The sequence below is a fragment of the Procambarus clarkii genome, chromosome 72 (genome assembly GCF_040958095.1).
Source record: "Procambarus clarkii isolate CNS0578487 chromosome 72, FALCON_Pclarkii_2.0, whole genome shotgun sequence".
Classification (NCBI taxonomy): domain Eukaryota; kingdom Metazoa; phylum Arthropoda; class Malacostraca; order Decapoda; family Cambaridae; genus Procambarus; species Procambarus clarkii.
This window is the reverse complement of record NC_091221.1, coordinates 16757507-16901685: the sequence shown is the minus strand read 5'-3', so window position 1 is coordinate 16901685 and position 144179 is coordinate 16757507. Positions and strand designations below refer to the sequence as shown.

Below are 144179 nucleotides of genomic sequence, written 5' to 3'. Positions count from 1 at the left end.
TATTTTGACTATTACACTTGTCAATAATACCGGTCAATAATTAAGGGGGTCTTCCCTTTTCCACTTTTGTAGATTGAAACTATGTTAACCTGTTTCCACACATCAGCTTCAACTCCTGTAAACAGGGATGCCTGAAAAATCAGTTGAAGAGGAATGCTGAGCTCAGGTGCACATTCTCTCAGAACCAATGGTGAAACTCCATCTGGACCAACTGCTTTGTTCTTATTTAGCTCCTTGAGCATTTTTTCCACTTCATCTCTAGACGCCTCTATGTGCTCTATGTTGTTCTTTGGAATTCTTATTGTATTTGGTTCCCTGAAGATTTCATTTTGTACAAACACACTTTGGAACTTTTCGTTTAATGTTTCACACATTTCCTTTTCATTTTCCGTGAATCTATTTCCCATTTTCAACCTCTGAATATTATCCTTTACCTGCAATTTGTTGTTTATGAATTTATTGAATAGACCTGGTTCTGTTTTACATTTGTCTGCAATCCCTTTTTCAAAATTTCTTTCTGCCTCTCTCCTCACTGCCGTGTAATTGTTTCTCGCATCTTTGTATCGCTGGTATGTTTGGGGGTTTGGCCTCTTCCTGTATTGTTTCCATTTTTGTCTTTTGGTCTCTGGCCCTCTATTACTTTCTGTTTGATGTGTGTGTGTATGTAATTACCTAAGTGTAATTACCTAAGTGTAGTTACAGGATGAGAGCTATGCTCGTGGTGTCCCGTCTTCCCAGCACTCTTTGTCATATAACGCCTTGAAACTACTGACGGTCTTGGCCTCCACCACCTTCTCACCTAACTTGTTCCAACCGTCTACCACTCTGTTTGCGAAAGTGAATTTTCTTATAATTCTTAGGCATCTGTGTTTAGCTAGTTTAAACCTATGACCTCTTGTTCTTAAAGTTCCAGGTCTCAGGAAATCTTCCCTATCGATTTTATCAATTCCTGTAACTATTTTGTATGTAGTGATCATATCACCTCTTTTTCTTCTGTCTTCAAGTTTTGGCATATTTAATGCCTCTAACCTTTCCTTGTAGCTCTTGCCCTTCAGTTCTGGGAGCCACTTAGTAGCATGTCTTTGCACCTTTTCCAGTTTGTTGATGTGCTTCTTAAGATATGTGTGAGGGAATGAAGATTCCCTCAGCTAGTTTCCCTAGTTTTCTAGATTAGGCTAGTCGTTCTAGGGACTCTAGTGAAGAAGTTTTCAAACGATCATACACTTGTGGGGTGTTGGATGAAAGCTCATGGCAAGGGGCCATCTGGGTGGTTTTGGAAAAGTTGTTCAATGTCAACCAATATTGTTTGACTAGTTGTATATGAAAAGTGCTGAAATTGTCCCAAGTTTCAGTACTGCAGCGTAAATAGAAAGGGAGATTTTTTTTCAACGTTTTTTACACATTTTCAAGTCTATATTTCAGAACACACGTTTCAGATATAATTATTCTGTGACACTTTTCTGACACATTAGCATATAATAAAGGATTGCTAGATTGAGAGTTTCCAAAACATCTTTAGTTTTCCTAATACAAATGTTCAAAGTTCCCCAAAAAAATTATCCAAATTTTTATTGCTATTATAAAATCAATAAATGAACTTAGAGGAAAATGCTCTCTAGCAAATGTAGAGACATGCCCTTCACATATACTGTGTAAGTTTCATGTAAACTGATTAAAAAATGAAACAGTTTTGTAAACGTTTGTGTCAATTGAAAAAAAAAAAATGAATAAAGTCTAAGGTTCTAAAATCTGTGGCTGAGGTTGACATCAACCAATTTTCTCCAAAATTGGCATCCTTACAGATAGGCTTACGTACAGTCAGGTGTGTCAGTTTGATGCAAATCGCCCAAAAAAATACAAAAAAAAATGAAAAAAAAATAAAAAATACATTTTTTTTCTTAATTTTTTTCCAATTAAACTAATTATAATATTTGTTTAATATATGCTATTGTGATAGCAAAGAGTCATAGCTATGATTTCAGTTGACACTTTTGATTGATAATCGATTTTGACCATTTTGGCCTAATTTTCACAACTACTTCAATATTTTTTTTCTCCCTTCCTATTTATGCTACGATGCTGAAACTTGGACCAGATGAAACACTTTTCATATAGAACTTGTCAAAAAAGTTTGATTGAAATCGAACGAGTTTTCATTTATTGAATTTTTAGAACCAGATGCCCTTAAGGACTATCATTTAAGACTAATTAGAAGTCTGTGATTACTCTGTAAAGAGAGTTACAGAGTTTTTCCTGTTTCTGTGAAAATAGGATGGGTGTTGAGAGGGAGTGGTATGTGTAGGTACTTGACTCAACGGTTTTTAGGGGTGGTGGGGACAGAGGGGTGAACGTCGCCCCCCCCCCCCCCCCCACTATGTGAGACATTGCGCCACTGGCTTTAGGCCTCCCCCTCCTTGTGACGTCACAGGACGCCGTAGGGCGAGGTCGTCTGTGATTGGTTTAGGCACCTCTGCTCCTAGCTGAGTTTTGGTGCGTGCAGCTGTGATTGGGAGTGGCACGAGGAAACAGTGTCGGCTTAGTGCTGATTGGTCCAGACAAGGTAGGGGGGAGAGATGGGCATTTTGAGTTTCCCCTCGCAGCCATAGAGTCAGTTTGAGCTGGGGCGGCAAGCTGGAAAGGTGACTTTGGGTGGCAGCCTGCCACCTACACCCCGTTAATTGCTGTGTCATCCTGATTACGCATCGTGCATGGCACTCCTGCCATCCTGGGTTCTGTCAAGGCCCAATTTGCGTGAAATTGGGGCCGATGAGTACCGCAGGAGCGGTAACAAACTAGGAGACAGTTACAGTGTTAACCTATGAGGCAGCTGGCCTCATGGTGTATAAGATTGATCCCTCATGTCTGAGTATCCTGTCTAGTGTTAATGGACATTGGACAATTGGTGGAATATGGGCAGTGTAATTGTGAAGTGATATTACAGGCCCCTGTTGGACTTTGAATTCCACCTTGTTGGGTCCGCCATGTGGTGACGCCACCGGCTACCTTGGCCAGCCGCCCAGGGGTGGGGGCCACCCTCCAGGCCACCCCGGCCAAACCCCACCCCACCCCGCGTGCCAGCTCAGCGGGTGGGGCTCTGTGACGTCACGTGCTACCCGTGGCCACCCCCTTACGGCCACGAGGTGGCCACACGCTTGGCCACTTTCCCTGGACATTCTAGGGCCACACCTAATCGACGCACGAGGAGCGAGCTAGGTGCTTACAGCCAGAGAGGTAGTGACCAGGGAAATGTATGTGTTGAGGATTTAAAGAAACGTGAGTACAATAATCCTATTGTAACAGTGTCTCAGGACTCGTGGAAATTCCGGTAAAAGCTGTGTTGTCCCTCAGCCCTGCCAGGCTAGGGAAGCAGCTGAGAGATAGCTGTCTGTAGCACGTCCAGGTGACTGGTAGGGCGGTACCTCGAGATGGATGTTGTACACGGTACCACACTGTAGATATATAGTTATACTGTAGATATATAGTTATATATAAGTGTGTAGACTGACTTGAGTTATGTAACCGGTCAGTGTAAAGATCAACCATATAAATGATCCAGTCTGTCGATTCCATATAATCGTTCAGATTTGATTAATGACATAATCATATATTGTTATATCATTGTATTGCATGTTAATTATATCATTGCAGAGGTAGGCAGGCCAGAGTTGCAGTGATGTCAGTGGATACCCTGAGGTCTGTGTTGTTAGGGATACATTTATCTGGTGATATAATTTTCATTGATTATGTGAATGCCATTTCTACGTGTTCATTTGCATGTTTTATGTACTGTGTTGTGTGGCGAGTCAGTAGATGAGATTGCTGACTGATTGCCTAATGATGTCATTAGCATGGGGGGTATGCTGACGGCATCATTATCTGTAGGTTTGGGCAGTGTTGTTATCAGGTATACAATATTACTTCCCTAGGAACTGTGTTGAGGCTTTAAGGGGCCTCTTTGATTATTCAGGGGAATTCACAGTACTTAATGAGAGCAAGCAATTGATTTGTTAATTGCCTAATTAAGAGAATTAGTGCCAGGTGTCCGCGTAGCAACGGTGCTTTATATTAACGTAAATTGTCTTGCTGAAGTAGTCCCTTGCAACGGTTGCAAGATAAGGGGGGGCGGTAACATTGGTATACTCTTGTTGTTGCACAACTGTGTGTCATTACTGTGTGGGCACAGTAATTAACGAGTTGCAGTAGCCACAACCGTATGTGGGCAGTGCATTTATGTTGTTATGCATGCCAGGATAAGTGTGACCTATGTAACACTGGGGTTATTTTGTTTCTTTAAGTTGTGTTGAGGACTTAAGGATTCAGTGAGTGAATTAGAGTAATTAACTGGATAAGGGGTGCACATTAATTGTTGCGTGAGTGAGAGCTGTTATAGGAGAACAGTATTGAGCTTGTGTGAGATACGTTTCGGGTGCAATTAATTATCCGTGTGACAACTAATTGACCACTCTAGCTAATTATGTAATTAGCCTTCTCATCATGAATTCACATAGTGGGAGAGGATCTGTCAGTATTTGTGTTAACGTAATTTGCTGGGGACTAATTACCTTTCTAGGGTATAGCAATTAGTGGCTCATGATAACTAGTGGAGTAATTAATGTCTGGGGTCTTGAGGACTCAGATGACTCAATAAAGCGAGGTCATGGAGCTAGCATAAATCATTATATTAATCATATCCTGTCTGAGGACAGTGGATTAAGATGCACTTATGTTAATTAGGGGAGTAATTAACTCCTCCCCCCGTGAATTCACAGTGTTTGATGAGACCTGCTTAGGCAATGCGGAGTGAGACATATTTATGTATGATTAATTATCGGTCCTGGTGACAATTAATTAATTGCTCAGAGTTAATTAGGGTAATTAACACTCATTAAAGTAAATTTTGACACAGACTGTTGAGAAGCTACCAAGTTAGGGTAGGCTCAGTTAGCGTAACTCAATTGGGATGTAATTAGTAGTCCGTTTGACCTTAATTAAGAATTACTCACTGAATACTTGCAAGGAGTCAAGTGTGATGAAATATAAGAGAGTTTTGAGTTATTGTTAACAAGATGACTTGTGTTAAGAGAGACAAGTGTTAATGATTAACGTAGAGTACCATCATGTTGTTGTCTATGAGAGACAATTGTTTGTGATTAACATAGTACTTTGTTGCTGACTGCTGTGATCAGTCAATTAACGTAATTAAACACATAATCAATTTTGTAATTGATTAAGGCAATTTCTTTGGTTATCGTCTGGTGACGAGAGTAAAGTAACTTAGGGATTGCTGGAGCTGTATCCTAGAATCCCACCTTGCCTGACTTTGTTTACTGTTTACAGTGCAACTTCTTGTAGGGAGTTGCAAAGAGTGTTCACATTGGTTGTGATAGAGGAAGTCACTGTTGGACTACCCGCCTAGTTACAGGGGTCACTCCTGTTTGGAAGGAGGACCTTTAAGCTTGTGATTATAGTATCTGTTACCGTGAAGCCGTGACAATATTGATTGCTAGCTGCGTCCTCAGTGGACATCCGTCATTGTTCAGTTAGTTCACTGGTCAGCCCGAAGTGTCAGCAAGATGGAGACTGCTGTCGTTTCTCGAGGGGCTGCTGAATAGCTGTGTTCAAATTGCCACTGGATGGACATTAGAGTAACGAGGCACTCTCTGTGGTGTAACTTAGTCTGATATTTTTTTTTATTTGCAATATTGCGTCATCAGTGGGCACACCTGTGTTCAGGTTAGTTCAGTATGCAGCCGCACAGCAAGGGTTGCTATTTAGCTGTTTGTTATTGTGCCACTGGATGAACATTAACGTAATGTAAACTCGGTAATGTAGTAGTTTAGTCTCTTGTTATTAATAAATTGTTATGTTATAGAAAACGGTCTTTGATGTCAACCCTTCAACCATTCTTTTCCACCCATGTTCTGGTTTATACGATCGAATGTTGAGGTGATCTTTTGATATGACGGCTGTCATTGGGAATTAGAATTCCAATTCATAGTGCCACATCACATATTAATATTTGATTGTGAGAACCTGTCGGTTACCCTTTATTAGCTTTAACGTCCTGTTTAACTAGGACGTTTAACTAGGAGCCAGCGGCCTATTGTGGACAGGTTTTCACCCATAGTGGTGGAGGCCTGGCGGTTTGCTCCCGCTTTTCCTTTTTCTATTGGACTCATGCTTAACTGCTGTGAGCAGACTTTAAACTTGTAGTCCACCTCCTAAGGGAGGTAGGCGTAGAAAAAATCTCACAATATGGGCACCACACAACCGCTGCATATTCTAGCTTTGGCCTAACAAAAGTCGTGAACAATTTCTTTAGTATATCGCCATCCATGTATTTAAAAGCAATTCTTAAGTTAGAAAGTGTGGCATAGGCTCCTCGCACAATATTCTTTATGTGGTCCTCAGGTGATAGTTTTCTATCTAGAACCACCCCTAGATCTCTTTCTTTATGAGAATTCTTTAAAGATTTCTCACATAATATATAGATTGTGTGAGGTCTATGTTCTCCTATTCCTCATTCCATAACATGGCATCTATTAACATAAAATTCCATTTGCCAAGTGGTGCTCCATATACTTATTTTGTCCAGGTCACCTTGAAGGGCATGACAATCATTTAAGTTTCTTATCCTTCCTATTATCTTAGCATCATCAGCAAACATGTTCATATAATTCTGTATACCAACTGGTAGATCATTTATGTAGACAATAAACATCACTGGTGCAAGAAATGAACCCTGTGGTACTCCACTTGTGACATTTCTCCAGTCCGTTACATTGCCTCTGATCACTGCCCTCATTTTTCTATCAGTCAGAAAATTTTTCATCCATGTTAGCAGCTTACCTGTCACCCCTCCAATATTTTCCAGTTTCCAGAACAACCTCTTATGTGCAACTCTGTCGAAAGCCTTTTTAGGTCTAGATAGATGCAGTCAACCCAACCATCTCTTTCCTGTAAAACTGAGTAAATTCGATACACAGGATCTTCCAGATCGAAAACCATAATGTCTGTCTGATATTATATCATTTCTCTCCAAGTGTTTTACCCATTTAGTTTTAATTATTTTTTCAAATTTTTTGACTATTACATTTGTCAATGATACCGGCCTATAATTAAGGGGGTCTTCCCTGCTTCCACTTTTGTAGATTGGAACTATGTTAGCCTTTTTCCACACATCAGCTACACCTCCTGTAAACAGGGATGCCTGAAAAATCAGTTGAAGAGGAATGCTGAGCTCAGGTGCACATTCTCTCAGAACCCATGGTGAAACTCCATCTGGACCAACTGCTTTGTTCTTATTTAGCTCCTTGAGCATTTTTTCCACTTCGTCTCTAGACACCTCTATGTGCTCTATGTTGTTCTCTGGAATTCTTATTGTATCTGGTTCCCTGAAGATTTCATTTTGTACAAACACACTTTGGAACTTTTCGTTTAATGTTTCACACATTTCCTTTTCGTTTTCCGTGAATCTATTTCCCATTTTCAACATCTGAATATTATCCTTTACCAGCAATTTGTTGTTTATGAATTTATAGAATAGACCTGGTTCTGTTTTACATTTGTCTGCAATCCCTTTTTCAAAGTTTCTTTCTGCCTCTCTCCTCACTGCCGTGTAGTTGTTTCTCGCATCTTTTTATCGCTGGTATGTTTGGAGGTTTGGCCTCTTCCTGTATTGATTCCATGTCTTGTGTCTTTTGGTCTCTGGCCCTCTCGCAATTTCTGTTGAACCAATCCTGTTTCCTAGTTCTGCATCTCTGTTTTGGTATAAAATTTTTTGTTCCTTTATCATATATTTCACCAAACTTGGCATACATCTCATTCACTTCCTTGCCTAGCAACAAGTCTGTCCAATTATACTCACTAAAAAAATTTCTAAGGTTGCCATAATGTCCTCTCCTAAAGTCAGTTTTTTCAATTGCATCAACCTTCATATTTTCTTCCAGATTATAACACATTGCATACTTTATTCCCAAAAAGACATGGTCACTTTTACCCAAGGGAGGAAGGTACTGAATGTCAAATATTTCTTCCTCCTTCCTGGTAAATATCAAATCTAGCATGGAGGGAACGTCCCCTTCCCTCATCCTCGTAGCTTGTTTAACATGTTGATACAAGAATGTTTCCAGGATGAGGTCTACAAATTTACAGGTCCAAAATTCTTCTCTTTTAGCTTCATATGCTTCCCAGTCTATGGATTTCAAGTTGAAGTCGCCGACTTCAACAGTCGTGAACTATCGTTATCCACTCTCGCTATGATCTCTCTCATTATTGTTATAAGACCTTCTCGTTTACTATCTAGCTCCTCCTTTGATCATGTGCTTCTATATGGTGGACTATATGTATTTATGATCATTAGTTTATCATCCTCATGGCAGATCTCTAGTGCTATTATGTCAACTTCTTGTGGATTGGCAGTCATTATTTCGTTCACCTTTAGGTGTTCTTTCACCAGCACAGCAACGCCACCGCCTTTTCTAATTTTTCTGTCCCGTCTCCAAATTGAGTAGCTCCTTGGGAATATGACCTCTTTTAAAATAACATCTTCAAGTTTTGTCTCCGTGAGTGCAACAATGTCTGGTGTCTGCAGCTGTATTACATCACATAACTCCAGTATCTTCGATCTTACTCCATCTATGTTGGTGTATGCAATCTTGAGGAACTTGTTCCCCCTCTTCTTATTTTTCCCTCCCCCTCTCTCTAATGATTTTGATGGTTTGCCTTTATGTACCACTGTACTGGACTGCCTACCCCTATCACTTTGTAGAAAAAAGAATTGATTTCTTCTTCATTCCTGCTCTCATTTAAACGTTTTGCCTCGGCGAGGTGTGTGCGTGTGTGTGGGAGAGGGAGAGAGGAGGGGAGAGGGAGATCGGGAAAGAAGGAGAGATAGAGAGAGTATGTGGGGAGTGGGATTGGGGGGGGTGGAGTGTATTGGGTTAGTGAGATGGGGGGGGAGGTAAGAGAGGGGGTGGATTATGAGTGGGGTTTTATCCCCTTTCCTCGAAAGGTGTTAATCCTTTCTAGCCTGACTGGACGTTTGTGCGTGTGTGTGTGTGTGTTTGTTTTTGCGTGTGCGTGCGTGTGTGCTTGCAAACGTGCGTGTGCGTTCGTGCGTGTGTTACGGGGGTCCCGTAAATGTCAACCTCTTCCCAAAATGAGCCACTTTGAGATTTTAAATGTATATGATATACTGAACAAGAATTCAATACTATTTTACCTCACTCTGTACACCTGAAGAATTGACCAGAGAGGGGTACCAACCTGTCAGCCTCCCGCTCACACAACCAGGTAAATAATTACGATGGCTGGATGACGAAGTGATCCGTCGTCGCCTCCCACGTGGTGATTTACTAATCCAGTAGATTGGTGATGGCGGGTTTTCTCTATCTTACACAAATCTCTGGAGTCAGTCACTGTATCGGTGTGTCTGTTGTGTTACAGTTCACCAATTCACTGTACCACTGATCACTTGATCCAATATGTAAACAAAGCCTCGTGGGCCCTCCCACGTGACCTGTCTGGTGAATTCACTGTTTAACACAAAGTTCTAGTGATAGCACTGTATTTTTCTTTCCTATTCGCGGCGGTTATACACTTTGTGATACCCCTAGATCTGTGATCTGTCACTGTAGCCTTAATTAACCCAAAAATATTGGCGTTTATCGCAGCATGTGACACCTCGACCCTCCATCAACGGCTCGGCTCCGTTGTGTATGTATGTATGTATGTATGTATGTATGTATGTATGTATGTATGTATGTACTCACCTAATTGTGCTTGCGGGGGTTGAGCTTTGGCTCTTTGGTCCCGCCTCTCAACTGTCAATCAACTGATGTACAGGTTCCTGAGCCTACTGGGCTCTATCATATCTACACTTGAAACTGTGTATGGAGTCAGCCTCCACCACATTACTGCCTAATGCATTCCACCTGTTAACTACTCTGACACTGAAAAAGTTCTTTCTAACGTCTCTGTGGCTCATCTGGGTACTAAGTTTCCACCTGTGTCCCCCATGTATGTATGTATGTATGTATGTATGTATGTATGTATGTATGTATGTATGTATGTATGTATGTATGTATGTATGTATGTTTGTATGTAAGTATGTATGTATGTATGTATGTATGTATGTATGTATGTATGTATGTATGTATGTATGTATGTATGTATGTATGTATGTATGTATGTGTGTATGTATGTTTGTTTGTATGTATGTATGTATGTATGTATGTATGTATGTATGTATGTATGTATGTATGTTTGTATGTATGTATGTATGTATGTATGTATGTATGTATGTATGTATGTATGTATGTATGTATGAATGTATGTGAGTATGTATTCCCAATCACGTTATAAAGACTGCCCCTTTGTTGGGGTTTTCTATTTTGCTTTCACGACTGCAATGCGTACGTCACCAATGTACATGTGGCAGACGCTTCACGAAGCTGTCGGAATCAGCAGAGAAAATACGAGAGCAACGATACAGTGCCTGGGAGCAAGGTCGAGTTAGAGTCCTTGAGGGTCTCTTCTCAGACTAGCGTCACCTGGTCCTGCTCCACGTTGATCGTTGGAATCTCCTCAATGATTGAAACAGTTTAAGGAACTCCTAGGGTCCTCATCACATTCATAGATTAGTGAATTAGGCAACTCGGTGTTGGAGACACCTGGAATTGAAGGCTTGAGTAAATAATTGGCAGTATTCAGAAGTGGTTCAACGGAAACACCGCATAAAGCTTAACAGTAGTTTTTTACTAACTTAACCACTAACACAAAGGGTGCTTTATTTACTTTAGATTGGCGTCAGAAAGGCAATGATTGCTTTAGCGAGACTCTTGACGTCTGGCTAACCGATTCGGATCCACTCGTGGAGAAACACCTAACTTAACATAGTTGACAGCCAATCATTAACACAGCAATCTAATTGCTGGTATGCAAAGGGACCACAAGAGTTCCAACCGGATACTCGGGTAATGATGATATGCAATAAACACAATGGAACTGACAATGGGACAGGCAATAACATGCATAATAATAATGTCACACAATAACTAAATGTGTGGTGTATGTGAAGCTCACATTCACAAATGAGTGAAATGTGATACCACACACAGATAAACACGCATACACCGTAGTAGTGTGGTTGAGGACTACGGCGACGCGCGCGGCACCTGCCAGGTGTCAGTCACCTTCAGGTGAGTGCCACCCGACAGGTGCCGCGCGCGTCGTCGTAGTCCTCAGGGGTTTTGGGGAATTTCCCGGAAGTTTTGGCGTGTTTCGGACGCGTGTGAGCGTCCGATGTTTGGGTATGTGGTCATGAAAGAGGGGAGGTCATGTTGATGAGTGCTAGGTGGTGCGCGTCGCCGTAGTCCTCAAGTTTTTTTCGGGGAATTTCCCGGAAGTTATGGCGCGTGTCGGAGGTAATTGGAGCGCGTCGCTCCAGTCCTCAGGGGTTAAGGTAAGTGGTCAGGAAATATTGGAGTTCTTGTTGTGTGAGAGTAAGTGGTGGAGTAAGAGGAATGAGAGAAATGAATATGTGTGTTTAGCAAGTGATAGAGTAAGAAAATAGAAGGAAGATGGAGGAAGGAGTAAAAGAGTTGATCGTGAGTTAGTGTGTAGATGAGAGGAGAAGGCAGCACAGCCTGTTATGTTGTTTTGGGATGGGAGCTGGATGGAGCTTCCCCTTCGTCGGGAGAGAGTGCTCTGGGCCATTATGTGGTTAGACAAACCCATTGACTCCCCTACAGGAAGGTCTTAAGTGATGTTTGTAAGAAATGCATGGAAAAGACACGGGACTGCACCTGGCTTTTTCTGTGTTCGGGTCAAGAAAGAGAGAAGTCACTCTCGTTGTGAGACTTCAGCGGGCCATTATGTGGTTAGACAAACCATTAACGTCCCCTACAGGAAGAGCTAAGTGTGTGTGAGGATGAGGGCAAAGTCTCCTGCAGGAGGGGAGTGTACCATTACCTAAGCGTTTTTCAATGTCGCGACGGGGTAAGCGTACTATTCGCAGGTTGGAGCCTTACTGCTTTTTCCGTGTTCGGGTCAAGAAAGAGAGAAGTCACTCTCGTTGTGAGACTGCAGCGGGCCATTATGTAGTTAGACAAACCATTAACGTCCCCTACAGGAAGAGCTAAGTGTGTGTGAGGATGAGGGCAAAGTCTCCTGCAGGAGGGGAGTGTACCATTACCTAAGCGTTTTTCAATGTCGCGACGGGGTAAGCGTACTGGTCGCAGGTTGGAGCCTGACTGGTCATCTTTCCAACTAGTCTGGGTATTTCTCCTACGACACCGGAAGTGGTGGGACACCCATTACCATTGCGTTTCGCCAGGGTCTCCGACTCTCTCTCTCTCTATCTATCTCTGTCTCCCTGTCTCTCTCTCTCTCTATCTGTCTCAGTCTCTCTGTCTCCATGTCTCTCTCTCTCTATCTCTCGCTCTGTCTCTGTCTCTGTCTCTCTCTCTCTCTCTCTCTCTCTCTCTCTCTCTCTCTCTCTCTCTCTCTCTCTCTCTCTCTCTCTCTCTCTCTCTCTCCAGATCATTTAATAGTTGGGGAAAGTAACATCATTTTCCTTTCTCCTGCTGCCGCTGTTCACATATCTTTCTCCATTTCACTTAGACTGACAACGCATCAGAGGATGATCACCATGTCAATTTTCAAGCCCGCCTTCACTCTCACCCTTACATCCTTGTAAGGTAACACGACCAATATGCTAACTTCGTTCTTTACCCAATATCATTAATGTAACGTGGAGAATATATCAACTTCATTCGTTCTTTGCCCAAATTACATTTTAAGAGTAACGATCTGTCTCTCTGTCTGTCTCTGTCTCTGTCCCTGTCTCGCTCAGTCTCTCTCTCTCTCTCTGTCTCCCTGACTCTCTCTCTCTCTCTCTCTCTCTCTCTGTCTCTCTGTCTCTCTCTCTCGCTCTATCTCTCTCTCTCTGTCTCTCTGTCTCCCTGTCTCTCTCTCTCTCTCTCTCTCTCTCTCTCTCTCTCTCTCTCTCTCTCTCTCTCTCTGTCTCTCTGTCTCCCTGTCTCTCTCTCGCTCTATCTCTCTCCCTCTCTCTCCTTCGTATTGTTCATTCATTCATAGTTCCTTTCATTAAAACTATTTCAGTTTCACTTATATAAACAAAGCCATCTCCCGCTCTTGTCCCCGGCTTAGTTCATTTGTACAAGATCGTTAGTAATAGATCAATTTTTTTCCGAAATTTAAAGCAGTCATACTTCAAAGTTAGTAAATAATAATATCAAGTCAGTTACTGAGCTCTAGCTCTCTCGTATATTTGTAAATAACCCAGCAATTTCACTGTAATTTCTACCCTCTGTATTACATAGTAAATATGATGTAAACAATTATAAAACTCTAGCTCTTGTCCTCTCCTATAAATTTATTACTATCAGTCCAATTCTCCTGAGATTTGAACTCCAACTACATTTTCAGTCATAGTAAATAAAAACCGGTTCAGTTATCAAGTTTCAACTCTTGCCCCCTCAGCTTAGTTCATTTTTTTTTTTTTTGTACAAGTTCTTTATTTTCCAACTAATTCACCTTGAGATTTAAGATCGCTTTATTTCTAACGTAGCAAAATTAATCTGGACATTACCCAGCTCCATTTCCTCAGTCTTAGATCATCGAACATAATGATATCCGTTCAAACCCCTCTCCAGCCTAACTGTTTATCAGAGTAAACACCTTCCATAGCGTGAGTTTACACGCAACATCAACCATTAGTAATCCTTCGATCCAACAGGAAAAACAGAGACTCATGTTAACATAATAGGTGAGAAAAAGTTAATCTTTCTCTTAACACGTTTTATTCAATGACTGGTAGGCCCATACATATTTATCTTGGTAAAAACAACAAAACATATTAACTGTCAGACAGACAGACAGACAGACAGACAGACGGACATAGGTGAAAAAAAGTTAATCTTTCTCTTAACACGTTTTTATTCAATGACTGGTAGACACATACATATTTATCTTGGTAAAAACAAAACATATTAACTGTCAGACAGACAGACAGACAGACATAACACAGCTTAAAGCAGTTATCAGCGGAGTTTCAAAAAGTTTTTGCAGGCTTTAGACTTAGATTTTAGATTTTTGCTAGCTTTTTTTTTTCTATAGATCGACGAACATCCGTTCGTTTAATCTGACGTTTAGGTGGGGGAGGAGCGATTATTTCACGCTCTACCTCACTATCACACTCGCTATCACTGGTGGTGGTGTCAATATAACGAGATCTATTAAGATCGTCTCCAACTCGAATCCTTCGTAGAGGAGTAAAGTTTTCATCATCACTACTTATTATCACAGTCTGAGACATAGTGCTACACTCATCACGAGGTCTGGCCCGAAATGTGGCTTTGTGTGAACTTAGTTTAGTGTTGCGAGATGTGGAGGAGGAGGAACGAGCACTGGCTTCGGGGTCATGGTTAGTAGACATACCTTGGAGTGGGCTAAGTTGAGGGTTGAGGAAAAGATTCACATCAACGTCAGTCAGCAACCCACATTGCTGACTGACTGTAAGCATTATACGCTCACCCAGTAAAGCTTCTACATTCAGATCATTTTCTGTTAGAGTAGCGGGGTTATCCTCTGAGAGTGAAATACCGGCAAACACCGAATCATCGAGACCTCTGCTCATAGTCATGAGATCTGGATACTCACCACTCTGTGAAATATCCTCACTCATTCTCACCACTACTTCTTCTTCTTCTTCTTCAGTCCTATCATCCCTAGCAGTACTACTAGTAGTATAGTCACTACTTACTCCACACCCCCCCCCCCCCCCGTTAAAAGGCTGGGGGATAATACCTCTTCCGTTGTATTCATAAAATATATTACCTCGCCACCCCTCTGATCGGCAGTAGGAGTGGTTGGTACACAATGAGGGATTGTGTTACTACTACTTCTATCACCACAATCTCCACCAACCGGGGCCGTAGGGGTGTGAGTAGGGAGACACACTCGCGCGGGGTGTGTGGCGACACCTGTCGCGACCTGGTCGCTACGGCTGGAATCACCAGTGTGTGAGGGGAGGTTTACACCGTAGTCGACAGGAGTAGGGGGAGAGGACACAGACACCTCCCCGTGTTTGTGTGTATGTGGGTGGTTCCCAAGAATATAAAGATGTTACCACCAGAGGTGGGTCCACCACTGCTGCTGCTGCTGCTGCTGCTGCTGCTGCTGCTGCTGCCAGCTTTCTCCAGATAATCTAAAAAAAAAGTTTACATTACTAGCATAACATTACCACCATAACACACACACACACACAGACATACACACACACACACACACACACACACACATTATTGTTATTATTTCTTACATCAACATTAGCAAACAACATCAATAAGCATCTTAGCACAATATGACTCAACTTAAGGGAAACGTACCTCGTATTATTGCAATAGCCTGTCCCAAGCGCTCATCCCCCTCTGAGTGAGGAGAGGCCACACCGTTGGAGGCACCAGAGGCACGCGCGGTCATCTTGGATTGTGGGTGGGTGGGTGGGTGGGTGGGTTGTGACGGAGTGTTGGCCCTGACAGGTCAAGGGTGAGCTATATACCCCCCGTTCACGAGACAGCCTCCTTACCACACACCTCCAACTCCCTCGGCCTTAATAATAATAATAATAATAATAATAATAATAATAATAATAATACATAAGGATAATATAAAGAAACAACTTTGGATTTGTTTTTATTAAGAGATGATGGGAAGAAGTAGATGTGCTATATCTCCACGACATACAGGACATTTATCACATCGTGTTACACAATCCAAACATACAACCATATGCCTACATGGAATGAGAACCGTGTTTATTTCTTGAGAGAAACATACCTTACAATAAAACCTAGCTGCACCGTGCACTGCATTCTCTTCCTCTCCTTCATCTACCTCCACTACAGGGGGAACTGGGCGGGGGAAAATAACACCTTGGGATGATAATACTTCTAAGGGAGATTCAGTTACTGCACCTGTGTCCGCACTTTCACCCACACCATCTAAAAACCACAACATAACCTCTACACAGTTAGATTCGCTAAGGAGAGGTAATACATCCTTTTTAATCTTGAGGTATTCTCTTAGTGCACCTCGCAGGGCGATGTAAGGAAATCCTACAGTAGCGGCGAGTCCATTGTAATAATCGAGACCGTGCAGGAGCGCATTTAACAGTGTTTCATCGACTGCCACTGTCGGTTGAGGAGGTGAGAAAGGAACTGCATTTTTAATGAATGCACGATCTTTCTTCAAGTTTAAGTATACACAGCGTGGGTAGTACCGAGCGTGGAGAGTCCAGGGGTCGTCTGAAGGTGTGAAGTTGACAAGTCCACCACCGCAATAAAAGCATCGTATATGGTCTCCAACTCCTAAGAAAAAAGAAATATATATATATATATATAAAATGAGAAAGTAAATAAATGTGAAAGTAAATACTAACACGTCTCAAACAGAGTGGGTTTGTGTGATTACATTAAGACATCAATAATAATAATAATAATAATAATAATAATAATAATAATAATAATAATAATAATAATAATAATAATAATAATAATATCTTCCAATACTTACCACAAGAGAAAAAGCCAGCTCGAGATAATTCTGCCGGAGACTGTCCGCACATATCAGGCCAGATGATGCCGAATGATGCCAACCGAGACTTATACCCTGCCATCTCTGGGTAAATGGGCATAGAGAATGGTAGAATTCCAGAGTTTTCCTCACTCCATTCCACAGTACCTACAATTATTAAAATAATAATAATAATATATATATATATATATATATATATATATATATATATATATATATATATATATATATATATATATATATATATATATATATATACGCGTACCGTTCCTATAAAAACACACACACACACACACACACACACACACACACTCTTATTATCAAGCTATTCACAATGACTATACAAGCAACGTTATTCACAGCGACTATGAGATAACACATAATTGTGATGGATACTTACAACTGTTGGTTGAATTTCCATCTCTTTCCAGTTGCAGGACGGAGTAGGTGAAATTCAATCCATAGGCGTAGACCATGTTGCTTAGCGCAATGCTGACATTTTCAGTACGTTTACCGGTGATGAAAGGACAGTGCGGGGCTGCAGTTGCATGACGACTGCGGGGGGTGTCCTCCCCCTCCACCCATCCTCCAATTAAGGCGTAACAGAAACTGCATATGCAGTAATCCACGGATTTGGTGAAGTAGAATCCATCACTGGCTAAATCCGGAGGCAGAAGCCAGTCAACACGCCATCCCACAAAGGTGTCTAACCTCATCTGCTCACAACGCAAACGTTCCATGCTTTGGAAAGTTTTGCTGCGAAAGACATCCATGCTGGGTCGAACACTCAAAATTGTGGTAAAGGTTTGACCGTTTCCGGGCTATTTATCCTCGAGAATGGGGTGACGCAGATCGCTACATATTCATTGAGAAATCTATGTATAAGCTTAATGGTAAACCCAATTAGTTTAAGCAGAGGTATTGGGAAAGATGAAATAGATGGTATCGCACGGAATGAAAAAAAAAAAAAAAAAAATCTAATCTCTTCTATCCAGTAGCGGATTAAAGTTTGCACTCGCACTAAACACCGCTCGAGGGAGTAGTTTTTTTTTTTTTGGATAAATATGTTGTATTATTGTCCTGGGGACCATTCAGGCTTGTTCACATTTGTGTTCCTCACGTGTGCCCCAAAGAATGAGGTGATTTGGTAAAATGCTATGCCCAAGATTACTATCCGAGTGCCGGCGGTGGGGTGGTTCAAATAGCCTCGGCTATCACCTCATTATGTCCGGTCGTGATGGTCAAGTGGATTAAGGCGTCTTGTACATACCAGTTGCGTTGCTTCTGGGAGTATGGGTTCGAGTCACTTCTGGGGTGTGAGTTTTCAGTTGTTATATATATATATATATATATATATATATATATATATATATATATATATATATATATATATATATATATATATATATATATATATATATATATATATATATATATATATATATATCGTTGGATATTGTCTTCTGTGACGGCGGTGTCATGTTCGAGTCTCGACCCTACTCTCACGGTGTGTAGAGTAATCATCTCCATGATTTGGGTGATCATTGTAAGTTGAACTATTCTTATGCGAACTGTCTCAAGAATTCACAATCTTCTTACATCCGTGGTTTTGTCTATTATGCAGTTATTCTTGTTCAACATTTCTCTTGTTAGAGTGATGACAAGAGCCTGTCTCATGTGATTCCTGGGGGGCGGGGATTGAAGATTATGGGATAATCACCTCCACAGCTTGGTTGGTTGGTGCCTTACCTATGTACTTAGATTGAAGGTTGCACCCTTCATGGGGGCAAGTGTACAAGTATGCAACGATTGACTGCTGTAGAGGGTTCTCCTTCGGAACTGTTTTGATAAGGAGTTTGGAAGACTTCTTGTTTTGTAGAATATTATCGGGTCTATGTTTGGTTGGGAGTAGTGCATATTATATATATATATATATATATATATATATATATATATATATATATATATATATATATATATATATATATATATATATATATATATATATATGTTACACCTTAGATTAATTTCTATAGTGAAGGGATATACCAAACTCTCCACAACTTAGAAAAAAACACAGCTTGGTGCAAAGTTAATATAAAACCTCATTGTTGAGAATATAGTATTACACAGATCTTACTGCTAGAATGTACTATAATCCGCATTTATTAAATAATAATAATAAATAATAAATAAATAATATAAAATATGAAATTATGGAGTATGGTTAATCATTAATTGGAAACTATCCCGGGAGCCTGCGCGCACGCGCCTCACACACAACGAGGATAAAAGGGGTTGAGTAGATCACACTAATTCATTACGGCCCGCTCATCGCTCCCCTGTGTTTCATCTATAGCGCGTTGGGGGAAAAAAAAAAAATGAACTCCATAGCCAAAATGAACTCTGTAGAAATTCATCACGGATACATGACGGATGAGGAGTTTAACAATCGAGAGTGTTGCATTGCCTACTCTGTAAATTGTATATCATGCTCTCCCTACGGCATGTCCCAGGACATTGCTGATAAATATTCTCATGCCACCGCTTACGCCAGAACGCAATTGTATAATCTAAAGAGATGCATCAGAGAAGACCGTCCAACACCTGGATCCATTCACATCAGTAGAGACAGTCAAGGACCAAGCCTAGTAGCCCTAGCAACGCAGTATGGATTAGGGAAGCCTATTGAGAGGAATGATATTGCTCAAGCTATTGCTGGTAAATCAAAAGATTACTCTATGGTTAAAGGGCTGCGTGCTGATACGAAAGAAAACCGCATGTTATACTTGACGAAATCATTAGAAGAACTCTTATTGTATATTGAAGATACCGAGGAGATCACGAAAGTTATTCTTCGCTGGGGTGTGGGTATGTCAGGTTGGTGTGAAGATGCAGAGTGGGAAAGTACTCACCTCCCCATTATTCAAAATATGCAGGGGAGATTAAACCCTTATAACGTCAAAGTGATTTTAGTTCGCCCCAAGGAAACAGGAACGAAACAAAACAGGAAACCCAGTAACCTTCGCACGGCCGTATAAAGGGGCGGATGCTCGCTCCTCTCCAACTCACTTCCTCTACTCCACTCATCAGATAAGATGTTGACGACTGTAGCTGGCAGCATTTCATCTTTTTCGGAGTATTCTTACTCCGACTGCATCATCTATGATATGGACGCCTGTAGTGTGATGACAAGTGGGATTGTTGAAGAATTATGGACTCGTTTTCCCTATGCTCGCATTCATCGGAGCAAACTACCCTACAAAAATCGTGCAGAGAGAAGAGACCGAGCCCTGCCTGGAGAGATTGTCTATGGTGAACCCCCTCAATTCAACAACCGAATTGGTGATGACCCGCATCTACCTCATCTCATCGGATTAATAACTCATCACGCCGGAGGGAAATCATCTAAACCCCTGAACATGACGATGAAGGAAATCGAGTCGTTATATGCTGTCGACCCGCACTACTACAGAGGCTTACAGTTGGATACAGAAGAAATGCGTCGCTATTGGTTTACAAAATCTCTGCGTAAGGCCTTTGCAATCATCTTAACAAGAGAAGAAGAATATAAAATTAACCGCATAATTTTCCCTTTTGGACTTGGGATGGGCTGTGGTCAGTACTGGAAGAGCTACAATCAAGAAGTGTGGAGGCAGAAATATCTACCCATAATGATGAAGTTGGAGCGGTATTATCATCGTCGCGGGTTGAAATTTGTGATGGTTGACTCTGCAAGCAATGCAATCCCTGTAGCTTTGCCTACACATGGTGTGCTTACACATAAGTTAAGTGAAGGAGTTGCCTCTGCCTATCATCGGATGAAGAACAACAACAACAACTTGAACGCAGATGAAGCTGGAGGTGAAACTACAAAACCTCATTGCAAAGCCGTGCCTATAATAGATCTCACAGGAGACATCGAAGTGATAGATTTAACAGTTGACTAGAAATATATATATATATATATAAACTATTGACTTTATTTATTTATTTACTATTGTTACCATTTTCCATGCTTGCAATTAAAAATAATAAAAAAATAATATTATACTCTGTGTTTATCTTCCCGCTTTAACAAACAGTTGAGTGTGTTTATAGATGTGATAGAGGAATGAAAAGAGTAACTGATAACTCTATACTGTATATAATTCTTACACCCGCAAACTTGCGTTTAATAACTGTCAAGATGTGTTCAAGGTACATGCTCAATAAACTAACCAGTCTTAAAGACTGCAAAGTAGAAGGTGATTATCTGGCAATGGATGAGATACAACCTGGTGACTGTATAGTGTATGATATTCCTTCAATTCACACCCATTCAGGAGGAATGTCTTGCGAGATCTGGGAAATGTATCCTTATACACGACTACAGCGAGCGATCCAACCATTAACTAACTATGTGGTGGTGGCTGATCGCGTTAAAGTGGGAGGAGCTGTCTTTTCTCCTTCCCCCTCACCAGAAAGTTTACCACATGTTATAGCTATTGTGACTAGATATAGCGCAGGACCACCAATAGAAAATAATGCTGTTAACCAAAAAATTCTATTAGAGCAGTGTGGGGAGGATAGAGATTGTATAATGGAGGGACTCCGCAATGATACTAAGATCAAGAGACGATGGAGCTTTAAACTATGCATTAATCAAATTTTAAGCATGACTAAGCGTCATAATACAATCAAGCGCGTTAAAATTCCTTATGGTTTGGGAATGATTGACAGTGATGACTTGAATCCGGGTGAAAAGCTTGAATGGGAGGTTTACTACTACACAGCTCTGGCTCACTTAACCATGGTGTTAAAAAAACATGGAAAACAGCTCATAATAGTTGAAAAAAAAAAAACTTTTGAAACTCCACTGATAACTGCTTTAAGCTGTGTGTTATGTCTGTCTGTCTGTCTGTCTGACAGTTAATATGTTTTGTTTTTACCAAGATAAATATGTATGTGTCTACCAGTCATTGAATAAAAACGTGTTAAGAGAAAGATTAACTTTTTTTCACCTATGTCCGTCTGTCTGTCTGTCTGTCTGTCTGTCTGTCTGTCTGTCTGACAGTTAATATGTTTTGTTGTTGTTTTTACCAAGATAAATATGTATGTGCCTACCAGTCATTGAATAAAAACGTGTTAAGAGAAAGATTAACTTTTTTTCACCTATGTCCGTCTGTCTGTCTGTCTGTCTGTCTGTCTGACAGTTAATATGTTTTGTTGTTTTTACCAAGATAAATATGTATGGGCCTACCAGTCATTGAATAAAACGTGTTAAGAGAAAGATTAACTTTTTTTCACCTATTATGTTAACATGAGTCTCTGTTTTTCCTGTTGGATCGAAGGATTACTAATGGTTGATGTTGCGTGTAAACTCACGCTATGGAAGGTGTTTACTCTGATAAACAGTTAGGCTGGAGAGGGGTTTGAACGGATATAATTATGTTCGATGATCTAAGACTGAGGAAATGGAGCTGGGTAATGTCCAGATTAATTTTGCTATGTTAGAAATAAAGCGATCTTAAATCTCAAGGTGAATTAGTTGGAAAATAAAGAACTTGTACAAAAAAAATGAACTAAGCTGAGGGGGCAAGAGTTGAAACTTGATAACTGAACCGGTTTTTATTTACTATGACTGAAAATGTAGTTGGTGTTCAAATCTCAGGAGAATTGGACTGATAGTAATAAATTTATAGGAGAGGACAGGAGCTAGAGTTTTATAATTGTTTACATCATATTTACTATGTAATACATAGGGTAGAAATTACAGTGAAATTGCTGGGTTATTTACAAATATACGAGAGAGCTAGAGCTCAGTAACTGACTTGATATTATTTACTAACTTTGAAGTATGACTGCTTTAAATTTCGGAAAAAAATTGATCTATTACTAACGATCTTGTACAAATGAACTAAGCCGGGGACAAGAGCGGGAGATGGCTTTGTTTATATAAGTGAAACTGAAATAGTTTTAATGAAAGGAACTATGAATGAATGAACAATACGAAGGAGAGAGAGGGAGAGAGATAGAGCGAGAGAGAGACAGGGAGACAGAGAGACAGAGAGAGAGAGAGAGAGAGAGAGAGAGAGAGAGAGAGAGAGAGAGAGAGAGAGAGAGAGAGAGAGAGAGAGAGAGAGAGAGAGAGAGAGAGAGAGAAGAGAGAGAGAGAGAAGAGAGAGAGAGAGAGAGAGAGAGAGAGAGAGAGAGACAGGGAGACAGAGAGAGAGAGAGAGAGAGAGAGAGAGAGAGAGAGAGAGAGAGAGAGAGAGAGAGAGAGAGAGAGAGAGAGAGAGAGAGAGAGAGAGAGAGAGAGAGAAGAGAGAGAGAGAGAAGAGAGAGAGAGAGAGAGAGAGAGAGAGAGAGAGAGAGAGAGAGAGAGAGAGAGAGAGAGAGAGAGAGAGAGAGAGAGAGAGAGAGAGAGAGAGAGAGAAGAGAGAGAGAGAGAAGAGAGAGAGAGAGAGAGAGAGAGAGAGAGAGAGAGAGAGAGAGAGAGAGAGAGAGAGAGAGAGAGAGAGAGAGAGAGAGAGAGAGAGAGAGAGAGAGAGAAGAGAGAGAGAGAGAGAAGAGAGAGAGAGAGAGAGAGAGAGAGAGAGAGAGAGAGAGAGAGAGAGAGAGAGAGAGAGAGAGAGAGAGAGAGAGAGAGAGAGAGAGAGAGAGAGAGAGAGAGACAGGGAGACAGAGAGAGAGAGAGAGAGAGAGAGACAGGGAGACAGAGAGAGACAGAGAGAGAGAGAGAGACTGAGCGAGACAGGGACAGAGACAGAGACAGACAGAGAGACAGATCGTTACTCTTAAAATGTAATTTGGGCAAAGAACGAATGAAGTTGGTATATTCTCCACGTTACATTAATGATATTGGGTAAAGAACGAAGTTAGCATATTGGTCGTGTTACCTTACAAGGATGTAAGGGTGAGAGTGAAGGCGGGCTTGAAAATTGACATGGTGATCATCCTCTGATGCGTTGTCAGTCTAAGTGAAATGGAGAAAGATATGTGAACAGCAGCAGCAGGAGAAAGGAAAATGATGTTACTTTCCCCAACTATTAAATGATCTGGAGAGAGAGAGAGAGAGAGAGAGAGAGAGAGAGAGAGAGAGAGAGAGAGAGAGAGAGAGAGAGAGAGAGAGAGAGAGAGAGAGAGAGAGAGAGAGAGAGAGAGACAGAGACAGAGCGAGAGATAGAGAGAGAGAGAGACATGGAGAGAGAGAGACATGGAGACAAAGAGACTGAGACAGATAGAGAGAGAGAGAGAGACAGGGAGACAGAGACAGATAGAGAGAGAGAGAGTCGGAGACCCTGGCGAAACGCAATGGTAATGGGTGTCCCACCACTTCCGGTGTCGTAGGAGAAATACCCAGACTAGTTGGAAAGATGACCAGTCAGGCTCCAACCTGCGACCTGTACGCTTACCCCTATTGAAAAACGCTTTAGGTAATGGTACACTCCCCTCCTGCAGGAGACTTTGCCCTCATCCTCACACACACTTAGCTCTTCCTGTAGGGGACGTTAATGGTTTGTCTAACCACATAATGGCCCGCTGCAGTCTCACAACGAGAGTGACTTCTCTCTTTCTTGACCCGAACACGGAAAAAGCAGTCAGGCTCCAACCTGCGACCAGTATGCTTACCCCGTCGCGACATTGAAAAACGCTTTAGGTAATGGTACACTCCCCTCCTGCAGGAGACTTTGCCCTCATCCTCACACACACTTAGCTCTTCCTGTAGGGGACGTTAATGGTTTGTCTAACCACATAATGGCCCGCTGCAGTCTCACAACGAGAGTGAATTCTCTCTTTCTTGACCCGAACACACAGAAAAAGCCAGGTGCAGTCCCGTGTCTTTTCCATGCATTTCTTACAAACATCACTTAAGACCTTCCTGTAGGGGAGTCAATGGGTTTGTCTAACCACATAATGGCCCAGAGCACTCTCTCCCGACGCGGGGAAACTCCATCCAGCTCCCATCCCAAAACAACATAACAGGCTGTGCTGCCTTCTCCTCTCATCTACACACTAACTCACGATCAACTCTTTTACTCCTTCCTCCATCTTCCTTCTATTTTCTTACTCTATCACTTGCTAAACACACATATTCATTTCACTCCTTCCTCTTACTCCACCACTTACTCTCACACAACAAGAACTCCATTCTTTCCTGACCACGTACCTTAACCCCTGAGGACTGGAGCGACGCGCTCCCAGGTGTGGGGGTTCTCCTCTCCCTCGCGCGCGCGCGGGGTGGGGGGCCGCACCTGCTCACCCGCCACTCAAGACCGCCACGCGTCAAACTTCCGGGAAATTCCCCAAAAACCCTATGTGACTAGACACCCGCGCTGCGACGTTGACCTCGCGCACCACCTGGCACTCATCAACATGACCTCCCCTCTTTCATGACCACATACCCAAACACAACACGCTCACACGCGTCCGAAACACGCCAAAACTTCCGGGAAATTCCCCCAAAACCCTGTGTGACTAGACACCTGCGCACCACCTGTCGGCTGGCACTCCATGGAGGGCCACCTGGCAGCTGGTGCGCGCGGTTCTAGTCACACTTTACACTACTAATAACATCTGCGGCATATGCGAGGCTCACTAACATCATAACTGCCTAAAGGAACCTGTGTAAGGAATCATTCAGAACCTTGCATAACACATATGTAAGACCAATCCTGGAGTATGCGGCCCCAGAATGGAGCCCATACCTTGTCAAGCACAAGGCAAAGCTGAAAAAAGTTCAGAGATATGCCACTAGGCTAGTCCCAGAACTAAGAGGCATCAGTTACGAAGAAGGCTGCGTGAAATGCACCTTACAACACTGGAAGACAGAAGAGTAAGGGGAGACATGATAACTACAAACAAAGTTCTCAGAGGAATTGACAGGGTAGATGAAGATAAACAGTTTAACACGGGTGGTACGTGAACAAGGGGATACAGGTGGAAACTGGGTACCCAAATGAGCCACAGAGACGTTAGAAAGAACTTTTTTAGTGTCAGTAGTTAACACATGGAATGCATTAGGAAGTGATGTAGTGGAGGCTGACTCCATATACCATATACAGTTTCAAATATAGATAGAGCCCTGTAGGCTCAGGAATCTGTACACCAGTTGATTGACAGTTGAGAGGCAGGACCAAAGAGCCAGAGCTCAACCCCCACGAACACAACTAGCTGAGTACACACACGCAACCATTTCTGTCCCGACCGGGATTCGAACCCGAAATTCACGATTGTGCGTCGAGAACGAGCCAGACTGTAGTAGTAAATGGAATGTCCTTAAGGATCAGCTAGGTTGTAGAGGCAAACATTATTCATCACTTTACCTGCAGCTATGATAGGGAAATAGGTCAGGAGTCATTGCATTAGATAACCAGCAACGAGAAAATTGGGATCCAAGAGCTAGAGCACAAGCCCGCCTGCAAAAATTGGTTAGTGAACCCTGCCCCAATAAAAGAAAGCCCACGCCTCGCCTCCACTCCACTCCACTCCACAAGCCCACGCCTCTACTCCACTCCACAAGCCCACGGCTCCACTCCACTCGCACAAGTCCACTCGCCTCCACTCCACTCGCACAAGCCCACTCGCCTCCACTCCACTCCACTCGCACAAGCCCACTCGCCTCCACTCGCACAAGCCCACTCGCCTCCACTCCACTCCACTCACACAAGCCCACTCGCCTCCACTCGCACAAGCCCACTCGCCTCCACTCCACTCTACTCGCACAAGCCCACTCGCCTCCACTCCACTCCACTCGCACAAGCCCACTCGCCTCCACTCGCACAAGCCCACTCGCCTCCACTCGCACAAGCCCACGCCTCCACTCCACTCCACTCGCACAAGCCCACTCGCCTCCACTCGCACAAGCCCACGCCTCCACTCCACTCCACTCGCACAAGCCCACGCCTCCACTCCACTCCACTTGCACAAGCCCACTCGCCTCCACTCGCACAAGCCCAAACGCCTCCACTCCACTCCACTCGCACAAGCCCACTCGCCTCCACTCGCACAAGCCCACTCGCCTCCACTCGCACAAGCCCACGCCTCCACTCCACTCGCACAAGCCCACGCCTCCACTCCACTCCACTCGCACAAGCCCACGCCTCCACTCCACTCCAATCCACAAGCCCACGACCCCACAGCCACGCCCACGACCCCATAGCCACGCCCACGACCCTACAGCCACGCCCACGACCCCACAGCCACGCCCACGCCTCCACCCCACTCCAATCCACAAGCCCACGACCCCACAGCCACGCCCACGACCCCATAGCCACGCCCACGACCCTACAGCCACGCCCACGACCCCACAGCCACGCCCACGCCTCCACTCCACTCCAATCCACAAGCCCACGACCCCACAGCCACGCCCACGACCCCACAGCCACGCCCACGACCCCATAGCCACGCCCACGACCCCACAGCCACGCCCACGATCCCACAGCCACGCCCACGATCCCACGGCCACGCCCCCGACCACACAACCACGCCCATGACCCCACAACCACGCCCAGGATTCCACAACCACGCCCAGGACTCCACAGCCACGCCCACGACCCCACAGCCATGTCCACGACCCCACAGCCATGCCCACGAACCCACAGTCACACCCACGACCCCACAGCCACGCCCACGCCCCCACAGCCACGCCCACGCCTCCACCGCCACAAACAAGCGAGGCAGGCGGCCGGCCACACACCAGTTCATCTGGCCGGTGTCTCCAGTATAATATTAAAACACCAGAACTAATCAAGTTTACAGCTTTACTGAAGGCCTGAGAAGCCAACTTTATGTTATTAACGTTAAAACACAACCAAAATATAATCATAAAAACGTGTCTGGAAACGTTCTTCAATGTAAACAATGGCGGCGGCGGCGGGCCTGTTCTCCTCTGCCTCAGTTACACCTACAGGGCAAACATTAATTAGCATTATCTCACCTTTATTGTTGAGTGTAGTGTCCGTGGTGGGCGCGTTGAGTCTGTGGGCGTGCGGTGGGGACGTTGAGACTGTACGTGTGGTGGACGCGTTGAGACTGCGAACGTGACAGGTGCGGCGAGACGCCATGGCGGCCGACGGCAGCAGCAGCTTCGCCTCCTCCACCACCTTCCACTCCCACCTCTTCCTCCTCAACCATTCTCATATATTCCCACTACCACATTTCTTTAATATATATAGAAAATTTATTAAATAATTTTATATTTGTTTTAATATTTTGGAGGCATTTTATTGTTTATATTTCATGATAATTACATGATGTAAAATTTAAAAAGTGTACTGCCGCACACTCGGCTCTCCATTACAAACCTGACAATAACTGTCTGGTATATTACGTTTTTTGGGTTATACCTCGACCGCTGAGAACAGTCTTTGTCCCTTGTGTCTCACACTAGGTTATGCTCACTTATATGTTCTTGCAAGATGAGCTTCAGCTCTTGGGCCTGGCCTTTCTGTCGCAGGTAGCCTATTATATATTTGTCCCCGACCTGCTGGCCACCATAGTATAGCCTCGCCCATCACCACTTGTATCTCACTCCACTTGTTCATTAATCTTACACTGAATAAGTTATTGTTAACAATCACATGACTAATCTGAGTTCTTAATATTCGTATCCTATTTTCCTTCCTCTGGTAATGTTAATCTTGTTTTGTCCACTTTCTTATATCTGAAAATCTTACAAATGTCTTACAAGTGTCTCACAAATCTTACAAGTCTTGTCGCCTCATATCCTTCATGTTTCCCAAAAATGGTGAGATGAAGTTTCTTAAGGTTTTCCTCATAACTCGTACCTCGCCCTTCGCCTCGCCAACCACCTCAGCCAGGCTCTAGCCCTAGACAGGGTCGATTGGGCTCAAGCCCTAAACAGGGTCGACTGGGCTCTAACCCTAGACAGGGTCGACTGGGCTCGAGCCCTAGACAGGGTCGACTGGGTTCCAGCCCTAGACAGAGCCGACTGGGCTCCAGCCCTAGACAGAGCCGACTGGGCTCCAGTCCTAGACAGAGCCGACTGGGCTCCAGCCCTAGACAGAACCGACTGGGTTCCAGCCCTAGACAGGGTCGATTGGGCTCAAGCCCTAAACAGGGTCGACTGGGCTCCAGCCCTAGACAAGGTCGACTGGGCTCCAGCCCTAGACAGGGTCGACTGGGTTCCAGCCCTAGACAGAGCCGACTGGGCTCCAGCCCTAGACAGGGTCGACTGGGTTCCAGCCCTAGACAGAGCCGACTGGGCTCCAGCCCTAGACAGAGCCGACTGGGCTCCAGCCCTAGACAGGGTCGACTGGGCTCCAGCTCTAGACAGGGTCGACTGGGCTATGATCTTAACTGGTCGCCTATGTTCACCCGTCAGTAATTGGAGACCTGGTTGTAAATTGATTGATGGGTATTGTTCCACGGAAAACTAGTATGGTTAAAGCTTGAGATGATGTATGGGAAGAGAATGTTCTAAACCTGCTAACTGGAGGCAGAAGTCGTCTGCTTCAGCGCCCACCTGTGTAAACAGTAGAAATGAGATTAGTTTTGCAGCAATTTAGTAAACCTAAGGGTTTTGTTTCAGGTGGGGATGCCACAATGGGGGCTGCATATCCTAATGATGGTCGAGAGTTAGTGGTACAAGAGCTGAAAGCTTTCTTTTCCAAGTTTCTTAATGCTATATAAATGTTTGACATACACCATTGATGTTATCCTGGTTATATGTGTGGTGTCTGGTGGCGCATGTGGTTGATCACAGTTGTAAGGTAGACAGGAGGCCACTGCTCATGTCTACCGGTTATGAACTTTAATTTCATTTATACTGGTGTTGTTGTTGTTGTTGTTGATGTTATTGGGTTAGGGGCAGCTACACTTCAGGGCCGTGTGCACCCCGTCGCCAGTGCTGGGAGTTGGTAGGTCTTGGTGGGCTGCTGGTGTGCTCTCAGATGTGGTGGGCTGCTGGTGTGCCCTCAGATGTTGTGGGCTCCTGGTGTGCCCTCAGATGTGGTGGGCTGCTGGTGTGCCCTCAGATGTGGTGGGCTCCTGGTGTGCCCTCAGATGTGGTGGACTCCTGGTGTGCCCTCAGATGTGGTGGGCTGCTGGTGTGCCCTCAGATGTGGTGGGCTCCTGGTGTGCCCTCAGATGTGGTGGGCTGCTGGTGTGCCCTCAGATGTGGTGGGCTCCTGGTGTGCCCTCAGATGTGGTGGACTCCTGGTGTGCCCTCAGATGTGGTGGGCTCCTGGTGTGCCCTCAGATGTGGTGGGCTCCTGGTGTGCCCTCAGATGTGGTGGGCTGCTGGTGTGCCCTCAGATGTGGTGGGCTCCTGGTGTGCCCTCAGATGTGGTGGACTCCTGGTGTGCCCTCAGATGTGGTGGGCTGCTGGTGTGCCCTCAGATGTGGTGGGCTGCTGGTGTGCCCTCAGATGTGGTGGGCTCCTGGTGTGCCCTCAGATGTGGTGAGCTGCTGGTGTGCCCTCAGATGTGGTGGGCTCCTGGTGTGCCCTCAGATGTGGTGGACTCCTGGTGTGCCCTCAGATGTGGTGGGCTGCTGGTGTGCCCTCAGATGTGGTGGGCTGCTGGTGTGCCCTCAGATGTGGTGGGCTCCTGGTGTGCCCTCAGATGTGGTGGGCTCCTGGTGTGCCCTCAGATGTGGTGGACTCCTGGTGTGCCCTCAGATGTGGTGGGCTGCTGGTGTGCCCTCAGATGTGGTGGGCTGCTGGTGTGCCCTCAGATGTGGTGGGCTCCTGGTGTGCCCTCAGATGTGGTGGGCTGCTGGTGTACCCTCAGATGTGGTGGGCTGCTGGTGTGCCCTCAGATGTGGTGGACTCCTGGTGTGCCCTCAGATGTGGTGGACTCCTGGTGTGCCCTCAGCCGTGGTGGGCTCCTGGTGTGCCCTCAGCCGTGGTGGGCTCCTGGTGTGCCCTCAGCCGTGGTGGGCTCCTGGTGTGCCCTCAGCCGTGGTGGGCTCCTGTTGTGCCCTCAGCGGTGGTGGGCTCCTGGTGTGCCCTCAGCGGTGGTGGGCTCCTGGTGTGCCCTCAGCGGTGGTGGGCTCCTGGTGTGCCCTCAGCGGTGGTGGGCTCCTGGTGTGCCCTCAGTCGTGGTGGGCTCCTGGTGTGCCCTCAGTCGTGGTGGGCTCCTGGTGTGCCCTCAGCCGAGGTGGGCTCCTGGTGTGCCCTCAGCCGTGGTGGGCTCCTGGTGTGCCCTCAGCCGAGGTGGGCTCCTGGTGTGCCCTCAGCCGTGGTGGGCTCCTGGTGTGCCCTCAGCCGTGGTGGGCTCCTGGTGTGCCCTCAGCCGTGGTGGGCTCCTGGTGTGCCCTCAGCCGTGGTGGGCTCCTGGTGTGCCCTCAGCCGAGGTGGGCTCCTGGTGTGCCCTCAGCCGTGGTGGGCTCCTGGTGTGCCCTCAGCCGAGGTGGGCTCCTGGTGTGCCCTCAGCCGTGGTGGGCTCCTGGTGTGCCCTCAGCCGTGGTGGGCTCCTGGTGTGCCCTCAGCCGTGGTGGGCTCCTGGTGTGCCCTCAGCCGTGGTGGGCTCCTGGTGTGCCCTCAGCCGTGGTGGGCTCCTGGTGCGTCTTCAGATGTGGTGGGCGGCTGGTTCCTGCTCTGCCGGAGTGCACCGGATATTTTTTTTACGGGGGAAAGGGTTTTGTGAGAGAGGAGCGAGTTATTCTTCACTACACTGCAGTGTTCTCTGTGTGGGGCGGGGTCGGTGTTTGCCACCTGACGGACTCGCATTAGGCGTGTTAGTTTACGCCGGCAGGCGACGATCATTTAGCCATTAGGTTTTTGCTTTACCCTACAAGAGTACGCTGGGACACATAGGGCATCTCTGCCGTCGCGATCCTTAAACCCAACAACAACAAAAGTTGAACCCAAGGAAAATCACGCTCTCACTCTCTAAATTCTTAATCCATTTGACAAAATTCAGAAACGCCTTCCAGTGACCATCACACAGCCAGAGCCCACTACAGAGCCAGGGCGCACCACAGAGCTAAGGGCCAACCACAGAGCCAGGGGCCCACCACAGAGCCAGGGCCCACCACAGAGCCAGGGACCACTTCAGAGCCATGAGGGCTCACCACAAAGCCATGGCCCACCACAGAGCCAGTGTCCACCACAGAGCCAGGGCCTACCACAGAGCCATGAGGGCCCACCATAGAGACATGGGCCCACCACAGAGCCACGAGGGCCCACCACAGAGCCATGGGCCCACCACAGAGCCATGAGGGCCCACCACAGAGCAAGTGCCAACCACAGACCCAGGGGGCCCACCACAGAGCCAGGGGACCACCACAGAGCCAGAGCCCACCAGAGCCAGAGCCCACCACAGAGCCAGGAGCCCACCACAGAGCCAGGGCCCACCACAGAGCCAGGGACCACTTCAGAGCCATGAGGGCCCACCACAAAGCCATGGCCCACCAAAGAGCCAGGGCCCATCACAGAGCCATGAGGGCCCACCACAGCGTCATGGGCCCAACACAGAGCCAGAGCCCATCACAGAGCCATGAGGGCCCACCACAGAGTCATGGGCCCACCACAGAGCCAGGGCCCAACACAGAGCCATGGGCCCACCACAGAGTCATGAGGGCCCACCACAGAGCCATGGCCCACCACAGAGCCATGAGGGCCCACCACAGAACCATGGGCCCACCATAGAGCCAGGAGCCCACCACAGAGCCAGAGCCCACCACAGAGCCAGAGCCCACCACAGAGCCAGGGCTCACTACATAGCCATGAGGGCCCACCACAAAGTCATGGGCCACCAAAAAGCCAGGGCCCACTACAGAGCCAGGGCCCACCACAGAGCCATGAGGGCCCACCACAGAGTCATGGGCTCACCACAGAGCCAGGGCCCACCACAGAGCCAGGAGCCCACCACAGAGCCAGGAGCCCACCACAGAGCCAGGGCCCACCACAGAGCCAGGGTTCACTACAGAGCCATGAAGGCCCACCACAAAGCCATGGCCCACCAAAGAGCCAGGGCCCACTACAGAGCCAGGGCCCACCACAGAGCCATGAGGGCCCACCACAGAGTCATGGGCTCACCACAGAGCCAGGGCCCACCACAGAGCCAGGAGCCCACCACAGAGCCAGGAGCCCACCACAGAGCCAGGGCCCACCACAGAGCCAGGGTTCACTACAGAGCCATGAAGGCCCAACACAAAGCCATGGCCCACCAAAGAGCCAGGGCCCACTACAGAGCCAGGGCCCACCACAGAGTCATGGGCCCACCACAGAGCCAGGGCCCAACACAGAGCCATGGGCCCACCACAGAGTCATGAGGGCCCACCACAGAGCCATGGGCCCACCACAGAGCCATGAGGGCCCACCACAGAGCCAGAGCCCACCACAGAGCCAGGGCTCACTACAGAGCCATGAGGGCCCACCACAAAACCATGGCCCACCAAAAAGCCAGGGCCCACTACAGAGCCAGGGCCCACCACAGAGCCATGAGGGCCCACCACAGAGTCATGGGCCCACCACAGAGCCAGGGCCTACCACAGAACCAGGGACCCACCACAGAGCCATGAGGGCCCACCACAGAGCCAGGCCCCACCACAGAGCCAGGGGCCCACCACAGAGCCAGGGCTCAACACAGAGCTAGTGCCCACTCAGATCCAGGGCACACCACAGAGCCAGGGCCCATTACAGAGCCAGGGCTCACCACAAAACCATGGCTCACCACAGAGCCAGTGCCCACCACAGAGCCAGGGGCCCACCACAGAACCATGAAGACTCACCACAGAGCCAGGGCCTAGCACAGAGCCACGGCCCACCACAGAGCCAGGGACCACTTCAGAGCCACGAGGGCTCACCACAAAGCCATGGCCCACCACAGAGCCAGTGCCCACCACAGAGCCAGGGCCTACCAAAGAGCCTGGGCCCACTACAGAGCCATGAGGGCCCACCACAAAGCCATGGCCCACCATAGAGCCGGCCCACCACAGAGCCATGAGGGCCCACCATAGAGACATGGGCCCACCACAGAGCCACGAGGGCCCACCACAGAGCCATGGGCCCACCACAGAGCCATGAGGGCCCACCACAGAGCAAGTGCCAACCACAGACCCAGGGGGCCCACCACAGAGCCAGGGGCCCACCACAGAGCCAGGGCCCACCACAGAGCCAGGAGCCCACCACAGAGTCAGGGCCCACCACAGAGCCAGGGCTCACTACAGAGCCATGAGGGCCCACCACAAAGCCATGGCCCACCAAAGACCCAGGGCCCACTACAGAGCCAGGGCCCACCACAGAGCCATGAGGGCCCACCACAGAGTCATGGGCCCACCACAGAGCCAGGGCCCAACACAGAGCCATGGGCCCACCACAGAGTCATGAGGGCCCACCACAGAGTCATGGGCCCACCACAGAGCCATGAGGGCCCACCACAGAACCATGGGCCCACCATAGAGCCAGCGCCCACCACAGAGCCAGAGCCCACCACAGAGCCAGGGCTCACTACAGAGCCATGAGGGCCCACCACAAAGCCATGGCCCACCAAAAAGCCAGGGTCCACTACAGAGCCAGGGCCCACCACAGAGCCATGAGGGCCCACCACAGAGTCATGGGCTCACCACAGAGCCAGGGCCTACCACAGAACCAGGAACCCACCACAGAGCCATGAGGGCCCACCACAGAGCCAGGGGCCCACCACAGAGCCAGGGCTCACCACAAACCATGGCTCACCACAGAGCCAGTGCCCACCACAGAGCCAGGGGCCCACCACAGAGCCAGAGCCCACCACAGAACAATGAAGACCCACCGCAGAGCCAGGGGGCCCACCACAGAGTCAGGGCCTACCACAGAGCCAGGGCTCACCACAGAGCCAGGGCCCACCACAGAGCCATGAGGGCCCACTACAGAGCCAGGGCCTACCACAAAGCCATGGTCCACCACAGAGCAAGGGAGCCCACCACAGAGCCATGGCCCACCACAGAGCCGACACCCACCACAGCCCGGGGGACCTACCACAGAGCCAGGGCCCACTACACAGCCAGGGGCCCACTACAGAGCCCGGGCCCACCACAGAGCCAGGGCCCACCACAGAGCCAGGGCCCACCACAGAGCCAGGGCCCACCACATTCAGGGCCCATCCCAGAGTCAGGGTCTACCAAAGAGCCAAGGCCCTCCACAGAGCCAGGGGCCCACCACAGAACCAGGGCCCACCATAGAGTCAGGGCCCACAAGGGAGCCTAGCCAGAGCCCAACACAGAGCGAGAGCCCCTCCACAGAGCCAGGGCCCACCACAGACCCAGGGCCCACCACAGAGCCAGGGCCCACCACAGAGCCAGGATCCACCACAGAGCCAGGGCACACTACAGAGCCAGGGCCCACCACAGAGCCATTGCCCACCACAGAGCCAGGGGACCGACCACAGATCCAGGGCTCACCACAGAGCCAGGGGCCCACAACAGACCCAGGGTACACCACAGAGCCAGGGCACACCACAGAGCCAGGGGCCCACCACAGAGACAGGGCCCACCACAAAGTCAGGGCACACCACAGATCCAGGGCCCACCACAGAGCCAGGGGCCCACCAAAGAGCCAGGGCCCACCACAGAGCCAAAGCCCACCACAGAGCCAGGGCCCACCACAGAGCCGCAGGTGGTGGGGGGAACTGCTTTCCCCCCACCAGCAGAACACTCACCAAGGAGGCAATTTGAGAAGGGACAGAAGAAAGTGAGCCTCAAAGTACACTACACTAACATAGATGAAATTACATGTAAAGCAAATGAACTCGGAGAATGGATACTAGAAGAAAACCCAGACATAATAGCACCCACAGAAACAAAGCTAACAAAAACCATAACAAATGCAGTGTTCCACAGGACTATTATGTTACGAGGAAAGAGAGAGAAGGAAGAGGTGGTGGTGGTGTAGCTCTGCTGGTAAGAAAAGGCTGGGATTTTGAGGAAATGGTTATTCAGGGCTGTGAAGGTTTCAGTGACTAGATAACAGGTACCATAACAACTGGAGGACAAAAAATTATAGTCGTAGTTGTATATAATCCACCACCAAATGACAGAAGATCCAAACTGGAATACGATAGAAACAGCATGGCCACCATTAACATAATAGAGAGAGCAGCTTCTGTTGCTAGCAGGAATGGATCTGGCCTACTAATCATGGGCGATTTCAACCACGGGAAGATAGATTGGGAGAATAGAGACCCGCATGGAGGAACAGAAACATGGAGAGCTAAGCTGCTGGATGTGGCAACAAGACACTTTCTAAGCCAGCACATCAAGGAACCAACAAGAATGAGAGAAGATGAACCAGCCATGCTCGATCTGATATTTACCCTAAATGAGTGGGATATAAGGGAAGTTAAGATGGAAGCACCTTTGGGAATGAGTGATCACAGTGTATTGAACTTTGAGTACCTGGTAGAGCTAGGTATTATCTCCCCCCAAAAAGAACTAGGAAACAAAAAGCTGGCATACAGAAAGGGGAATTATGAGGAGATGAGAAGTTTCTTAAAGGAAATACCTTGGGACACAGACCTCAGAGCTACGTCTGTACAAGATATGATGGACTATGTCACCCAAAAGTGTCAGGAGGCAGTAAACAGGTTCATCCCGGCCCAAAGAGAAAAATCCGAGAAGCAAAAGAAGAATCCATGGTATAATAGGGCATGTATGGAAGCAAAGGGACTGACAAAAGTACTGCTATGGAACTGCTATGGGAAATCTGGTGGTAGGACACAGGATGGTTAAGATATAGGCGTTACCTGAACTGGACCGAGGTAAAGGATCAACACAGTCTATTATGAGTCTGTGGAAAGGTTCTGCAGGCACCTGTATGGGAATCAGTGGCGCTCTGGGAATGGAGATGTTCGGTTTGCCTGCCATCTGACATGTATGACACTGATTTACGTACTGTTTGACGCTATTTACCATACCTGGCCAGTAGTAGTCTTGACGAATTCCATGGTAAGTCTTGTTGAAGCCGTAGTGGGAGAGTGCTCCGTGGGCCAGGTGTAGAATAGTGGGCCGCAGGCTGGCAGGAATCACAAGTTGTTCGATGTTGGCCCAATCGTCCTCCTTCAGTTTACTGGGTCTATATCTGCGGTAGAGCAAGTCGTTCTCTAGGAAGAACCCAGGAATACTGTCGGGTTGAGTCTCAGCCTGGAAAAACAATGGTGTTAAAGTAAGATCTTCCCTCTGCAACTTACGGAACTCCAACTTGGTCAGATTCGGGGGTAGTTTCTGAGGATCTTGAGGGACAGCGGTAGCAGTAGAGTCAGCTGGCTGTGGACGTGCGGCTTGTGCACGGGTGGTCACGAGAACCGGAGGAGGAACTTCATCACTCTCTTGAACCTCTGCTGGAACATACGCTAGAATAGGGTTACTTGGCACAGAGTTACACACCTGGGGTTTGTCCATGACGATCAGGTTGGTCGGTTGCAGGTCTTCTGCCAAGTCGTTGCCTAGGAGAAGTTGCACTCCAGGCATGGGAAAAGGCTTTTCCCTGACGGCGACTTGGACTTCTCCGTTCACGTAGGGACAATCCATGTGGACTCTGGCGAGAGGGTATGGAGTGGTAGCAGTGAGGTCAGTGATGAAGACAGTTTCTTCGGTGTAGACGATGTTGGGCACAGCCGACTTCAAGATGATCGATTGAAGAGCCGCTGTGTCCCTCAAGATCTTCAATTTGAAACGTCCCTCCGGACTTGAACCGTTGGCAGAGACAGTTCCAGTATACAGGTGGTTACTGAAAAGAGAAAGATCATTAGCATTAACACCAACATTCATCACAGGCTTACCGGACTTAGGAGGAGTTGGTTTGAGTTTTTGTGGGTCAGTGGTTCCCTTGTATTGAGACTTACCACACTTGTCTATGGTATGTCCATAAAGTCTACAATACTTGCAGTACAGTTGCGAACCAGCTTGATCGGGGCTCACTTTCTCGTAACTGTACCACGACTTCTTACTGGAGGATGGTTCTGGTGTCAGCCGGTGGATGAGGCTGTAAGTGTCAGCCGACTTAGCACACTTCAGGTAGTCGGTTTCTTCTTTATCTGCTAAGTAGAGACGGACAGTAGGCGGCACACGCCTCAAGAATTCTTCAACAAGCATCAGGTTGACGAGTTCTGTAAAAGTAGAGACATGTGCTGCTTCCAGCCATTTCATGAAATATCTCCGTTTTGTGTTAGCAAACTCGAGGAAGGTAGTGGTACTTGCCTTCAGGTGGTCACGGAATTTCCTTCTATAACTTTCCGTGGAAAGGAGGTAGGCGTCCAACACTGCTTGTTTCAGAGTGTGGTAGTCATTCTCAGACGCCAAAGTACTGAGTGTGACTGCAGCTCTACATGTAAGATGGACTCTGAGAAGTGTGGCCCATTGGTCGACAGGCCAACTGAGTTGATTAGCAAGGGTTTCAAAGGTGGTAAAAAACACATCAACTTCTGCTTCTACAAAGGATGGCATTAACTTACTTGCATGTGATATATTAAAACTGACGGGAAGATTGGCAGTAGCTTGCTGGCGTTGAGTGAAGTGTGAAGTTTCCAACGCGATTTCGCGTTGACGACACTCTAGAGCCAGAGTCGCTTGTTGCTTGTCATGTTCGCGTTGCATCTCCAACTCGCGTTGTTTGGTTTCAAGCTGTACGCGTTCCCGCTCCTGGAATGTTTCAAGCTGTACTCGTTCACGTTCACGGAGTAATGCGACCTCACGTTCGTGTTCTTCTCTCCTCAAGGCAGCTTCGCGTTCTTGTTCTTCTCTCCTCAAAGCAGTTTCACGTTCTCTGAGGGTGATTTCTTCCCTTCTTAAGGCAGCTTCGCGTTCTTCTTCTTCTCTCCTCAAAGTAGTTTCGCGTTCTCTGAGGGTGATTTCTCGTTCTTGTTCTTCCCTTCGTATGGCAGCTGCTTCTCTTTGCTGCTCACGTTCAATCTTGGCCAGCTCTAGTTTAAGTTTCATCGTTGCCAAGTCAGTTTTATCTGCAATATAGTAAGTTTCATGAGTTTCAGAGTCGATCTTACCTTGCTCTAAATAGTAATCCAGCAACAGGTTGTGTAGGTCATTTTTGTTGGCTTGGTAGGGAACTTCTAGTTGATACTCATGTGCAAGAGTTTGTAATTCAGTCCTCTTGGCACGACTTAAAGTCCCTATTTCACCTGCTGGATCTGCACGGAAAGCTTGGAGACGAAACATGGTGAATTTAGCAAATAAAGGTACAACGAATATTCAGTTATAATGAATGTCAGAAACAGGACAACGTGGCAACTGGTACCTATCCTGGGGATCTTTAACAATTAAAGTTAAGTACAAGATGTTAAATGATTAATTTAAATCAAGGGCGCAGGAAATCTTGTACCCGGTACTCATGTAAGAGGATAAGGGCAAGAAAATCCTACTAACAAATGAAACAGAGTTTCGAAAACAAATGAAACAGTTAATTGCCTCAAAAGTAAAATTGGTAGTCCAAGGATGTAGGCATACCTTGCCAAGTCTCTATAGGACATAAAGCAAGTTTTTCCTACTGAATTTAATATGATACTTACAGAATTAGCGAACTTTTGTGCTCTGAAAAAGTAAGCTAATTCCCTACCGTTGTATGTATCATCATCTCTGACTGACGTGTAGGGGTGCGAGGTGTCAACTGGTGACGAGAACTGCTGCTGAGGTCCCAATTCAGCAACTAAAGTTCGAGCTAGAGGAACTATGGCCCTCTTTGTCCTCCTACAGTCAGATTGCAGAAGATTGGGTACTCTTGACCCGGGGCAGACCACAGTACCAGGGTACCAATATGATGATCTGTCAAAATGAGAAATATCCAAGGGACAAAGATGGTAAACACGAGTAATAACACGGAGGGAGAGATGACCAATTAAGAGTATGACTGAGGCCTACAGTCACCACGTAATCCAAAGTTGTCTCACCTTCACCATATGTTACTCTCGTAATGCACAATACACCGCACCATAGAAAAAATGAAATTGAATATGAAAAATAGTAAAAGCTACGTTAACAAAGTTAAATACGCTTACCATAAATTACCACTTGGCACCAGTACCTGAGTGAAGCTCCTAGGACAGGCCCCCATATAATATGTGACGGTAACGCGTTGGTGTTCGGCTGTTCAAAGCTAGGGGTATGGCCTCGTCACATAGAATTAAAAAAAATAGAAAATCTGGAACTTCGTCTGTGGTAAGGTAAGGAGAAGACACACAAAACACAAGTAAATTTTAACAATGAAATTTTAATTACGTTAGATAAACAAAACATGAATAAAATGGACATACAAATTCGTATAATAAAATCAATCAGTCAAAATAATAAGAATAAGTAAATAACAAAATGAAAAGTTACGTTAAGACAAGTGAGCAATAACAAGCTGTGCAATATACAATAAAATGAGAGGTGCGGGAATATTGGCTTTAAGCTATCACCTCTCTTAGTACACTTAGGCCAAAGCTCAGTCTACCAGGAAGAAGTGTTAACCGTATGAAAGCACTGAATATTCTGAGGACTGAGGTCGTGGCGGCCCCAGACATCAAGTAGTATGGGGGGGTGGAGTGCAGTTGCAGCCAGACCGGCAGCCAATCAGCGAGTAGCCGGCAACAAGACAGGTAGTTTGGCGGTTTGAGGCTGAGCAGGTGTCCCTGGCTGCATACGTTTTGCGCTCTGGCAAACCTTGGAGATGTTGTTGTCGTTGTTGGACATTTCTTTCATAGTAGTTTTATATATTTGTAGTGACGTATTTTTGGAGGGAAGAGCAGGCTCAATCTCTTGAAGGAGATTATCGTCACAATATATATATATATATATTATTAAATATGACCAAAAAAGTAAGATTAATAATTCTAACACGAATTTTCTCAATCTTTCGTACATTTCTTTTCACTGTTGGAGGTAATTCAGAAATCATTTCTCCAAAATTCATTTTTATTTCTAGTCTGACGCGACACTTGAGCGCGTTTCGTAAAACTTATTATATTTTCAAAGACTTCAGCTAACACATACACAACTGAATAGAACTTACACATCTCCGATTTTGTTTATATCTACATTTGAGTGACGTGGATGGGGTGAGGTGGTATTTAATAAGGTATTAATTTCATCAACACAAGCCAGAACATGAAACAATGGGTATTGAATAGAAGTGATTGCAGAAAGCCTATTGGTCCATATTTCTTGATGCTTCTATATTGGAGTGGAGTCTTGAGGTGGGTAGAATATAGTTGTGCATTAATTGGCTGTTGATTGCTGGTGTTGACTTCTTGATGTGTAATGCCTCGCAAACGTCAAGCCGCCTGCTATCGCTGTATCTATCGATGATTTCTGTGTTGTTTACTAGGATTTCTCAGGCCTAGAAAACTAGGCCAGAGAAAATTTCTTCTCTCCTAGTAAACAACACAGAAATCATGGTAGCCGAGGCTAATCTTTTGTCTGGTCGTGATGGTCAAGTGGTAAAGGTCACTTTCGCGCATCCGTTACACTTGCAAGCGTATCCAATTTTTTTCTCGAGTGTGCGTAAGGGACTTGCTCACGAGTCACGAGAAAAAATATTTGTATAAAATCCATTTTCAATCCGATCGACTTGGGAATAGTTTACAAATGTTTGCCATGAAATTTTCGTTTTCTCTAATAGCCGCATAGCCTATTTGGGAGAACGGCATAGCATCGCATCATCATGGTAAGACCATTGTATTGTTGACACGACGAGTGTAACCGACTTGGTTTTTTATTTAGTGCTGGTCTAATGCATCTTTGTGTGACATTTTATACCTATGTTCTTCTAGAACATTCAATTGAGAACACATTGGTATAAAAATTAAATACGTACATCGAAAATTAATGTCAGAACAGTGAAAAGAATATGCACTTTTCAATAGGTGTTTCACCGATTTGCCCTCACAGGTAACACTTCGGCCAATTCCCACACTCTTGCGGGTGAGCTCCAACGTTGATTTAATATTTATATGCATATGTACTCGTAGGGTATTTTATTGCGATCTCAGTGATACCAAAATTAACGCTGTAGGATAAATGTGGAGTTGACAACCCTGAAAAGAGTAGAAACATTTCGTAGCTGTCTGGTGCTCACGGCTAGTGATTGACGTAGTTTTTTTTTTTTTTTTTTGAGATATATACAAGAGTTGTTACATTCTTGTACAGCCACTAGTACGCGTAGCGTTTCGGGCAAGTCCTTAATCCTATGGTCCCTGGAATACGATCCCCTGCCGCGAAGAATCGTTTTTTCATCCAAGTACACATTTTACTGTTGCGTTAAACAGAGGCTACAGTTAAGGAATTGCGCCCAGTAAATCCTCCCCGACCAGGATACGAACCCATGACATAGCGCTCGCGGAACGCCAGGCGAGTGTCTTACCACTACACCACGGAGACTGCAAAGAGTTCTTTATTTGGTGCTGGTCTAACTCATGCTTTGGTGACATTTTATAGTATGTTTTTCTAGAACATTCTATTGCGAACACATTGTTTCAAAAATGAAATACGTACATCGAAAATTAATGTTAGAACAGTGAAAAGAGTATACATTTTGCAGATTTGCAGATTGATCGCCCAAAACGCCACACGGGTCTGGACAGTTTATTGTCTGTGTTTGCTGAGAGCAGAAAGTGTTCACCAGTTGTAAATATATATATATATATATACATATATATATATATATATATATATATATATATATATATATATATATATATATATATATATATATATATATATATATATAAAAATATATATATATATATATATAAATATATATATATATATATATATATATATATATATATATATATATAAATAAATATATATATATATATATATATATATATATATATATAAAAATATATATATATATATATATATATATATAAATATATATATATATATATATATATATATATATATATATATATATATATATATATATATATATAAATATATATATATATATATATATATATATAAAAATATATATATATATATATAAATATATATATATATATATATATATATATATATATATATATATATATATATATATATATATATAAATAAATATATATATATATATATATATATATATATATATATATATATATATATAAAAATATATATATATATATATATATAAATATATATATATATATATATATATATATATATATATATATATATATATATATATATATATATATATATAAATATATATATATATATATATATATATATATATATATATATATATATATATATATATATATATATATATTATGATGTCTAGACATCATAAGAAGGAAATATGATATGTCTTATGATAGACATATGTCTCTACTTTTACAGAACTCGTCAACCTGATGCTTGTTGAAGAATTCTTGAGGCGTGTGCCGCCTACTGTCCGTCTCTACTTAGCAGATAAAGAAGAAACCGACTACCTGAAGTGTGCTAAGTCGGCTGACACTTACAGCCTCATCCACCGGCTGACACCAGAACCATCCTCCAGTAAGAAGTCGTGGTACAGTTACGAGAAAGTGAGCCCCGATCAAGCTGGTTCGCAACTGTACTGCAAGTATTGTAGACTCTATGGACATACCATAGACAAGTGTGGTAAGTCTCAATACAAGGGAACCACTGACCCACAAAAACTCAAACCAACTCCTCCTAAGTCCGGTAAGCCTGTGATGAATGTTGGTGTTAATGCTAATGATCTTTCTCTTTTCAGTAACCACCTGTATACTGGAACTGTCTCTGCCAACGGTTCAAATCCGGAGGGACGTTTCAAATTGAAGATCTTGAGGGACACAGCGGCTCTTCAATCGATCATCTTGAAGTCGGCTGTGCCCAACATCGTCTACACCGAAGAAACTGTCTTCATCACTGACCTCACTGCTACCACTCCATACCCTCTCGCCAGAGTCCACATGGATTGTCCCTACGTGAACGGAGAAGTCCAAGTCGCCGTCAGGGAAAAGCCTTTTCCCATGCCTGGAGTGCAACTTCTCCTAGGCAACGACTTGGCAGAAGACCTGCAACCGACCAACCTGATCGTCATGGACAAACCCCAGGTGTGTAACTCTGTGCCAAGTAACCCTATTCTAGCGTATGTTCCAGCAGAGGTTCAAGAGAGTGATGAAGTTCCTCCTCCGGTTCTCGTGACCACCCGTGCACAAGCCGCACGTCCACAGCCAGCTGACTCTACTGCTACCGCTGTCCCTCAAGATCCTCAGAAACTACCCCCGAATCTGACCAAGTTGGAGTTCCGTAAGTTGCAGAGGGAAGATCTTACTTTAACACCATTGTTTTTCCAGGCTGAGACTCAACCCGACAGTATTCCTGGGTTCTTCCTAGAGAACGACTTGCTCTACCGCAGATATAGACCCAGTAAACTGAAGGAGGACGATTGGGCCAACATCGAACAACTTGTGATTCCTGCCAGCCTGCGGCCCACTATTCTACACCTGGGCCACGGAGCACTCTCCCACTACGGCTTCAACAAGACTTACCATGGAATTCGTCAAGACTACTACTGGCCAGGTATGGTAAATAGCGTCAAACAGTACGTAAATCAGTGTCATACATGTCAGATGGCAGGCAAACCGAACATCTCCATTCCCAGAGCGCCACTGATTCCCATACAGGTGCCTGCAGAACCTTTCCACAGACTCATAATAGACTGTGTTGATCCTTTACCTCGGTCCAGTTCAGGTAACGCCTATATCTTAACCATCCTGTGTCCTACCACCAGATTTCCCATAGCAGTTCCAGTGAAGAACATCACGGCTGCTAAGGTTGTAAAACATCTATTGAAGATCTTCACTCAATACGGATTTCCCAGGGAGATTCAGAGCGACTGTGGTACCAACTTCACCAGTGATCTCTTCAAAAGGACACTGGAGGAGTTCAACATCAAACAGGTATTGTCCAGCCCCTATCATCCTGCTTCACAGGGTTCTCTTGAACGTAGTCATCAGACTATCAAAGCACTCTTGAAAAAGTTTTGTAGTGAAACCTCTAAGGATTGGGATAAGCAAATCGACCTTATAATGTGTATTTACAGAAGTCTCCCCAATGAGTCCCTAGGAGTATCTCCTTATGAGATGCTCTACGGCCGTAAGTGCCGTACTCCCCTTAAGGCTTTCAAAGACTCTCTCCGAGATGCCACCTTCAGTGAGCATCAGAATGTGCCCCAGTTTCTTCAAAACCTTCAACACATTCTAGAGAGAGTCCACCGTTTTGCCCATGATAATCTATTGAAAGCCCAGGAGAGGATGAAGACTCATTACGACCAGACCAGCAAAGTACGAAAATTTAAGCCGGGAGACTTCGTGCTTGCATATTTTCCTATCCCAGGTTCACCTTTACAAAACAGGTTTTCAGGACCCTACCGCGTCAAGGAGTGCCGAAACAACAACAACTACGTCATAGAGTCTCCAGATAGGCGGCGGAAGACCCAGCTGTGCCACGTCAACCTCCTGAAGCAATATAATGGTACTCCTCCCACTGTCCTGATTAACTGTTCTACCTTCACAGAACCCTACATCCACAGTGAGACCTTCCCAGCTTCTCCCGAAAGCACTGACAAGGAGTCAGCGCTTTCTAATTCCGAAATCCTTAATGATCTTCCCAAATACTTTCAGGATAATCCTAGTGCACCTCTTGTCAAGATCTTCAGAGAACATCAGGAGTTGTTCCGAGATGACCCCCAAGAGTGTAATGTTACCCAGCACGACATCCAACTGCTCCCCGACACCCGGCCGATTCGTCAACCCTTCTACCGAATCAGCCCGAGCAAGAAGGAAGTCATGCGTGCTGAGGTGCAGTACCTCTTGGATCATGGACTGGCTACACCTTGTGAGTCCCCCTGGGCCTCACCTTGTATCTTGGTGCCCAAACCCCAAGGTAAGGTGCGGTTATGTACTGACTATCGTAAACTCAACAATGTAACTGTCAAGGATGCTTACCCCTTGCCAAGGATAGATGACATCCTTGACGCCATTGGTAGTGCCCAGTACTTGTCCCAAGTGGACTTGCTTAAGGGGTACTATCAAGTGTGTCTAACGGAGCGAGCTAAAGAGATATCTGCCTTCATCACTCCTTTTGGACTTTTCAGATATGAACGCCTTCCTTTCGGACTATGTAATGCCCCGGCCACCTTTCAGAGAGCTGTCAACCGTGTCATCCAGGGCTTGGATAACACATACGCCTACCTGGACGATATCGTCGTAGCGTCCAACACCTGGAGTGAACATCTGCTCCAGCTGCGACGTCTGTTCTCCAAGCTCCTGACAGCCGGCCTCACCATCAACCTGGGCAAGTCCACCTTCGCGAAAGGTAAAGTGCGTTATCTGGGTCATGTTATTGGGAGTGGCAGCATAGCTCCGTTAGACTCACACACTCAAGCCATCCAACAGTATCCACAGCCTACCACCAGGAAGCAGCTCCTGCGCTTCCTTGGTCTTGCCTCCTACTACCGTAGGTTTGTGAGGAATTTCAGTACAGTCGCCACACCTCTAATTCTATTAACCAGTCCCAAGCAACGGTATAATTGGACCATGCAGCAAACCGTTGCTTTCGAACAACTCAAATTCCTCCTCTGTTCTAATCCATTCTCGCCTCACCAGATATCACCAAGCCTTTCGTCCTTCATGTCGACGCCAGTGGTACCGGCGTTGGTGGTGTCCTGATGCAACAACGAGGCGAGGAGGTTCTACCTGTCAGCTACTACAGCTACAAATTGAAACCACACCAGAGGAACTACAGCACTATTGAAAAGGAGCTACTATCCATCGTCCTGAACCTCCAACACTTCGCTCCGTACCTACAAGGCGCCAGGTCTACAACCATCTTCTCAGACCACAACCCTCTCCGCTTCCTACATCAAGCCCAATTCACTAACCAGCGTCTTCTACGATGGGCTTTGTATTTACAAGATTTCAACCTGGAGATCCGCTATATCAAGGGTTCTGACAACACCATAGCCGATGCCCTCTCCAGAGTTTATGAAATAGAAGCGACTCCATCTAATACTCCACCACATAACGACGTACTTCTTCCAGAACCGCAGGCTTCGGGGGAGAGTTGTGACGATAATCTCCTTCATGAGATTGAGCCTGCTCTTCCCTCCAAAAGACGTCGACATAAACATCTATATAGAACAAGTATGGAAGAAAAATCCAACAACGACAACACCAGCAAGGTTTGCCAGAGCGCAAAACGTATGCAGCCAGGAACACCTGCTCCACCTCAAACCGCCAAACTACCTGTCTTGCTGCCGGCTCCTCGCTGATTGGCCGCCGGTCTAGCTGCAACTGTACTCCACCCACCATACTACTTGATGTCTGGGGCCGCCACGACCTCAGTCTTCAGAATATTCAGTGCTTTCATACGGTTAACACGTCTTCTTGGTAGACTGAGCTGTGGCTTACGTGTACTAAGAGAGGTGATAGCTTAAAGCCAATATTCCTGCACCTCTCATTTTATTGTATATTGCACAGCTTGTTATTGCTCACTTGTCTTAACATAACTTTTCATTTTGTCATTTAATTATTCTTATTATTTTGATTGATTGATTTTATTATACGAATTTGTATGTCTATTTTATTCATGTTTTGTTTTTCTAACGTAATTAAAATTGCATTGTTAAAATTTACTTGTGTTTTGTGTGTCTTCTCCTTACCTTACCACAGACGAAGTTCCAGATTTTCTATTTTTTTTTTATTCTATGTGACGAGGCCATACCCCTAGCTTTGAACAGCCGAACACCAACGCGTTACTGTCACAATATATATATATATATATATATATATATATATATATATATATATATATATATATATATATATATATATATATATATATATATATATATATATATATTTATATATATTATTAAATATGACCGAAAAAGTAAGATTAATAATTCTAACACGAATTTTCTCAATCTTTCGTACATTTCTTTTTACTGTTGGAGGTAAATCAAAAATCAAATCCAAAATTCATTTTTATTTCTAGTCTGACGCGACACGAGCGCATTTCGTAAAACTTATTACATTTTCAAAGACTTTAGTTTACAAATACACAACTGAATAGAACTTACGCATCTCCGATTTTATATCTACATTTTAATGAGGTGGATGGGGTGAGGTGGCATTAATAGGGTATTAATTTCATCAACACAAGACAGAACAAGAGGTGGCATTAATAGGGTATTAATTTCATCAACACAAGACAGAACACGAAACAATGGGTATTGAATAGAAGTGTTTGTAGAAAGCCTATTGGTCCATATTTCTTGATGCTTCTATATTGGAGCGGAGTCTTGAGGTGGGTAGAATATAGTTGTGCATTAATTGGCTGTTGATTGCTGGTGTTGACTTCTTGATGTGTAGTGCCTCGCAAACGTCAAGCCGCCTGCTATCGCTGTATCTATCGATGATTTCTGTGTTGTTTACTAGGATTTCTCTGGCGATGGTTTGGTTGTGGGAAGAGATTATATGTTCCTTAATGGAGCCCTGTTGCTTATGCATCGTTAAACGCCTAGAAAGAGATGTTGTTGTCTTGCCTATATACTGGGTTTTTTGGAGCTTACAGTCCCCAAGAGGGCATTTGAAGGCATAGACGACGTTAGTCTCTTTTAAAGCGTTCTGTTTTGTGTCTGGAGAGTTTCTCATAAGTAGGCTGGCCGTTTTTCTGGTTTTATAGTACATCGTCAGTTGTATCCTCTGATTTTTGTCTGTAGGGATAACGTTTCTATTAACAATATCTTTCAGGACCCTTTCCTCCGTTTTATGAGCTGTGGAAAAGAAGTTCCTGTAAAATAGTCTAATAGGGGGTATAGGTGTTGTGTTAGTTGTCTCTTCAGAGGTTGCATGGCGTTTCACTTTCCTTCTTATGATGTCTTCGACTAAACCATTGGAGAAGCCGTTGTTGACTAGGACCTGCCTTACCCTACAGAGTTCTTCGTCGACTTGCTTCCATTCTGAGCTGTGGCTGAGAGCACGGTCGACATATGCGTTAACAACACTCCTTTTGTACCTGTCTGGGCAGTCGCTGTTGGCATTTAGGCACATTCCTATGTTCGTTTCCTTAGTGTAGACTGCAGTGTGGAAACCTCCGCTCTTTTCCATGACTGTTACATCTAGAAAGGGCAGCTTCCCATCCTTTTCCATCTCGTAAGTGAAACGCAGCACGGAACTCTGCTCAAATGCCTCCTTCAGCTCCTGCAGATGTCTGACATCAGGTACCTGTGTGAAAATGTCGTCAACATACCTGCAGTATATGGCCGGTTTCAAGTTCATGTCGACTAAGACTTTTTGCTCGATGGTACCCATGTAGAAGTTTGCAAACAGGACACCTAGGGGAGAACCCATGGCGACCCCATCTACTTGCTTCTACATGTGCCCATCCGGGCACATGTATAAGCAATCCGGGCACATGAAATATGGAGGTTTCCACACTGCAGTCTACATAATTCTCTAATAATTCTAACACGAATTTTCTCGATCTTTCTTACGTTTCTTTTCACTGTTGATGGTAATTCAAAGATCAATTCTCCAAAATTCATTTTTATTTCTAGTCTGACGCGACACTTGATCGCGTTTCGTAAAACTTATTACATTTTCAAAGACTTTTGTTTACACAAACACACACAACTTTAACTGAATAGAGCTTAAACATCTTACGAGTTTTTATACCTACATTTGGGTGAAGTGACATGTTACAATAGTTTTGGATGAGGTGAAAATAAACTTTTAATACAAGACAGAACACGAAACAATGAAATACAAACAGGTATTAAAAGTAGGTAACTGCAGAAGGCCTATTTTTATTGGCCCGTATTTCTTGATGCTTCTATATTGGAGCGGAGTCTTGAAGTGGGTAGAATATAGTTGTGCATTAATTGGCTGTTGATTGCTGGTGTTGACTTCTTGATGTGTAGTGCCTCGCAGACGTCGAGCCGCCTGCTATCGCTGTATCTATCGATGATTTCTGTGTTGTTTGCTAAGATTTCTCTGGTGATGGTTTGGTTGTGGGAAGAGGCTATATTTTCCTTAATGGAGCCCTGTTGCTTATGCATCGTTAAACGCCTGGAAAGAGATGTTGTTGTCTTGAATATATACTGAGTTTTTTGAGGCTTACAGTCCCCAAGAGGGCATTTGAAGGCATAGACGACGTTGGTCTCCTTTAAAACGTTCTGCTTTGTGTCTGGAGAGTTTCTCATGAGTAGGCTGGCCGTTTTTTTGGTTTTATAGTAAATTGTCAGTTGTATCTTCTGATTTTTGTCTGTAGGCTACAGACAAAAATCAGAAGATACAACTGACACCCTGGGGTTAAACATCCAGGTGTTATCTATCCAGGGTTAAACGTCCAGGTTAAATATCCTTGGGTTAAACATCTAGGGGTTAAACATTCTGGTGTTAAAAATCCTCGTGTTAAACATCCTTGGGGTTAAACATCCAGGGGTTAAAGATCTGGGGCTAAACATCCAGGGGTTAAACATCCATGGTTAAACATCCAGGGTTAAACATCCAGGGGTTAAGCATCTGGGGCTAAACATCCAGGGGTTAAACATCCATGGTTAAACATCCAGGGTTAAACATCCAGGGGTTAAACATCCAGGAGTTAAACATGTGGGGTTAAACATCCAGGGGTTAAACATCCATGGTTAAACATCCAGGGTTAAACATCCAGGGTTAAACATCCAGGGCTTAAACATCCAGGAGTTAAACATGTGGGGTTAAACATCGAGGGATAAACTTCAGGGGTTAAAAATCCTGGGGTTAAACATCCAGACGTTAAACATCCAGGGATTAAACATCTGGGGTTAAACATCCAGGGTTAATCTTCCTGGGGTTAAACATCCTGGGGTTAACCAACCTGGGGTTAAATATCCTGGCGTTAAACATCCTGTGGTTAAACATCCTGGGGGTTTAAAATCCAGGAGATAAACATCCCGGAGTTAAACATCATGGGGTTAAACATCCAGGAGTTAAACATCCTGGGGTTAAATATGCAGGTGTTACCTATCCTGGGGTTAAACATCCAGGGGTTAAGCACCTTGGGGTTAAACATTCAGGAGTTAAACATCCAGGGGTTAAACATTCAGGAGTTAAACATCCAGGGGTTAAACATTCAGGGGTTAAACATCCAGGGGTTAAACATCCTGGGGTTAAACATTCAGGAGTTAAACATCCTAGGGTTAAACATTCAGGAGTTAAACATCCAGGGGTTAAACATTCAGGGGTTAAACATCCAGGGGTTAAACATTCAGGGGTTAAACATCCAGGGGTTAAACATTCAGGAGTTAAACATCCAGGGGTTAAACATTCAGGAGTTAAACATCCAGGGGTTAAATTTTCAGGGGTTAAACATCCAGGGGTTAAACATCCTGGGGTTAAACATTCAGGAGTTAAACATCCTAGGTTTAAACATTCAGGAGTTAAACATCCAGGGGTTAAACATTCAGGAGTTAAACATCCAGGGGTTAAACATTCAGGAGTTAAACATCCAGGGGTTAAACATTCAGGAGTTAAACATCCAGGGGTTAAACATTCAGGAGTTAAACATCCAGGGGTTAAACATTCAGGGGTTAAACATCGAGGGGTTAAACATCCTGGGGTTAAACATTCAGGAGTTAAACATCCTAGGGTTAAACATTCAGGAGTTAAACATCCAGGGGTTAAACATTCAGGGGTTAAACATCCAGGGGTTAAACATTCAGGGGTTAAACATCCAGGGGTTAAACATTCAGGAGTTAAACATCCAGGGGTTAAACATTCAGGAGTTAAACATCCAGGGTTTAAATATTCAGGAGTTAAACATCCAGGGGTTAAACATTCAGGAGTTAAACATCCAGGGGTTAAACATTCAGGAGAAAAACATCCAGGTGTTAAACATTCAGGGGTTAAACATCCAGGGGTTAAACATCCTGGGGTTAAACATCCTTGGGTTAAACATCCAGGGGTTAAACATCCTGGAGTTAAACATCCTGGGGTTAAACATCCAGGGGTTAAACATCCAGGGGTTAAACATCCTGGGGTTAAACATCCTGGGTTAAACATGTATAGAATAAACATCCACTAGTTAAACATCCAGTAATTAAATATCCAAAACATTAAACAATAAGGGAATAAAAAACACTATAATTTTAAGTGATTGTGTATTCCATGTTAAATACAATATTTAAATAAATACGGAATTGTAACCCTCTTTATATATATATATATATATATATATATATATATATATATATATATATATATATATATATATATATATATATATGTATATAGATAGATAGACAAATCCAAATATTGAAAGAAAGATAGGTAGGTATTGACAGATATAAAGATAGATTTAAAGTTAGATAGATGAGATAGATTAGATATTTAGATAAATGAGATGTTTAGATATATAGATTATAGATAGATAGATATATGGATAGATATATAGATAAATATATAGATAGATTAGATAGATAGACAGTGATTTATTCCACTTTAACTAGTGCAAATAGATCATATGATTCCCCATATGCTCAGGTCCTATTGGGCTCAGTAGGGCCCCTCCGGAGGCCCGCTATAACCGGCATCCGGCTTCCTATGCCCTTTGTAGGCCGTAGACGGGGCGATGTAGGCGGGCTTGGGCGCCGGGGGCTGGTAGGCCTGCTGGTGAGGGTCGGGCTGTGGGTAGGCCTGGGCTGGGAGGTGGAGAGGGCCCTCGTACGGCTTCTGGTAGTATGGGTTGTGTTCCGGGTCCAAGTTCAAGCTGCAGGGGTTGTAGCAGTGGACGGGTTATAATATGGGACAAAAGGATGATTATGTTGGGGGTTATGGTGATGTGTTCGGGGTGTTGTTAGGATGTGTTGGGAGGTTCTGGAAATGTGTTGGGTGGTTGTGATGATGTGTTGGTGGGTTGTGGTGATTTGTTGGGTGGTTGTGATGATGGGTTGGGGGTTGTGGGGATGAGTTGGGGGTTGTGGGGATGTGTTGGGGGTTGTGGTGATGTGTTGGGGGTTGTGGGAATGTGTTGGGGGTTGTTGTGATGTGTTGGGGGTTGTGCTCATGTGTTGGGGGTTGTGGTGATGTGTTGGTGGTTGTGGTGATTTGTTGGGTAGTTGTTGTGATGTGTTGGGATTGTGGGGATGTGTTGCAGGTTGTGGGGATGTGGTGGGTGACTGTGGGGATGTGTTGGGTTTGTGGTAATGTGTTGGGGGTTGTGGGGATGTGTTGGGGGTTATGGTGATGTGCTGTTGGGTTGTGGGGATGTGTTGGTGGTTGGGGTGTTGTGCTGGGTGGTTATTGTGATGTGTTGGTGGTTGTGGTGATATGCTGGGGTTGTGGGGATGTGTTGAAGGTTGTGGGGATGTGTTGGGTGGTTGTGGGGGTGAGTTGAGGGTTGTGGGGATGTGTTGAGGGTTGTGGGGATGTGTTGAGGGTTGTGGGGATGTGTTGGGTGGTTGTGGGGGTGAGTTGAGGGTTGTGGGGATGTGTTGAGGGTTGTGGGGATGTGTTGAGGGTTGTGGGGATGTGTTGGGTGGTTGTGGGGATGTGCTGGGGTTGTGGGGATGTGTTGAAGGTTGTGGGGATGTGTTGGGTGGTTGTGGGGGTGAGTTGAGGGTTGCGAGGAGGTGTTTGGGGGGTGGTGTAATGTGTTGGTGGTTGTGGTGATGTGTTGATGGTTTTGGTGATGTGTTGGGTGGTTGTGGGGATGTGTTGGGGGTTGTGAAGATGTGTTGGTGGTTGTGGGGATGTGTTGGGTGGTTGTGGTGATGTGTTGGTGGCTGTGGTGATGTGTTGGTGGTTGTGGGGATGTGTTGGGTGGTTGTGGTGATGTGTTGGTGGCTGTGGTGATGTGTTGGGGGTTGTGAAGACGTGTTGGGTAGTTGTGGGGATGTGTTGGTGGCTGTGGTGATGTGTTGGGGGTTGTGAAGACGTGTTGGGTGGTTGTGGGGATGTGTTGGTGGCTGTGGTGATGTGTTGGGGGTTGTGAAGACGTGTTGGGTGGTTGTGGGGATGTGTTGGTGGCTGTGGTGATGTGTTGGGGGTTGTGAAGACGTGTTGGGTGGTTGTGGTGATGTGTTGGTGGCTGTGGTGATGTGTTGGGGGTTGTGAAGACGTGTTGGGTGGTTGTGGGGATGTGTTGGTGGCTGTGGTGATGTGTTGGGGGTTGTGAAGATGTGTTGGGTGGTTGTGGTGATGTGTTGGTGGCTGTGGTGATGTGTTGGGGGTTGTGAAGACGTGTTGGGGGTTGTTGGGATGTGTTGGGTGGTTGTGGTGATGTGTTGGGGGTTGTGAAGATGTGTTGGGGGTTGTTATGATGTGTTGGGTGGTTGTGGTGATGTGTTGGGGGTTGTGAAGATGTGTTGGGGGTTGTTAGGATGTGTTGGGTGGTTGTGGTGATGTGTTGGGGGTTGTGAAGATGTGTTAGGTGGTTGTGGGGATGTGTTGGTGGCTGTGGTGATCTGTTGGATGATTGTGGTGATAACTGCTATACCAACTTCTCATTCTGTTGTACCAGCTTCTCATTCTGCTATACCAACACCTCATACTGCTTTACCAGTCCCTCGTACTGCTATACCAGTCCCTCATTTCTGCTATACCAACCCCTCATACTGCTAGTCCAGCCCCTCATACGGCTAAACCCTTCCCTCATACTGCTATACCAGCCCATCATACTGTTATACAGCCTCTCATACTCGTATACCAGCCCCTCACACTGATATACCAGACCTTATACTGCTATACCAGACCTCATACTGCTATAACAGCGACTCATTCTGCTATACCCGCCCCTGATACTGCTATACCAGCCACTCGCACTGCTATACAAAATCACATACTTCTTTAATAGCCCCTAATACAGCTAAACCAGCTTCTCATACTGCTATACCAGCGCCTCATGCTGCTACACCAGCCCCTCATACAGCTATACCAGCCACTCATACTACTATATCAGCCCCTCATACTGCTATACTAGCCCCTCACACTACTATACTTGTCCCTCAAACTGCTATAGCAGCCCCTCATACTGCTAAACCAGCCCCTCATACTGCTATACCAGCCCATCATACTGCTATAGCAGCCCTTCATATTGCTATACCAGCCCCTCATACTGCTAAGCTAGCCCCTCATACTACTATACCAGCCCTTCATACTGCAATACCAGCACCTCATACTGCTATACCAGCCCCTCATACTGCTATACCAGCCCCTCATACTGCTATACCAGTCCCTCATTCTGCTATAACAGCCCCTCACACTACTATTCCAGCCTCTCATACTGCTATACCAGTCCCCTTATACTGCAATACCAGCCCCTCACACCGCTATACCAAACCCTCATACTGCTTTACCAGCCCCTCATACTACTATACCAGTTCTCTCATATTGCTATACCAGCCTCTCATACTGCTATACCAGTCCCTTATACTGGAATACCAGCCCCTCATACTGTTGTACCAGACCCTTATACTACTATACCAGCCCCTCACACCGCTATACCAGCCCATCATACTGCTATACCAGCCCCCTCATACTACTATACCAATCCATCACACTACTATTCCAGTCCCGTCATACTGCTATACCAGCCTCTCATACTGCTATACCAGCCCCTCACACAGCTATACCAGCCCCTCATACTGCTATAACAGCCCCTCCTACTGGTATGATATCCTTTCACACTCCTATAGCAGTCACTCATACTGCTATACCATCCCTTCACAGCTATACCAGCCACGAATACAGCTATACCAGCGCCCCTCATACTGCAATAACAGTCCCTCCTACTGCTATACCACCCCCCACATACTGCTATACCAGCCCCTCATTCTGCTATACCAGTCCCCTCAAACTACTATACCAGCCCTTCATACCGCTATACCAGCTCCTTATACTGCTATACCAGCCCCCCTCATACTGATACACCAGCCCCTCATACTGCTATACCAACGCCTCATTCTGCCATACCAGTCCCTCATACTGCTATACCAGCCCCTCATACTGATATACCAAGTCCCTCATACTACTATACCAGCCTTTCATTCTGCTATACCAGTCCCTCATACTGCAATTCCATCCCCCCTCATTCTGATATACCAGTCCGTCTTTCTACTATACCATCCCCTCATACTGGTATACCAGCCCCTCTTATACTGCTATACCAGCCTCTCATACTGCTATACCAGTCTCTCGTACTGTGTATACCAGTCCTTCATACTGCTATACCAGCCCCTCATACGTCTATACCAGCCCCTCATACTGCAATACTAATCCCTCATACTGCAATACCAGCTCCTCATACTGCTATACGAGGCCGTCATACTGCTATACCAGTCCCTCGTGCTGCTATACCAGTCCCTCACACTGCTATACCAGCCCATAATACAGCTATACCCGCCCCTCATACTGCTATACCAGTCCCTCATACTGCTATACCAGTCATTCATACTGCTATACCAGCCCAGCATACTTCTAAACCAGCCCCTCATACTACTATACCTGCTCCTCATACTGCTATACCAGTCTCTCATACTGCTATAACAGCCCCTCACACAGGTGTGATATCCCCTCACACTGCTATACCAGTCCCTCATACTGCTATACCATCCCTTCACAGCTATGCCAGCGCCCCTCATACTGCAATACCAGTCCCTCATACTGCTATACCAGTCTCTCATACTGCTGGACGGACCCTCATACTGCTATGCCAGCCCCTCATACTGCTATAACATCCCCTAATACTGCTATACCAATCCCATCGTGCTGCTATTCCAGTCCTTCATACTGCTATACCAGCCCCTCATACTGCTATACCAGTCCCTCATACTGCTATACCATCCCTTCTCAGCTATACCAGCCAAGCATACAGCTATACCAGCGCCACTCATACTGCAATACCAGTCCCTCATGCTGCTATACCAATCCCTCCTACTGCTATACCAGCCCCCCTTCATACTGCTATACTAGCCCCTCATGCTGCTCTACCAGTCCCCCTCATACTTCTATACCAGCCCTTCATACTGCTATACCAGCCCCTTATACTGCTAAACTAGCCCCCTCATGCTGCTACACCAGCCACTCATACTGCTATACTAGTTTCTTTTACTGCTATACCTGCTCCTCATACTGCTATAACAGCCACTCATACCGCTATACTAGCCCTCATAGTGCTATAAAAGTCCCTCATACTGCTATACCAGCCACTCTTAGTGTTATACCAACCCCTCACACTGATATACCAGCCCTCACATACTGCTATAAAAAACTCATACTGCTATACCTGTCCCTCACACTATTATACCAGCCCCTCACACTGCTATACCAGCTTCTCATACTACAATACCATCCACACCTACTGGTATGACAGCCCCTCACACTGCTATACCAGTCCTTCATACTGCTATACCATCCCTTCACAGCTATACCTGCCCCCACATACTGCTATAACAGCCCGTCATACTGGTATGACAAGCCCCTCTCACTCCTATACCAGTCCCTCACACTGCTATACCAGTCGCTCATACTGCTATACCAGCCCATAATACAGCTATACCAACCCAGCATACAGCTATATCAGCCCCGCTTCATACTGCTATACCAGTACCTTTATACTGCTATACCAGCCCCCTCATACTGCTATACCAGCCCCTCATACTGCTATACCAGCCCCTAATACTGGTATAAGAGCCCCTCATACTGCTATACCAGCTACAGATACTCCTATCACTGTCCCTCATACTGCTACACTAGTCTCCTCATACTGCTATACCAGTCCCTCATACTGCTTTACCAGCCCATCACACTGCAATACCAGCCCCCTCATACTGCTATACCAGCCTCTCATAGTGCTATACCAGTCCTTCATACTGCTATACCTGCTCCTCATACTGCTATAACAGCCACTCATACTGCTATACTAGCTGATCATGGTGCTATAAAAACCCATCATACTGCTATACCAACCCCTCTTACTGTTATACCAGCCCCTCACACTGCTATACTAGCCCCTCATACTGCTATACCAACCCCACATACAGCTATACCAGCGCCCCTCATACTGCAATACCAGTCCCTCATACTGCTATACCAGTCTCTCATACTGCTAGACGGACCCTCATTCTGCTATACCAGCCCCTCATACTGCTATGCCAGCCCCTCATACTGCTATACCAATCCCATCGTGCTGCTATTCCAGTCCCTCATACTGCTATACCAACTCCTCATACTGCTACACCAGCCCCCTTCATATTGCTATAGCAGACCCTCATACTGGTATTCCAGTCCCACATTCTGCTATACCATCCCTTCACAGCTATACCAGCCAAGCATACAGCTATACCAGCGTCCCTCATACTGCAATACCAGTCCTTCATGCTGCTATACCAGTCCCTCCTACTGGTATACCAGCCCCCCTTCATATTTCTATACCAGCCCCTCATACTGCTCTACCAGTCCCCCTCATACTACTATACCAGCCCTTCTTACTGCTATACCAGCCCCTTATACTGCTAAACCAGCCCCCTAATACTGCAACACCAGCCCCTCATACTACTATACCAGTCCCTCATTCTGGTATACCAGTCTCTCATGCTGCTATACCAGCCCCTCATACTGATATACCAGTACCTTATACTACTATACCAGCCCCTCATTCTGCTATACCAGTCCCTCATACTGCTATACAAACGCCAGATACTGCTATACTAGTCCCTCATTCTCCTATACCAGACCTTCATACTACTATACCAGTCCTTCATCCTGCTATACCAGCCCCTCATACTGCTGTATCAGCCCCCCATACTGTATAGCAGCCCCACATACTGCTATACTAGTGCCTCTTACTGCTAAACCAGCCCATAATACTGCTATACCAGCCCCTCATACTGCTATACCAGTCTCTCATAGTGCTATACCATTCCTTCATACTGCTATACCAGCCCTCATACTGCTATGGCAGCCCCTCCTACTACTATACCAGCCCCTCATACTGCTATACCAGTCTCTCATACTGCTATACCAGTCCTTCATTCTGCTATACCACCCTCTCATACTACTATACCAGCCTCTCATACTGCTATACAAATCTCTCATACTGCTATACTAGCCCCTTCATACTGCTATACCAGCCCCTCATACTGCTATACCAGTCCCTCATTCTGCTATAACAGCCCCTCACACTACTATTCCAGCCTCTCATACTGCTATACCAGTCCCCTTATACTGCAATACCAGCCCCTCACACCGCTATACCAAACCCTCATACTGCTTTACCAGCCCCTCATACTACTATACCAGTTCTCTCATATTGCTATACCAGCCTCTCATACTGCTATACCAGTCCCTTATACTGGAATACCAGCCCCTCATACTGTTGTACCAGACCCTTATACTACTATACCAGCCCTTCACACCGCTATACCAGCCCATCATACTGCTATACCAGCCCCCTCATACTACTATACCAGTCCATCACACTACTATTCCAGTCCCGTCATACTGCTATACCAGCCTCTCATACTGCTATACCAGCCCCTCACACTGCTATACCAGCCCCTCATACTGCTATAACAGCCCCTCCTACTGGTATGATATCCCCTCACACTCCTATAGCAGTCACTCATACTGCTATACCATCCCTTCACAGCTATACCAGCCACGAATACAGCTATACCAGCGCCCCTCATACTGCAATAACAGTCCCTCCTACTGCTATACCACCCCCCACATACTGCTATACCAGCCCCTCATTCTGCTATACCAGTCCCCTCAAACTACTATACCAGCCCTTCATACCGCTATACCAGCTCCTTATACTGCTATACCAGCCCCCCTCATACTGATACACCAGCCCCTCATACTGCTATACCAACGCCTCATTCTGCCATACCAGTCCCTCATACTGCTATACCAGCCCCTCATACTGATATACCAAGTCCCTCATACTACTATACCAGCCTTTCATTCTGCTATACCAGTCCCTCATACTGCAATTCCATCCCCCCTCATTCTGATATACCAGTCCGTCTTTCTACTATACCAGCCCCTCATACTGGTATACCAGCCCCTCTTATACTGCTATACCAGCCTCTCATACTGCTATACCAGTCTCTCGTACTGTGTATACCAGTCCTTCATACTGCTATACCAGCCCCTCATACGTCTATACCAGCCCCTCATACTGCAATACTAATCCCTCATACTGCAATACCAGTCCTTCATACTACTATACCAGCCCCTCATACTGCAATACCAGCTCCTCATACTGCTATACGAGGCCGTCATACTGCTATACCAGTCCCTCGTGCTGCTATACCAGTCCCTCACACTGCTATACCAGCCCATAATACAGCTATACCCGCCCCTCATACTGCTATACCAGTCCCTCATACTGCTATACCAGTCATTCATACTGCTATACCAGCCCAGCATACTTCTAAACCAGCCCCTCATACTACTATACCTGCTCCTCATACTGCTATACCAGTCTCTCATACTGCTATAACAGCCCCTCACACAGGTGTGATATCCCCTCACACTGCTATACCAGTCCCTCATACTGCTATACCATCCCTTCACAGCTATGCCAGCGCCCCTCATACTGCAATACCAGTCCCTCATACTGCTATACCAGTCTCTCATACTGCTGGACGGACCCTCATACTGCTATGCCAGCCCCTCATACTGCTATAACATCCCCTAATACTGCTATACCAATCCCATCGTGCTGCTATTCCAGTCCTTCATACTGCTATACCAGCCCCTCATACTGCTATACCAGTCCCTCATACTACTATACCATCCCTTCTCAGCTATACCAGCCAAGCATACAGCTATACCAGCGCCACTCATACTGCAATACCAGTCCTTCATGCTGCTATACCAATCCCTCCTACTGCTATACCAGCCCCCCTTCATACTGCTATACCAGCCCCTCATGCTGCTCTACCAGTCCCCCTCATACTTCTATACCAGCCCTTCATACTGCTATACCAGCCCCTTATACTGCTAAACTAGCCCCCTCATGCTGCTACACCAGCCACTCATACTGCTATACTAGTTTCTTTTACTGCTATACCTGCTCCTCATACTGCTATAACAGCCACTCATACCGCTATACTAGCCCCTCATAGTGCTATAAAAGTCCCTCATACTGCTATACCAGCCCCTCTTAGTGTTATACCAACCCCTCACACTGATATACCAGCCCTCACATACTGCTATAAAAAAACTCATACTGCTATACCTGTCCCTCACACTATTATACCAGCCCCTCACACTGCTATACCAGCTTCTCATACTACAATACCATCCACACCTACTGGTATGACAGCCCCTCACACTGCTATACCAGTCCTTCATACTGCTATACCATCCCTTCACAGCTATACCTGCCCCCACATACTGCTATAACAGCCCGTCATACTGGTATGACAAGCCCCTCTCACTCCTATACCAGTCCCTCACACTGCTATACCAGTCGCTCATACTGCTATACCAGCCCATAATACAGCTATACCAACCCAGCATACAGCTATATCAGCCCCGCTTCATACTGCTATACCAGTACCTTTATACTGCTATACCAGCCCCCTCATACTGCTATACCAGCCCCTCATACTGCTATACCAGCCCCTAATACTGGTATAAGAGCCCCTCATACTGCTATACCAGCTACAGATACTCCTATCACTGTCCCTCATACTGCTACACTAGTCTCCTCATACTGCTATACCAGTCCCTCATACTGCTTTACCAGCCCATCACACTGCAATACCAGCCCCCTCATACTGCTATACCAGCCTCTCATAGTGCTATACCAGTCCTTCATACTGCTATACCTGCTCCTCATACTGCTATAACAGCCACTCATACTGCTATACTAGCTGATCATGGTGCTATAAAAACCCATCATACTGCTATACCAACCCCTCTTACTGTTATACCAGCCCCTCACACTGCTATACTAGCCCCTCATACTGCTATACCAACCCCACATACAGCTATACCAGCGCCCCTCATGCTGCAATACCAGTCCCTCATACTGCTATACCAGTCTCTCATACTGCTAGACGGACCCTCATTCTGCTATACCAGCCCCTCATACTGCTATGCCAGCCCCTCATACTGCTATACCAATCCCATCGTGCTGCTATTCCAGTCCCTCATACTGCTATACCAACTCCTCATACTGCTACACCAGCCCCCTTCATATTGCTATAGCAGACCCTCATACTGGTATTCCAGTCCCACATTCTGCTATACCATCCCTTCACAGCTATACCAGCCAAGCATACAGCTATACCAGCGTCCCTCATACTGCAATACCAGTCCTTCATGCTGCTATACCAGTCCCTCCTACTGGTATACCAGCCCCCCTTCATATTGCTATACCAGCCCCTCATACTGCTCTACCAGTCCCCCTCATACTACTATACCAGCCCTTCTTACTGCTATACCAGCCCCTTATACTGCTAAACCAGCCCCCTAATACTGCAACACCAGCCCCTCATACTACTATACCAGTCCCTCATTCTGGTATACCAGTCTCTCATGCTGCTATACCAGCCCCTCATACTGATATACCAGTACCTTATACTACTATACCAGCCCCTCATTCTGCTATACCAGTCCCTCATACTGCTATACAAACGCCAGATACTGCTATACTAGTCCCTCATTCTCCTATACCAGACCTTCATACTACTATACCAGTCCTTCATCCTGCTATACCAGCCCCTCATACTGCTGTATCAGCCCCCCATACTGTATAGCAGCCCCACATACTGCTATACTAGTGCCTCTTACTGCTAAACCAGCCCATAATACTGCTATACCAGCCCCTCATACTGCTATACCAGTCTCTCATAGTGCTATACCATTCCTTCATACTGCTATACCAGCCCTCATACTGCTATGGCAGCCCCTCCTACTACTACACCAGCCCCTCATACTGCTATACCAGTCTCTCATACTGCTATACCAGTCCTTCATTCTGCTATACCACCCTCTCATACTACTATACCAGCCTCTCATACTGCTATACAAATCTCTCATACTGCTATACTAGCCCCTTCATACTACTATTCCAGCCCCTCATACTGCTATTCCGGACCCCTCATACTGCTATACCAGTCCCGTCATACTACTCTACCAGCCTCTCTTACTGCTATACCAGCTCTCATACTGCTATACCAGCCCACTCACACTGCTACACCAGCCCCTCATACTGCTATACCAGCCCCTCATTCGGCTATACCAGTCCCTCATACTGCTATACCAGTCCCTCATACTACTATACCAGCCTTTCGTACTGCTATACCAGCCTCTCATACTGCTATACCAAGTCCCTCTTACTGCTATACCTGCTTCTCATAATGCTATAAGAGCCACTCATACTGCTATACTAGCCCCTCATGGTGCTATAAAAGTCCTTCATACTGCTATACCAGCCTCTCTAAATGTTATACCAACCCCTCACACTGCTATACCAGCCTCTCTTACTGCTATAACAGCCTCCCTCAAACTGCTATACCAGTCCCTCTAACTATAATACCAGCCGCTTACACTGCTATACCAGCCCCTCATACTATTATACCATTGCTTCACAGCTATACCAGCCCCGCATACTGCTATACAAGCGCCCTTCATACTGCAATACCAGTCCCTCATACTGTAATACCAGTCCCTCATACTGGTAGACAGACCCATACTGCTATACCAGCCCATTATACTGCTATAAAAGCCCCCTCATACTGTTACAACAGCCCCTCACACTGCTATACCAGTCCCTCATACTGCTATACCATCCCTTCATAGCTATAACAGCCCCGCATACTGCTATATCAGCGCCTTTCATACAACAATACCAGTTCCTCATACTGCTATACCAGCCCCTCATACTGCTAAACTAGTCCCTCATACTGCTATACCAGCCCCTCGTACTGCTATACCCTCCATTCATAGCTATACCAGCCCGCATACAGCTATACCAGTGCCCCTCATACTGCATTACCAGTGCCCCTCATACTGCATTACCAGTCCCCCCATACTGCTATACCAGTCCTTCATACGTCTATACCAGCCCCTCATACTGCTATACTAATCCCTCATACTGCTATACCAGTCTTTTTAATTACTATACCAACCCCTCATACTGCTATACCAGTCCCCTCATACTGCTATACCAGTCCCTCATTCTGCTATACCAGCCCATAACATTGCTATACCAGCCCATAATACTGCTATACCAGCCCCTCATACTGCTATACCAGTCTCTTATACTGCTATACCAGTCCTTCATACTGCTATACCAGCCCCACATACTGCTAAACCAGCCCCTCATACTACTATACCAGCCCATCATACTGCTATACCAGTCTCTCATACTGCTTTGCCAGCCCACCTCATACTGCTATACCAGCCTCTCATACAGATATACCACCCCTCATACTGCTATACCATCCCACCTCATCCTGTTATACCAGCCACCCTCATACTGCTACACCAGCCACTCATTCTGCAATACCAGCCCCTCATTCTGCTATATCAGTCCCTCATACTGCTATACTAGCCCCTCATACGGCTATAACAGCCTCTCATACTGATATACCAGTCCCACATACTACTATTCCTGCCCCTCATACTGCTATATCAGCTCCAATCATACTGCTCTACCAGCCACTCATACTGCTATACCAGTCTCTTTTACTGCTATACCTGCTCCTCATGCTGCTATACCAGCCTCTCATAATCATATAAAAGCCAGCTCATACTGCTATACCAGCCCATCACACTGCTATACCAGGCCCACATAATGCTATTCCAGCCCATCATACAGCTATACCAGTCCAGCATAGAGCTATACCAGCCCCCCTCATACTGCTATACCAGCCCCTCATACTGCTATACCAGCCCCTCATACTGCTATACCAGCCCCTCATACTGCTATACAAGCCCCGAATACTGGTATAAGAGCCCCTCATACTGCTCTACCAGCTCCAGATACTGCTATCACTGTCCCTCATACTGCTATACTAGTCCACTCATACTGCTATACCAGTCCCTCATACTTCTTTACCAGCCCATCATACTGCAATACCAGCCACCTCATACTGCTACACCAGCCTCTCATACTGCTATACCAGTCCTTCATACTGCTATACCTGCTCCTCATACTGCTATAACAGCCACTCATACTGCTATACTAGCCGATCATGGTGCTATAAAAGTCCATCATACTGCTATACCAGCCCCCTTTACTGTTATTCCAGCCCCTCACACTGCTATACCAGCCCCTCATACTGCTATAACATCCCCTAATACTTCTATATCAATCCCATCGTGCTGCTATTCCAGTCCCTCATACTGCTATACCAGCCCCTCATACTGCTATACCAGTCCCTCATACTGCTATACCATCCCTTCTCAGCTATACCAGCCAAGCATACAGCTATACCAGTGGCACTCATACTGCAATACCAGTCCCTCATGCTGCTATACCAATCCCTCCTACTGCTATACCAGCCCCCCTTCATACTGCTATACCAGTCCCTCATACTGCTATTCCAGCCCCTCATGCTGCTGTACCAGCCCCCTATACTGTATACCAGCCCTTCATCCTGTTATACTAGTTCCTCATACTGCTATACCAGTCTTTCAAACTTCTATACCAGCTCCTAATACTGCAATACCAGCCCCTGATACTGCTATACCAGTCCCTCTTACTGCTATACCAGCCCATAATACTGATATACCAGCCTCTCATACAGCAATAACAGCCCCCGCATGCTGCTATACCAGTCACTCACACTATTATACCAGCCCTCACACTGCTATACCAGCCCCTCATACTGCAATAACATCCCCTCCTACTGGTATGACAGCCCCTCACACTATTATACCAGCCCCCTCATACAGTTATACCAGCCCCTCATACTGCTATACAGCCCTTCATACCGCAGTTCCAATCCCTCATACTACTATACCAGTCCCTCATACTACTATACCAGCCCCTTATACAGCTATACCAGCCCCTCATACTGCTATACTAGCCCTTCATACAGCTATACCAGCCCTCTCATACCTATATACCAGCCCCTCATACAGCTATACCAGCCCCTCATACAGCTATACCAGCCCCTCATACATCTATACCAGCCCTCTCATACAGCTATACCAGCCCCTCTTACAGCTATACCAGCCCCTTTTCCAGCTATACCAGCCCCTCATACAGCTATACCAGCCCCTTATACAGCTATACCAGCCCCTTATACAGCTATACCAGCCCTCTCATACAGCTATACCAGCCCCTCATACAGCTATACCAGCCCCTTATACAGCTATACCAGCCCCTCATACAGCTATACCAGCCCCTTATACAGCTATACCAGCCCCTCATACAGCTATACCAGCCCCTCATACACATTAAGGTGAACAACGTACCTGTAGAGCGAGGCGGCCTTGGAACAGTCAACATTGTACCACCAGTCACAGTTAAATGTCTCCTGGTTGAAGAGTGTACCATTGGTACAGAGGAACTGGGCCCCCTTGGGTCCGTACCGGTCGTCGTGACACACGTGGTACACCTGCGGACACATACACGGTGTTAGTGGACACATACACATTATTAGTGGACACATACACGGTGTTATAGACACATAAACGGTGTTAGTGGACACATAAACGGTGTTAGTGGACACATACACGGTGTTAGTGGACACATAAACGGTGTTAGTGGACACATAAACGGTGTTAGTGGACACATACACGGTGTTAGTGGACACATAAACGGTGTTAGTGGACACATACACGGTGTTAGTGGACACATACACGGTGTTAGTGGACACATAAACGGTGTTAGTGGACACATACACGGTGTTATAGACACATACACATTATTAGTGGACAAATAAACGGTGTTAGTGGACAAATATATATATATATATATATATATATATATATATATATATGTCGTACCTAGTAGCCAGAACGCACTTCTCAGCCTACTATGCAAGTCCCAATTTGCCTAATAAGCCAAGTTTTCATGAATTATTTGTTTTTCGGCTACCTAACCTACCTAACCTAACCTAACCTAACATTTTCGGCTACGTAACCTAACCTAACCTATAAAGATAGGTTGGGTTAGGTTAGGTAGGGTTGGTTAGGTTCGGTCATATATCTACGTTAATTTTTACTCCAATAAAAAAAAATTGACCTCATACATAATGAAATGGGTAGCTTTATCATTTCATAAGAAAAAAAATAGAGAAAATATATTATTTCAGGAAAACTTGGCTTATTAGGCAAATCGGTCCTTGAATAGTAGGCCGAGAAGTGCGTTCTGGCTACTAGGTACGACATATATATATATATATATATATATATATATATATATATATATATATATATATATATATATATATATATATATATATATATATATATATATATATATATAAAAGGGAAGGGAGTACCACCTCTAGCTGGAAGAAGGGGGACCCATAGCCTCGGAGGAAACCACGCATAACGCATTAGAGGGAATGTTTAGATCCCCTCCAATACAGTTTCTGTGTGCTTTTCTCCTACCACCCCCTTCCTTAAATATTTTTTGTGCTTTATTATGCATTTGATGGTTACAAGATATACATGGGTTGATACAAAAATAATAATGCAAAAAGGTGCTTAAAGGTTATAGATCTCTTGAAAAACACAACAATGGGAAACATTGATGAATGTCACAGACGGGTTCGATCATTGTTGCAAGTCAAACACTTCTTCGAATTCCTCTGAAGTTGGACTAGTGCCCAAGACGCAACAGGCATTTCCCCTCTGAATCGCAACACTGAGGCGCTGGAACAAGAAACTTTTTGCTCTCTGGTCTTTTGTAGCGCTGATCAATTTGTCCCCCAATTCCTTCAGGAACTTCAATGCACATTTTCCCCACGAACCGAGGGTCTCTGAGCCGATCGGAACAAAGCTGTAGCAGTGTGCTAGACCTCTGTATTTAATAATTTTCTGCGATTCCCTGAAAGAAGCAGCACCACCGCTTTCACGTGTGCTGTAGTGGAGGTAGGTACTGGCCAGTGTGGCAGCGCACGTGTAGTCCCATACCACTTGCTTACCATCCTTCCAAGGTAGCAAGGTGACCCCATCAGGGCGCTTCTGAGGGTCGTTAGGTCTGGATAAGTGTGGTTCTCTTTGTGCCGGGCAGCGGGCTGTGGCGAGGCTCCTCTTGATGATGTCGTTGACTTCTTCATGTCTTGCAATTTTACCCTGTGATTTACGACATACCAGACCATGACGACCATATTCGTCTGCCATCGCAGTTCCGCAGATGCACCTATGTTCGGTGAGGATGGGGGCGGCAAGGCGAAGGGCAACTCCAATGCGGAGAGCGTCATGACTGAGGCGAGTTCCCAGGGCTGCATTGGGCACAGCAAATAAAAAATCCCCGGCGTTGGGTGCTGTTACCGCTAGGAGGCGGGCTTTGTTTTCAGCACCAGCGTTGTCAATCATTGCTGTGACAGTCTTTTCCATTATGGGGCTATCCCAGTGGGCCTGCTTGTGGTCTTTTGGGACTTGTGGTCGGGGTTGAGGGTGTGCAATGGTGTCCCATTGTCTGGCTGCTTCGATGAACGTTTGATCATGAGTTCCCGCTGTTTCTCTCATACGCTCTGGTAGGATCTGCCCTACCAATTCGTTGGCTGCTGTACATGAGGATAAGAATGCTGGAAGTGCTACCTCAGTTGCCTTTCGTATGCCTATCCCTCCAAATCTCACTGGTAGTGTTGCTTGGTCCCACTGACTGTCATCTAAATCTAGGTTGAGCGCCTTCCTGAATATTGACCTGAGGAGCTCATCATATTGATTTAGAAGTGGGTTGCCAAAAGTTGGGGCACACCTTAAGAAGTATGTTAGCCTGGGCAAGGTAAGGCACTTTGTGAGAAGGTAGAGGGCATCGTGGGAGTCCAAGTCCCCAATTCTCTCTTCCATCCTCTTTAGGTCTCTAAACTTTTCGTCAAGGACCGCAGCAATGGCATTGTGGCCCAGAGGTGCTCCGAGTAGTGTGCTGTCGGTAGGTTTAACGACTGAGGCTTCTGGTAGAACTGATTTCACTGCTCTAATGATTACTTTACTGGATGGAATAATTTCGCACTTGGAGGGGTTAAGAACGAGACCCATGGACTCCCCCCGTGTCTTCACCAGCTGTAGGTCTTCTAGCAGGGAATCTTGTGTGCCTGCCAGAGTGCCATCATCCAGGAACCAGATGTTGAGCTCACTGGACAGTCTGGTTGTAATTTCTCGAACCGCTATGCAAAAGAGGAACGGTGCAAGTGGGTCACCCTGTTGAATTCCCTCTGCTGAGGTGACTTCATGTTTGCCAAACAGGAGGGTTGAGTCTTTGCTGTAGCCTGCTGACACAAACGGGAGAATGCTTGGGCAATGTTCCTGGACTGCAGTGAGGATTGCTTCCCTTTTGACCGAGTTGAAAGCGTTTTTAAAATCTAATTTTACTACTGCCTGGTCTTCAGTAAGAGAGCTAATGTAGGCTCGTGCAGCATGAGCCGCTGCTTCACAGCCTTGGGGGACTCCAAACCCATGCTGGTTGGGTTGCAGCATGGTGGCTGCTTCCGTTCGGATACTTCTGACAGCAGCCCCTTGCAACTAGGCGGCGAAGGGTATTACCAACGGCAATGGGTCTGATCCCTCCCCCCTTCTTTTTCAGGGCACATAAGGATGCACCAAAGAAGAATGGTTTGATTTCATCAGGGATTAACCCGGCGAGGCAGTTGTTGACAAACGTTGTGATTTCTGTCAGGAGCGCTTCTGCAGCTGGGCCAAGAACAGGGTTCACCATTTCCTTCACATGTTGAGGCCTTACCCCTGTGTAGCCTCCTGAGGAGCCCGGGGGAAATGAAACGATAGCTTTATAAACCTCTGACTCCCGGAGGACGAGAGGTTCCTGATTAGGGGCGAGCCTGACCTGTGGGGGAGGTCCACCTACGGCCCTGAGGGGGTGTTTTTCTCTCAGTGCTTGGGCTGTGGTTTCATCCCTGGGCAAAATTTTGTCCTCACTTGTGATCAACCTGAGTGCCCCGACTGTATTGCCCTCTTCAATTTTCTTGCTGACTTGGGTACCTAATTTTCTGTTGTCGCTGATTGTCGTACTTGGTCTGCCTCAGCGGTGTTATATATATATATATATATATATATATATATATATATATATATATATATATATATATATATATATATATATATATATATATATGTATATATATATATATATATATATGTATATATATATATATATATATACATATATATATATATATATATATATATATATATATATATATATATATATATATATATATATATATTCCTTACCACAGCCGGTTGTCCAGCAGAGAGAGAGCCCCGTTACCTAATGTCCCGCAACTCCGATGAGCTTGTCTGTCGCCCAGACGGGATCACGGTGAACCCCTGGAAGAATGGTAGACAGTTGGTGTGGGACTACACTTGCGTTTCAACTTTAGCCAATACCTATGTTGACTTCAGTGCTACACAAGCAGGGGGAGCTGCCAATCACCGGGAAGCGGCCAAGTCGCGTAAATACAGAGACCTTGAGCACCACTACAATTTTGTCCCCATTGCCTCAGAGACACTTGGTGCCTGGGGTAAAAGTGCTGCTAGCTTTTTGAAGGAGTTGGGGTCTAAGCTAATCGAAACAACTAGAGACCCTAGAGCTGCCAGTTTTCTTTTTCAGCGCCTTAGTGTGGCAATCCAGAGAGGAAATGCTCACTGCATCCACGGTTCCTGCCCGCCATCTGAGGAGCTGGAGGAGCTGTTCAACTTGTGACAAGCAGCCTTGTACCCTGCATGTAATCAATATTGTAACTTTTTTTGTGTAATGATATTTTCAAATAAAGTTAGATAAATATACACACTTAACAAAAGAATAGGGGTGGTAGGAGAAGATAATATCAAAGTGTTCATTGAGGATCCACAAGGTCTTCTCTGAGTACTCTATATTTTCTTCTCCGAGGCTATGGGTCCCTACACTTGCACCAGAGGTGGTACCCCTTCTAGGTATAATTTTATACATACATATATATATACATATATGTATATATATATATATATGTATATATATATATATATATATATATATATATATATATATATATATATATATATATATATGTATACATATATATATATGTATATATATATATATATATATATATATATATATATATATATATATATATATATAAATTGGCAGTGGAAACAGGAGGCCAGACACAGGATACAGAATAGGAGATGAAGTACTTAATGAAACGAACAGAGAGAAAGATCTAGGAGTTGATATCACACCAAACCTGTCTCCTGAAGCCCACATAAAAAGAATAACGTCTGCGGCATATGCGAGGCTGGCTAACATCAGAACAGCGTTCAGGAACCTGTGTAATGAATCATTCAGAATCTTGTACACAACATATGTAAGACCAACCCTGGAGTATGCGGCCCCAGCATGGAGCCCGTACCTTGTCAAGCACAAGACGAAGCTGGAAAAAGTCCAAAGGTATGCCACTAGACTAGTCCCAGAACTAAGAGGCATGACTTATGAAGAAAGGCTGCGGGAAATGCACCTTACGACACTGGAAGACAGAAGAGTAAGGGGAGACATGATCACAACCTACAAAATCTTCAGAAGAATCGACCGGGTAAACAAGGATAAACTATTCAACACTGGTGGGACGCGAACAAGGGGACACAGGTGAAAACTGAGTACCCACATGAGCCACAGAGACGTTAGAAGGAACTTTTTCAGTGTCAGAGTAGTTAACGGATGGAATGCATTAGGCAGTGATGTGGTGGAGGCTGACTCCATACACAGTTTCAAATGTAGATATGATAGAGCCCAGTAGGCTCAGGAACCTGTACACCTGTTGATTGACAGTTGAGAGGCGGGACCAAAGAGCCAAAGCTCAACCCCCGCAAGCACAAATAGGTGCGTACAAATAAGTGAGTACATACACGGTGTTAGTGGACACATACACGGTGTTAGTGGACACATACACGGTGTTAGTGGTCACATACACAGTGTTAGTGGTCACATACACGGTGTTAGTGGTCACATACACGGTGTTAGTGGACACATACATGGCGTTAGAGGACACATAAACGGTGTTAGTGGACACATACACGGTGTTAGTGGACACATACACGGTGTTAGTGGACACATACACGGTGTTAGTGGACACATACATGGTGTTAGTGGACACATACACGGTGTTAGTGGACACATACACGGTGTTAGTGGACACATTCAGAGTATTAGTGGACACATACACGGTGTTAGTGGACACATGCACGGTGTTAGTGGACACATAAACGGTGTTAGTGGACACATACACGGTGTTAGTGGACACATACACGGTGTTAGTGGACACATACATGGTGTTAGTGGACACATGCACGGTGTTAGTGGACACATACACGGTGTTAGTGTACACATACACGGTGTTAGTGGACACATACACGGTGTTAGTGGACACATACACGGTGTTAGTGGACACATGCACGGTGTTAGTGGACACATACATGGTGTTAGTGGACACATACACGGTGTTAGTGGACACATACACGGTGTTAGTGTACACATACACGGTGTTAGTGGACACATACACGGTGTTAGTGGACACATGCACGTGTTAGTGGACACATGCACGATGTTAGTGGACACATACACGGTGTTAGTGTACACATACACGGTGTTAGTGGACACATACACGGTGTTAGTGTACACATACACGGTGTTAGTGGACACATACACGGTGTTAGTGGACACATACACGGTGTTAGTGTACACATACACGGTGTTAGTGGACACATACACGGTGTTAGTGGACACATACATGGTGTTAGTGGACACATACACGGTGTTAGTGGACACATACACGGTGTTAGTGGACACATACAGAGTATTAGTGGACACATACACGGTGTTAGTGGACACATACACGGTGTTAGTGGACACATACACGGTGTTAGTGGACACATACATGGTGTTAGTGGACACATACACGGTGTTAGTGGACACATACATGGTGTTAGTGGACACATACACGGTGTTAGTGGACACATACACGGTGTTAGTGGACACATACATGGTGTTAGTGGACACATACACGGTGTTAGTGGACACATACACGGTGTTAGTGGACACATACACGGTGTTAGTGGACACATACATGGTGTTAGTGGACACATACACGGTGTTAGTGGACACATACATGGTGTTAGTGGACACATACACGGTGTTAGTGGACACATACACGGTGTTAGTGGACACATACATGGTGTTAGTGGACACATACACGGTGTTAGTGGACACATACACGGTGTTAGTGGACACATACAGAGTATTAGTGGACACATACACGGTGAAGTATACTTCACTCTCGTGTTTAGGAGAGTTGTGCCTTAAGCATAGACACAGTGTTCTCCCATATTAACAGGGCCTGGATGAAAAAACGTACAAATGACCCCTCACTTGCTCTAGTGCTCTTGGGAGGTGGTATATCTTTGGAGTGTATAAATACTCCGAAATTACCATCTCTTTTAAGGGTCTGAGCAGGTGGTGGAGTGGGTTAAGGCGTACCTGTTATGCCAGTTGCTGGAAGGCTTCTGTGCTGGCTAGGGTTCGAGTCTCCTGGTGGGAAAGTGTTCTAAAGTTGTATACTTCACTCTCGTGTTTAGGAGAGTTGTGCCTTAAGCATAGACACAGTGTTCTCCCATATTAACAGGGACTGGATGAAAAAACGTACAAATGACCCCTCACTTGCTCTAGTGCTCTTGGGAGGTGGTATATCTTTGGAGTGTATAAATACTCCGAAATTACCATCTCTTTTAAGGGTCTGAGCAGGTGGTGGAGCGGGTTAAAGCGTACCTGTTATGCCAGTTGCTGGAAGGCTTCTGTGCTGGCTAGGGTTCGAGTCTCCTGGTGGGAAAGTGTTCTAAAGTTGTATACTTCACTCTCGTGTTTAGGAGAGTTGTGCCATATATATATATATATATATATATATATATATATATATATATATATATATATATATATATGTCGTACCTAAAAGCCAGAACTCACTTCTCAGCCTACTATTCAAGGGCCGATTTGCCTAATAAGCCAAGTTTTCATGAATTAATGTTTTTTCGTCTACCTAACCTACCTAACCTAACCTAACCTAGCTTTTTTTGGCTACCTAACCTAACCTTAGCTATAAATATAGGTTAGGTTAGGTTAGGTAGGGTTGGTTAGGTTCGGTCATATATCTACGCTAATTTTAACTCCAATAAAAAAAAATTGACCTCATACATAGAGAAAAGGGTTGCTTTATCATTTCATAAGAAAAAAATTATAGTAAATATATTATTTCAGGAAAACTTGGCTTATTAGGCAAATCGGGCCTTGAATAGTAGGATGAAAAGTGAGTTCTGGCTACTAGGTACGACATATATATATATATATATATATATATATATATATATATATATATATATATATATATATATATATATATATATGTCGTAACTAGTAGCCAGAACGCACTTCTCAGCCTACTATGCAAGGCCCAATTTGCCTAATAAGCCAAGTTTTCCTTAATTAATATATTTTCTCAATTTTTTTTCTTATGAAATGATACAGCTACCCATTTCATTATGTATGAGGTCAATTTTTTTTTATTGGAGTTAAAATTAACGTAGATATATGACCGAACCTAACCAACCCTACCTAACCTAACGTAACCTCTCTTTATAGGTTAGGTTAGGTTAGGTAGCCGAAAAAGTTAGGTTAGGTTAGGTTAGGTTGGTTAGGTAGTCGAAAAACAATTAATTCATGAAAACTTGGCTTATTAGGCAAATCGGGCCTTGCATAGTAGGCTGAGAAGTGCGTTCTGGCTACTAGGTACGACATATATATTCTGGCTACTAGGTACGACATATATATATATATGTCGTACCTAGTAGCCAGAATGCACTTTTCGGCCTACTATGCAAGGCCCGATTTGCCTAATAAGCCAAGTTTTCCTGAATTAATATATTTTTTCTAATTGTTTTCTTATGAAATGATAAAGCTACCCATTTCATTATGTATGAGGTCAATTTTTTTTTATTGGAGTTAAAATTAACGTAGATATAAGACCGAACCTAACCAACCCTACCTAACCTAACCTAACCTATCTTTATAGGTTAGGTTAGGTTAGGTGGCCGAAAAAGTTAAGTTAGGTTAGGTTAGGTAGGTTAGGTAGTCGAAAAACAATTAATTCATGAAAACTTGGTTTATTAGGCAAATTAGGCCTTGCATACTAGGCTGAGAAGTGAGTTCTGGCTACTAGGTACGACATATATATATATATATATATATATATTTTCCTTTATTGTGTATTATATATATATATATATATATATATATATATATATATATATATATATATATATATATATATATATATAAAAGAGTTGTTACATGGTTGTAAAGCCACCAGCTCGCATAGCGTTCCGGGCAGGTCCTTAATTCTAATTTTTTACCCTAGAAGACAACCTGCCAAATTGTTTAAGAACCAGGTTTAACATTTACTGCTGGGTGGACAGAGGCAACAGTTTAGGATTGGTGCCCAGTCAATCCTCCTCCAGCCAGGATACGAACCCTTGCCAAAGCGCCTGCGAGGTGACGTCTGAGTGTTTTACCACTACGCCACGGGGACTGCACTAGAGAAGGGAAGGGAATGTTCAGGGGAAAGCATCAAATCATTTCAACTATATAGCACTGGGAAGGGGTCAGGATACGGATTAGGGATGGAACGGGGGATAGGAATGATGCCCAACCACTTGTGGACGGTCGGGGATTGAACGCGGACCTGCATGACGCTCTACCATCGTTCTACCTTCCTCCCCCAAGTGGTTGGGCACTAGAGAAGAGGAAGAAGAAGTCGTAAAACCCACCTCGACCCCACAACTTTCAGACCCTTGTCCACATCAGACTTAAGGCAAACTGAAGGTAAACTCAATTAGTAAACATCTCACTCACCTGGCATCCAGCTTCAGGGTTAGCGTACATTCCTGGACGGTATGGGACCTCTGCACAGGTGAACTTGGTGTACGGGATCTGTATAGGTGAATGTAAAGTGAGTATACTGCTCTACATCTTCAGCTTGGTCCAGTGGTATACTGGTCCAGTGGTATACTGGTCCAGTGGTATACTGGTCCAGTGGTATACTGGTCCAGTGGTATACTGGTCCAGTGGTATACTGGTCCAGTGGTATACTGGTCCAGTGGTATACTGGTCCAGTGGTATACTGGTCCAGTGGTATACTGGTCCAGTGGTATACTGGACCAGTGGTATACTGGTCCTGTGGTATACTGGTCCAGTGGTATACTGGTCCAGTGGAATACTGGTCCAGAGGTATACTGGTCCAGTGGTATACTGGTCCAGTGGTATACTGGTCCAGTGGTATACTGGTCCAGTGGTATACTAGTCCAGTGGTATACTGGTCCAGTGGTATACTGGTCCAGTGGTATACTGGTCCAGTGGTATACTGGTCCAGTGGTATACTAGTCCAGTGGTATACTGGTCCAGTGGTATACTGGTCCAGTGGTATACTGGTCCAGTGGAATACTGGTCCAGTGGTATACTGGTCCAGTGGTATACTGGTCCAGTGGTATACTGGTCCAGTGGAATACTGGTCCAGTGGTATACTGGTCCAGTGGTATACTGGTCCAGTGGTATACTGGTCCAGTGGTATACGGGTCCAGTGGTATACTGGTTCAGTGGTATACTGGTCCTGTGGTATACTGGTCCTGTGGTATACTGGTCCTGTGGTATACTGGTCCAGTGGTATACGGGTCCAGTGGTATACTGACCCATCGATACACTGGCCAATCATAATGATGGCCAGTCACTATATTGATTCATCAGTATATTGATTCATCAGTATATTGATTCATCAGTATATTGATTCATCAGTATATTGATTCATCAGTATATTGATTCATCAGTATATTGATTCATCAGTATATTGATTCATCACTATATTGATTCATCAGTATATTGATTCATCAGTATATTGATTCATCAGTATATTGATTCATCACTATATTGATTCATCAGTATATTGATCCATCAATACAGTAATCCATTGATTTACATATATGATATAATTAATATATATGAATCACAAAAAAATCAATGTTTGGAGTAAAGTTAAATTGATTAAATGGTAAACCTTGCGTAAACTAACCTAACCTAACATATCCTAATTTAACCTAACTTAGCCTAAACTAACCTGACCCAACCTACCTAAACTAACCAATGTCTAACCTAACCTAACATAACCTAGCCCAACCTAATCTAGCCTAAACTAACCTAACTTAGCCTAAACTAACCTAACTTAGCATAAACTAACCTGACCCAACAAGCCTAAACTAACCTAACCAAAACTAACATAGTTTCAGCTAATCTAGACTAAACTAACCTAAATAACCAAAACTAACATAGCCTAACCTAACCTAGCCTTAACAAACCTTAACTAACCTAACCAAAACTAACCTAGTCTAACCTAACGTAAAGTAACCAAAACTAACCTAGTCTAACCTAACGTAAAGTTACCAAAACTAACCTAGTCTAACCTAACGTAAAGTAACCAAAACTAACCTAGTCTAACCTAACCTAACCGAAGCCAGGAAGCCACGTGGGCTGCGTTTACGTAAAAATCTTTCTTACTTGGTGGTAAATGGGATAGTCCACTCCGGGGTCACCGGGTATGTTGTTCTCCTCCTTGTAGGGCTTTTGAGCCGGTGCCGGATATCCTGGCTCCTCGTACACTGGCTTGGGTTTGTAGGCCGGCTGGGGGGGATTGTAGGCCGGCTGGGGGGGTTTGTAGGCCGGCTGGGGGGGTTTGTAGGCCGGCTGGGGGGGTTTGTAGGCCGGCTTTGGAGGTTTGTAGGCCGGCTGTGGGGGTTTGTAGGCCGGCTGGGGGGGTTTGTAGGCCGGCTGGGGGGGTTTGTAGGCCGGCTGGGGGGGTTTGTAGTCCGGCTGTGGGGGTTTGTAGTCCGGTTGAGGGGGTTTGTAGGCCGGCTGTGGCCGTTTGTAGTCCGGCTCGGGCCTGAATATCGGCTCCAGAATATATTCCGAGTCTTCGAACACTGGAGTCTCGTACGACGGAACTTGAGGTTCGTACGACGCCGGTTCATACACCTGGGGTTCGTATGGTTTAGGAGAATCAGGTTCGTATGAATCATACGCGGGGGGCACGTACACGGCGCTCTGATGGGGCTCTGAAGGGTAGTGTGGAGCTATAGGCAGATGGCCTGTAGGGCGCGCCTCGGGTTCCAGATCTTCTTCCTTGAAGGACTCGAAGAGCTCATCGAAGTCGCTCGCTGGGTAGTAGATCTGCCGCTTGTCCTGTAGGAGGGGAGGTCAAAGGTCACCATGATATCTACTTCAGGAAGGTTCGAATTCTTTTGTTTATGATTACAGACCCGAAATGGATTTCCCAATGTGTTCCCATATCCCCAATTGTCAGAATGTAAACAAAAACCCATCACCTCCACCAGTAGATACCAGTAGGCTTCAAAAGATGATTATAGGTTGTTTTTTCCTTATACATGGATAGGTACGAACACAACAGTAGAGGGATAGGTACGAACACAACAGTAGATGGATAGGTATGAACACAACAGTAGAGGGATAGGTACAAACACAACAGTAGATGGATAGGTACGAACACAACAGTAGATGGATAGGTATGAACACAACAGTAGAGGGATAGGTACAAACACAACAGTAGATGGATAGGTACGAACACAACAGTAGATGGATAGGTATGAACACAACAGTAGAGGGATAGGTACAAACACAACAGTAGAGGGATAGGTACGAACACAACAGTAGATGGATAGGTACGAACACAACAGCTGAAAGAGAGTCATATGGATTTTAGCATTTATTTAAAAACAAAAGTGTAGAGGAGGGTTGAGGGAGATATTGCTACAGGGAAAGGAATTAATCCATTTTGCAGAGTATTAACCGTATTGAAGTGTAAACACTGTGTATTGTAGTGTAAAACACTGATTATTGTAGTGTAAAACACTGAGTATTGTAGTGTAAAACACTGTATTATAGTGTAAAACACTGTATTATTGTGAAAAAACACTGTATTGTAATGTAAAACACTGTGTATTGTAGTGTAAAACACTGAATAGTAGTGTAAAAACACTATTATAGTGTAAAACACTGTATTGTGTAAAACGCTGAGTATTGGAATGTAAAACACTGTGTATTTTAGTGTAAAACAATATATTCAGGTGTAAAACACTGTATTGTAGTGTAAAACACTGTATTCTAGTGTAAAACACTGTATTGTAGTGTAAAACACTGTATTGTAATGTAAAACACTGTATTGTAGTGTAAAACACTGTGTATTGTAGTATAAAACACTGTATTGTAATGTAAAACACTGTATTGTAGTGTAAAACACTGTGTATTGTAGTGTAAAACACTGTATAGTAGTGTAAAACACCGAATTGAAGTGAAAAATACTGTATTGTAGTGTAAAACACTGTATTGTAGTGTAAAACACTGTGTATTGTAGTGTAAAACATTGCATTGCAGTGAAAAACACTGTGTATTGTAGTGTAAAACACTCTATTATAGTGTAAAACACTGTATTGTAGTGTAAACCACTGTATTGTAGTGTCAAACACTGTGTATTGTAGTGTAAAACACTGTATTGTAGAGTAAAATACTATATTGTAGTGTAAAATACTGTGTATTGAAGTGTAAAACACTGTATCGTAATGTAAAACACTGTATTGTAGTGTAAAATACTGTATTGTAGTGTAAAACATTGTATTGGAGTTTAAAATACTGTAATGTAGTGTAAAACACTGTATTGTAGTGTAAAACACTGTATTGTAGTGTAAAACACTATGTATTGTAGTGTAAAACACAGTGTATTGTAGTGTAAAACACTATGTATTGTAGTGTAAAACACTGTGTATTGTAGTGTAAAACACTGTGTATTGTAGTGTAAAACACTATGTATTGTAGTGTAAAACACTGTGTATTGTAGTGTAAAACACTGTGTATTGTAGTGTAAAACACAATGTATTGTAGTGTAAAACACTGTGTATTGTAGTGTAAAACACTGTGTATTGTAGTGTAAAACACTATGTATTGTAATGTAAAACACTATGTATAGTAATGTAAAACACTAAGTATTGTAGTGTAAAACATTGTATTGTAGAGTACAACACTGTATTGTAGTGTTAAACACTGTATTATAGTGTAGAGCACTATGTATTGTACTGTAAAACACTGTATTGTAGTGTAAAACACTATGTACTGTAGTGTATAACACTGTATTGTAGTGTATAACTCGGTATTGTAGTGTATAACACTGAATTGTAGTGTATGACACTGTATTGTAGTGTAAACGACTATGTATTGTAGTGTAAAACACTATGTGTTGTAGTGTAAAACACTGTATTGAAATGTAAAACACTGTATTGTAGTGTAAAACACTGTATTGTTTTGTAAAACACTGTATTGTAGTGTAAAACACTGTATTGTAGTGTAAAACACTATGTATTGTAGTGTAAAACACTGTATTGTAGTGTAGAACACTATGTATTGTCGTGTAAAACAAGGTATTGTAGTGTAAAACACTTTGCATTGTAGTGTAAAACAAGGTATTGTAGTGTAAAACAAGGTATTGTAGTGTAAAACAAGGTATTGTAGTGTAAAACAAGGTATTGTAGTGTAAAACAAGGTATTGTTGTGTAAAACAAGGTATTGTAGTGTAAAACACTGTATTGTAGAGTAAAACACTGTATTGTAGTGTAAAACACTGCATTGTAGTGTAAAACACTGTGTATTGTCGTATAAAACACAGTGTATTGTAGTGTAAAACACTGTGTATTGTAGTGTAAAACACTGTGTATTGTAGTGTAAAACACTGTGTATTGTAGTGTAAAATACTGTGTATTGTAGTGTAAAATACTGTGTATTGTAATGTAAAATCCTGTGTATTGTAGTGTAAAATACTGTGTATTGTAGTGTAAAATAATGTGTAATGTAGTGTAAAATACTGTGTATTGTAGTGTAAAATACTGTATTGTAGTGTAAAATACGGTGTAATGTAGTGTAAAATACGGTGTATTGTAGTGTAAAATACTGTATTATAGTGTAAAATACTGTGTATTGTAGTGTAAAATACTGTGTATTGCAGTGTAAAACACTGTATTGTAGTGTAAAACACTGTGTATTGTAGTGTAAAAACACTGTATTGTAGTGTTAAACACTGTGTATTGTACAGTAAAACACTGTGTATTGTAGTGTAAAACACTGTATTGTAGTGTAAAACACTGTGTATTGTACAGTAAAACACTGTGTATTTTAGTGTAAAACATTGTATTGAAGTGTAAAATACTGTATTTTAGTGTAAAACATTGTATTGTAGTGTAAAATACTGTATTGTAGTATAAATGTATTGTAGTATAACTGTATTGTAGTATAACACTATTGTAGTGTAAAACATTGTGTATTGTAGTGTAAAACACTGTGTATTGTAGAGTAAAACACTGTGTATTGTAGTGTAAAACATTGTATTGTAGTGTAAAATACTGTATTGTAGTATAACTGTATTGTAGTATAACACTATTGTAGTGTAAAACATTGTGTATTGTAGTGTAAAACACTGTATTGTAGTGTAAAACACTGTATTGTTGTGTAAAACACTGTATTGTAGTGTAAAACACTGTGTATTGTAGTGTAAAACACTGTATAGTAGTGTAAAACACTGTATTGTAGTGTAAAACACTGTATTGTAGTGCAAAACACTGTACTGTAGTGTAAAACACTGTATTGTAGTGTAAAACACTCTATTGTAGTGTAAAACACTGTATTGTAGTGTAAAATACTGTATTGTAGTGTAAAATACTGTATTTTAGTGTAAAATACTGTATTGTAGTGTAAGATACTGTATTGTAGTGTAAAATACTGTAGTGTAGTGTAAAATACTGTATTTTAGTGTAAAATACTGTACTGTAGTGTAAAATACTGTATTGTAGTGTAAAACACTGCATTGTAGTGTAAAACACTGTGTAGTGTAGTGTAAAACATTGTTTATTGTAGTGTAAAACACTGTATTATAGCGTAAAAAAATTAGTCGAGTAACTTAAGTCTACTGTAAACAGACAGTGAACAGGAAGAACAGTTAACAGGAAGAACAGTGAACAGGAAGAACAGTCAAGAACAGGAAAAACAATTAACAATGAGTACCATCTCAATATTTTTGAGGGACCATTTCCTTGTCATAAATTCAAGGAGAGTAAGAGAGAGAGAGAGAGAGAGAGAGAGAGAGAGAGAGAGAGAGAGAGAGAGAGAGAGAGAGAGAGAGAGAGAGAGAGAGAGAGAGAGAGAGAGAGAGAGAGAGAGAGAGAGAGAGTGAGTGTGAGAGAGAGTGTGAGAGAGAGTGTGAGAAAGAGTGTGAGAGAGAGAGAGAGAGAGAGAGTGTGAGAGAGAGAGAGAGAGAGAGAGAGAGAGAGAGAGAGAGAGAGAGAGAGAGAGAGAGAGAGAGAGAGAGAGAGAGAGAGAGAGAGAGAGAGAGAGAGAGAGAGAGAGAGTGTGAGAGAGTGTGAGAGAGAGTGTGAGAGAGAGAGAGAGAGAGAGAGAGTGTGAGAGAGAGTGTGAGAGAGAGAGAGAGAGAGAGAGAGAGAGAGAGAGAGAGAGAGAGAGAGAGAGAGAGAGAGAGAGAGAGAGAGAGAGAGAGAGAGAGAGAGAGAGAGTGAGAGAGAGTGTGAGAGAGAGTGTGAGAGAGAGTGTGAGAGAGAGTGTGAGAGAGAGAGAGAGAGAGAGAGAGAGAGAGAGAGAGAGAGAGAGAGAGAGAGAGAGAGAGAGAGAGAGAGAGAGAGAGAGAGAGAGAGAGAGAGAGAGTGTGAGAGAGAGTGTGAGAGAGAGAGTGTGAGAGTGAGAGAGAGAGTGTGAGAGAGAGAGAGTGTGAGAGAGAGAGAGAGAGAGAGAGAGAGAGAGAGAGAGAGAGAGAGAGAGAGAGAGAGAGAGAGAGAGAGAGAGAGAGAGAGAGAGAGAGAGAGAGTGAGAGAGAGTGTGAGAGAGAGTGTGAGAGAGAGAGAGGAGAGAGAGAGAGAGAGAGAGAGAGAGAGAGAGAGAGAGAGAGAGAGAGAGAGAGAGAGAGAGAGAGAGAGAGTGTGAGAGAGAGAGAGAGAGAGAGAGAGAGAGAGTGTGAGGGAGAGAGAGAGAGAGAGAGAGAGAGAGAGAGAGAGAGAGAGAGAGAGAGAGAGAGAGAGAGAGAGAGAGAGAGAGAGAGAGAGAGAGAGAGAGAGAGAGAGAGAGAAAGAGAGAGAGAGAGAGAGACGCTCCAGGTGAAGGAGCAGAACAAGTAATCATGACAAATTGCTCTTCCAACACCTAATGACCTTTGCACGAGCACATTTTTAACCCCCGCTGAATACCATCATTTACGACTCTCTTTTTCCCTACTTGAGCGCTGAATTGTCGTCTCCCTGTCCGCCCCTGACGTCCCTGAAGGGGCAGGAACAGCTCCCCTGTCCGCCCCTGACGTCCCTGAAGGGGGTAGGAACAGCTCCCCTGTCCGCCCCTGACGTCCCTGAAGGGGTAGGAACAGCTCCCCTGTCCGCCCCTGACGTCCTTGAAGGGGGTAGGAACAGCTCCCCTGTCCGCCCCTGACGTCCTTGAAGGGGGTAGGAACATCTCCCCTGTCCGCCCCTGACGTCCTTGAAGGGGGTAGGAACATCTCCCCTGTCCGCCCCTGACGTCCTTGAAGGGGGTAGGAACAGCTCCCCTGTCCGCCCCTGACGTCCTTGAAGGGGGTAGGAACAGCTCCCCTGTCCGCCCCTGACGTCCCTGAAGGGGGTAGGAACAGCTCCCCTGTCCGCCCCTGACGTCTCTGAACGGGCAGGAACAGCTCCTCTGTACACCCCTGACGTCCCTGAAGGGGTAGGAACAGCTTCTCTGTACGCCCCTGACGTCCCTGAAGGGGCAGGAACAGTTCCCGTGTCCGCCCCTGACGTCCCTGAAGGGGTAGGAACAGCTCCTCTGTACGCCCCTGACGTCCGTGAAGGGGTAGGAACAGCTCCCCTGTCCGCCAATGACGTCCCTGAAGGGGTAGGAACAGCTCCTCTGTACGCCCCTGACGTCCCTGAAGGTGCAGGAACAGCTCCCGTGTCCGCCCCTGACGTCCTTGAAGGGGGTAGGAACAGCTCCCCTGTCCGCCCCTGACGTCCCTGAAGGGGTAGGAACAGCTCCCCTGTTCGCCCCTGACGTCCCTGAAGGGGGCAGGAACAGCTCCCCTGTCCGCCCCTGACGTCCCTGACGGGGCAGGAACAGCTCCCTTGTCCGCCCCTAGAGTGATATCACTCTATAGAGTGATATAGAGTCGCGGGTCCTGTGTGAAGCTCCCTCAGTCATCAGCTGCCTGAGATTCTCGCCTGTCTGGTAAAATCTTCTAAAGAGATGATACAAAAATTTTTGGTTAATGTCTGTTTTTTTTTTTGCCGACTAAAATGTTTTTTAGTCGGGTGTTTACACCCGACTAAAACCGGTTAAAATATGGAATATAGAGTTTAGAAAACAGAAACAAATGGGCAAAGTTTCTTTCACCCTGAATGTCCCTGTTACCTAGCAGTAAATAGGTACCTGGGAGTTAGTCAGCTGTCACGGGCTGCTTCCTGGGGGTGGAGGCCTGGTCGAGGACCAGGCCGCGGGGACACTAAAAAAAAGCCCCGAAATCATCTCAAGATAACCTCAAGATAACCCATTAACAAGCCAAACATGGTAACTTGCTTGCCTTGAGAGAGGGGGGGGCTGACGGCTGAGACGACAGCGCTCGGGTTTCGTAGTCCTAAGGTACCGGGTTCGATCCCATGTGGAGGCGGAACAAATGGGGCTTGGAGTGGAATGGGGCAAATGAATGGAGTTTCTTTCATCCTGATGCATCTGTTCACCTAGCAGTGAATAGGTACCTGGGAGTTAGACAGCTGCTATAGGCTGCTTCCTGGGAAAGTAACAAAAAGGAGGCCTGGTCGAGGACCGGGCCGCGGGGACGCTAAGCCCCGAAACCATCTCAATATAACCTCAAGATAACCTCATGATAACCTAATGATAACCTCAAAATAACCTCAAGATAACTTCATAATCTCATGATTTCCTCATGATAACCTCAAGATAACCTCAGGATAACCTCATGATAACCTCAAGATAACCTCATTATAACCCCAAGATAACCTCAAAATAATCTCAAGATAACCTCAAGATAACCTCATGATAACCTCAATATAACCTCAAGATAACCTCATGATAACCTTAAGATAACATCATGATAACCTCAAGATGACATCATGATAACCTCATCATAACCTCACGATAACATCAAGATAACCTCATAATAACCTTAAGATAACCTCATGATAACCTCAAGATAACCTCAAGATAACATCAGGATAACCTCAAGATAACCTCATTATAACCTCAAGATAATCTCAAAATTATGACCTCAAGATAACCTCATGAAAACCTCAAGATAACCTAAAAATAACCTCAAGATAACCTCATGATAACCTCAAGATAACCTCATGATAACCTCAAGATAATCTCATGAAAACCTCAATATAACCTCAAGAGAACTTCAAGATAACCTCATGATAACCTCAAGATAACCTCAAGATAACTTTAAAATAACCTCGTGATAACCTCATGATTACCTCAAGATAACCTTAAGATAACCTCAAGATAACCTTAAAATAACCTCAAAATAACCTCATGATAACCTCAAAATAACCTCATGATAACCTCAAGATAACCTCATGATAACCTCAAGATAACCTCATGATAACCTCAAGATAACCTTATGATAACCTAATGATAACCTCATGAAAACCTCAAGATAACTTCAAGATAACCTCATGATAACCTCAAGATAACCTCAAAATAACCTCAAGATAACCTCAAAATAACCTCATGGTAACCTCAAGATAACCTCAAGATAACCTCAAGATAATCTTAAAATAACCTCAAAATAACCTCATGATAACCTCAAGATAACCTCAAGATAACCTCATGATAACCTGAAGATAACCTGAAGATAACCTCATGATAACCTCAGGATAACCTAATGATAACGTCAAGATAACCTCAAGATACCCTCATGATAACCTGAAGATAACCTCATGATAACCTGAAGATAACCTCAGGATAACCTCATGATAACCTCAAGATAACCTCATTACAACCCCAAGATAACCTCAAAATAATCTCAAGATAACCTCAAGATAACCTCAGGATAACCTCGTCATAACCTAAAGATAACCTCAAGATAACCTCAGGATAACCTCATGATATCCTCAAGATAACCTCAAGAAAACCTCAGGATAACCTCAAGATAACATCAAGATAACCTCACTACAACCTCAAAATTATAACCTCATAACAACCTCAATATAACCTCAAAATAAGCTCAAGTTAACCTACCTCATGATAACCTCAAGATAACCTTATGATAACCACAATATAACTTCAAGATAACCTCATGATAACCTCAAGATAACCTCAAGATAACCTCAAGATAACTTCAAGATAACCTCAAGATAACCTCAAAACCACCTCAAGATAACCTCACGATAACCTCAAGATAACCTTAAGATAACCTCAAGATAACCTTAAAATAACCTCATGATAACCTTAAGATAACCTCATGATAACCTCGAGATAACCTCATGATAACCTCAAGCTAACCTTAAAATAACCTCAAGATAACCTCACGATAACCTTAAGAATACCTAAAGATAACCTCATGATAACCTACAGATAACCTCAACTTCCCAGGCAAGTTTCTGAGTGACCTAAAGAGATTTTTCCCTCTATTCCTTGTTTGATTCTCCTGTTCCGTTGGGAAGGGAGAGGGGGGAGAGGGGGGGCGGGCTTTTCAGTTCACTTTCCCGCCAAACTCATTACAAACTTTTCGTAAAACTACGGATATTGCTTTTTTTTTGTTTTATTTGTCTGTTTGTCTATATATCGTCTGGAGAAACGAAATCATTTTGGGGGTTTGAGTTAACTTTTGTGCTTTTAATGTGGTTATCTTGAGATGATTTCGGGGCTTTTTAGTGTCCCCGCGGCCCGGTCCTCGACCAGGCCTCCACCCCCAGGAAGCAGCCCGTGACAGCCGACTAACACCCAGGTACCTATTTTACTTCTAGGTAACAGGGGCATGTTACGAACCCGGATCCAGCGTCCGAGCACGGAGTAGTAAACGACCGCGCCATCTGTGGGTCAGCTCCCGAAACCCCCCGCCAAACGCCGACGACACCTGGTGAGGATGCCGTGTATCAGCTACGAGGGCCAGTTTCCAGTCCCGTTCAGCACTCTACACCGCCGCCACTGACCTCTGGTGAGGTGGTGCTCCGACAACAGCGCCATCTATGGACTGGATACGCCAGGTGTTTGTGCCCGAGCCCGTAAGTGAGGTGTTTTAGTGTCCCAGTTATTGATGACGTGTCTGCTTACAGAGCCAACCTGGGACCGCTGTGTTGAAGGTTGAGTCAGTCTACCCGAGGCAGCCAGTCTCCATACCTTGAACGTTGCTGCAGCTGTTGTGAAGTCGTCCCCCCGGAAGAACACTGTGGTGTGTTAGCCTGCCAGTGGACTGGCAGTAAAAGGATTTACCCGGGACCGACTGTTGGAGACGATCATCCACTGGGGTACTGAAGACAGGAGAGCTCCTGTCTAGGGCGTTCCCCTTTTATCGTTCGTGGAGTGGCCGTACCAGCCTTGTTGGCTCGGAACCTGCCAGCAGACCAGCTGGACGTGTGGTTGACGGCCTCCACGGCGGTGCCCCCAGTGGACCCGTGTTTTGGCTGATCTGTGGCCCGGGTAGGCTCGGCATTCTCAGAGGACACGTCTTGAGGCCACGAAGAAAGCACCAAGGACTCGGCACCGAGAGTTATGGCACCAGCGTCTTCAGCAGAAGACATCGATTGAGGATTAATCCCCTTGTCAAGTGTTAATACCCCTCCTCTTTGTGCACTCATTTATTTTATATATTTAAACGGTGATGGTAATAATTATAATATTAAGTTCTTAGCTTTCTTTCCCTACTCCCTTTAAGTTACTTGCGTCACGGATCTCATCCCTTGATAGCCACTACTGGCTTGGGAACGGATACATATATCTTCCTCTAACAACATCAGAGTAAGGACCCTGTTGCGTCCCGAGAGGGCCGTAACAGGGCATAAGGTGAAAGAAACTCTGCCCATTGTTTCTCGTCGGCGCCTGGGATCGAACCCAGGACCACAGGATCACAAGTCCAGCGTGCTGTCCGCTCGGCCGACCGGCTCGTGGTGGTAATTGTATCTATATATAAGCTGCGGTTGCTCTAGTGTGTATATGTTGTAGGGTTGCTCTAGTGTGTATATGTTGTAGGGTTGCTCTAGTGTGTATATGTTCCAGGGTGCTCTAGTGTGTATATGTTCCAGGGTGCTCTAGTGTGTATATGTTCCAGGGTGCTCTAGTGTGTATATGTTCCAGGGTGCTCTAGTGTGTATATGTTCCAGGGTTGCTCTAGTGTGTATATGTTCCAGGGTGCTCTAGTGTGTATATGTTCCAGGGTGCTCTAGTGTGTATATGTTCCAGGGTGCTCTAGTGTGTATATGTTCCAGGGTGCTCTAGTGTGTATATGTTCCAGGGTTGCTCTAGTGTGTATATGTTGTAGGGTTGCTCTAGTGTGTATATGTTCCAGGGTGCTCTAGTGTGTATATGTTCCAGGGTTGCTCTAGTGTGTATATGTTCCAGGGTGCTCTAGTGTGTATATGTTGTAGGGTTGCTCTAGTGTGTATATGTTGTAGGGTTGCTCTAGTGTGTATATGTTGTAGGGTTGCTCTAGTGTGTATATGTTCCAGGGTTGCTCTAGTGTGTATATGTTCCAGGGTGCTCTAGTGTGTATATGTTGTAGGGTTGCTCTAGTGTGTATATGTTCCAGGGTGCTCTAGTGTGTATATGTTCCAGGGTTGCTCTAGTGTGTATATGTTCCAGGGTTGCTCTAGTGTGTATATGTTCCAGGGTGCTCTAGTGTGTATATGTTCCAGGGTTGCTCTAGTGTGTATATGTTCCAGGGTGCTCTAGTGTGTATATGTTCCAGGGTTGCTCTAGTGTGTATATGTTCCAGGGTTGCTCTAGTGTGTATATGTTCCAGGGTTGCTCTAGTGTGTTTATATTACTAGGTTACTCTAGTGTATTTACCTATTTGTGCTTGCGAGGGTTGAGCTCTCCCTATTTGTTTCCGCGTCCGCCAGGAATCAAACCCTGGCTATTAGAACTACGACCCCCGAACGCTGTCCACTCAGCCGCGAGGCCCTCTAAGTATGTGTGTGTGTGTGTGTAATCTCACCCCAGATACTTGAACATACTCCCCCTCTCCCATCCTGACCCAGACTAACTCCCACCCCCTAGAGCCCGTCGCTCAACCCCTCCCCAGTGCTCGTTGCCATGGCGGGGAAAACATGACGTACAGCACCCACGGCGATGAAAGCAGGTCTAGCTGGCTGAGAGCGGAGGTGCCACATGCAAGAGAGAAAGAGAGTGAGAGTGAGAAAGAGAGTGAGTGAGAGAGAGAGAGTGAGAGAGAGAGGAAGTAATCCACACAGCATCAAAGTGAATCAAGTGCTATAGAAAGATCCAAAGCCTCTTTAAAGCGCTGGTGTCCGCAGCGGCCCGAACCATCGCCAGGATCTCCGCCCCTTGAGCACGTCGCCGGCTCCATCAGGCACCGGCTATTGTACAACAACATTCTCCCACACTCGGGCCCATCGTCCCTGGCCCTGTCATGGTCCCTGGCCCTGTCATGGTCCCTGGCCCTGTCATGGTCCCTGGCCCTGTCATGGTCCCTGGCCCTGTTACGGTCCCTGGCCCTGTCATGGCCCCTGGCCCTGTCATGGTCCCTGGCCCTGTCATGGCCCCTGGCCCTGTCATGGCTGCTCCAGTTATGTTAACTAGGCCCCATCACTCTTGACCTCGTTCTGAACACCTTCACTCACGGAATATTACGCCACCACCACCACTCTCTCCCTCCCGACACCTCCTCTTGGCTCACCTGAGCTCCTCTTGGCTCACCTGAGCTCCTCTTGGCTCACCTGAGCTCCTCTTGGCTCACCTGAGCTCCTCTTGGCTCACCTGAGCTCCTCTTGGCTCACCTGAGCTCCTCTTGGCTCACCTGAGCTCCTCTTGGCTCACCTGAGCTCCTCATGGCCCACCTGAGCTCCTCTTGGCTCACCTGAGCTCCTCTTAACTCACCTGAGCTCCTCTTGGCTAACCTGAGCTCCTCTTGGCTCACCTGAGCTCCTCTTGACTCACCTGAGCCCCTCTTGATTCACCTGAGCTCCTCTTGACTCACCTGAGCTCCTCTTGGCTCACCTAGGCCCCCCCCCAAGATCCATTTCTTCTTCACTGAATTACTTTAGACTCACAGAATTACAGGAAAAATGTATAAGTCTATGCTGAAACATTACCAAACATTACGTTTTCTATGAACCAATTCAGACCCATTTTCTATAGTAAGAAACCTGTAAACAACCTGTTTTAAGTGAAATACTATTTTCTACAAAATGAATTACTTACAACATAGTAACAATGGATTTTATAGGTTTGGTGGGTTGAAGTTTACATTCTACTGACGCCTTTACTGTTGGAAAAATGACTTGGTATGGGTAACACATATGTTAGACCCACTCTGAATAATGCAGCGCCAGCATGGGCAGTCCATCTCTCTCTCTCTCTCAGGCGCCCGGGGCTTCTAGGCCACCTTGAGCCTCTAGAAACAAGCCATAAGGACCTCATAAATGTCTCATAAAACTCAACCACTAACATGTGAGAGTTGAACAAATCCACAAGAGCTGTGACGAGGATTCGAACCTGCGTCCGAGAGCATCCCAGACGCTGCCTTAATCGACTGAGCTACGACATGGTAAAAGATTTGAAACGCCGTTGTGATTTCTGTGTGTAATGAAGTGTGAGTTCTTTGCCTGACGGAAGCAGAAAACGATTCACTCAATGCGACGCATTTGCTTCACAACCGACAATACGTTCAAAATGCGACGAATTTAGGTAACGGTAAAGCATCTTCTTTGAACTGATAGTAAATTGAAAGTAGGTTGTCCAAGATCTCAGTATATATAGAGTTCCAGGTTGAGAGAGAGAGAGAGAGAGAGAGAGAGAGATAGAGAGAGAGATAGAGATAGAGATAGAGATAGAGAGAGAGAGTGAGTGAGAATGATTTCCTTTCTGTTCCTTCAGCAAAACATGAGAGCCATTCCTAATGAACTCTAGTCTTAAAACAAAAGGAGAGCGATAAGCGATGGAGGGAGTAGGTGGAGGAGGAGGAGGAGGAGGAGGAGGAGGAGGAGGAGGAGGAGGAGGAGGAGGAGGAGGAGGAGGAGGGGGAAGAGACCCCCCCCCCCCCCCACTCCAAACTCTCTCCCATTAGCGTCCTGAATTATAAACAATATCAATTTCGAACTGAATGTTCAACCATAACATGGCAGGCATAACTGAATGTTCGAACACCTAGCCGTGTTCGAACCTCGCCGTACACAATGACAGACTTAAGGAACGCAAAAGAAGAGTTCACTCAGCAGACGCAAACAATGCTGTCTTCTGTCATGTTTGCGACTCTAATAATCCTATTCATTGATCTTCTGAAATAATCTTTCCTGCCTCTACTCTACACAGACGCCATCTTGTTGACTCTTCTCTTCCACAGTACATACTCTAATGTCTTTAGCAGTGTCTGTGGTCTAGTGGTTAACACGCTCGCCTGGCGTTTCATGAGCATTTTGGCCTGGGTTCGAATCCTGGCCATGGGGGGAGGGGGGGAGGATTTGCTGGGGTGTCGATCCTTAACTGTAGTCTCTGTTTACCCAACAGTACAATGGGTACCTGGTTGTTAAACGATTTGGCGGGTCGTATTCTGGGGAAGATTAGTATTAAGGACCTGCCCGAAACACTATGCCTGCTAGTGGCTTTACAACCATGTAACAACTCTTGTATATAGAAATAAATAAATAAATACAAATAAAATGCTCTAACCTTCTAAACTAACGTGATACGACAAAAGACTTTCCCCCATTTTTCTTACCCCCGTTGTCTAACCTTTCCTCTCACACCCATTCACTCCTTCCTCAATACATTCCTACCTTTCATCCTATTCACAGAGAGTAATCATACTAATGTGATGTGCGTGGGAACACCCACCGTATAGGTTCGAATCCACATGATGCCAATGTAACAATGCAAATTCTCTTACATCCTATTATTACCTTTCACATATTATTACGTATTTCTTTTACCTCCTCGTCGCCTCCCTCATCTGCCTTATTTACCTGCTCGTGTCTTCCTCTCTTCTGTCACACGACTCCATCTAGAACTCTAGAAACTCTCGTTACTAACCTCTAGAAACTCGCGTTAGTGACCTCTAGAAACTCCCGTCAGTAACCTCTGGAAACTCCCGTTAGTAACCTCTGGAAACTCCCGTTAGTAACCTCTGGAAACTCCCGTCAGTAACCTCTGGAAACTCCCGTCAGTAACCTCTGGAAACTCCCGTCAGTAACCTCTGGAAACTCCCGTCAGTAACCTCTGGAAACTCCCGTCAGTAACCTCTGGAAACTCCCGTCAGTAACCTCTGGAAACTCCCGTCAGTAACCTCTGGAAACTCCCGTCAGTATCCTCTGGAAACTGGCGTTAGTAACCTCTGGAAACTCCCGTCAGTAACCTCTGGAAACTGGCGTTAGTAACCTCTGGAAACTCCCGTCAGTAACCTCTGGAAACTGGCGTTAGTAACCTCTGGAAACTCCCGTCAGTAACCTCTGGAAACTGGCGTTAGTAACCTCTGGAAACTCCCGTCAGTAACCTCTGGAAACTGGCGTTAGTAACCTCTGGAAACTCCCGTCAGTAACCTCTGGAAACTGGCGTTAGTAACCTCTGGAAACTCCCGTCAGTAACCTCTGGAAACTGGCGTTAGTAACCTCTGGAAACTCCCGTCAGTAACCTCTGGAAACTGGCGTTAGTAACCTCTGGAAACTCCCGTCAGTAACCTCTGGAAACTGGCGTTAGTAACCTCTAGAAACTCCCGTCAGTAACCTCTGGAAACTGGCGTTAGTAACCTCTGGAAACTCCCGTCAGTAACCTCTGGAAACTGGCGTTAGTAACCTCTAGAAACTCCCGTCAGTAACCTCTGGAAACTGGCGTTAGTAACCTCTGGAAACTCCCGTCAGTAACCTCTGGAAACTGACGTTAGTAACCTCTGGAAACTCCCGTCAGTAACCTCTGGAAACTCCCGTCAGTAACCTCTGGAAACTGGCGTTAGTAACCTCTGGAAACTCCCGTCAGTAACCTCTGGAAACTGGCGTTAGTAACCTCTAGAAACTCCCGTCAGTAACCTCTGGAAACTGGCGTTAGTAACCTCTAGAAACTCCCGTCAGTAACCTCTGGAAACTGACGTTAGTAACCTCTGGAAACTCCCGTCAGTAACCTCTGGAAACTCCCGTCAGTAACCTCTGGAAACTGGCGTTAGTAACCTCTAGAAACTCCCGTCAGTAACCTCTGGAAACTGGCGTTAGTAACCTCTAGAAACTCCCGTCAGTAACCTCTGGAAACTGGCGTTAGTAACCTCTGGAAACTCCCGTCAGTAACCTCTGGAAACTGACGTTAGTAACCTCTGGAAACTCCCGTCAGTAACCTCTGGAAACTCCCGTCAGTAACCTCTGGAAACTGGCGTTAGTAACCTCTGGAAACTCCCGTCAGTAACCTCTGGAAACTGGCGTTAGTAACTTCTGGAAACTCCCGTCAGTAACCTCTGGAAACTGACGTTAGTAACCTCTGGAAACTCCCGTCAGTAACCTCTGGAAACTGGCGTTAGTAACCTCTAGAAACTCCCGTCAGTAACCTCTGGAAACTGGCGTTAGTAACCTCTAGAAACTCCCGTCAGTAACCTCTGGAAACTGGCGTTAGTAACCTCTGGAAACTGGCGTTAGTAACCTCTTGAAACTCCCGTCAGTAACCTCTGGAAACTGGCGTCAGTAACCTCTGGAAACTGGCGTCAGTAACCTCTGGAAACTGGCGTCAGTAACCTCTGGAAACTCCCGTTAGTAACCTCTGGAAACTCCCGTTAGTAACCTCTGGAAACTCCCGTTAGTAACCATGCAAACTCGCAACAACTGTTGGTATCATCTGGAAACTTACATTAGTGACCCCTGAAGAACAGATGTCACCAGCCTCTAAACCCGTATCATCGTCCCTTCCCCAATGTAAACACTGTCACTTTGTTTGGACTGGCCAAAGCGTAACTTTATTACGTCCAGATTAACAGAAATAAGACTGTCGTATCCGGATTAACCGAAATAAGGCTGTCGCAACCGCATTAATAGAAAAAAGGCTGTCACATCCGCATTAATAGAAAAAAGGCTGTCACATCCGCATTAATAGAAAAAAGGCTGTCACATCCGCATTAATAGAAATAAGGCTGTCACATCCGGATTAACCGAAATAAGGCTGTCACATCCGCATTAATAGAAATAAGGCTGTCCCATCCGCATTAATAGAAATAAGGCTGTCACATCCGGATTTGCCAAAAGTTTAACATTGTCGCTTCCGGATTAACCGAAATAACGTTATCGTATCCGGATCTCCCGAAGTTTGACATTATCACATCCGGATTAGCTAAAATATAAATTCGTCGCGTACGAACTGGCTTCACTATGACCCTGTAGCGTCCAAACTGAGAAAATATGACTTAAATAAACACAATGAACACGACCATATCGCACAAACCAACATTTCCGCTCAGTGCACAGGCATTTAGAGGTTTTATTCAGCATGAGCCACCACAGAAGGAGCGGCCCGCAAGAATGAACAGCTTGGACGAACACAAAGTCCCTTGGGATTACTTAACGCACAATACATATATTGCTTTTGTTTTGTTTGGGAAAAGCGCCTTCTACATCATTTATACTCCTGGAAGAACTGAGTTGTGGTATCCGGATATTGCAACCGTGCTCTGGTATCCGGATACCAGCATCACTGTAGTGTGTGGTGTGAACAAGCGTGAAAAAAAGAGTGACATAAGCGTGAAAAAAGAATGGAAGAGGGTGAAAAAAGAGTGAAAGAAGAAGGAAGTGAAAGAAGCAGTCCACACAGGCTATTTCTCGCCATAACCATATAAACCCCAGACCCAATGGCACAGTGTTCTTCGACCCGGGTTCGATTCCAGGTCACGTTTCCTTTCACCTGATGCTGCTGTTCACCAAGCAGTAAAAGCCCTTAAACCTTGGTGATTAGCCAACTGCTGTGGTTTGTTCCCTGAGGAAGACTACGTAGGCTATTGGCCCAAGGGGGGGGGAGGTGGCTACACAGGCCTAAGTGTATAGCAACAAGTCAAACAAGCAAAGTGGTTGTTTATACAAGTCAAACAAGCAAAGTGGTTGTTTATACAGGTCAAACAAGCAAAGTGGTTGTTTATACAGGTCAAACAAGCAAAGTGGTTGTTTATACAAGTCAAACAAGCAAAGTCTTTGTTTATACAAGTCAAATAAAAGATTAAGTTCAGATTAGAGCTGAAGGCTGACCTTGGGGTCCTCCTGGAGGTCTTCTGGGGGCTCGAGGGCCCCCACCAGGGCCACCACCAGCAGCAGTAGCAGGGGGGCGGCGCCCCACCACACTCCTCCACAAGCTCTCATCCTCCAGTCCAAGGTCCTCCTCCTCCTGGAAGATTCGAGGGTGAGACTGGTGGTTAAGGAAGATTAGGACAACAGACATTTAAATGCACATACAGACATTTATGTATATGTATACAAGATGTATATATATATATATATATATATATATATATATATATATATATATATATATATATGTATATATATATATATATATATATATATATATATATATATATGTATATATATATATATATATATATATATATATATATATATATATATATATATATATATATATATATATATATATATATATATATTATTAAATATGACCGAAAAAGTAAGATTAATAATTCTAACACGAATTTTCTCAATCTTTCGTACATTACGCTTCACTGTTGGAGGTAAATCAAAAATCAATTCTCCAAAATTCATTTTTATTTCTAGTCTGACGCGACACGGGCGCGTTTCGTAAAACTTATTACATTTTCAAAGACTTTAGTTCACAAATACACAACTGAATAGAACTTACGTATCTCCGATTTTATATCTACATTTGAGTGAGGTGGAAGGGGTGATGTGGCATTAACACAAGACAGAACAAAGTGTGGTATTAATAGGGTATTAATTTCATCAACACAAGACAGAACAAGAGTATTAATAGGGTATTAATTTCATCAACACAAGACAGAACACGAAACAATGGATATTGAATAGAAGTGTTTGTAGAAAGCCTATTGGTCCATATTTCTTGATGCTTCTATATTGGAGCGGAGTCTTGAGGTGGGTAGAATATAGTTGTGCAATAATTGGCTGTTGATTGCTGGTGTTGACTTCTTGATGTGTAGTGCCTCGCAAACGTCAAGCCGCCTGCTATCGCTGTATCTATCGATGATTTCTATGTTGTTTACTAGGATTTCTCTGGCGATGGTTTGGTTGTGGGAAGAGATTATATGTTCCTTAATGGAGCCCTGTTGCTTATACATCGTTAAACGCCTAGAAAGAGATGTTGTTGTCTTGCCTATATACTGGGTTTTTTGGAGCTTACAGTCTCCAAGTGGGCATTTGAAGGCATAGACGACGTTAGTCTCTTTTAAAGCGTTCTGTTTTGTGTCTGGAGAGTTTCTCATGAGTAGGCTGGCCGTTTTTCTGGTTTTATAGTAAATCGTCAGTTGTATCCTCTGATTTTTGTCTGTGGGGATAACGTTTCTATTAACAATATCTTTCAGGACCCTTTCCTCCGTTTTATGAGCTGTGGAAAAGAAGTTCCTGTAAAATAGTCTAATAGGGGGTATAGGTGTTGTGTTAGTTGTCTCTTCAGAGGTTGCATGGCTTTTCACTTTCCTTCTTATGATGTCTTCGACAAAACCATTGGAGAAGCCGTTATTGACTAGGACCTGCCTTACCCTACAGAGTTCTTCGTCGACTTGCTTCCATTCTGAGCTGTGGCTGAGAGCACGGTCGACATATGCGTTAACAACACTCCTCTTGTACCTGTCTGGGCAGTCGCTGTTGGCATTTAGGCACATTCCTATGTTTGTTTCCTTAGTGTAGACTGCAGTGTGGAAACCTCCGCCCTTTTCCATGACTGTTACATCTAGAAAGGGCAGCTTCCCATCCTTTTCCATCTCGTAAGTGAAACGCAGCACGGAACTCTGCTCAAATGCCTCCTTCAGCTCCTGCAGATGTCTGACATCAGGTACCTGTGTAAAAATGTCGTCAACATACCTGCAGTATATGGCCGGTTTCAAGTTCATGTCGACTAAGACTTTTTGCTCGATGGTACCCATGTAGAAGTTTGCAAACAGGACACCTAGGGGAGAACCCATGGCGACCCCATCTACTTGCTTATACATGTGCCCATCCGGGCTCAAGAAGGGTGCCTCTTTAGTACAAGCTTGGAGTAGTTTCCTCAGAATATTTTCTGGTATGTCAAGAGGAGTACAGGCTGGATCACGATACACTCTGTCGGCTATCATTCCGATTGTCTCGTCCACAGGAACGTTGGTAAACAGCGATTCTACGTCCAACGAGGCTCTTATCCCTGTGGCCCGTGTGCCCGGCAGTAAGTCAACAAATTCCTTTGGAGACTTCAGGCTGATGGCGCAAGGAACATAAGGAGTCAGCAGGCCGTTGAGTCGCTTCGCCAGTCTGTACGTGGGTGTGGGTATCTGGCTAATGATTGGCCGAAGTGGGTTTCCAGGCTTGTGCGTCTTGACATTTCCATTGACACGATAAAATATCGCCAGGATCTGATTCGTGATCAGATATACAAGGCAGAGAATGAAATCAAAGACAACAAAACGCAACTACTTCATGCTGCAAACGAGTGGAGAAATAGCAACATCGACGATAGTATCCGTACCCGCATTGAACAACACCTCGACATCCTCACAGACCAACATCACCTCAGCACTGAAACAAAGATTATCAAGAAACTAACAACATTATATGGAGGACCTATGGCAATTCCACGACCAAGAGATGGCTTCCTGAACCTTGCAGGAATTAACCTCACTGAGGACCAAGTCACTCTCCTAAATCTGGGCATAAACTGTCATGTTATGTCCAGACCGAGTGAGATGGCCCGGAAAGTAGAGTTGGAAATTCTGTTGGACGACATATTCGACCTCGAGACACAAAAGAAGGTCACTACCAAAGGAGGAGGAAAGAATCGAGGAAACTACAGAAGCACCATACTGTCCCCCGAGCTTAAAGCGGCAGCTAAAAGCCTTCGTGAGAACAAGGAGATAGTTGTCAGGAGAGGTGACAAGTCGCCAATATATGTCATTCTTAAAAAAGACGAATATCTGGCGAAAATGAACATCATACTCTCTGACCAAACTAAGTTCCAAAGGGTAACGAAGGACACTACAGCCGAATTAAAAGCAAAGGTCAACAAACTGATCGAAACTGTGAACGCCAAGAAATCCGGACTCCACCTGGCAAAGATCATTGGGGAATATAAACCTGGATATGCGTATGGAAATGTCAAGACGCACAAGCCTGGAAACCCACTTCGGCCAATCATTAGCCAGATACCCACACCCACGTACAGACTGGCGAAGCGACTCAACGGCCTGCTGACTCCTTATGTTCCTTGCGCCTTCAGCCTGAAGTCTCCAAAGGAATTTGTTGACTTACTGCGGGGCACACGGGCCACAGGGATAAGAGCCTCGTTGGACGTAGAATCGCTGTTTACCAACGTACCTGTGGACGAGACAATCGGAATGATAGCCGACAGAGTGTATCGTGATCCAGCCTGTACTCCTCTTGACATACCAGAAAATATTCTGAGGAAACTACTCCAAGCTTGTACTAAAGAGGCACCCTTCTTGAGCCCGGATGGGCACATGTATAAGCAAGTAGATGGGGTCGCCATGGGTTCTCCCCTAGGTGTCCTGTTTGCAAACTTCTACATGGGTACCATCGAGCAAAAAGTCTTAGTCGACATGAACTTGAAACCGGCCATATACTGCAGGTATGTTGACGACATTTTTACACAGGTACCTGATGTCAGACATCTGCAGGAGCTGAAGGAGGCATTTGAGCAGAGTTCCGTGCTGCGTTTCACTTACGAGATGGAAAAGGATGGGAAGCTGCCCTTTCTAGATGTAACAGTCATGGAAAAGGGCGGAGGTTTCCACACTGCAGTCTACACTAAGGAAACAAACATAGGAATGTGCCTAAATGCCAACAGCGACTGCCCAGACAGGTACAAGAGGAGTGTTGTTAACGCATATGTCGACCGTGCTCTCAGCCACAGCTCAGAATGGAAGCAAGTGGACGAAGAACTCTGTAGGGTAAGGCAGGTCCTAGTCAATAACGGCTTCTCCAATGGTTTCGTCGAAGACATCATAAGAAGGAAAGTGAAAAGCCATGCAACCTCTGAAGAGACAACTAACACAACACCTATACCCCCTATTAGACTATTTTACAGGAACTTCTTTTCCACAGCTCATAAAACGGAGGAAAGGGTCCTGAAAGATATTGTTAATAGAAACGTTATCCCTACAGACAAAAATCAGAGGATACAACTGACGATTTACTATAAAACCAGAAAAACGGCCAGCCTACTCATGAGAAACTCTCCAGACACAAAACAGAACGCTTTAAAAGAGACTAACGTCGTCTATGCCTTCAAATGCCCACTTGGGGACTGTAAGCTCCAAAAAACCCAGTATATAGGCAAGACAACAACATCTCTTTCTAGGCGTTTAACGATGCATAAGCAACAGGGCTCCATTAAGGAACATATAATCTCTTCCCACAACCAAACCATCACCAGAGAAATCCTAGTAAACAACACAGAAATCATCGATAGATACAGCGATAGCAGGCAGCTTGACGTTTGCGAGGCACTACACATCAAGAAGTCAACACCAGCAATCAACAGCCAATTATTGCACAACTATATTCTACCCACCTCAAGACTCCGCTCCAATATAGAAGCATCAAGAAATATGGACCAATAGGCTTTCTACAAACACTTCTATTCAATATCCATTGTTTCGTGTTCTGTCTTGTGTTGATGAAATTAATACCCTATTAATACTCTTGTTCTGTCTTGTGTTGATGAAATTAATACCCTATTAATACCACACTTTGTTCTGTCTTGTGTTAATGCCACATCACCCCTTCCACCTCACTCAAATGTAGATATAAAATCGGAGATACGTAAGTTCTATTCAGTTGTGTATTTGTGAACTAAAGTCTTTGAAAATGTAATAAGTTTTACGAAACGCGCCCGTGTCGCGTCAGACTAGAAATAAAAATGAATTTTGGAGAATTGATTTTTGATTTACCTCCAACAGTGAAGCGTAATGTACGAAAGATTGAGAAAATTCGTGTTAGAATTATTAATCTTACTTTTTCGGTCATATTTAATAATATATGTCTACAGGAAAGACTGCTACCAAAATATACTAATATATATATATATATATATATATATATATATAAATATATATATATATATATATATATATATATATATATATATATATATGTCGTACCTAATAGCCAGAACGCACTTCTCAGCCTACTATTCAAGGCCCGATTTGCCTAATAAGCCAAGTTTTCATGAATTAATGTTTTTTCGTCTACTTAACCTACCTAACCTAACCTAACCTAGCTTTTTTTGGCTACCTAACCTAACCTTACCTATAAATATAGGTTAGGTAAGGTTAGGTAGGGTTGGTTAGGTTCGGTCATATATCTACGTTAATTTTAACTCCAATAAAAAAAAATTGACCTCATACATAGAGAAAAGGGTTGCTTTATCATTTCATAAGAAAAAAATTATAGTAAATATATTAATTCAGGAAAACTTGGCTTATTAGGCAAATCGGGCCTTGAATAGTAGGCTGAGAAGTGAGTTCTGGCTACTAGGTACGACATATATATATATATATATATATATATATATATATATATATATATATATATATATATATATATATATATATATATATATATATATATATATATATATATATATATAGAATAACCACATATGAAAAATAGAAAATGCTTAACGCGTTTTCGGTGAAGAAGATAGCAAATATATTTGAAATTGGGAAGAAGTTAAAATACCCAAAATCGATCTTGGATCTTGCGTTTGGTCAAGCAAAAAGGACTTTCTACAAACAGACTACTAAGTCGAAACCAGAACTGAAAAATTCGATGAAGAAAATAGAAGAAATGAAATAGCGATGAACGATGAAGAAATAGCAAATATATTTGAAATTGGGAAGAAGTTAAAATACCCAAAATCGATCTTGGATCTTGCGTTTGGTCAAGCAAAAAGGACTTTCTACAAACAGACTACTAAGTCGAAACCAGAACTGAAAAATTCGTTGGTATTACCATATTCTGAGGGTCTAGTAAATCTTGCCCCAGCCCTGAAGAACCTTAATATTAATCTAGTGTTCAAAAATGATAATACAGTTAAGTCCATGTTAATTAAGAACTCGCCCTCGTCTGTAGCAGGTTGTGTGTATTCCATCCCTTGTAATGAGTGTGCATGTGTTTACATCGGCCAGACTGGTAAATCTCTTTCCTCGCGTTTAAAACAGCATTCATATGCTATTCGTACAGCCCAGCAATCCAGTGCATTGTATTTACATTCCAGTTTATGTAATCATTCTATCGACTTCACAGGGGCAAAATGTATTGTTAAAAGTAAGGATTTTGTTGAACGAAACGTGATCGAGTCTGCTCTGATCAAACATTGTAACAACAGCCTTAATGTGAGCCCCGGTATGTACAAGTTGGATCCCTATTTAAGCCTCAATATAGCACGTCAAAACAATATAGCAATCATTTAAACACGTATGGCACCTGGAGATATTAAAAGGAGCTGCCTTGTATGGGCCAATAGGCCTTCTGCAGTTACCTTCTTTCTTATAATTCCTTTCCTCCACTTATTTTTGGTGGTCAGGTGATCTGCCCAGGCGGATATAAAGGTCTGATCAGCAAACTTATCTTCATTCTACTTTGCTCTGATGAAGGCGAATTAGCCGAAAACGCGTTAAGCATTTTCTATTTTTCATATGTGGTTATTCTGCATACTTGGATCAGTGTTTTTGTGATCATTGTTGCATATATATATATATATATATATATATATATATATATATATATATATATATATATATACAAGAAGAAATTATCTTTCCTTTGCTGAGTACAGGTCAGATTGACGGCCATGAAATTGTCACCTTTATGGCGGGAAAACTTTTTGGCGGGAATTTTTTTTGGCGGGAAACTATTTTGGCGGGAAACCTTTTTGGCGGGAAAACGTTTTGGCGCGAAACCTTTATGATGGGAAACGTTTTGGCGGGAAATCTTTTTTGGTGGAGAAACCTTTTTGACGGGAAACCTTTTAGGCGGGAAACCGGCCGACAGAAGCCTAGTCTCCGTGTCTTATGACACTGAGAAGCGGGACACGGACTCCCTCACTTGCCACGGGAGGCAAGGGGCCGGGTTGAGGGAACCCTTACCCCCTTGTGAGGGACTCAGTTGCTCCACCCCTCCCCCCTGGGGTAAACATTGGCACCAAGGGAAGGGGTGAGAGTGCTAGTGTGTGTGTGTCGTGTACTCTAGTGGTGCAGCTACACTACACCTTCCTTATTAAGACCCCTCAATAGCTCGTTCAATAGAGCTTCGGTCCCACAAGCGTGGGTTCCAGGGTTCGAGTCTACCACAGCCCAGGTGAATGAATTGTACACTTTATCCACTCTATACGCCTGAGGCTCCTGTGTCAATTATTTGAATGGTCGGTATAGCGATGGTTTCGATTTTTGCAGGTCCGCGTTCGATCCCTAATGGTCCAAGTGGCTGGTTAACGTCCTCATTTCTCAGCTACTATCCTGGCCTCATATCCCAGCTCGTGACCTATCCTCATATCCCAGCTTCTGACCTATCCTCATATCCCAGCTCCTGATCTATCCTCATATTCCAGCTCCTGACCTATCCTCATATCCCAGCCTCTGACCTATCCTCATATCACAGCTCCTGACCTATCCTCATATCCCAGCTCCTGACCTATCCTCATATCCCAGCTCCTGACCTATCCTCATATCCCAGCTCCTGATCTATCCTCATATTCCAGCTCCTGACCAATCCTCATATTCCAGCTCCTGACCTATCCTCATATCCCAGCTCCTGACCTATCCTCATATCCCAGCTCGTGACCTATCCTCATATCCCAGCTCCTGACCTATCCTCATATCCCAGCTCCTGACCTATCCTCATATCCCAGCTCCTGACCTATCCTCATATCCCAGCTCCTGACCTATCCTCATATCCCAGCTCCTGACCTATCCTCATATCCCAGCTCCTGACCTATCCTCATATCCCAGCTCCTGACCTACCCTCATATCCCAGCTCCTGACCTACCCTCATATCCCAGCTCCTGACCTATCCTCATATCCCAGCTCCTGACCTATCCTCATATCCCAGCTCGTGACCTATCCTCATATCCCAGCTCCTGACCTACCCTCATATCCCAGCTCCTGACCTACCCTCATATCCCAGCTCCTGACCTATCCTCATATCCCAGCTCCTGACCTATCCTCATATCCCAGCTCCTAGCCTGGCCTAATATCTCCCTATTTGTTCCGTATAGTAATTTCGGTTAAGTACTCTCTCCTAATTATTTCTTTCGATTTCACGGACCTTTGAAATTTCAAAATTAAGTCTAAAATGTTCTAAATTTTACCCAGTTGAAGTCAAAATATCCTCAAAGCCGACGGAAATATATTCGTGTTAAGCTCTAAATCTAAATGAAGTCAAGTATGGCTCTAAATCTAAATGAAACAAATTGAGGAACGGATCTCAAAATATATCAAGATTTCCTCCCCCTTTCTCAAGGTGCACAAACCGCCATTTATTGCACAAACAACACACCAACTTTCTCCGTTGAGGAAATACGGTAGAAAGTACATAGTGTGGTCACTCGTTCACGCCACATGTTGAACCCAAACATCAACACAAGTTTCTATTTACCGCCGCGAGGCTTGTGTCGTGACTCACACACCTGACTGTGACACACCTGGCTCTGTGACACACCTGACTCTGTGACACACCTGGCTCTGTGACACACCTAGCTCTGTGACACACCTAGCTCTGTGACACACCTGACTGTGACACACCTGACTGTGACACACCTGGCTCTGTGACACACCTGACTCTGTGACACACCTGGCTGTGACACAACTGGCTCTGTGACACACCTGACTCTGTGACACACCTGGCTGTGACACACCTGGCTCTGTGACACACCTGACTCTGTGACACACCTGGCTGTGACACACCTGGCTCTGTGACACACCTGGCTGTGACACACCTGGCTCTGTGACACACCTGACTCTGTGACACACCTGGCTGTGACACACCTGGCTCTGTGACACACCTGGTTCTGTGACACACCAGGCTTTGTGACACACTTGACTCTGTGACACACCTGACTGTGACACACCTGGCTCTGTAAAACACCTGGTTCTGTGACACACTTGACTCTGTGACACACCTGGCTCTGTGACACACTTGACTCTGTGACACACCTGACTGTGACACACCTGGCTCTGTGACACACCTAGCACTGTGACACACTTGGCTCTGTGACACACCTAACTCTGTGACACACCTGGCTCTGTGACACACCTGGTTCTTTGACACACCTGGCTCTATGACACACCTGGCTCTGTGACACACCTAGCTCTGTGACACACCTGGCTCTGTGACACACCTGGTTCTGTGACACACTTGACTATGTGACACACCTGGCTCTGTGACACACTTGACTCTGTGACACACCTGACTGTGACACACCTGGCTCTGTGACACACCTGGTTCTGTGACACACTTGACTCTGTGACACACCTGGCTCTGTGACACACTTGACTCTGTGACACACCTGACTGTGACACACCTGGCTCTGTGACACACCTAGCACTGTGACACACTTGGCTCTGTGACACACCTAGCTCTGTGACACACCTGGCTCTATGACACACCTGGTTCTTTGACACACCTGGCTCTATGACACACCTGGCTCTGTGAGACACCTGGCTCTGTGACACACCTAGCTCTGAGACACACCTGGCTCTGTGACACACCTGGTTCTGTGACACACCTGGCTCTGTGACACACCTGGTTCTGTGACACACCTAGCACTGTGACACACCTGGCTCTGTGACACACCTAGCACTGTGACACAACTGGCTCTGTGACACACCTTGCTCTGTGACACACTTGGCTCTGTGACACACCTGGTTCTGTGACACACCTGGCTCTGTGACACACCTTGTTCTGTGACACACCTAGCACTGTGACACACCTGGCTCTGTGACACACCTGGCTCTGTGACACACCTGGTTCTGGAACACACCTACCTCTGTGACACACCTGGCTCTGTGACACACCTAGCACTGTGACACACTTGGCTCTGTGACACACCTAGCTCTGTGACACACCTGGTTCTGTGACACACCTGGCTCTGTTACACACCTGGCTCTGTGACACACCTAGCTCTGTGACACACCTGGCTCTGTGACACACCTAGCTCTGTGACACACCTGGCTCTGTGACACACCTGGCTCTGTGACACACCTGGTTCTGTGACACACCTAGCTCTGTGACACACTTGACACACCTAGCACTGTGACACACTTGGCTCTGTGACACACCTAACTGTGACACACCTGGCTCTGTGACACACCTGGTTCTGTGACACACTTGACTCTGTGACACACCTGGCTCTGTGACACACTTGACTCTGTGACACACTTGACTCTGTGACACACCTGGCTCTGTGACACACCTGGCTCTGTGACACACTTAATTGACTGTGACACACCTGACTGTGACACACCTATTTCTGGGACACACCTGGTTCTGTGACACACCTGGCTCTGTGACACACCTAGCACTGTGACACACTTGGCTCTGTGACACACCTGACTCTGTGACACACCTGGCTGTGACACACCTGGCTCTGTGACACACCTAGCTCTGTGACACACCTAGCTCTGTGACACACCTGGTTCTGTGACACACCTGGCTTTGTGACACACCTGGTTCTGTGACACACCTGGCTCTGTGACACACCTGGTTCTGTGACACACCTGGCTCTGTGACACACCTGGCTCTGTGACACACCTAGCTCTGTGACACACCTGGCTCTGTGACACACCTGGTTCTGTGACACACCTAGCTCTGTGACACACCTGGTTCTGTGACACACCTGGCTCTGTGACACACCTGGTTCTGTGACACACCTGGCTCTGTGACACACCTGGCTCTGTGACACGCCTAGCTCTGTGACACACCTGGCTCTGTGACACACCTGGTTCTGTGACACACCTAGCTCTGTGACACACCTGGTTCTGTGACACACCTGGCTCTGTGACACACCTGGTTCTGTGACACACCTGGCTCTGTGACACACCTGGTTCTGTGACACACCTGGCTCTGTGACACACCTGGCTCTGTGACACACCTAGCTCTGTGACACACCTGGCTCTGTGACACACCTAGCTCTGACACACCTGGTTCTGTGACACACGTAGCTCTGTGACACACCTGGCTCTGTGACACACCTGGCTCTGTGACACACCTAGCTCTGTGACATACCTGGCTCTATGACACACCTGGCTCTGTGACACACCTAGCTCTGTGACATACCTGGCTCTGTGACACACCTATCTCTGTGACATACCTGGCTCTGTGACACACCTAGCTCTGTGACACACCTGGCTCTGTGACACACCTAGCTCTGTGACACACCTAGCTCAGTGACACACCTGGTTCTGTGACACACCTGGCTCTGTGACACACCTGGCTCTGTGACACACCTTGTTCTGTGACACACCTAGCTCTGTGACACACCTGGCTCTGTGACACACCTGGCTCTGTGACACACCTGGCTCTGTGACACACCTGGTTCTGTGACACACGTAGCTCTGTGACACACCTAGCTCTGTGACACACCTGGCTCTGTGACACACCTGGCTCTGTGACACACCTGGCTCTGTGACACACCTGGTTCTGTGACACACGTAGCTCTGTGACACACCTAGCTCTGTGACACACCTGGCTCTGTGACACACCTGGCTCTGTGACACACCTGGCTCTGTGACACACCTGGATGTGGTGTGGGGGACTTGACCAGTGAGATTTATATTTATTTAGTTTATATTAATCGGTATAGTATATATATATATATATATATATATATATATATATATATAAATATATATATATATATATATATATATATATTTATATATATATATATATATATATATATATATATATATATATATATATATATATATATGTATATATATATACATATATATATATTACTGAAAACTCACACCCCAGAACCCATACTCCCAGGAGCAATGCAACTGGTAACTACAGGACGCCTTAATCCGCTTGACCATCACGACCGGACAAAAGGAAGTGATAGCTGAAGCTATTTGAACCACTTCCCCGCCGGCACTCGGATGGTAATCTTGGGCATAGCATTTTATCAAATCACCTCATTCTTTGGGGCACACGTGAGGAACACAAATGCGAACAAACCTGAATGGTCCCCAGGACTATATGCGACTGAAAACTCACACCCCAGAAGTGACTCGAACCCATACTCCCAGGAGCAACGCAACTGGTAACTACAGGACGCCTTAATCCGCTTGACCATCACGACCGGACAAAAGGAAGTGATAGCCGAAGCTATTTGAACCACTTCCCCGCCGGCACTCGGATGGTAATCTTGGGCATAGCATTTTATCATATCACCTCATTCTTTGGTAAAAGTTTTTTTTTACCAATACCTTTCGTCCTCTTGACATTAAACTCGCCTTTCGACAAACTAACACTCTTCGTAGCAATCTAGTTCACACTGCTCCTCCTGCTTCTAATGCTGCTGGTGTCTACTCTATTTCCTGTTCATCTTGTCCTCTCCAATACTTTGGCGATACTGGCCGTACACTGAATGACAGACTTAAAGAACACAAGAGAAGTGTTAAGTCTGCAGACACTAACAATGCTCTCTTCTGCCATGTGAGGGATTCTAATCATCCCATTGATTGGTCTTCCTCCAAAACAATCTTTCCTGCCTCTACTCTACACAGACGCCGTCTTGTAGAATCGGCTCTTATAAACAATGTACCCAACATGAACTTGAGTCCTGGCTTTGTTGCTGTGGACTCTTCCCTTTCACAGTATATACTCAAATGCTCTAATCTTTCTAACAAACGTGACTTAACATAAGCTTACCCTTCCATTTATCTTTCTTTCTCTTTCCTTTTCTTTCTCTCTTCTCACCTTTTTCTGTTCATTGTCTTCTCCTACGCTCCCTTGCTATCCTCTTCTTATTCCTATTACTATCTCCTTCGGTGGTTATAATAGGAGCTGCCTCGTATGGGCCAATAGGCCCTCTGCAGTTCTCATTACTACTATCCCCTACACCTTACTTTCCTCCTCAGCTCTCTTTTGCCTATTTATTGCCTGTCATCACCACGGGAGACATCTCCCGTCACGCAGGGTGCAGTCGCACCTCCACAGATCTCTAGTATCTATTGATACTGGTAATGGCTCAAAAGGGCCAACACTTACGGGCTATTCGTGCCCGTGTCACCTTTTGGGTGGCTTAATCTTCATCAATCAATCAATCCTCATCACAATCGACTTGAGAATGGTATCAAAATGAGAACTTGATATATATAATCATAAAAGTCAAGAAGAGTTAGAAGGTCCACATATAATGACGTTGATTCAAGGGGAAATGTTATTATGATGTTTACAATCCAGAGACTGATGTATTAAGAGTGTTTCCAAATATTAGGTGGTGCATTTAATGTCGACATGTGGTAATGATATCTCGTTTTCTCCAGGAGGACATTTCCACGGTGCAACGTTTTCTATGAGTTAATTTGTTTGTCACACAACAGCAGCAATATTATCTGCATGTTGTATTAAATGTTAGTAATCATTGTATTAAGTGTTAGGTTAGGTTAGGTAAGGTTAGGTTAGGTTAGGTTAGGTTAGGTAAGGTTAGGTTAGGTTAGGTTAGGTTACGTAAGGTTAGGTTAGAATAGGTTATGCAAGGATAGGTTAGGTTATGTAAGGATAGGTTAGATTAGGTTATGTAAGGTTAGGTTAGGTTATGTAAGGTTAGGTTAGGTTATGTAAGGTTAGGTTAGGTTATGTAAGGTTAGGTTAGATTAGGGTATGTAAGGTTAGGTTAGGTTAGGTTAGGTTAGGTTACGTTAGGTTAGGTTATGTAAGGTTAGGTTAGGTTATGTAAGGTTAGGTTAGGTTAGGTTATGTAAGGTTAGGTTAGATTAGGGTATGTAAGGTTAGGTTAGGTTAGGTTAGGTTAGGTTACGTTAGGTTAGGTTATGTAAGGTTAGGTTAGGTTATGTAAGGTTAGGTTAGATTAGGGTATGTAAGGTTAGGTTAGGTTATGTTAGGTTAGGTTAGGTTACGTTAGGTTACGTTAGGTTATGTTAGGTTAGGTTAGGTTAGGGTATGTAAGGTTAGGTTAGGTTAGGTTACGTTACGTTAGGTTAGGTTAGGTTATGTAAGGTTAGATTAGGTTAGGTTAGGTTATGTAAGGTTAGGTTAGATTAGGGTATGTAAGGTTAGGTTAGGTTATGTAAGGTTAGGTTAGGTTAGGTTAGGTTACGTTAGGTTAGGTTAGGTTACGTTAGGTTAGGTTGTGTTATGTTAGGTTAGGTTTGGTTAGGGTATGTAAGGTTAGGTTAGGTTACGTTAGGTTAGGTTAGGTTACGTAAGGTTAGGTTAGGTTAACTTGACTCACAATCGACTTGAGAATGGTCCAGGACGGACCGAAACGTCGTCGTCCCTTCACTTTCTAGTGTGGTCTGGTCAACATACTTCAGCCACGTTATTGTTACTCATCGCCTTCTTAGATTAGGTTACATAAGGTGAGGTTAGGTTATGTAAAGTTATGTAAACCTGCAACTTTACTGTAACCCTTCACCTTCACTGTAACTTAACACCTTCAGTGTACCCTACACCTTCAGTGTACCCTACACCTTCACTGTAACTTAACACCTTCACTGTACCCTACACCTTCACTGTAACCCTACACCTTCACTGTACCCTACACCTTCACTGTAACCCTACTCCTTCACTGTAACCCTACACCTTCACTGTACCCTACACCTTCACTGTACCCTACACCTTCACTGTAACCCTACACCTTCACTGTACCCTACACCTTCACTGTAACTCTACACCTTCACTGTAACCCTACACCTTCACTGTACCCTACACCTTCACTGTACCTTACACCTTCACTGTACCTTACACCTTCACTGTACCCTACACCTTCACTGTTACCCTACACCTTCACTGTAACCCTACACCTTCACTGTAACCCTACACCTTCACTGTACCCTATACCTTCACTGTAACCCTACACCTTCACTGTAACCCTACACCTTCACTGTACCCTACACCTTCACTGAACCCTACACCTTCACTGTAACCCTACACCTTCACTGTACCCTACACCTTCACTGTAACCCTACACCTTCACTGTACCCTACACCTTCACTGTACCTTACACCTTCACTGTAACCCTACACCTTCACTGTACCCTACACCTTCACTGTAACTCTACACCTTCACTGTAACCCTACACCTTCACTGTACCTTACACATTCACTGTACCCTACACCTTCACTGTACCCTACACCTTCACTGTACCTTACACCTTCACTGTACCTTACACCTTCACTGTACCCTACACCTCCACTGTACCCTACACCTTCACTGTAACCCTACACCTTCACTGTAACCCTACACCTTCACTGTAACCCTACACCTTCACTGTAACCCTACACCTTCACTGTACCCTACACCTTCACTGTAACTCTACACCTTCACTGTACCCTACACCTTCACTGTAACTCTACACCTTCACTGTAACTCTACACCTTCACTGTACCTTACACCTTCACTGTAACTCTACACCTTCACTGTAACTCTACACCTTCACTGTAACTCTACACCTTCACTGTAACCCTACACCTTCACTGTCACCCTACACCTTCACTGTACCCTACACCTTCACTGTAACTCTACACCTTCACTGTAACTCTACACCTTCACTGTACCCTACACCTTCACTGTACCGTACACCTTCACTGTACCCTACACCTTCACTGTACCCTACACCTTCACTGTACCCTACACCTTCACTGTAAGTCTACACCTTCACTGTAACTCAACACCTTCACTGTAAGTCTACACCTTCACTGTACCCTACACCTTCACTGTACCCTACACCTTCACTGTAAGTCTACACCTTCACTGTAACTCAACACCTTCACTGTAAGTCTACACCTTCACTGTACCCTACACCTTCACTGTAACTCAACACCTTCACTGTACCCTACACCTTCACTGTACCCTACACCTTCACTGTAACCCTACACCTTCACTGTACCCTACACCTTCACTGTAACCCTACACCTTCACTGTAACCCTACACCTTCACTGTAACCCTACACCTTCACTGTAAGCCTACACCTTCACTGTACCCTACAACTTCACTGTAACCCTACACCTTTACTGTAACCCTACACCTTCACTGTAACTCTACACCTTCACTGTAACCCTACACCTTCACTGTACCCTACACCTTCACTGTACCCTACACCTTCACTGTACCCTACACCTTCACTGTAACTCTACACCTTCACTGTAACCCTACACCTTCACTGTAACTCTACACCTTCACTGTAACCCTACACCTTCACTGTACCCTACACCTTCACTCTACACATATGCATCCACTAAAACATTTCAAAACTCGGCTGTACCATTTTTGTAAGGGATTCGGTCCCAAAAAAAACAAAATGCTTCACTGCGCTCGATAAAGTTTTATATATATATATATATATATATATATATATATATATATATATATATATATATATATATATATATATGTATATATATATATATATACATATATATATATATATATATATATATATATATATATATATATATATATATATATATATATATATATATATATATATATATAATGATCCTCGATCACCTGAATAATGTTGTTCACCTTTTTAATTACAATTAATAAATGGGAAGATATAATTTTAAAACCCAATTACCCAAGTGGGTAATTTTCTGAAGGCTTGTCCTCATTTGCCGCGCATATTCTGGTGGTTCGAACATCATTTTTTGCCTATTATTTTGTTGCCTAATACATCGCATTTCTTACGGAATCTTTCGATTTTCATGGATCTGGATAGGTTAGGATAGATTTGGTGCGTTGTATTGGTTCGTGGGGTTTGTACTTAGAGGAAACTGAGGTATTTTCGAGCTGACCTGTTTTCAGACAGACCAAACTCATAAACAAAGGCCCAAAATGTATTCCATCCAGCCGCCAACCCCCAGCTGTTTATATATGATAAACGGTTTACACACGACTCACAACTGATGACGTTCGAACACTTCCGGAACAAGTGCTTCACTGACGACCTGTGTTCGAACCACAACGCTGTGAATGCTTCACCCACTTACTACAAATACTAATAATCGCCAACACAACCTAAACACCTAACCTAATCCAACCTTCTGTAACTATGTACTTGATTCCAATATACAGTAAAGGATCCCCCAGTAAATCCCTTTTTGTACTATTCCTAGGCCTAATATAGTACATATATGTACTATATTAGGCCCCAGAAAGCGTGTAATAGGGCTAGGATGGTTAAGTTAGGGTTTACTAACGAAATATATTTAAAAAAAGTTTCTGGTTTGTCTAAATTCAGTACTACAAAAGTCCCCTTTTTGATTCTTCATCAGGACAGTTTGTGGACGGGTTGGGGTCAGCCCCACCAGCTTGGACGAGCACAGCTTGAGGACGGGCTGGACCATTACAGCCATTAACTAACTACCTGCCTTAACTACCCACTTTAGGGGGCCCCCAGGAAACAAGCTCTCACCCAATCCTACCCACCCACACTACGCTAAACCTGAACGAATGAAGGAATGTTTTTGGAAAAAAAAATTGAATGCATTTGTTGACAGATGAAACAGACAGATGAAACAGAGTACGCAGCACATCCCCTACAAGGGCATGACGGTGTATAATAATGAACCATCCACAATAACCATCTTTAACCACAAGAAAAAAACAAAACATTTAACCCCAATCCACTTACCACAGTAAAGAAGATTCAGCGACTTCGATGGACTTCGAGTTCGACTACGACAGTTCGCGCGCCTTCAAGAACGCCTCTTCTTGCAGACTTGGAAGCGCACCACCCACCTCAACTGCCACCCTCAAACTAGCGTGCAAGTGGCTCGTAACAGCTCAACCACCCCTCACACCGGCCTCCAGGCCCACGACCCCGCCCACGGACCACGCCCACACCTGGAGAAAGTGGACAGCTGGCCTGACGTCCCGCCGCTGGCGGAATTTCTTTCGCAATGACGCGAGATATTTCGGTAAAGCTTCTCTAGGGGGCGTAGGGTGCCTCACTAGGGGGCGCAGGGTGCCTCATTAGGGGGCGCAGGGTGCCTCACTAAGGGGCGCAGGGTGCCTCACTAGGGGGCGCAGGGTGCTTCACTAGGGGACGCAGGGAGCCTAACTAGGGGGCGCAGGGTGCCTCACTAGGGGGCGCAGGGTGCCTCACTAGGGTGCGCAGGGTGCTTCACTAGGGGGCGCAGGGAGCCTCACTAGGGGACGCAGGGTGCCTCACTAGGGGGCGCAGGGAGCCTCACTAGGGGGCGCAGGGAGCCTCACTAGGGGGCGCAGGGAGCCTCACTAGGGGGTGCAGGGAGCCTCACAAGGGGGCGCAGGGTGCCTCACTAGGGGGCGCAGGGTGCTTCACTAGGGGACGCAGGGAGCCTCACTAGGGGGCGCACGGTGCCTCACTAAGGGGCGCAGGGAGCCTCATTAGGGGGCGCAGGGAGCCTCACTAGAGGGCGCAGGGTGCTTCACTAGGGGACGCAGGGTGCCTCACTAGGGGGCGCAGGGTGCTTCACTAGGGGACGCAGGGAGCCTCACTAGGGGACGCAGGGACCCTCACTAGGGGGCGCAGGATGCCTCACTAGGGGGCGCAGGGAGCCTCACTAGGGGGTGCAGGGAGCCTCACTAGGGGGCGCAGGGTGCTTCACTAGGGGACGCAGGGTGCCACACTAGGGGGCGCAGGGTGCTTCACTAGGGGACGCAGGGAGCCTCACTAGGGGGCGCAGGGTGCCTCACTAGGGGGTGCAGGGAGCCTCACTAGGGGGCGCAGGGTGCCTCACTAGGGAGCGCAGGGTGCTTCACTAGGGGAAACAGGGAGTCTCACTAGGGGGCGCAGGGTGCCTCACTAGGGGGCGCAGGGAGCCTCACTAGGGGGCGCAGGGTGCTTCACTAGGGGACGCAGGGAGCCTCACTAGGGGGCGCAGGGTGCCTCACTAGGGGGCGCAGGGTGCCTCACTAGGGGGCGCAGGGTGCCTCACTAGGGGACGCAGGGAGCCTCACTAGGGGGCGCAGGGAGCCTCACTAGGGGGCGCAGGGTGCCTCACTAGGGGGCGCAGGGAGCCTCACTAGGGGGCGCAGTTAGCCTCACTAGGGGGCGCAGGGAGCCTCACTAGGGGGCGCAGGGTGCCTCACTAGGGGACGCAGGGAGCCTCACTAGGGGGCGCAGGGAGCCTCACTAGGGGGCCCAAGGAGCCTCACTAGGGGGCCCAGGGTGCCTCACTAGGGGGCGCAGGGAGCCTCACTAGGGGGGCGCAGGGTGCCTCACTAGGGGGTGCAGGGTGCCTCACTAGGGGGCGCAGGGAGCCTCACTAGGGGGCGCAGGGAGCCTCACTAGGGGACGCAGGGTGCCTCACTAGGGGGTGCAGGGAGCCTCACTAGGGGGCGCAGGGTGCCTCACTAGGGGGCGCAGGGAGCCTCACTAGGGGGCGCAGGGAGCCTCACTAGGGGGCGCAGGGAGCCTCACTAGGGGGTGCAGGGAGCCTCACTAGGGGGCCAAGGGGGCCTCACTAGGGGGCGCAGGGTGCCTCACTAGGGGGTGCAGGGAGCCTCACTAGGGGGCGCAGGGAGCCTCACTAGGGGGCGCAGGGAGCCTCACTAGGGGGTGCAGGGTGCCTCACAAGGGGGCGCAGGGAGCCTCACTAGGGGGCGCAGGCAGCCTCACTAGGGGCGCAGGGAGCTTTACTAGGGGGCGCAGGGTGCCTCACTAGGGGACGCAGGGTGGCTCACAAGGGGGCGCAGGGAGCCTCACTAGGGGACGCAGGGTGCCTCACTAGGGGGCCCAGGGAGCCACACTAGGGGGCGCAGGGAGCCTCACTAGGGGACGCAGGGAGCCTCACTAGGGGGCGCAGGGTGCCTCACTAGAGGGCGCAGGGAGCCTCATTAGGGGACGCAGGGTGCCTCACTAGGGGGCGCAGGGAGCCTCACTAGGGGGCGCAGGGAGCCTCACTAGGGGGCGCAGGGTGCCTCACTAGAGGGCGCAGGGAGCCTCACTAGGGGGCGCAGGGAGCCTCACTAGGGGGCGCAGAGTGCCTCACTAGGGGGCGCAGGGAGCCTCACTAGGGGGCGCAGGGTGCCTCACTAGGGGGTGCAGGGAGCCTCACTAGGAGGCGCAGGGAGCCTCACTAGGGGACGCAGGGTGCCTCACTAGGGGGCCCAAGGAGCCTCACTAGAGGGCGCAGGGAGCCTCACTAGGGGACGCAGGGTGCCTCACTAGGGGGCGCAGGGAGCCTCACTAGGGGGCGCAGGGAGCCTCACTAGGGGGCGCAGGGAGCCTCACTAGGGGGCGCAGGGTGCCTCACTAGGGGGCGCAGGGAGCCTCACTAGGGGGCGCAGGGTGCCTCACTAGGGGGCGCAGGGAGCCTCACTAGGGGGCGCAGGGTGCCTCACTAGGGGGTGCAGGGAGCCTCACTAGGGGGCGCAGGGAGCCTCACTAGGGGACGCAGGGAGCCTCACTAGGGGGCTCAGGGAGCCTCACATCACAGTACCAGAACCCCTGATCCACGCGGCTGTTGAGGCATGCCCTCTGCATTAATTACTTACATAACTACTGGCGGGTCTAATTGCCTAATTCCAGGAATCATCATAGTAACGGCCGCTGTGTGTGGCCATTTCGTCAACAAGAGCATCTGATCCACAGGGCTGTTGGTGAGCGCCTAACGCATTAAACGCATGGGACTCACGCCCTCTCTGATGGCCAGGGAATCTGAATCTAGTCTAGTAATGGTCATGAATATGTAGTTGGGTCATTAATTCTCCCGCTGAGGCTCGGGGTGAATTATGTGGGTATTTGGGGGGGGGGGAGATGACTCAGTAGCAACATGAGGCAGAAGCAACAATAGACAGAAGCAACAAGAGACAGAAGCAACAAGAGACAGTAGCCACAAGAGACAGTAGCCACAAGAGACAGTAGCCACAAGAGACAGAAGCAACAAGAGACAGAAGCAACAAGAGACAGTAGCCACAAGAGACAGTAGCCACAAGAGACAGAAGCAACAAGAAACAGAAGCAACAAGAGACAGAAGCAACAAGAGACAGAAGCAACAAGAGAAAGAAGCAACAAGAGACAGAAGCAACAAGAGACAGAAGCAACAAGAGACAGAAGCAACAAGAGACAGTAGCCACAAGAGACAGAAACAACAAGAGACAGAAGCAACAAGAGACAGAAGCAACAAGAGACAGAAACAACAAGAGACAGAAGCAACAAGAGACAGAAACAACAAGAGACAGAAGCAACAAGAGATAGTAGCCACAAGAGACAGAAACAACAAGAGACAGAAGCACCAAGAGACAGAAGCAACAAGAGACAGAAACAACAAGAGACAGAAGCAACAAGAGACAGAAGCAACAAGAGACAGAAACAACAAGAGACAGAAGCAACAAGAGACAGAAGCAACAAGAGACAGAAGCAACAAGAGACAGAAACAACAAGAGACAGAAGCAACAAGAGACAGAAGCACCAAGAGACAGAAGCAACAAGAGACAGAAGCAACAAGAGACAGAAACAACAAGAGACAGAAGCAACAAGAGACAGAAGCAACAAGAGACAGAAACAACAAGAGACAGAAGCAACAAGAGACAGAAGCAACAATAGACAGAAGCAACAAGAGACAGAAGCAACAAGAGACAGAAGCAACAAGAGACAGTAGCCACAAGAGACAGAAGCAACAAGAGACAGAAGCAACAAGAGACAGAAGCAACAAGAGACAGAACCAACAAGAGACAGAAGCAACAAGAGACAGAAGCAACAAGAGACAGTAGCCACAAGAGACAGAAGCAACAAGAGACAGAAGCAACAAGAGAAAGAAGCAACAAGAGACAGAAGCAACAAGAGACAGAAACAACAAGAGACAGAAACAACAAGAGAAAGAAGCAACAAGAGACAGAAGCAACAAGAGACAGAAACAACAAGAGACAGAAGCAACAAGAGACAGAAGCAACAATAGACAGAAGCAACAAGAGACAGAAGCAACAAGAGACAGAAGCAACAAGAGACAGTAGCCACAAGAGACAGAAGCAACAAGAGACAGAAGCAACAAGAGACAGAAGCAACAAGAGACAGAACCAACAAGAGACAGAAGCAACAAGAGACAGAAGCAACAAGAGACAGTAGCCACAAGAGACAGAAGCAACAAGAGACAGAAGCAACAAGAGACAGAAGCAACAAGAGACAGAAGCAACAAGAGACAGCTAGTAGCCACAAGAGACAGTAGCCACAAGAGACAGAAGCAACAAGAGACAGAAGCAACAAGAGACAGAAGCAACAAGAGACAGAAGCAACAAGAGAAAGAAGCAACAAGAGACAGAAGCAACAAGAGACAGAAACAACAAGAGACAGAAACAACAAGAGAAAGAAGCAACAAGAGACAGAAGCAACAAGAGACAGAAACAACAAGAGACAGTAGCCACAAGAGACAGAAGCAACATGAGACAGAAGCAACAAGAGACAGAAGCAACAAGAGACAGAAGCAACAAGAGACAGAAGCAACAAGAGACAGAAGCAACAAGAGACAGAAGCAACAAGAGACAGAAACAACAAGAGAAAGAAGCAACAAGAGACAGAAGCAACAAGAGACAGAAACAACAAGAGACAGTAGCCACAAGAGACAGAAACAACAAGAGACAGAAGCAACAAGAGACAGAAGCAACAAGAGACAGAAGCAACAAGAGACAGAAGCAACAAGAGACAGAAACAACAAGAGACAGAAGCAACAAGAGACAGAAGCACCAAGAGACAGAAGCAACAAGAGACAGAAACAACAAGAGACAGAAGCAACAAGAGACAGAAGCAACAAGAGACAGAAGCAACAAGAGACAGAAGCAACAAGAGACAGAAGCAACAAGAGACAGAAACAACAAGAGACAGAAACAACAAGAGACAGAAGCAACAAGAAACAGAAGCAACAAGAGACAGAAGCAACAAGAGACAGAAACAACAAGAGACAGAAGCAACAAGAGACAGAAGCACCAAGAGACAGAAGCAACAAGAGACAGAAACAACAAGAGACAGAAGCAACAAGAGACAGAAGCAACAAGAGACAGAAACAACAAGAGACAGCAGCAACAAGAGACAGAAGCAACAAGAGAAAGAAGCAACAAGAGACAGAAGCAACAAGAGACAGAAACAACAAGAGACAGAAGCAACAAGAGACAGAAGCACCAAGAGACAGAAGCAACAAGAGACAGAAGCAACAAGAGACAGAAACAACAAGAGACAGAAGCAACAAGAGACAGAAGCAACAAGAGACAGGAACAACAAGAGACAGAAGCAACAAGAGACAGAAGCAACAATAGACAGAAGCAACAAGAGACAGAAGCAACAAGAGACAGAAGCAACAAGAGACAGTAGCCACAAGAGACAGAAGCAACAAGAGACAGAGGCAACAAGAGACAGAAGCAACAAGAGACAGAAGCAACAAGAGACAGAAGAACAAGAGACAGAAGCAACAAGAGACAGAAGCAACAAGAGACAGAAGCAACAAGAGACAGAAGCAACAAGAGACAGAAGCAACACGAGACAGAAGCAACAAGAGACAGAAGCAACAAGAGACAGTAGCCACAAGAGACAGTAGCCACAAGAGACAGAAGCAACAAGAGACAGAAGCAACAAGAGACAGAAGCAACAAGAGACAGCAGCAACAAGAGACAGTAGCCACAAGAGACAGTAGCCACAAGAGACAGAAGCAACAAGAGACAGAAGCAACAAGAGACAGAAGCAACAAGAGACAGAAGCAACAAGAGACAGAAGCAACAAGAGACAGTAGCCACAAGAGACAGTAGCCACAAGAGACAGAAGCAACAAGAGACAGAAGCAACAAGAGACAGAAGCAACAAGAGACAGAAGCAACAAGAGACAGAAGCAACAAGAGACAGTAGCCACAAGAGACAGTAGCCACAAGAGACAGAAGCAACAAGAGACAGAAGCAACAAGAGACAGAAGCAACAAGAGACAGAAGCATCAAGAGACAGAAGCAACAAGAGAGAGAAGCAACAAGAGACAGAAGCACCAAGAGACAGAAGCAACAAGAGACAGAAGCAACAAGAGAGAGAAGCAACAAGAGACAGAAGCAACAAGAGAAAGAAGCAACAAGAGACAGAAGCAACAAGAGAAAGAAGCAACAAGAGACAGAAGCAACAAGAGACAGTAGCCACAAGAGACAGGAGTAACAAGAGACAGAAGCATCAAGAGACAGAAGCAACAAGAGAGAGAAGCAACAAGAGACAGAAGCACCAAGAGACAGAAGCAACAAGAGACAGAAGCAACAAGAGAGAGAAGCAACAAGAGACAGAAGCAACAAGAGAAAGAAGCAACAAGAGACAGAAGCAACAAGAGAAAGAAGCAACAAGAGACAGAAGCAACAAGAGACAGGAGCAACAAGAGACAGAAGCAACAAGAGACAGAAGCAACAAGAGACAGAAGCAACAAGAGACAGAAGCAACAAGAGACAGAAGCACTAATAGACAGAAGCAACAAGAGACAGAAGCAACAAGAGACAGAAGCACCAAGAGACAGTAGCCACAAGAGACAGAAGCAACAAGAGACAGAAGCAACAAGAGACAGTAGCACCAAGAGACAGAAGCAACAAGAGACAGTAGCCACAAGAGACAGAAGCAACAAGAGACAGTAGCCACAAGAGACAGGAGTAACAAGAGACAGAAGCAACAAGAGACAGAAGCAACAAGAGAGAGAAGCAACAAGAGACAGAAGCACCAAGAGACAGAAGCAACAAGAGACAGAAGCAACAAGAGAGAGAAGCAACAAGAGACTGAAGCAACAAGAGAAAGAAGCAACAAGAGACAGAAGCAACAAGAGAAAGAAGCAACAAGAGACAGAAGCAACAAGAGACAGGAGCAACAAGAGACAGAAGCAACAAGAGACAGAAGCAACAAGAGACAGAAGCAACAAGAGACAGAAGCAACAAGAGACAGAAGCAACAAGAGACAGAAGCACTAATAGACAGAAGCAACAAGAGACAGAAGCAACAAGAGACAGAAGCACCAAGAGACAGTAGCCACAAGAGACAGAAGCAACAAGAGACAGAAGCAACAAGAGACAGTAGCACCAAGAGACAGAAGCAACAATAGACAGAAGCAACAAGAGACAGTAGCACCAAGAGACAGAAGCAACAAGAGACAGAAGCAACAAGAGACAGTAGCACCAAGGGACAGAAGCAACAAGAGACAGAAGCAACAAGAGACAGTAGCCACAAGAGACAGAAGCAACAATAGACAGGAGAACCAAGAGACAGAAGCAACAAGAGACAGAAGCAACAAGAGACAGAAGCAACAAGAGACAGTAGCACTAATAGACAGAAGCAACAAGAGACAGAAGCAACAAGAGACAGAAGCAACAAGAGACAGTAGCACTAATAGACAGAAGCAACAAGAGACAGAAGCAACAAGAGACAGAAGCACCAATAGACAGAAGCCACAAGGGAGCCCTTCTAGGGCCAGAATCACAAACAGGGCGGAACAGGGGCCCCTGAGTGAGCTACCCCCCCCCCCCCCTCCCCCCATGGGGCTGTAACGAGGTAATTAAGTCCCCCCGACAGTGTGTTCTCGGCCCAAATGAGCCATTAGGGGGTTGAGCTCTAGCTCCCGAGCCTCACTTCTCAATACACAGAAAGAGTTTGTTCATATTTGGTATTATAGTGGATCCAGGTGCGTCTTTGGGGCCCTGGAGTGCGTCTTCCCTTCCGAGCAGGGCCCCCTGGAGTGCGTCTTTGGGGCCCTGGAGTGCGTCTTCCCTTCCGAGCAGGGCCCCCTGGAGTGCGTCTTTGGGGACCTGGAGTGCGTCTTCCCTTCCGAGCAGGGCCCCGTGGAGTGCGTCTTCCCTTCCGAGCAGGGCCCCCTGGAGTGCGTCTTTGGGGCCCAGGGGCCAGATTCACGAAAGCACTTACGCAAACACTTACGAACCTGTACATCTTGTCTCAATATTTGGCGGCTTTGTTTACAATTATTGAACAGTTAATGAGCTCCGAAGCACCAGGAGGCTGTTTATAACAATAACAACAGTTGAATGGGAAGTTTTCATGCTTGTAAACTGTTTAATAAATGTAACCAAAGCCGTCAAAGATTGAGGAAAGATGTACACGTTCGTAAGTTTAAGCGTAAGTTCTTTCGTGAATCTGGCCCCAGGAGTGCGTCCCCCCCGTCCGAGTAGGGCCCCCTGGAGTGCGTCCCCCCCGTCCGAGCAGGGCCCCTGGAGTGCGTCTCTCCGTCCGAGCAGGGCCCCTGGAGTGCGTCTCTCCGTCCGAGCAGGGCCCCCTGGAGTGCGTCTCTCCGTCCGAGCAGGGCCCCCTGGAGTGCGTCTCTCCGTCCGAGCAGGGCCCCTGGAGTGCGTCTCTCCGTCCGAGCAGGGCCCCCTGGAGTGCGTCCCTCCGTCCGAGCAGGGCCCCTGGAGTGCGTCCCTCCGTCCGAGCAGGGCCCCTGGAGTGCGTCTCTCCGTCCGAGTAGGGCCCCCTGGAGTGCGTCCCCCCGTCCGAGCAGGGCCCCCTGGAGTGCGTCCCTCCGTCCGAGCAGGGCCCCCTGGAGTGCGTCCCCCCGTCCGAGCAGGGCCCCCTGGAGTGCGTCCCCCCGTCCGAGCAGGGCCCCCTGGAGTGCGTCCCTCCGTCCGAGTAGGGCCCCCTGGAGTGCGTCCCTCCGTCCAAGTAGGGCCCCCTGGAGTGCGTCTCTCCGTCCGAGCAGGGCCCCCTGGAGTGCGTCTCTCCGTCCGAGTAGGGCCCCCTGGAGTGCGTCCCTCCGTTCGAGCAGGGCCCCTGGAGTGCGTCCCTCCGTCCGAGCGGGGCCCCCTGGAGTGCGTCCCTCCGTCCGAGCAGGGCCCCTGGAGTGCGTCTCTCCGTCCGAGCAGGGCCCCCTGGAGTGCGTCCCTCCGTCCGAGCAGGGCCCCTGGAGTGCGTCCCCCCCGTCCGAGCAGGGCCCCCTGGAGTGCGTCTCTCCGTCCGAGCAGGGCCCCCTGGAGTGCGTCTCTCCGTCCGAGCAGGGCCCCCTGGAGTGCGTCCCCCCGTCCGAGCAGGGCCCCCTGGAGTGCGTCTCTCCGTCCGACCAGGGCCCTGGAGTGCGTCCCCCCGTCCGAGCAGGGGCCCCTGTAGTCCAAGCTGGGGCCCTGGAGTCCAAGCAGAGGCCCCTGGAGTTCAAGCAGGGGACCCATGAGTCCAAGCAGGGGCCCTGGAGTCCAAGCAGGGGCCTTGGAGTCCAAGCAGGGGCCTTGGAGTCCAAGCAGGGGCATTGGAGTCCAAGCAGGGGCCCTTGGAGTCCAAGCAGGGGCCCCTGGAGTCCAAGCAAGGGCCTTGTAGTCCAAGCAAGGGCCTTGGAGTCCAAGCAGGGGCCTTGGAGTCCAATCGAGGGCCCGCTGAAGTCCAAGCAGGGGACATAGGAGTCCAAACAGGGGCCATGGAGTCCAAGCAGGGGACCCAGGAGTCCAAGCACTGGCCCCTGGAGTCCAAGCAGGGGCCGCTGGAGTCCAAGCAAGGGCCTTGGAGTCCAAGCAGGGGCCTTGGAGTCCAAGTGAGGGCCCGCTGAAGTCCAAGCAGGCGACATAGGAGTCCAAGCAGGGGCCCTGGAGTCCAAGCAGGGGGACCCAGGAGTCCAAGCAGGGTCCCTGGAGTCCAAGCAGGGGCCTTGGATTCCAAGCAGGGGCATTGGAGTCCAAGCAGGGGCCCCTGGAGTCCAAGCAGGGGCCCCTGGAGTCCAAGCAAGGGCCTTGGAGTCCAAGCAAGACCCTTGGAGTCCAAGCAGGGGCCTTGGAGTCCAAGCGAGGGCCCGCTGAAGTCCAAGCAGGGGACATAGGAGTCCAAGCAGGGGCCCTGGAGTCCAAGCAGGGGACCCAGGAGTTCAAACAGGGGCCCTGGAGTCCACGCAGGGGACCCAGGAGTCCATGCAGGGGCCCCTGGAGTTCAAGCAGGGGCCCCTGGAGTCCAAGCAAGGGCCTTGGAGTCCAAGCAGGGGCCTTGGAGTCCAAGCGAGGGCCCGCTGAAGTCCAAGCAGGGGACATAGGAGTCCAAGCAGGGTCCCTGGAGTCCAAGCAAGGGCCTTGGAGTCCAAGCAAGACCCTTGGAGTCCAAGCAGGGGCCTTGGAGTCCAAGCGAGGGCCCGCTGAAGTCCAAGCAGGGGACATAGGAGTCCAAGCAGGGGCCCTGGAGTTCAAGCAGGGGACCCAGGAGTCCAAGCAGGGTCCCTGGAGTCCAAGCAGGGGCCTTGGATTCCAAGCAGGGGCATTGGAGTCCAAGCAGGGGCCCCTGGATTCCAAGCAGGGGCCCCTGGAGTCCAAGCAAGGGCCTTGGAGTCCAAGCAAGACCCTTGGAGTCCAAGCAGGGGCCTTGGAGTCCAAGCGAGGGCCCGCTGAAGTCCAAGCAGGGGACATAGGAGTCCAAGCAGGGGCCCTGGAGTCCAAGCAGGGGACCCAGGAGTTCAAACAGGGGCCCTGGAGTCCAAGCAGAGGACCCAGGAGTCCAAGCAGGGGCCCCTGGAGTCCAAGCAGGGGCCCCTGGAGTCCAAGCAAGGGCCTTGGAGTCCAAGCAGGGGCCTTGGAGTCCAAGCGAGGGCCCGCTGAAGTCCAAGCAGGGGACATAGGAGTCCAAGCAGGGTCCCTGGAGTCCAAGCAAGGGCCTTGGAGTCCAAGCAAGACCCTTGGAGTCCAAGCAGGGGCCTTGGAGTCCAAGCGAGGGCCCGCTGAAGTCCAAGCAGGGGACATAGGAGTCCAAGCAGGGGCCCTGGAGTTCAAGCAGGGGACCCAGGAGTCCAAGCAGGGTCCCTGGAGTCCAAGCAGGGGCCTTGGAGTCCAAGCAGGGGCATTGGAGTCCAAGCCGGGGCCCCTGGAGTCCAAGCAGGGGCCCCCTGGAGTTCAAGCAGTGGCCCTGGAGTCCAAGCAGGGGACCCAGGAGTCCAAGCAGGGGCCCTGGAGTCCAAGCAGGGGCCCCTGGAGTCCACGCAGGGGCCCCTGGAGTCCAAGCAAGGGCCTTGGAGTCCAAGCAGGGGCCTTGGAGTCCAAGCGAGGGCCCGCTGAAGTCCAAGCAGGGGACATAGGAGTCCAAGCAGGGTCCCTGGAGTCCAAGCAAGGGCCTTGGAGTCCAAGCAAGACCCTTGGAGTCCAAGCAGGGGCCTTGGAGTCCAAGCGAGGGCCCGCTGAAGTCCAAGCAGGGTCCCTGGAGTCCAAGCAGGGGCACCTGGAGTCCAAGCAGGGGCCCCTGGAGTCCAAGCAGGAGCCCCTGGAGTCCAAGCAGGGGACCCAGGAGTCCAAGCAGGGGCCCCTGGAGTCCAAGCAGGGGCACCTGGAGTCCAAGCGAGGGCCCGCTGAAGTCCAAGCAGGGGACATAGGAGTCCAAGCAGGGGCCCTAGAGTCCAAGCAGGGGCCCTGGAGTTCAAGCAGGGGCCCTGGAGTCCAAGCAGTGGCACCTGGAGTCCAAGCAGGGGCCCTGGAGTCCAAGCAAGGGCCCCTGGAGTCCACGCAGGGGGGGGGGGGCCCAGGAAAGGAGCCAGGTAGTGAAAACTTGCACAACAACAGACCACAACAGACCTTCACAGAGTAACGGAAAAAGAGATGATTTGCTGAAATTGACTCCGTCTCCTGGGGCTTGTTAGGGGGGGGGGGGGGACTGGGATGGGGGAAGACGACATGGGGGAAGGGGGGGGAAGAGGACATGGGGGGAAGGGGGGGGGGGTAAGTCACTTTTAAAGACGCTCATGTCCACAGTCCTGCGTATATACGCTATACGACAGTCCTCTATAGCACAGTACTGTATAGCACGGTACTGTATATCGCAGTAATGAATAGCACAGTACTGTATAGCACAGTACTGTATAGCACAGTACTGTATAGCACAGTACTGTATAGCACAGTACTGTATATCGCAGTAATGAATAGCACAGTACTGTATATCGCAGTATTGAATAGCACAGTACTGTATAGCACAGTACTGTATAGCACAGTACTGTATATCGCAGTAATGAATAGCACAGTACTGTATATCGCAGTATTGAATAGCACAGTACTGTATAGCACAGTACTCTATAACACAGTACTCTATAGTACAGTATAGCACAGTACTGTATAGCACAGTATAGCACAGTACTGTATAGCACAGTACTGTATAGCACAGTACTGTATAGCACAGTACTCTATAGCACAGTACTCTATAGTACAGTATAGCACAGTACTGTATATCGCAGTAATGAATAGCACAGTACTGTATAGCACAGTACTGTATAGCACAGTACTGTATAGCACAGTACTGAATAGCACAGTACTGTATAGCACAGTACTGTATAGCACAGTACTGTATATCGCAGTAATGAATAGCACAGTACTGAATAGCACAGTACTGAATAGCACAGTACTGTATAGCACAGTACTGTATAGCACAGTACTTTATAGCACAGTATAGCACAGTACTGTATAGCACAGTACTGTATAGCACAGTACTGTATAGCACAGTACTCTATAGCACAGTACTGTATATCGCAGTAATGAATAGCACAGTACGGTATATCGCAGTAATGAATAGCACAGTACTGTATAGCACAGTACTTTATAGCACAGTACTGAATAGCACAGTACTGTATAGCACAGTACTGTATAGCACAGTACTGTATAGCACAGTACTGTATAGCACAGTACTGTATAGCACAGTACTTTATAGCACAGTATAGCACAGTACTGTATAGCACAGTACTGTATAGCACAGTACTGTATAGCACAGTACTTTATAGCACAGTATAGCACAGTACTGTATAGCACAGTACTCTATAGCACAGTACTCTATAGTACAGTATAGCACAGTACTGTATAGCACAGTACTTTATAGCACAGTACACTATAGCACAGTACTGTATAGCACAGTACTGTATAGCACAGTACTGTATAGCACAGTACTGTATAGCACAGTACTGTATATCGCAGTATTGAATAGCACAGTACTGTATAGCACAGTACTGTATAGCACAGTACTGTATAGCACAGTATTGAATAAAACACTACTGTACAGCACAGTCCAGTATTGTTAACCCTTACACTGTCACAGTCATGTTAACCCTTACACTGTCACAGTCATGTTAACCCTTACACTGTCACAGTATTGTTAACCCTTACACTGTCACTGTATTGTTAACCCTTACACTGTCACTGTATTGTTAACTCTTACACTGTCACTGTATTGTTAACCCTTACACTGTCACTGTATTGTTAACCCTTACACTGTCACTGTATTCTTAACCCTTGCACTGTCACTGTCATGTTAACCCTTACACTGTCACTGTATTCTTAACCCTTACACTGTCACAGTCATGTTAACCCTTACACTGTCACAGTCATGTTAACCCTTACACTGTCACAGTCATGTTAACCCTTACACTGTCACTGTATTGTTAACCCTTACACTGTCACTGTCATGTTAACCCTTACACTGTCACTGTATTGTTAACCCTTACACTGTCACAGTATTGTTAACTCTTACACTGTCACTGTATTGTTAACCCTTACACTGTCACAGTATTGTTAACCCTTACACTGTCACTGTCATGTTAACCCTTACACTGTCACTGTATTGTTAACCCTTACACTGTCACAGTCATGTTAACCCTTACACTGTCATAGTCTTGTTAACCCTTACACTGTCACTGTATTGTTAACCCTTACACTGTCATAGTCTTGTTAACCCTTACAGTGTCACAGTCATATTAACTCTTACATTAACACAGTCGTGTTAACTGTTACAATGCTACATTCTTGTTAATGCCGTGAAAATAATGAATTACGGTTAATCTTTATTAAGTTGGAAATGTTCGACGGAAATAGAATTTAGGTCAGAAGTAATAACTATAATTTTACAGTGACTAGTTATGTATTAGTGTGTGAAGGCTGGCTCAAGTGCTGGCCTATGTTACCTGGTCTATGTTACCTGGTCTATGTTACCTGGTCTAACATAACCTGGTCTAACATAACCTGGTCTAACATAACCTGGTCTAACATAACCTGGTCTAACATAACCTGGCCTAACATAACCTGGCCTAACATAACCTGGTCTAACATAACCTGGGACTAACATAACTTGGTCTAACATAACCTGGTCTAACATAACCTGGTCTAACATAACCTGACCTAACATAACCTGGTCTAACATAACCTGGTCTAACATAACCTGACCTAACATAACCTGGCCTAACATAACCTGGTCTAACATAACCTGGCCTAACATAACCTGGCCTAACATAACCTGGTCTAACATAACCTGGGACTAACATAACCTGGTCTAACATAACCTGGTCTAACATAACCTGGCCTAACATAACCTGGTCTAACATAACCTGGTCTAACATAACCTGGTCTAACATAACCTGGTCTAACATAACCTGGTCTAACATAACCTGGTCTAACATAACCTGGTCTAACATAACCTGGCCTAACATAACCTGGTCTAACATAACCTAACCTAACATAACCTGGTCTAACATAACCTGGTCTAACATAACCTGGTCTAACATAACCTGGTCTAACATAACCTGGTCTAACATAACCTGGCCTAACATAACCTGGTCTAACATAACCTAGGACTAACATAACCTGGTCTAACATAACCTGGTCTAACATAACCTGGTCTAACATAACCTGACCTAACATAACCTGGGACTAACATAACCTGGTCTAACATAACCTGGCCTAACATAACCTGGTCTAACATAACCTGGTCTAACATAACCTGGTCTAACATAACCTGGTCTAACATAACCTGACCTAACATAACCTGGCCTAACATAACCTGGTCTAACAAAACCTGGGACTAACATAACCTGGCCTAACATAACCTGGTCTAACATAACCTGGTCTAACATAACCTGACCTAACATAACCTGGACTAACATAACCTGACCTAACATAACCTGGTCTAACATAACCTGGTCTAACATAACCAGGTCTAACATAACCTGGCCTAACATAACCTGGTCTAACATAACCTGGTCTAACATAACCTGGTCTAACATAACCTGACCTAACATAACCTGGACTAACATAACCTGGTCTAACATAACCTGGTCTAACATAACCTGGTCTAACATAACCTGGCCTAACATAACCTGGCCTAACATAACCTGGTCTAACATAACCTGGTCTAACATAACCTGGTCTAACATAACCTGACCTAACATAACCTGGACTAACATAACCTGACCTAACATAACCTGGTCTAACATAACCTGACCTAACATAACCTGGCCTAACATAACCTGGCCTAACATAACCTGGTCTAACATAACCTGGCCTAACATAACCTGGCCTAACATAACCTGGCCTAACATAACCTGGTCTAACATAACCTGACCTAACATAACCTGGCCTAACATAACCTGACCTAACATAACCTGACCTAACATAACCTGGCCTAACATAACCTGGTCTAACATAACCTGGACTAACATAACCTGGTCTAACCGAACCTGGCCTAACATAACCTGGCCTAACATAACCTGGGACTAACATAACCTGGCCTAACATAACCTGACCTAACATAACCTGACCTAACATAACCTGGTCTAACATAACCTGGGACTAACATAACCTGGTCTAACATAACCTGGCCTAACATAACCTGGGACTAACATAACCTGGCCTAACATAACTTGGTCTAACATAACCTGGTCTAACATAACCTGACCTAACATAACCTGGTCTAACATAACCTGGTCTAACCTAACCTGGTCTAACCAAACCTGGTCTAACATAACCTGGTCTAACATAACCTGTTCTAACCTAACCTGGTCTAACATAAACTTGTCTAACCTAACCCCGGTCTAACATAACGTGGTCTAACCTAACCTGGTCTAACATAACCTGGTCTAACATAACCTGGTCTAACATAACCTGGTCTAACATAACCTGGTCTAACCTAACCTGGTCTAACATAACCTGACCTAACATAACCTGGTCTAACCTAACCTGGTCTAACATAACCTGATCTAACATAACCTGGTCTAACCTAACCTGGTCTAACATAACCTGACCTAACATAACCTGGTCTAACATAACCTGACCTAACATAACCTGGTCTAACATAACGTAGCCTAACATAACCTAGCCTAACATAACCTGGTCTAACCTAACCTGGACTAACATAACCTGGTCTAACCTAACCTTGTCTAACATAACCTGGTCTAACATAACCTAGCCTAACATAACCTAGCCTAACATAACCTGGTCTAACCTAACCTAGCCTAACATTACCTGGTCTAACCTAACCTGGCCTAACATAACCTGACCTAACATAACCTGGTCTAACATAACCTGGTCTAACATAACCTGACCTAACATAACCTGGTCTAACATAACCTGGTCTAACATAACCTGGTCTAACATAACCTGGTCTAACATAACCTGGCCTAACATAACCTGACCTAACATAACCTGGTCTAACATAACCTGGTCTAACATAACCTGGTCTAACATAAAATGGTCTAACATAACCTGGTCTAACATAACCTGGCCTAACATAACCTGCTCTAACATAACCTGGGACTAACATAACCTGACCTAACATAACCTGGTTTAACATAACCTGGTCTAACATAACCTGGTCTAACATAACCTGGCCTAACATAACCTGGTCTAACATAACCTGGTCTAACATAACTTGGTCTAACATAACCTGGTCTAACATAACCTGGTCTAACATAACCTGGTCTAACATAACCTGGTCTAACATAACCTGACCTAACATAACCTAGTCTAACATAACCTGACCTAACATAACCTGGTCTAACATAACCTGGTCTAACATAACCTGACCTAACATAACCTGGTCTAACATAACCTGGTCTAACATAACCTGACCTAACATAACCTGGTCTAACATAACCTGGCCTAACATAACCTGACCTAACATAACCTGGTCTAACATAACCTGGTCTAACATAACCTGGTTTAACATAACCTGGCCTAACATAACCTGGCCTAACATAACCTGGTCTAACATAACCTGGTCTAACATAACCTGGTCTAACATAACCTAGCCTAACATAACCTAGCCTAACATAACCTGGTCTAACCTAACCTGGTCTAACCTAACCTGGTCTAACATAACCTGGTCTAACATAACCTAGCCTAACATAACCTAGCCTAACATAACCTGGTCTAACATAACCTGGTCTAACATAACCTGGTCTAACATAATCTGACCTAACATAACCTGACCTAACATAACCTGGTCTAACATAACCTGGTCTAACATAACCTGGTCTAACCTAACCTGGTCTAACATAACCTGACCTAACAAAACCTGGTCTAACCTAACCTAGTCTAACATAACCTGACCTAACATAACCTGGTCTAACATCACCTGGTCTAACATAACCTGGTCTAACATAACCTAGCCTAACATAACCTAGCCTAACATAACCTGGTCTAACCTAACCTGGTCTAACATAACCTGGTCTAACCTAACCTGGTCTAACCTAACCTGGTCTAACATAACCTAGCCTAACATAACCTAGCCTAACATAACCTGGTCTAACCTAACCTAGCCTAACATAACCTAGCCTAACATAACCTGGTCTAACCTATCCTGGCCTAACATAACCAGGTCTAACATAACCTGACCTAACATAACCTGGTCTAACATAACCTGGTCTAACATAACCTGGTCTAACATAACCTGGTCTAACATAACTTGGGACTAACATAACCTGACCTAACATAACCTGGTCTAACATAACCTGACCTAACATAACCTGGTCTAACACAACCTGGCCTAACATAACCTGGCCTAACATAACCTGGTCTAACATAACCTGGTCTAACATAACCTGACCTAACATAACCTGGTCTAACACAACCTGGCCTAACATAACCTGGCCTAACATAACCTGGTCTAACATAACCTGGTCTAACATAACCTGGCCTAACATAACCTGACCTAACATAACCTGACCTAACATAACCTGGTCTAACATAACCTGGCCTAACATAACCTGACCTAACATAACCTGACCTAACATAACCTGGCCTAACATAACCTGGTCTAACATAACCTGGTCTAACATAACCTGACCTAACCTAACCTGGTCTAACATAACCTGGTCTAACATAGCCTGGCCTAACCTAACCTGGTCTAACATAACCTGGTCTAACATAACCTGGCCTAACATAACCTGAGCTAACATAACCTGGGCTAACATAACCAGAGCTAACATAACCTGGTCTAACATAACCTGGCCTAACATAACCTGAGCTAACATAACCTGGGCTAACATAACCAGAGCTAACATAACCTGGGCTAACATTACCTGGGCTAACATAACCTGGTCTAACATAACCTGAGCTAACATAACCTGGGCTAACATAACCTGGTCTAACATAACCTGAGCTAACATAACCTGAGCTAACATAACCTGGGCTAACATAACCTGGTCTAACATAACCTGAGCTAACATAACCTGAGCTAACATAACCTGGTCTAACATAACCTGGGCTAACATAACCTGGTCTAACATAACCTGAGCTAACATAACCTGAGCTAACATAACCTGGTCTAACATAACCTGACCTAACATAACCTGGTCTAACATAACCTGGTCTAACATAACCTGAGCTAACATAACCTGAGCTAACATAACCTGGTCTAACATAACCTGACCTAACATAACCTGACCTAACATAACCTGACCTAACATAACCTGACCTAACATAACCTGACCTAACATAACCTGACCTAACATAACCTGGTCTAACATAACCTGGCCTAACATAACCTGGTCTAACATAACCTGGCCTAACATAACCTGGTCTAACATAACCTGGTCTAACATAACCTGACCTAACATAACCTGGTCTAACATAACCTGGCCTAACATAACCTGGTCTAACATAACCTGACCTAACATAACCTGACCTAACATAACCTAACCTAACATAACCTGACCTAACATAACCTGGCCTAACATAACCTGGCCTAACATAACCTGGCCTAACATAACCTGACCTAACATAACCTAGCCTAACATAACCTGGTCTAACCTAACCTAGCCTAACATAACCTGGCCTAACATAACCTGACCTAACTTAACCTGGCCTAACATAACCTGACCTAACATAACCTGGTCTAACATAACCTGACCTAACATAACCTGACCTAACTTAACCTGGTCTAACCTAACCTGGCCTAACTTAACCTGGCCTAACTTAACCTGACCTAACATAACATGGTCTAACTTAACCTGGCCTAACTTAACCTGACCTAACATAACCTGACCTAACATAACCTGACCTAACATAACCTGGTCTAACATTACCTGACCTAACATAACCTGACCTAACTTAACCTGATCTAACCTAACGTGGTCTAACATAACCTGGTCTAACATAACCTGGTCTAACATAACCTGGTCTAACATAACCTGGTCTAACCTAACCTGGCCTGACATAACCTGACCTAACATAACCTGACCTAACCTAACCTGACCTAACCTAACCTAGCCTAACATAACCTGACCTAACATAACCTGACCTAACATAACCTGGTCTAACATAACCTGGTCTACCATAACCTGGTCTAACATAACCTGGTCTAACATAACCTGGTCTAACATAACCTGACCTAACATAACCTGGTCTAACAAATCCTGGTCTAACATAACCTGACCTAACATAACCTGGTCTAACATAATCTGGTCTAACATAACCTAGCCTAACATAACCTGACCTAACATAACCTGACCTAACATAACCTGACCTAACATAACCTGGTCTAACATAACCTGACCTAACATAACCTGACCTAACATAACCTGGTCTAACAAATCCTGGTCTAACATAACCTGACCTAACATAACCTGACCTAACATAACATGACCTAACATAACCTGACCTAACATAACCTGGTCTAACAAATCCTGGTCTAACATAACCTGACCTAACATAACCTGGTCTAACATAATCTGGTCTAACATAACCTAGCCTAACATAACCTGACCTAACATAACCTGACCTAACATAACCTGACCTAACATAACCTGGTCTAACATAACCTGGGCTAACATAACCTGGTCTAACATAACCTGACCTAACATAACCTGGTCTAACATAACCTGGTCTAACATAACCTGGTCTAACATAACCTGGTCTAACATAACCTGACCTAACATAACCTGGTCTAACATAACCTGGTCTAACATAACCTGGTCTAACATAACCTGGTCTAACATAACCTGGTCTAACATAACCTGGTCTAACATAACCTGGTCTAACATAACCTGACCTAACATAACCTGGTCTAACATAACCTGGTCTAACATAACCTGGTCTAACATAACCTGACCTAACATAACCTGGTCTAACATAACCTGGTCTAACATAACCTGGGCTAACATAACCTGGTCTAACATAACCTGACCTAACATAACCTGGTCTAAAGTTATCCACGTAATCCCTCCTGCGTAAGGGTTAATAACCCAGATGATCCACTCACCTTCTCTAACAATCAACACCACAATGATTGTAACTTGTCTGGTGGAATTGGATTGTAATCTGTTGGTCAGAGTGACCTTGTCTCTTATTGCTCACTTTGCTGGGGTCTGGCTGGTGCTGGGAGCTGGCTGGTGCTGGGGGCTGGCTGGTGCTGGGAGCTGGCTGGTGCTGGGGGCTGGCTGGTGCTGGGGGCTGGCTGGTGCTGGGAGCTGACTGGTGCTGGGGGCTGGCTGGTGCTGGGGGCTGGCTGGTGCTGGGGGCTGCCTGGTGCTGGGAGCTGGCTGGTGCTGGGGGCTGCCTGGTGCTGGGAGCTGGCTGGTGCTGGGGGCTGGCTGGTGCTGGGGTCTGGCTGGTGCTGGGGGCTGGCTGGTGCTGGGGGCTGGCTGGTGCTGGGGGCTGGCTGGTGCTGGGGGCTGGCTGGTGCTGGGAGCTGGCTGGTGCTGGGGGCTGGCTGGTGCTGGGGTCTGGCTGGTGCTGGGGGCTGGCTGGTGCTGGGAGCTGGCTGGTGCTGGGGGCTGGCTGGTGCTGGGGGCTTGCTGGTGCTGGGGGATGGCTGGTGCTGGCTGGTGCTGGGAGCTGGCTGGTGCTGGTGGCTGGCTGGTGCTGGGGGCTGGCTGGTGCTGGGGGCAGGCTGGTTTTGGGGGCTGCCTGGTGCTGGGGGCTGCCTGGTGCTGGGGGCTGGCTGGTGCTGGGGGATGGCTGGTGCTGGCTGGTGCTGGGAGCTGGATGGTGCTGGTGGCTGGCTGGTGCTGGGGGCTGGCTGGTGCTGGGGGCAGGCTGGTTTTAGGGGCTGCCTGGTGCTGGGGGCTGCCTGGTGCTGGGGGCTGGCTGGTGCTAGGGGCAGGCTGGTTTTAGGGGCTGCCTGCTGCTGGGGGTTGCCTGGTGCTGGGGGCTGCCTGGTGCTGGGGGCTGCCTGGTGCTGGGGGCTGGCTGGTGCTGGGGGCTGGCTGGTGCTGGGGTCTGGCTGGTGTTGGGGGCTGGCTGGTGCTGGGGGCTGGCTGGTGTTGGGGGCTGCCTGGTGCTGGGGGCTGGCTGGTGCTAGGGGCAGGCTGGTTTTAGGGGCTGCCTGGTGCTGGGGTCTGCCTGGTGCTGGGGGCTGGCTGGTGCTGGGGGCTGGCTGGTGCTGGGGGCTGGCTGGTGCTGGGGGCTGGCTGGTGTTGGGGGCTGCCTGGTGCTGGGGGCTGGCTGGTGTTGGGGGCTGCCTGGTGCTGGGGTCTGCCTGGTGCTGGGGTCTGGCTGGTGCTGGGGGCTGGCAGGTGCTGGGGTCTGGCTGGTGCTGGGGGCTGGCAGGTGCTGGGGGTTGGCTGGTGCTGGGGGCTGGCTGGTGCTGGGGGCTGGCAGGTGCTGGGGTCTGGCTGGTGATGGGGGCTGGCTGGTGCTGGGGTCTGGCTGGTGCTGGGGTCTGGCCACTGCTGGGGTCTGACCGGTGCTGGGGTCTGGCTGGTGCTGGAAGCTGGCTGGTGCTGGGGGCTTGCTGGTGCTGGGGTCTGGCTGGTGCTGGGGGCTGGCTGGTGCTGGGGTCTGGCTGGTGCTGGGTGCTGGCTGATGCTGGGGGCTGGCTGGGGCTGGGGGCTGGCTGATGCTGGGGGCTGGCTGGTGCTGGGGGCTGGCTGGTGCTGGGGGCTGGCTGGTGCTGGGGTCTGGCTGGTGCTGGGGGCTGGCTGGTGCTGGGGTCTGGCTACTGCTGGGGTCTGGCTGGTGCTGGGGTCTGGCTGGTGCTGGGGTCTGGCTACTGCTGGGGTCTGGCCGGTGCTGGGGTCTGGCTGGTGCTGGAAGGTGGCTTGTGCTGGGGGCTGGCTGGTGCTGGGGTCTGGCTGGTGCTGGGGGCTGGCTGATGCTGGGGGCTGGCTGGTGCTGGGGGCTGGCTGGTGCTGGGGGCTGGCTGGTGCTGGGGGCTGGCTGATGCTGGGGGCTGGCTGGTGCTGGGGGCTGGCTGGTGCTGGGGGCTGGCTGGTGCTGGGGCTGGCTGGTGCTGGGGCTGGCTGGTGCTGGGGGCTGGCTGGTGCTGGGGCTGGCTGGTGCTGGGGGCTGGCTGGTACTGGGGGCTGGCTGGTGCTGGGGGCTGGCTGGTGCTGGGGGCTGGCTGGTGCTGGGGCTGGCTGGTGCTGGGGCTGGCTGGTGCTGGGGGCTGACTGGTGCTGGAGGCTGGATGGTGCTGGGGTCTGGCTGGTGCTGGGGGCTGGCTGGTGCTGGGGGCTAGCTGGTGCTGGGGTCTGGCTGGGGCTGGGGTCTGGCGGGTGCTGGGGTCTGGCTGGTGCTGGGGTCTGGCTGGTGCTGGGGTCTGGCTGGTGCGGGGGGCTGGCTGGTGCTGGGGGCTGGCTGGTGCTGGGGGCTGGCTGGTGCTGGGAGCTGGCTGGTGCTGGGGGCTGGCTGGTGCTGGGAGCTGGCTGGTGCTGGGAGCTGGCTGGTGCTGGGGTCTGGCTGGTGCTGGGGTCTGGTTGGTGCTGGGGGCTGGCTGGTGCTGGGAGCTGGCTGGTGCTGGGTGGTGGCTGGTGTTGGGAGATGGCTGGTGCTGGCTGGTGCTGGGGGTTGGCTGGTGCAGGGGGCTGGCTGGTGCTGGGGGCTGGCTGGTGCTGGGGTCTGGCTAGTGCTGGGGGCTGGCTGGTGCTGTGGTCTGGCTGGTGCTGGGGTCTGGCTGGTGCTGGAAGCTGGCTGGTGCTGGGAGCTGGCTGATGCTGGGGGCTGGCTGGTGCTGGGAGCTGGCTGGTGCTGGGGGCTGCCTGGTGCTGGGGGCTGGCTGGTGCTGGGGGCTGGCTGGTGCTGGGGTCTGGCTGGTGCTGGGAGGTGGCTGGTGCTGGGATCTGGCTGGTGCTGGGAGGTGGCTGGTGCTGGGGGCTGGCTGGTGCTGGGGACTGGCTGGTGCTAGGATCTGGCTGGTGCTGGGGTCTGGCTGGTGCTGGGATCTGGCTGGTGCTGGGGTCTGGCTGGTGCTGGGGTCTGGCTACTGCTGGTGTCTGGCCGGTGCTGGGGTCTGGCTGGTGCTGGGGTCTGGCTGGTGCTGGGGGGCTTTCTGGTGCTGGGGTCTGGCTGGTGCTGGGGGCTGGCTGGTGCTGGGGGCTGGCTGATGCTGGGGGCTGGCTGGTGCTGGGAGCTGGCTGATGCTGGGGGCTGGCTGGTGCTGGGGGCTGGCTGGTGCTGGGGGCTGGCTGATGCTGGGGTCTGGCTGGTGCTGGGGGCTGGCTGGTGCTGGGGTTTGGCATCTGCTGGGGTCTGGCTGGTGCTGGGGTCTGACTGGTGCTGGGATCTGGCTACTGCTGGGGTCTGGCCGGTGCTGGGGTCTGGCTGGTGCTGAAGGCTGGCTGGTGCTGGGGGCTGGCGGGTGCTGGGGTCTGGCTAGTTCTGGGGGCTGGCTGGTGCTTGGGGCTAGCTGGTGCTGGGGTCTGGCTGGGCCTGGGGTCTGGCTGGTGCTGGGGTCTGGCTGGTGCTGGGGTCTCGCTGGTGCTGGGGGCTGGCTGGTGCTGGGGGCTGGCTGGTGCTGGGGGCTAGCTGGTGCTGGGAGCTGGCTGGTGTTGGGAGCTGGCTGGTGCTGGGGTGTGGCTGGTGCTGGGGTCTGGCTGGTGCTGGAAGCTGGCTGGTGCTGGGAGCTTGCTGATGCTGGGGGCTGGCTGGTGCTGTGAGCTGGCTGGTGCTGGGGGCGGCCTGGTGCTGGGGGCTGGCTGGTGCTGGGGGCTGGCTGGTGCTGGGGTCTGGCTGGTGCTGGGAGGTGGCTGGTGCTAGGATCTGGCTGGTGCTGGGATCTGGCTGGTGCTGGGGGCTGGCTAGTGCTGGGAGCAGGCTGGTGCTGGGAGCTGGCTGGTGCTGGGGTCTGGCTGGTGCTGGGGGCTGGCTGGTGCTGGGATCTAGCTGGTGCTGGGGTCTGGCTGGTGCTGGGAGCTGGCTGGTGCTGGGAGCTGGCTGATGCTGGGGGCTGGCTGGTGCTGGGAGCTGGCTGGTGTTAGGGGCTGGCTGGTGCTGGGAGCTGGCTGGTGCTGGGGTCTGGCTGGTGCTGGGAGCTGGCTGGTGCTGGGGGCTGGCTGGTGCTGGGGTCTGGCTGGTGCTGGGAGGTGGCTGGTGCTGGGGTCTGGCTGGTGCTGGGGTCTGGCTGTTGCTGGGATCTGGCTGGTGCTGGGGTCTGGCTGGTGCTGGAAGGTGGCTGGTGCTGTGGGCTTGCTGGTGCTGGGATCTGGCTGGTGCTGGGAGCTGGCTGGTGCTGGGATCTGGCTGGTGCTGGGGTCTGGCTGGTGCTGGGAGCTGGCTGGTGCTGGGAGCTGGCTGGTGCTGGGAGCTGGCTGGTGCTGGGGTCTGGCAGGTGCTGGGGTCTGGCTGGTGCTGGGAGCTGGCCGGTGCTGGGGTCTGCCTGGTGCTGGGGCCTGGCTGGTGCTGGCGGCTGGCTGTTGCTGGGGGCTGGCTGGTGCTGGCTGGTGCTGGGGGTTGGCTGGTGCTGGGGGCTGGCGGGTGCTGGGGGCTGGCTGGTGCTGGAGGCTGGCTGGTGCTGGGGGCTGCCTGGTGTTGGCTGGTGCTGGGGGCTGGCTGGTGCTGGGGGCTGGCTGGTGCTGGGGGCTGCCTGGTGTTGGCTGGTGCTGGAGGCTGGCTGGTGCTGGGGGCTGCCTGGTGTTGGCTGGTGCTGGCTGGTGGTTAGGGGCTGGCTGGTGCTGGCTGGTGCTGGCTGGTGCTGGGGGCTGGCTGGTGCTTGCTGGTGCTGGGGGCTGGCTGGTGCTGGGGTCTGGATGGTGCTGAGGGCTGGCTGGTGCTAGGGGCTGGCTGGGGCTGGGGGGCTGGCTGGTGCTGGGGTCTGGATGGTGCTGAGGGCTGGCTGGTGCTAGGGGCTGGCTGGGGCTGGGGGGCTGGCTGGTGCTGGGGTCTGGATGGTGCTGAGGGCTGGCTGGTGCTGGGAGCTGGCTGGTGCTGGGGTCAGGCTGGTGCTGGGAGCTGGCTGGTGCTGGGAGCTGGCTGGTGCTGGGAGCTGGCTGGTGCTGGGAGCTGGCTGATGCTGGGGGCTGGCTGGTGCTGGGAGCTGGCTGGTGCTGGGGTCAGGCTGGTGCTGGGAGCTGGCTGGTGCTGGGAGCTGACTGGTGCTGGGAGCTGGCTGGTGCTGGGAGCTGGCTGGTGCTGGGGTCTGGCTGGTGCTGGGAGCTGGCTGGTGCTGGGATCTGGCTGGTGCTGGGGTCTGGCTGGTGCTGGGAGGTGGCTGGTGCTGTGGGCTGGCTGGTGCTCGGATCTGGCTGGTGCTGGGAGCTGGCTGGTGCTGGGATCTGGCTGGTGCTGGGGTCTGGCTGGTGCTGGGGTCTGGCTGGTGCTGAGAGCTGGCTGGTGCTGGGGTCTGGCTGGTGCTGGGGCCTGGTTGGTGCTGGGGGCTGGCTGTTGCTGGGTGCTGGCTGGTGCTGGCTGGTGCTGGGGGTTGGCTGGTGCTGGGGTCTGGCTTGCGCTGGGGGCTGGCAGGTGCTGGGGGCTGGCTGGTGCTGGAGGCTGGCTGTTGCTGGGGGCTGCCTGGTGTTGGCTGGTGCTGGGGGCTGGCTGGTGCTGGGGGCTGCCTGGTGTTGGCTGGTGCTGGAGGCTGGCTGGTGCTGGGGGCTGCCTGGTGTTGGCTGGTGCTGGCTGGTGGTTAGGGGCTGGCTGGTGCTGGCTGGTGCTGGCTGGTGCTGGGGGCTTGCTGGTGTTGGCTTGTGCTGGGGGCTGGCTGGTGCTTGGGTCTGGATGGTGCTGAGGGCTGGCTGGTGCTAGGGGCTGGCTGGGGCTGGGGGGCTGGCTGGTGCTGGGGTCAGGATGGTGCTGAGGGCTGGCTGGTGCTAGGGGCTGGCTGGGGCTGGGGGGCTGGCTGGTGCTGGGGTCTGGATGGTGCTGAGGGCTGGCTGGTGCTGGGAGCTGTCTGGTGCTGGGAGCTGGCTGGTGCTGGGGTCTGGCTGGTGCTGGGGGCTGGCTGGTGCTGGGATCTGGCTGGTGCTGGGGTCTGGCTGGTGCTGGGGGCTGGCTGGTGCTGGGGTCTGGCTGGTGCTGGGAGCTGGCTGGTGCTGGGAGCTGGCTGATGCTGGGGGCTGGCTGGTGCTGGGAGCTGGTTGGTGCTGGGGTTTGACTGGTGCAGGGAGCTGGCTGGTGCTGGGGGCTGGCTGGTGCTGGGGTCTGGCTGGTGCTGGGAGCTGGCTGGTTCTGGGGGCGGCCTGGTGCTGGGGGCTGGCTGGTACTGGGAGCTGGCTGGTGCTGGGAGCTGGCTGGTGCTGGGATCTGGCTGGTGCTGGGGTCTGGCTGGTGCTGGGGTCTGGCTGGTGCTGGGGTCTGGCTGGTGCTGGGAGCTGGCTGGTGCTGGGGTCTGGCTGGTGCTGGGGCCTGGCTGGTGCTGGGGGCTGGCTGTTGCTGGGGGCTGGCTGGTGCTGGCTGGTGCTGGGGGTTGGCTGGTGCTGGGGGCTGGCAGGTGCTGGGGGCTGGCTGGTGCTGGGGGCTGGCTGGTGCTGGCTGGTGCTGGGGTCTGGCTGGTGCTGGGAGCTGGCTGGTGCTGGGGGTTGGCTGGTGCTGGGGTCTGGCTGGTGCTGGGAGCTGGCTGGTGCTGGGGGCTGGCTGGTGCTGGGGGCTGGCTGGTGCTGGGGGCTGGCTGGTGCTGGAGGCTGGCTGTTGCTGGGTGCTGGCTGGTGCTGGCTGGTGCTGGGGCCTGGCTGGTGCTGGGGGCTGGCTGTTGCTGGGTGCTGGCTGGTGCTGGCTGGTGCTGGGGGTTGGCTGGTGCTGGGGTCTGGCTGGCGCTGGGGGCTGGCAGGTGCTTGGGGCTGGCTGGTGCTGGAGGCTGGCTGGTGCTGGGGGCTGCCTGGTGTTGGCTGGTGCTGGGGGCTGGCTGGTGCTGGGGGCTGGCTGGTGCTGGGGGCTGGCTGGTGCTGGGGGCTGCCTGGTGTTGGCTGGTGCTGGAGGCTGGCTGGTGCTGGGGGCTGCCTGGTGTTGGCTGGTGCTGGCTGGTGGTTAGGGGCTGGCTGGTGCTGGCTGGTGCTGGGGGCTGGCTGGTGCTGGCTGGTGCTGGGGGCTGGCTGGTGCTGGGGTCTGGATGATGCTGAGGGCTGGCTGGTGCTAGGGGCTGGCTGGGGCTGGGGGGCTGGCTGGTGCTGGGGTCAGGATGGTGCTGAGGGCTGGCTGGTGCTAGGGGCTGGCTGGGGCTGGGGGGCTGGCTGGTGCTGGGGTCTGGATGGTGCTGAGGGCTGGCTGGTGCTGGGAGCTGGCTGGTGCTGTGAGCTGGCTGGTGCTGGGGTCTGGCTGGTGCTGGGGGCTGGCTGGTGCTGGGATCTGCCTCGTGCTAGGGTCTGGCTGGTGCTGGGGGCAGGCTGGTGCTGGGGTCTGGCTGGTGCTGGGAGCTGGCTGGTGCTGGGAGCTGGCTGATGCTGGGGGCTGGCTGGTGCTGGGAGCTGGTTGGTGCTGGGGTCTGGCTGGTGCTGGGAGCTGGCTGGTGCTGGGGGCTGGCTGGTGCTGGGGTCTGGCTGGTGCTGGGAGCTGGCTGGTTCTGGGGGCGGCCTGGTGCTGGGGGCTGGCTGGTACTGGGAGCTGGCTGGTGCTGGGAGCTGGCTGGTGCTGGGATCTGGCTGGTGCTGGGGTCTGGCTGGTGCTGGGGTCTGGCCGGTGCTGGGGTCTGGCTGGTGCTGGGAGCTGGCTGGTGCTGGGGGCTGGCTGGTGCTGGGGCCTGGCTGGTGCTGGGGGCTGGCTGTTGCTGGGGGCTGGCTGGTGCTGGCTGGTGCTGGGGGTTGGCTGGTGCTGGGGGCTGGCAGGTGCTGGGGGCTGGCTGGTGCTGGGGGCTGGCTGGTGCTGGCTGGTGCTGGGGTCTGGCTGGTGCTGGGAGCTGGCTGGTGCTGGGGGTTGGCTGGTGCTGGGGTCTGGCTGGTGCTGGGAGCTGGCTGGTGCTGGGGGTTGGCTGGTGCTGGGGGCTGGCTGGTGCTGGGGGCTGGCTGGTGCTGGAGGCTGGCTGGTGTTGGCTGGTGCTGGGGGCTGGCTGGTGCTGAGGGGCTGGCAGGTGCTGGGGTCTGGATGGTGCTGAGGGCTGGCTGGTGCTAGGGGCTGGCTGGGGCTGGGGGGCTGGCTGGTGCTGGGGGCTGCCTGGTGTTGGCTGGTGCTGGAGGCTGGCTGGTGCTGGGGGCTGCCTGGTGTTGGCTGGTGCTGGCTGGTGGTTAGGGGCTGGCTGGTGCTGGCTGGTGCTGGCTGGTGCTGGGGGCTTGCTGGTGTTGGCTTGTGCTGGGGGCTGGCTGGTGCTGGGGTCTGGATGGTGCTGAGGGCTGGCTGGTGCTAGGGGCTGGCTGGGGCTGGGGGGCTGGCTGGTGCTGGGGTCAGGATGGTGCTGAGGGCTGGCTGGTGCTAGGGGCTGGCTGGGGCTGGGGGGCTGGCTGGTGCTGGGAGCTGTCTGGTGCTGGGAGCTGGCTGGTGCTGGGGTCTGGCTGGTGCTGGGGGCTGGCTGGTGCTGGGATCTGGCTGGTGCTAGGGTCTGGCTGGTGCTGGGGGCTGGCTGGTGCTGGGGTCTGGCTGGTGCTGGGAGCTGGCTGGTGCTGGGAGCTGGCTGATGCTGGGGGCTGGCTGGTGCTGGGAGCTGGTTGGTGCTGGGGTTTGACTGGTGCTGGGAGCTGGCTGGTACTGGGGGCTGGCTGGTGCTGGGGTCTGGCTGGTGCTGGGAGCTGGCTGGTTCTGGGGGCGGCCTGGTGCTGGGGGCTGGCTGGTACTGGGAGCTGGCTGGTGCTGGGAGCTGGCTGGTGCTGGGATCTGGCTGGTGCTGGGGTCTGGCTGGTGCTGGGGTCTGGCTGGTGCTGGGGTCTGGCTGGTGCTGGGAGCTGGCTGGTGCTGGGGTCTGGCTGGTGCTGGGGCCTGGCTGGTGCTGGGGGCTGGCTGTTGCTGGGGGCTGGCTGGTGCTGGCTGGTGCTGGGGGTTGGCTGGTGCTGGGGGCTGGCAGGTGCTGGGGGCTGGCTGGTGCTGGGGGCTGGCTGGTGCTGGCTGGTGCTGGGGTCTGGCTGGTGCTGGGAGCTGGCTGGTGCTGGGGGTTGGCTGGTGCTGGGGTCTGGCTGGTGCTGGGAGCTGGCTGGTGCTGGGGGTTGGCTGGTGCTGGGGGCTGGCTGGTGCTGGGGGCTGGCTGGTGCTGGAGGCTGGCTGTTGCTGGGTGCTGGCTGGTGCTGGGGCCTGGCTGGTGCTGGGGCCTGGCTGGTGCTGGGGGCTGGCTGTTGCTGGGTGCTGGCTGGTGCTGGCTGGTGCTGGGGGTTGGCTGGTGCTGGGGTCTGGCTGGCGCTGGGGGCTGGCAGGTGCTTGGGGCTGGCTGGTGCTGGAGGCTGGCTGGTGCTGGGGGCTGCCTGGTGTTGGCTGGTGCTGGGGGCTGGCTGGTGCTGGGGGCTGGCTGGTGCTGGGGGCTGGCTGGTGCTGGGGGCTGCCTGGTGTTGGCTGGTGCTGGAGGCTGGCTGGTGCTGGGGGCTGCCTGGTGTTGGCTGGTGCTGGCTGGTGGTTAGGGGCTGGCTGGTGCTGGCTGGTGCTGGGGGCTGGCTGGTGCTGGGGTCTGGATGATGCTGAGGGCTGGCTGGTGCTAGGGGCTGGCTGGGGCTGGGGGGCTGGCTGGTGCTGGGGTCAGGATGGTGCTGAGGGCTGGCTGGTGCTAGGGGCTGGCTGGGGCTGGGGGGCTGGCTGGTGCTGGGAGCTGGCTGGTGCTGGGGTCTGGCTGGTGCTGGGGGCTGGCTGGTGCTGGGAGCTGGCTGGTGCTGGGAGCTGGCTGGTGCTGGGGTCTGGCTGGTGCTGGGGGCTGGCTGGTGCTGGGATCTGGCTGGTGCTAGGGTCTGGCTGGTGCTGGGGGCTGGCTGGTGCTGGGGTCTGGCTGGTGCTGGGAGCTGGCTGGTGCTGGGAGCTGGCTGATGCTGGGGGCTGGCTGGTGCTGGGAGCTGGTTGGTGCTGGGGTCTGGCTGGTGCTGGGAGCTGGCTGGTGCTGGGGGCTGGCTGGTGCTGGGGTCTGGCTGGTGCTGGGAGCTGGCTGGTTCTGGGGGCGGCCTGGTGCTGGGGGCTGGCTGGTACTGGGAGCTGGCTGGTGCTGGGAGCTGGCTGGTGCTGGGATCTGGCTGGTGCTGGGGTCTGGCTGGTGCTGGGGTCTGGCCGGTGCTGGGGTCTGGCTGGTGCTGGGAGCTGGCTGGTGCTGGGGTCTGGCTGGTGCTGGGGCCTGGCTGGTGCTGGGGGCTGGCTGTTGCTGGGGGCTGGCTGGTGCTGGCTGGTGCTGGGGGTTGGCTGGTGCTGGGGGCTGGCAGGTGCTGGGGGCTGGCTGGTGCTGGGGGCTGGCTGGTGCTGGCTGGTGCTGGGGTCTGGCTGGTGCTGGGAGCTGGCTGGTGCTGGGGGTTGGCTGGTGCTGGGGTCTGGCTGGTGCTGGGAGCTGGCTGGTGCTGGGGGTTGG

The 144179-nt window shown here is 47.4% G+C and overlaps 1 protein-coding gene across 1 annotated transcript; it reads right to left on the bottom strand.

The window, feature by feature from the left end:
• Window positions 1-51875: 51875 nt before the first annotated feature.
• Window positions 51876-113198, bottom strand: LOC123773614 (uncharacterized). Its single transcript, XM_069312645.1, has 6 exons — window positions 113081-113198; window positions 95247-95382; window positions 77323-78003; window positions 75631-75708; window positions 65979-66121; window positions 51876-52302 (listed from the first exon to the last, which is right to left on the bottom strand). The coding sequence occupies exons 2-6, from the start codon at window positions 95355-95357 to the stop codon at window positions 52089-52091; spliced, it is 1227 nt and encodes a 408-aa protein (XP_069168746.1). The 5' UTR covers window positions 95358-95382; window positions 113081-113198; the 3' UTR covers window positions 51876-52088.
• Window positions 113199-144179: the final 30981 nt, after the last annotated feature.

Coding starts and splice junctions, on each gene's coding strand:
- LOC123773614 (XM_069312645.1), bottom strand. CDS start 95,357: ATGAGAGCTTGTGGAGGAGTGTGGTGGGGCGCCGCCCCCCTGCTACTG. Junction 78,004..95,246: donor ACCTCCAGGAGGACCCCAAG/GTCAGCCTTCAG, acceptor CCCCTCCTACAG/GACAAGCGGCAGATCTACTA. Junction 66,122..75,630: donor ACCCTGAAGCTGGATGCCAG/GTGAGTGAGATG, acceptor ATGTGTCCGCAG/GTGTACCACGTGTGTCACGA.